General features: G+C 38.9%; 2 protein-coding genes across 8 annotated transcripts; both read right to left on the reverse strand.

Annotated features, from left to right (window-relative positions):
* Positions 1 to 10249: 10249 nt before the first annotated feature.
* nrg1 (neuregulin 1) lies at positions 10250 to 119491 on the reverse strand. Of its 7 annotated transcripts, none has more exons than XM_062031461.1 (9): positions 119313 to 119491; positions 118286 to 119235; positions 77752 to 77890; positions 55938 to 55996; positions 32595 to 32697; positions 30861 to 30987; positions 30656 to 30777; positions 21775 to 21975; positions 11461 to 11605 (listed from the first exon to the last, which is right to left on the reverse strand). In XM_062031461.1, the coding sequence occupies exons 2-8, from the start codon at positions 118998 to 119000 to the stop codon at positions 21783 to 21785; spliced, it is 1458 nt and encodes a 485-aa protein (XP_061887445.1). In that variant the 5' UTR covers positions 119001 to 119235; positions 119313 to 119491; the 3' UTR covers positions 11461 to 11605; positions 21775 to 21782. The 7 variants fall into 7 exon arrangements, with proteins under 7 accessions (XP_061887440.1, XP_061887439.1, XP_061887438.1 ...); XM_062031460.1 differs by lacking the exon at positions 55938 to 55996 and adding an exon at positions 56684 to 56751 and having other exon boundaries at positions 30656 to 30774; XM_062031459.1 differs by lacking the exon at positions 55938 to 55996 and adding an exon at positions 56684 to 56751.
* On the reverse strand, positions 36901 to 38389 carry LOC133638648 (E3 SUMO-protein ligase ZBED1-like). Its single transcript, XM_062031462.1, has 3 exons — positions 38107 to 38389; positions 37847 to 38018; positions 36901 to 37759 (listed from the first exon to the last, which is right to left on the reverse strand). Exons 1-3 carry the CDS (start codon positions 38237 to 38239, stop codon positions 37603 to 37605), a joined length of 462 nt encoding a protein of 153 aa, XP_061887446.1. The 5' UTR covers positions 38240 to 38389; the 3' UTR covers positions 36901 to 37602.
* Positions 119492 to 136819: the final 17328 nt, after the last annotated feature.

Below are 136819 nucleotides of genomic sequence, written 5' to 3' on the forward strand. Positions count from 1 at the left end.
ATCCTTGTTTGTGAATGACTGAGCATTTCATGGAATCTACTTTCATACCCAATCATGGCACCCACCTGTTCCCAATTTGCCTGTTCACCTGTGGGATGTTCCAAATAAGTGTTGATGATTATTTGCAAAAAAAAAAAAGTTTATCAGTTTGTACATCATATATGTTGTCTTTTTAGCATATTCAACTGAATATGGGTTGAAAATGATTTGCAAATCATTGTATTCCGTTTATATTTACATCTAACACAATTTCCCAACTCATATGGAAACAGGGTTTGTACATTATACAACATTATACAACTTGCAGGGTATATTAGTGACCAAAGGTGCGTAAACTGCCACTTAGCTCATGAAGCAACTTCCACCACTTCCATGTTCCTACACGTTCATCATTTATGCGTAAATCAAAAATCAATATCACATCAACACTGCTCATGGGATCATACACATATAGACATGTTTACCACCAGTCTTACAAGTTACAAATATTATTTGGACTTGGTTCCTTACCTGCAACACGGCACATCAGCGACTGCTACACCATCATGTGATGACAAACAGGGGCGTAGGAACGGGTTGAACATTAGTGCACTCACACACACACACACACACACACACACACACACACACACACACACACACACACACACACACACACACACACACACACACACACACACACACACACACACACACACACACACACACACACAACACACACACACACACACACACACACACACACACACACACACACACACACTTTCTGTACTGCATCATTGTCAGGTTCAAACACTGATGACATCTATTAAACAAGACAAGAAGCAAAGAATTAAACAGAGACAGAATTAAATTTGGCTCAATTGAGAAGAGACGCCTGGACACTACCCTTTTACAGTGTCTCACCACGCTCTGGCGAAAGATTGTACGCTTCCTCTTTTATTTAGACTTTCCCTGATTACATGGCAACAGCTGTTTCTAAGGTACGGGGGTCGTAAACAGCCATAGCCTTTGGTTACAGAACAGTTCAAAGAAAAGGTCGTAAAACAGTTCACAGAAAAGGTCGCCTTGAGGGGAGTCAGGCCCTGCTTCCTCTCCGCTTTGTAGTTCTTGGGTCACGACGATATCTTTCTGTTGATTACAATACATGAAAGAAACAGAACACCTTCATGTTGCTTCCCATCCTACACAGTGGAGTTTTACAAGCCTTTTGCTTGGTAAGACCAAAGACAGCTTTTGTCTTCTCGCCGGGAACTCATAGAAACACAAAGTTTGTGATAACTTAAATACAATTATTCTGACAATCATAATGAAGGCAAAGAAAGTCATTGTACCACTTTTCTTGAAAACGTAGTTTTCTTTGTCACAACTTGCATGTCCATGATTTTTGGGTGTGGCAAACTGCACTTACCACAAGCAAAATCACCATTTTCCACTTTTTTGTCAACCCCTGTAAAAAAAAAAACACTGTTATATGTTACGATGTCGGTTTGCTCCTGCATCTCCTTAACTTGGACTCCCTCCCTCAAGCCTGTGATGTTCCTATGTTGAAGAGGTTCATTTAGCCTACTGATGTGCATGACATTAACATATTTCCAACGAACAACATTATGTATAGTAATGTACTGTATCAGCATTTGACTTAAAAAACATAACCCAAACCCTATGGTACTGTAGAATTGATTCAATGATTATCATAGTAAAATAAATGTATCTTAAAAAATATACTTGGCATCAGTCATCGGCTGTAACCAGTGAAGTTGGCACGTTGTGTAATTCATAAATAAAAACAGAATACAATGATTTGCAAATCCTTTTCAACTTATATTCAATTGAATAGACTGCAAAGACAAGATACTTAATGTTCAAACTTCTTTGCAAAAAATCATTAACTTAGAATTTAATGGCAGCAACACATTGCAAAAAAGTTGGCACAGGGCATTTTTACCACTGTGTTGCATGGCCTTTCCTTTTAACAACACTCAGTTAACGTTTGGGAACTGAGGAGACCAATTTTATAACCTTTTCAGGTGGAATTCTTTCCCATTCTTGCTTGATGTACAGCTTAAGTTGTTCAACAGTCCGGGGTCTCCGTTGTGGTATTTTAGGATTCATATTGTGCCACACATTTTCAATGGGAGACAGGTCTGGACTACAGGCAGGCCAGTCTAGTACCCACACTTTTTTACTACAAAGCCACGCTGTTGTAACATGTGGCTTGGCATTGTCTTGCTGAAATAAGCAGGGGCGTCCATGGTAACGTTGCTTGGATGGCAACATATGTTGCTCCAAAACCTGTATGTACCTTTCAGCATTAATAGTGCCTTCACAGATGTGTAAGTTACCCATGCCTTGGGCACTAATATACCCCCATACCATCACAGATGCTGGATTCTCAGGTCCTTTTGATGATATTACGGACCGTAGATGGTGAAATCCCTAAATTCCTTGCAATAGCTTGTTGAGAAATGTTGTTCTTAAACACTTTGCTCACGCATTTGTTCACAAAGTGGTGACCCTCGCCCCAGTCTTGTTTGTGAATGACTGAGCATTTCATGGAAGGTGCTTTTATACCCAATCATGGCACCCACCTGTTCCCAATTAGCCTGTTCACCCGTGGGATGTTCCAAATAAGTGCATTCCTCAACTTTCTCAGTCTTTTTTGCCACTTGTGCCAGCTTTTTTGAAACATGTTGCAGGCATCACATTCCAAATGAGCTAATATTTGCAAAAAATAACAAAGTTTTCCAGTTCAAACATTAAATATCTTGTCTTTGCAGTCTATTCAATTGAATATAGGTTTGAAAAGGATTTGCGAATCAAATCTGTTTTTATTTGCGATTTACACAACATGCCAACTTCACTGGTTTTGGGTTTTGTATTATAATCAATGATATGATTTTAAAATGTTTCCTTACACTCTGAAGTTCCACCTGACACTCCCTTTACATCTCCCTCATTTTTTTTAGTTATGTTAAAATGAAATTGTTTGTTTAAAAAGTAATAACATAATATTTTCACTTATTCCTGACTTCACCTGCAGCTTCCTTCAGCTGCCTCACTACTTTATTTACTATCATTCTACTGTAAGACATATTATCTAATATAATGTCATGCATGTTAAAAATGGTTGAGTATAAAGAGGTAGGCAAGAAAGTTTCTTTCCACCAGAACCACCTCTGTTTTCAGGTCAACTCTGTAGTGCTGTGTAAGTTTGTTTACATTGTTATCATCTATGCAACGTTTCCCTGTTTGCAAGTTGCCCGCTAGCTTTTCCATTGCAACAACACTGTCTTAATGTGTTTGGGCCATCTCATAAAGATTACTGAACCTTTCTTACACTTCCACATTCAACCATTTAGATCAGAGGTGTCCAAAGTGCGGCCCGTAGGCCATTTGCGGACCGCAGCTAATCGTTTACCGGCCCCCCACACATTCTGCAAAAATTGCAAAATTGCTAGTATTGCAAAAATAAAAAATAAACATTTTAAAAATGTGGAATGAGGTGAAATCTAACGAGAAAAAGTTGCAATGTTGACACAAAGCTGCCATGCAGGCTGTTTTTTTTTCTTTTGTCTTTGTTTATTTTTATTTTTTTTGCCATTGCTCGAAAAAAATAAAAATAAAAAGACAAAAAATCTATGTTACAATGAATTATTACTTAAAAAATGTCACTTTAAAATGTTTTATGTGGAAAAAATATTGCATATATTGTGTGGTTGCCATATAAAAAACATAAAAGTTTTATTTGACAAAAGAGCATAAAACAAACAAAATAATAGTTCAAACGCAAAATTGACAGATATATCTGAAGTTGATCTCGTAATTTAAGTGTGAAAGTTTAAAAAAAACGAATAAAAATGTATCACTTTATGAGTGGGAGACCTTTTGGATCCCAAATATATTTAGTGAGATTTTATTTAAGTTTTCACTGTGATTACTCAAAATATTAAATAATTCAAATCAATGGTGTCCTGCATTATTGATCTTTTAGGGCTCTAATTACTAAATACTGCATATTTCAGTTTTACTATAAAAAACAAAGTTGTCTTTGACAGAAAAGGCATAAAACCTGTTTTTTTTTACTTGATATCAACCTGAAGTTGATATAGAGATATACTGTAAAAAAATAAAATAATAATATTTGACTTATTTTTTAACATTTTAATGACTGAGACGCTTGACCCTTGACTGGTCCCCGGTAGCCCTAAAGGTTAAAAAAAAAAAATCTATATATTTTGTTATGGTTTGAAAATGGAAAATATCAAAATGGCCCCCGTATGCTTAAATTTTTCCGTGTGTGGCCCTCAGTGGAAAAAATTTGGACACCCCTGATTTAGATGCATTCAGTGTTTGTTGTGTAAGTCTAATGACTACAGTGACAAACATTAGTGAGCGAAAAGATCTTGCAAGTGCAAAGATGTTTTGCTTGCAAAGCGCGCAAGCATCACAGGAACCTCCTGGGGGCTGAGCCTCCCTGTTCTTCAAACCTAGTGCTGCCCCTGTTCTGCATGATGATCCGTCTGGCGCTCAATCCTTTTTTGATTGACAGCACCGTTTTATTCTATTGTTCCGAATTGATATGTATTTTACAATTTAAGTGACGTTTTTTTTTTGTCTTCAATATCTAGCATCTTCTTATATTTTATTTGTTTTTGGAGTAATTAGAGAGTAATTGAAAGTTAGCTTTCTGTACTTGAAAGACAATCAAACGCCACTGCAGTCTAAATGGTAAAAAAAAACAAAAAAACTGTTAGCAGATAATGGGGATACCATGTATTCCGGCTGTAAAGCTCTGGAAAAAAACATTATGTATGTACTGTAGTAACAGGCACATTCATGATAACATGTAATATTTACAGTATTTTGGTCATTTTGAGCATTGCCAGAACTTATTTCAACACATTTATTTCACAAAGTCACGATCACTATTTCCGTCAACAAAAAACAACTACCACTATCAATCAATCAATCATCATCAATCAAAGTGTATTTATATAGCCCTAAATCACGAGTGTCTCAAAGGGCTGCACAAGCCACAGCGACATCCTCGGTTCAGATCCCACATCAGGGCAAGGAAAAACTCAACCCAATGGGCTACAATGAGAAACCTTGGAGGGGGCCGCAGATGTGGGGACGGGGACCCCCTGCCCTGGGTGACCGGTGCTAATCATGGCAGACTTCCTGAGAGCCAAGCACTTTGGGACAAACGGTGATCCAGAACCTTATCTTACAATGTCCGCTTTCACTGGGATGCCTACTGATGGAATAGTTCTATCTTTCAGCAAAAGACTTGTGCATCATTTAGATCAGACCTGGGAAAATTAAGGCCCAAGGGCCACATGCCTTTTCAATCTGGCCCACCGGACATTCCCCCAAAATTTTTTTAGACCTTTAAGATGGAAAGTGTAGCTGCCATTATGATGTGCAGTGATGTTTTCAAATGACCGTAAGTCTTGAACTATACAAAGTATTTCAATGGTTGGAATCTGCGCTTTTGCATGATATACTAGTTACTATGGTAATCTAAGTCAGTTTTTTTCAACCACTGTGCCGCGTGAGATACAGTCTGGTGTGCCGTGGGAGATTATCTAACTTCACCTATTTGGGTTAAAAATATTTTTTGCAAACCAGTAATTATAATCTGCAAATGATGGGTTGTTGTTGAGTGTCTGTGCTGTCTAGAGCTCGGTAGAGTAACCGTGTAATACTTTTCCATATCAGTAGGTGGCAGCAGGTAGCTAATTGCTTTGTAGATGTCGGAAACAGCGGGAGGCAGGGTGCAGGTAAAAAGGTGTCTAATGCTTAAACCAAAAATAAACAAAAGGTGAGTGCCCCTAAGAGAGGGCATTGAAGCTTAGGGAAGGCTATGCAGAATGAAACTAAAACTGAACTGGCTGCAAAGTAAACAAAAACAGAATGCTGGACGACAGCAAAGACTTACTGTGGAGCAAAGACGGCGTCCACAAAGTACATCCGAACATGACATGACAATCAACAATGTCCCCACAAAGAAGGATAAAAACAACAAAAATCTTCTTGATTGCTAAAACAAAGTAGATGCGGGACATATCGCTCAAAGAAAAACATGAAACTGCTACAGAAAAATACCAAAAAAGAGAAAAAGCCATTAAAATAGGAGCGCAAGACAAGAACTAAAAGAGCAATAAACTCAAAATAAGTCACGGCGTGATGTGACAGTACACCTACTTTGAGAAAAGAGCTATATTGATGCATGCGTGGTTATGGTTTAAAGTAATATCCAACAATTGCGACAACGACTTTTTACTGTCAACTGAGTTTCGTTTTTTAATGGTGTCTGCTGGTGGTGTGCCTCCGGATTTTTTCAACGCAAAAAATGTGCCTTGGCTCAAAAAAGGTTGAAAAACACTGATCTAAGTCACAGCAGCTCAGACGAGGCACCAAGCAGTGTGGGTGGGGAGCGTTTCCACTGAGTGTTTCCAGAGCGGCCAGCCTGAAATGCGGGTGTCAGGGACAGACGCGGAAGTAGATTTTTACAACAAAGTTCTAAAGCTTAGTGATATATCAGATGTGTCAGATTGTAGGTGGGGGTTTTTTTCACCCTTCACGTTCATATTTCACTGTTTTTGTTGCATTTTGCTTGATTGTAAAATATGTCGATTGAGAGGGGGTGTGACATTCATATGCTGTCAATATTCAATGTTTTATTGTTCATAGTTAACATTGTAAATCCCACATTCTTTATTTTCATGTACATTCTGGGTGTCTCATTCAGTATTTCCGTTTTTTTAAGGCGGTCTGTCTTAACGTTTTTAGCATTCAATCCGACATTATTGTGAGGTTTTGTATCAGTGTTCCTGAAAATAGATATACCGGCCCCCTGACACATTTTTTTCTCTAAATTTGGCCCCCCGAGGAAAAATAATTGCCCAGGCCTGATTTAGATGATACATTCAGCATAATCCTCACCAAATACTGAGATGAAATGAGCATATTACTAGTAATGTCTTCAGGTCTAAGTTAAATGTGAAAGTTGACTAAATTCTCAGTTTATGGCCATAACCTTCTACTATGCAGATGTGAAACATGATTTGGAATTTAGCAATAACATTTCCAAACTCGGTCTATTCAGCAGTAGCAGCATCTTAGTAGCTTAGTAGCAATCTTACCTCTTTGTGAGCAAGGCACTGTCATACCTTGTCTTTGTTGTGCCGCCATTCTCGCCTCTCCAACTGTTATTTAGTCTCTGCATGTTCTGAGGTCCAAACGTTATCAGAACGCGACAGGCACTGTGTTACTACAAGTCCTTCTTCTGCGTTACCTTTCACAACCACAATGTCGCTATAGTTTGGTCAATATGCAGATCATGGCATGCACGTTGGGCGTCGTTGGTGGTTTTGGATGATCTTTAGAGCAGTGTTTTTCAACCTTTTTTGAGCCGAGGCACATTTTTTTCATTGGAAATATCCGGAGGCACACCACCAGCAGAAATTATTAAAAATAGAAACTCAGCAGCCGATATTGACAATAAAAAGTCGTTGTTGCAATTGTTGGATATGACTTTAAAGCATAACCAAGCATGCATCACTATAGCTCTTGTCTCAAAGTAGGTGTACTGTCACCACCTGTCACATCACGCCCTGACTTATTTTGAGTTTTTTGCTGTTTTCCTGTGTGTAGTGTTTTAGTTCTTGTTTTGCGCTCCTATTTTGGTGGCTATTTGTCTTTATTTGATGTTTTCCTGTAGCAGTTTCATGTCTTCCTTGACCGCTATTTCCCACACCTGCTTTGTTTTAGCAATCAAGAATATTTCAATTGTTTTTATCCTTCTTTGTGGGGACATTGTTGATTGTCATGTCATGTTTGGATGTACATTGTGGACGCTGTCTCTGCTCCACAGTAAGTCTTTGCTGTCGTCCAGCATTCTGTTTTTGTTTACTTTGTAGCCAGTTCAGTTTTAGTTTCGTACTGCATAGCCTTCCCTAAGCTTCAATGCCTTTTCTTAGGAGCACTCACCTTTTGTTTATTTTTGGTTTAAGCATTAGATAACTTTTTACCTGCACACTGCCTCCCGCTGTTTCCGACATCTACAAAGCAATTAGCTACCTGCTGCCACCTACTGATATGGAAGAGTATTACACGGTTACTCTGCTGATCTCCAGACAGTGCAGACACTCAACAACGGCACATTATTTGCGGATTATAATTACTGGTTTGCAAAAAATATTTTTAACCCAAATAGGTGAAATTAGATAATCTCCCACGGCACACCAGACTGTATCTCACGGCACACTCGTGTGCCGCGGCACAGTGGTTGAAAAACACTGCTTTAGAGGACTATATTGGCAGAATTGATGACTCCCAATTACCAGCATTGTTTGCTGCCTCTTGCTAGCATTTTTTTTACGATCTAGAATGCACAAAAGAGAAAGACTTGTGTGTTCTTGTCTCACATAAGGATTGTGAATGATGGGCAAAAAAAATAAATAATTTAATTAATTAAAAAATGTGCCGTTCCCCTCTTAAGAGTTATCACTAAACCCACTTTCTGCAAAAACACATTGGTGTGGCACAGAAGGTGCACTGGTCACTCCAGTCCAACTCATAGCACTTTATGAAGGACATTAGCATCGTAGCTAATTACCTGCTCAGTGGCCTTGTGGTTAGAGTGTCTGCCCTGAGACTGGAAGGTCATGAGTTCAAACCCTGGCCGAATCATACCAAAGACTATAAACATGGGACTCATTACCTCCCTGCTTGGCACTCGGCATCAAGGGTTGGAATTGGGGGTTAAATCACCAAAACGATTCCCGAGCGCAGCCACCCCTGCTGCTCACTGCTCCCCTCACCTCCCAGGGGGTGGAACAAGGGGTAATTTCACCCCACCTAGTGTGTGTGTGACTATCAGTGGTACTTTAACTTTAACTTTAATTAGCTATCACCTCGACCATGGTAAACTGGCCGCTATAGTGCCAGGCGATTATACACTATATTGCCAAAAGTATTTGGCCACCTGCCTTGACTCACAAATGAACTTGAAGTGCCATCCCATTCCTAACCCATAGGGTTCAATATGATGTCGGTCCACCTTTTGCAGTTATTACAGCCTCAACTCTTCTGGGAAGGCTGTCCACAAGGTTGCGGAGTGTGTTTATAGGAATTTTCCACCATTCTTCCAAAAGCGCATTGGTGAGGTCACACACTGATGTTGGTCGAGAAGGCCCGGCTCTCAGTCTCCATTCTAATTCATCCCAAAGGTGTTCTATCGGGTTCAGGTCAGGACTCTGTGCAAGCCAGTCAAGTTAATCCACTTTAGACTCTGTCATCCATGTCTTTATGGACATTGCTTTGTGCACTGGTGCACAGTCATGTTGGAAGAGGAAGGGGCCCGCTCCAAACTGTTCCCACAAGGTTGGGAGCATGGAATTGTCCAAAATGTTTTGGTATCCTGGAGCATTCAAAGTTCCTTTCACTGGAACTAAGGGGCCAAAACCAACTCCTGTAAAACAACCCCACACCATAATTCCTCCTCCACCAAATTTCACACTCGGCACAATGCAGTCCGAAATGTACCGTTCACCTGGCAACCTCCAAACCCAGACTCGTCCATCAGATTGCCAGATGGAAAAGTGTGATTCATCACTCCAGAGAAGGCGTCTCCACTGCTCTAGAGTCCAGTGGCGACGTGCTTTACACCACTGCATCCGACGCTTTGCATTGGACTTGGTGATGTATGGCTTAGATACAGCTGATCGGCCTTGGAAACCCATTCCATGAAGCTCTCTGCGTACTGTACGGGGGCTAATTGGAAGGTCACATGAAGTTTGGAGCTCTCTAGCAACTGACTGTGCAGAAAGTCTTTGCACTATGCGCTCTGTCAGTTTACGTGGCCTACCACTTGGTGGCTGAGTTGCTGTTGTTCCCAAACTCTTCCATTTTCTTATAATAAAGCGGACAGTTGACTTTGGAATATTTAGGAGAGAGGACTTTTTACGACTGGATTTGTTGCACAGGTGGCATCCTATGACAGTTCCACGCTGGAAATCACTAAAACAATCTCCATGCCTAAGTGCTTGCTTGATTTTATACACCTGTGGCCGGGACAAGTGATTAGGACACCTGATTCTTATCATTTGGATGGGTGGCCAAATACTTTTGGCAATATAGTGTATTTATATCAGTATTCACATAATCCTTTGTTGTGGAAAAAAAACAACTGGAATTACAAATTCATATTTAAAAAGAAAACCAAGAGTCATATATTTATTTATCATTAGAACAAACAACATATTTCCTCAAAGAGGCTTTTAGTAAAACTGAATAATCATTTTCCATATATCTGAATGTGATCATAGTTCTCGAATGGTTGAAATCGAGGGTAAAGAAAACCTATTTGTGATTTCTAAAAGGCAGATTGTACTGATAGTATTCTTTTTTTTCTTTTCCTCCAGCAGGATATTAGCTTGTATGTGTCATCAGTAGTGTATTCCATCCACAGATGCAACCGTTATTTCTGGCTTATTTACTCATTCTGCAATTACTAACATGTATTCATTTAACATCAGTCCAGTCGGTGTTGCAGTCCCATATTTCATTCCGAATGACGGACATCTGATAATTGACCGGGCAGGTGAGATGGCTAGAAGACATAAACAGCTTGAGTTTCCAGGACAGCATTTGAGGATGTAGCATGCACTTCGAACTTTGGTACCAAACTGTCATGTCGGTCAAACGATGACACATTGAAAGGCAGCCAGTGCATGATTCTTGATGAGAACATTAAGATGGTGAATATATGGCCCTGTATGCAAGCATACCCAACAGAAAGGCACCATTGTTTTTTTTTTTTTTACACGCTAATATACGCAGCTGCTACATACTTGTGTATGGCACTTCATCTACAAGACAAGTTTTTTTAATTTATAAAACTCTATGTTCACTACATCATTAGGTGTCTTTACACGGTAAATTTATCTAAAATAAAGATAATTAGTGACTATTTTTTCCTAAACAAGCATTTTTTTTTTTTCATTATAATTATTATTATTTTTTTTACAGAGTTCTTGTTGAGTGGTGGCACTTGGTGACATGAGTTGCAGGTCACCGTTCAAGTGATACCACCTTAGTCTAACCGCTGTCCTTAAGCCTGACGAGCAGGGCTTTAGCCTTTTCTCTAGAAAAAAAAAAAGGCGTCTGATCCCCTTTTAGAATCTCTGTTTCACTTTCCAGTATGCTGTCAATACTGGACTCTTTTTGTTGCAGAACATGGCCGTTAACAACTGTGGCCCCTGTGGTGCTGTAGTTATTAATATTGTTGTTTGTATTCATTAGCTTCTCCGTGGATGCTGAGATGATACGGCTCGCTGCAGTAGTGACATGGTAGTTATCATTCCTCGTGGCACACAGCGGGCTGGGCGGTAAGCTGTGCGCTTCATGGCCGTGGTTGTAATGTGCGGAGGTATCGTCTCCCCTCAAAGACTTGGTTGGCCGACACGTCTTAGTCAACAGCAAAGGGTGCCTCTCCTCTCTCAAGGGGCTGACGGCTACCGAGGGCACGGAGATGGCCTGGGTGGAGAGAAGAGCTGACATCTCTGACGGAGGAGAGCCTGAAGTTGCCACAGGGCTGTAGGGGACAATTGAAGCATGGTTATCAAAACTGACGGATGCACACATTTTCATTCATTCAGTAGCAGTTGCTCATAATAATATACAAACCCTGTTTCCATATGAGTTGGGAAATTGTGTTAGATGTAAATATAAACGGAATGCAATGATTTGCAAATCATTTTCAACCCATATTCAGTTGAATATGCTACAAAGACAACATATTTGATGTTCAAACTGATAAACGTTTGTTTTTTTTGCAAATAATCATTAACTTTAGAATTTGATGCCAGCAACACGTGACAAAGAAGTTGGGAAAGGTGGCAATAAATACTGATAAAGTTGAGGAATGCTCATCAAACACTTATTTGGAACATCCCATAGGTGTGCAGGCTAATTGGGAACAGGTGGGTGCCATGATTGGGTATAAAAGTAGATTCCATAAAATGCTCAGTCATTCACAAACAAGGATGGGGCGAGGGTCACCACTTTGTCAACAAATGCGTGAGCAAATTGTTGAACAGTTTAAGAAAAACCTTTCTCAACCAGCTATTGCAAGGAATTTAGGGATTTCACCATCTACGGTCCGTAATATCATCAAAGGGTTCAGAGAATCTGGATAAATCACTGCACGTAAGCAGCTAAGCCCGTGACCTTCGATCCCTCAGGCTGTACTGCATCAACAAGCGACATCAGTGTGTAAAGGATATCACCACATGAGCTCAGGAACACTTCAGAAACCCACTGTCAGTAACTACAGTTGGTCGCTACATCTGTAAGTGCAAGTTAAAACTCTCCTATGCAAGGCGAAAACCGTTTATCAACAACACCCAGAAACGCCGTCGGCTTCGCTGGGCCTGAGCTCATCTAAGATGGACTGATACAAAGTGGAAAAGTGTTCTGTGGTCTGACGAGTCCACATTTCAAATTGTTTTTGGAAACTGTGGACGCCGTGTCCTCCGGACCAAAGACGAAAAGAACCATCCAGATTGTTAAAGGCGCAAAGTTGAAAAGCCAGCATCTGTGATGGTATGGGGGTGTATTAGTGCCCAAGACATGGGTAACTTACACATCTGTGAAGGCGCCTTTAATGCTGAAAGGTACACACAGGTTTTGGAGCAACATATGTTGCCATTCAAGCAACGTTGCCATGGACGCCCCTGCTTATTTCAGCAAGACAATGCCAAGCCACATGTTGCATCAACGTGGCTTCATAGTAAAAGAGTGCGGGTACGAGACTGGCCTGCCTGTAGTCCAGACCTGTCTCCCATTGAAAATGTGTGGTGCATTATGAAGCCTAAAATACCACAACGGAGACCCCGGACTGTTGAACAACTTAAGCTGTACATCAAGCAAGAATGGGAAAGAATTCCACCTGAGAAGCTTAAAAAATGTGTCTCCTCAGTTCCCAAATGTTTACTGAGTGTTGTTAAAAGGAAAGGCCATGTGACACAGTGGGGAACATGCCTTTTCCCAACTACTTTGGCACGTGTTGCAGCCATGAAATTCTAAGTTAATTATTATTTGAAAAAAAAAAAAAAAGTTTATCAGTTTGAACATCAAATATCTTGTCTTTGTAGTGCATTCAATTGAATATGGGTTGAAAAGGATTTGCAAATCATTGTATTCCGTTTATATTTACATCTAACACAATTTCCCAACTCATATGGAAACAGAATTGTAATTTTAGCAGCAGAAACTGTCAAAGGCACAGACAAAACAAGAAAGTTACATGTGTAGATTTCACTGAAAACATTAGTTTTAAGTATAAAACCCAAAACCAGTGAAGTTGGCACATTGTGTAAATCGTAAATAAAAACAGAATACAATGATTTGCACATCCTTTTCAACTTATATTAAATTGAATAGACTGCAAAGACAAGATATTTAATGTTTGAACTGAGAAACTATTTTTTTTGCCAAATAATCATTATCATAGAATTTAATGGCAGCAACACGTTGCAAAAAAGTTGGCACAGGGGCATTTTTACTACTGTGTTACATGGCCTTTCCTTTTAACAACACTCAGTAAACATTTGGGAACTGAGGAGAACAATGTTTTAAGCTTTTCAGGCGGAATTCTTTCCCATTCTTGGTTGATGTACAGCTTAAGTTGTTCAACAGTCCGGGGTCTCCGTTGTCGTATTTTACGCCTCATAATGCGCCACACATTTACAATGGGAGACAGGTCTGGACTACAGGCAGGCCAGTCTAGTACCCGCACTCTTTTACTATGAAGCCACACTGTTGTAACACGTGGCTTGTGCATTGTCTTACTGAAATAAGCAGGGGCGTCCATGATAACGTTGCTTGGATGGCAATAAATGTTGCTCCAAAACCTGTATGTACCTTTCAGCATTAATGGTGACTTCACAGATGTGTAGGTTATCCATGCCTTGGGCACTAATACACCCCCATACCATCACAGACCTATAACAGTCCAGATGGTTCTTTTCCTCTTTGGTCCGCAGGACACGACATCCACAGTTTCCAAAAACAATTTGAAATGTGGACTCGTCAGACCACAGAACACTTTCCCACTTGGCATCAGTCCATCTTAGATGAGCTCGGGCCAAGCGAAGCCGGTTGTGTTTCTGGGTGTTGTTGATAAATGGCTTTGGCTTTGCATAGTAGAGTTTTAACTTGCACTTACAGATGTAACGACCAACTGTAGTTACTGACAGTGGTTTTCTGAAATGTCCCTGAGCCCATGTGCTGATATCCTTTACACACTGATGTCGGTTTTTAATGCAGTACCGCCTGAGGTACTGCATCTACGTGCAGTGATTTCTCCAGATTCTCAGAACCTTTTGATGATATTACAGACCGTAGATGATGAAATCCCTAAATTCCTTGCAATAGCTGGTTGAGAAATGTTGTTCTTAAACTGTTCGACAATTTTCTCATGCATTTGTTCACAAAGTGGTGACCCTCGCCCCATCCTTGTTTGTGAATATCTGAGCATTTCACAAAAGCTACTTTTATACCCAATTCACATTGACGTTCCACTGGGGTGAGTTTTCCTTGCCCGTATGTGGGCTCTGTACCGAGGATGTCGTTGTGGCTTGTACAGCCCTTTGAGACACTTGTGATTTAGGGCTATATAAATAAACATTGATTGATTGATTGATCATGGCACCCACCAGTTCTCAATTAGCCTGTTCACCTGTGGGATGTTCCAAATAAGTATTTGATGAGCGTTCCTCAACTTTCTCAGTCTTTTTTGCCACGTGTGCCAGCTTTTTTGAAACATGTTGCAGGCATCAAATTCCAAATGAGCTAATATTTGCAAAAAATAAAAAAGTTTTCCAGTTGGAACGTTAAGTATCTTGTATTTACAGTTTATTCAATTGAATATAGGTTGAAAAAAAATTGCAAATCATTGTATTCTGTTTTTATTTACGATTTACACGTGCCAACTTCACTGGTTTTGGGTTTTGTATTACATGAGCAGTTTACATACAACACAAACAGTAACAATTGTCAGTTCACAACAATCCTCTTGCCCTGACTGCAGGGCAGGTTGGCATATAAAGAGCATGATTGGCAACCAGGTTGCCTCTCAGAGATGGTGAAGGAGACAGCGCTTAGAGTGCCAGACAGGAAGTGGAACTAAAATAAGAGTGCTGGACAGGAAATAACAGTCAACTAAGTAAGATAATAGAAGACTAAGGAAACAATAATATAGTCAAACCTCAGTGAGGCAGCCCATACCAAAGCAAATCTCCTTCCATGATATTGTATTTGGACAGTCAAACAAAGTAGCATTCCAACATTGATACACTCTTTAACAACACCACAAAATAACGAGCAAATATTCATCAAAAAACACTACCTCCATTTGGTAAAAAGATTGCAAAAGTTCAGTTTTTCCTTGTTATGACATCAATAAATAAGACTTAGTATGCATTCTGCAAAGTGTAACTATCAAAAAACAAAAGTAAAAATGAATAAATACATGTCCAGTTAATAAAAAATTCAAAAAACAAATTTTTCAAAAAAAAAAATGGAACACAGTAAATTTGTTAATTTGCTGTCAATTCGTTCCATGCCTGACCATGGTAAATTAATTTACGCATATAAAACAACCTTCTTAATACATTATTTTAACATTATGTGAGCCCTCTCGACATAAATACACCCACATTAGAGATGACAACTCACAATTTGATTCAATTCGTGGGGTGGCCATTTGGTTTAGAATTGACTCTCGAGTTAAACCAATTTTTCGCATTATTATTTTGTATAAAAGTCATTATAAAACCTTTTCAAAACAGTTTACAGGATACAAAAGCTCCTCTTGGCTGCTGATGTATGGCACATAAAAAAAAAGTGCAGCGAGTAACTGCTGAGACGGCCTAAAAACGTCTTTTTTTTTTTTTAAATCGATTTTTAAAAAAACATCTGTATACTGTTTATATTTTTAATCATTTTTAAAAAATTATGAATCGATTTAGAATCAGGATAAGCAAAGATCGCGACAAGGATGTGACTCAATGTTTTTCAGCACTCTTACCCACGTCATCACTTTAACACTTGTTTAGTCGAATATAGCAGTGGTGTGCCGTCAGGGCAAGCAAGGCTGGCCTAACATAACCAGAAATCATGATCATAATTAAAGATACAATTATTTTTTATTTATTTTCCCTAAATATCTAAAAGTATTCATATTCTCTTCATGTCATATTATGCTCCTTCCAGTGCTGTTGTTTTTAGTTTTAGTTTGTATCCAATCAGAATTCAGCTATGTTATGTTGCCATGCTGTACGCAATCTGCCAGGGAGCTTCAGAATCAACAATGCGAGCGTCTGTGCACTGTAAGTGAACGGGGACATACAGGTGATAGACAGTTGTGATAGCCAATCAGATCATGAGTTGTTGTCAGTAAGGCCTTCTAGATGGCCTCAAGTTGAACGTGAAATTTACACGTCCTGTGATTGGATAATCTTCGGGACCGTTGGCGGATGAATTTGAGAACACATAGAGTTGAGAGACAGTTGCGATAACCAATCAGATCACAAGTTATTGACAGTAGCCTATCCAAGTAGCCCGATGTTAATGAGACTGTGATTGGATACTCACTTGTCATTCCAAAGTGAGTATCCATTCACAAGTTTCAATTTAGCAGGAAGCAGGAAGTGTTGCGCCGTAGCCAGACCGGGATAGCACAGAAGGAGAACAAAACGTTGATTAGGTGACATATATATACTGTATTTGCAAGGCCATTTTCAAGAAGGATATTTAAAGAGAAACTACATCTTGTGAGACGATGTCGGCCAACCCCGGAAGCTAGCTCAGCTGTTCTGCCAATGAAATGGAGAAATGCTCGCCATTTCCACTCGAATAAGCCGACGACGAGGGGTACCACTGGCTTATACGGCGTCGAATAGTTCCCATAATTGTGAGTTCAAATATTAAATTTTTTCACTTTCAATATGTTTTTTGCAATTTGAATTTTGACAGTACCATATAAGATATGTTTTAATTGCTGATGCGTTTTAATAGATTTTTGTATACTGTTGATGTGTTCAATGCCCAGTAGGGCGTAAATGTGTTCCTGTATAGTATTTCTCCAGCAATGGTCATGCGGTGACATAAATTATAGTATTTTGAGAGGTAAACATTGAAGTCGGAGATCACTGAAGGCCTAGGTGGGAAACGCACGGCCTGCCACTGCAAACGGGTCATGACAATTTGATGGTTGCTATAGCTCTCACGGTCATCGTTAGTAGATTGGAAGGGAGACAGCACTCTCTGACTTCGATGTCAGTCAAACACAGATGGTGTCATGGCTGGTAACACAGAACTAACAATTATTTGCCCACTCCTCCTTGTCGAACCAGTAAAAGTATTTTCCTAAAAAATGAACTACATAGTTAATTTCATCATAATCTATATTGTGTTACCTATCAAAAAATATCCCCATTCATAACACAATCAGGTTATAATAGACAAAAGCTATGTGCACATGTACACAATTAATCGAATTAAAAGCCTAACCAGTATAAAAATGCTTCGTGAAAACATGCCATTCGGAATATTCTGACCCGATCACACACGTTCGGATCAAAATGTCAATCCGATCGAAATGGGTGGTTAAAGAAAACACTTCCGAAATATGGGTCGAAATAATCTTTACTGCGCATGTCTTTGAAGTCAGCTATACTTTGGGGGTGGAGCAGGGACTAGATTTAATAGCCTCGGAATGAAGCAATCGTCTTGCTGCTGTCTCCACCTATTCAACATGGTTATATATTATAACATAGCGTTATATACTGTTGACTTTAAAATGAGATTAGCAAAAACAAAAGTAAGGTCCGGAGTGTCATGTGTCGATGTAACAATAACAAAAGGGATCCAGTTGTCGTCTCTACGAACTGTTTTATTTACGACCTTACAGCTACTCCAAGTGCTAACTGCTAGCCTCAAGCACGTACACAGAATGTTGTAACATGAAGACGTGCGGCTCCATTTCAAAAAGAGAGGTACAACAAAAAAACGTGAACAGAAGGAAAAATGTATAAAAAAAAATAATGTGACAACGTCGGAGAAGTAGAACTGCAGAGAGCTATGTTTGTTTACAGGAGAAGTCACTGCTTCTTTTTCAGCACCTGCAGTGAGCAAACTCGTCCAAAAGATGGCGTCATAGAATGTGCTGCGCATGTCAAAATCAAGTATTCCGATTTAAGGTGCGATGCATATCATATCAGATGATTTTTTTCAGGGTCCATTTACACAGTAACATACTAATCGAAATTATGATCAGACTAAATCAACGTTGCCCATGTACACGTGGCTAATGTAGCCTTCATAACAGGTTAAACATACATTTAGAATCAGAATCAGAAATACTTTATTAATCCCCGAGAGGAAATTTAAATTTTCAGCACAATCCCATTCAAGATCAGACGAGGAGACTTAGAGAAGGGGATCTAATATTGTATGTTTTCAATGGGGAACTGCACTTTTTTGGGACTTTTGCCTATAGTTCACAATCCTTATGAGAGACAAGAACATATGTTTTGTTTTTTCATTTGATTTGTAATATTCGGCTTGCTCGAGGTGCCTAGCAATGTTGCTAATATGAGCAATCCATTCTGCCTCTAAATCACTATAAAAATGCATCCAAAAGTCGCCAACAATACTTAATTTGCGTTCCGTAACCTGCATAATAACCAAGCTGTTAGGACATTTTATTGTAAGAGCGAACACTATAGAACTGTTTTTCTAGGGTAGTAACACATCGCCTTGTGACGCCATGCTACGGCATTAGCCTTGAACGAGCTTCTGCATCGGCAGTTGAATCGCTTTTAAGTTTGTAATTCACAACACGATGCAATAGGACACTGACTGATCTGTACTGACTGAAAAATATCACCAATCATATTGCAGTATCTGTAAAGTATTAGCCCACATTTCATGTTTGTACACCGCTAGCTCAACAGTGTACTGTGTGTAGTTGTAATAACAAGCATTACTTGCTGCATTGTATCATGATACATATTATGGTGAATTATTCGATGGACAGTTGTTTGTTTGGTCAAGCTGGCCGGAGACGTTTTTTTTCCAGTTGATTTTGGGTAGGTGTAAAAAAGATTTGACCACTTCAGGGTTTGTTAGCACAAACAGTTTGTCTTTAGTTGTGATGCAGTTTCTTTGAGCAGTTTCTTCCTCCTTTTCGTCAATAATAGCACTCAGAGCAGCAGAAGCACTCCATTTCTGTCGACATGTTGGCAAGCTTCACATTTACACCATTAAGTCATGCCAATCCCTAATATCTCTCAGCTTCCATCTGGTCCATTGTTTCACCCTTTATTTGTGTTTGCTAAACTTTTATAACCAGTCGTTTATCATTCGTATATTCAGGTTCAAAAAGACAAGGTTGTGAATCGTAATTTGTACAAAAATAATCGTTTTTGTCATCTATAACAAAGTCTGCCATGATTAAAAAACACACGCGTTTGTTGACAGAAGTAGGAAGTGTGTTGCTATGAGCAATGAAATCAATGCGCTCAAGAAATAACTTCTGGTGATATTTAAAATGGTCAACAAACAGGAAATTTTGTACATATTACATATTGTTATGAACGTGTCTGTTACTACATTATACAGTATATATACAGTATATATATATATCCATCCATCCATTTTCTACCGCTTGTCCCTTTTGGGGTCGCGGGGGGTGCTGGAGACTATCTCAGCTGCATTCGGGCGAAAGGCGGGGTACACCCTGGACAAGTCGCCACCTCATCGCAGGGCCAACACAGATAGACAGACAACATTCACACTCACACTAGGGCCAATTTAGTGTTGCCAATCAACCTATCTCCAGGTGCATGTTTTTGTACATGTATATAGATGTGTGCGTATATATATATATATATATATATATATATATATATATATATATATATATATATATATATATATATATATATATATACATACACACACACATATATACACGGGCGGCTATTAGGACATGGGCGGTTATTTGCACAAGGCTTTTATTTATTTTTGCACCAGCCTGCACCAGGCCATTATTTGGTTACAATGGTTACTGTCCAGTATTTTTTTTTCGTACAAAAAACTTTAAATGTAAAAGCTATTGTAAACATACAAACAAAGAAACAAGGGATCAACATGAGGTAGGCTATTAAAAGACAAGAGATCAACAAGGCCTCAACATGGCAGTAGTGCAACAATTGTCAAATAGAATACCAATACTAAAAATAAATAAACTTTTTAAATAAAGCAGCCTACCGGGAAAAATAAAATTATGGTACCAAGTACTCAAGTATAAAACCCACCATCAAAACAGAACAATAATACTGTCACTTAAATAAAATAAAGGCTACAGTACTCCAAGTTTTAAACAAAGCAGCATAAGTGATGTATCCACTGACACAAATTAGCATCGCAAGCCCGTTTTCCATCGATTGCCGACTGAGATAGTAGTTCTCCCTTTTTTTGTTTCCATTCTCGTACACGTTTTGGGTCAACCTTAAACTGCCTGGCCGCTGCCAAACCAGAATTCTGCTCCGCATACTTCACAACCGCTAGCTTAAACTTTAAGTCAAACTTTCTGTTCTTCTTCCCCCTTAAAGTATTCCCGTCCATCAGTTGTGGTGTACCGGTATCCTGTTCATTCAACTCACTGCTACTGTTGCTTGCCATGTTGAAACTTTTCCTCGTGGGTTTGTTGTTGTCGTTGAGTGTGTGTTACGCTATATGCGGTGACCCTTTGCAATATGTTGATTACCCAGAATCCCCACGTAACGTCTGCTGTTACCGTAATTACCAGAATTACTGCACCTTTGCTTTTCCTTTTAGCTTATAAATTGGGTTTAATGAAATCAATATGATTTTAATCTAAATTATGCAAATAACAGCCCATGGGCGGCTATTTGGACATGGGCGGTTATTTGCACAAGGGCGTTTATTTGGTAATATACGGTACATACATATACATACATATATATATATATATACATATATATATATATATATATATATATATATACATACATGCATATATATATATATATATATATACATACATACATACACACACACACACATATATATATATATATACATATATACATATACACACACACACACACACACACACACACACACACACACACACACACACACACACACACACACATATATATATATATATATATATATATATATATATATATATATATATAATGCAGCTGAGATAGGCTCCAGCACCCCCGCGACCCCAAAAGGGACAAGCGGTAGAAAATTGATGGATATATATATATATATATATATATATATATATATATATATATATATATATATATATATATATATATATATATATATGTACTTACAGTGTGTATATAACATTTTGATAGAGGGTTTAGAATTTGTTTTAGAGGGCTTTGAAGGCTAAATCGGGGACTCCTATTAAATGCATCTTGCAAGCGTTTTTTAATCTTTCGAATCAAAAAAAAAAACAGGCAACAAGACGTGTGTTTTTGTCTTTCATAATAATTTTGAATGATAGGCAAAATTCCAAAAAAAGTGCACTTCCCCGTAACATTGAAATTCTTGTTATTTTCATATACTGTATGCGTCCACAAGAAACTACTTTAATTATTGTCGACCGATTTTGTTTTCTGTGATGAAAAGTTGAAAGTAATCAGTTACCTCATAATTTAAGGCAAATCCATGTCAGAGTTGGGTGTGTCTCCACATTTCTTTGAATGAGCACTTAGGTCTTTGGTGCCACCGGTGGCATTCAGGCGACCCCTACGGGGTTTTGTGGCATGCTGGCTATTCTCCGCCAATGACATCATGGAGACTGAGTCAGTGTCAGACAGTACACTGTTGCTCCAGTCATTACTCCAGCTGTGGAGACAGGGAGGGGGATGTCATGGGGACAGTTTTCAAGGCAGGACACTTTAAAAATGACATCACTGTTTTGCAGCTCAAATTTTGAAGCTCAAAGTTTTTGCTTTAAGGGACTTTTAAGGCATTTATGTTGAAGTTTGCTGCTTTACACTTCGGATTTGCGATTGGAGTTTTGGACTATTTGGTGCTTTCCTGACCACAGATCATGACCATGGAACACGAGTGTTTTTCTGATATGCTTGGCTGGGAAAAAGGAATAAGTAAAATTGTTGTTTGCATTTAAATATGCTCTTTGTTGAGAAGATACACTTTAAGGGTTCAGTTTACAGTTCAGGAAATATTTTTTTCAAGAAAATTTCTAGTGATAATCTATTGCTACAGTATAGAAAGACATGTATTGCTAGGGTCGTTCTTAGCTATATTGGGGCCATGAGCAAATTTTAAAAAATGTTCACACTTTTTTGTGTGAAATACTTTTTTTATCATTTAACTCAAGTTAAACTCAATTATAATATTGATATTTTAATGTTGTAAAGCTGTAATAATGCATGTTTTGAACTAAAATAAATTCACTGGAAATACTCTGTCCAATAATTTGTTTCTTTAGTGCAAAATACCAAATTTAACAGAATTGAAACATAAAACATCAAACCTTCCTGCCAACAACTCACGATTAGATTCAAATCAAATTCCCTGGGGTGACGATTTGCGTCAGAATCGATCCTCGATTATTGCAATTTACAGTATTATTTAATCATGCTGAACAGGTTACTGGTAATAAAAGTTTCTCTTGGCTGCTGATGCATAATGTACTGCATACAACTATACATACGAGTAAGCACGGAGATGGCCTAAAAATATCTTTAAAAATGTATTCATAAAAATGTATTTTTCTAATAGACTTTTTTAAAGTATACATTGAATTAGAATCAGATTAAATAGGATTCGTAATTCGGTTGTGACTCTATTTTCTCAGCGCCCACAAAAACTGACAGATTCACACAGGGTGGCCCCGTGTATTGCATTTCATCCATCCATTCCTTTTTTCTATACTGCTTATCCTTCTTTGCAAGTGTGTATAGGATTCCTACTAAAGCTACATACAGTATGCACAAAAGCCCAAAATCTTATACGCAAGAGTAAGTAAGGATTAGGGTCCGCATTTTACACCCTTGCTGTGATGTGCTACACTGTACTGTATCTGGGGCTTCTTTGCATAGCCTCTTGTCTGATGTGGTAAACCCCGGCTTCTACCGATCTTGTGTTGCCATGATTAGTGCCTCTGTCTGTCAGTCCAACCTTTTCCAAGCACTGATATTCACAATGTCAGACACTTCTTTTGTTTTTCTATAATAGACTATCTGGCTGCTCCTCCTTACTTATAATTTGCAAACAAGCACATCAGTCAGAGTCCAGCTCTTCACTCATCCTTACACTGACTACAGCAGCCTGAATGTGAGATCAGAATAAATTGAGTGATTAATCTGCGTTTATTCATGATTAATTAATTATTTTGTTGTGATTAATCACATGCCTTAACTTCGACATCCCTAATGGGCCACAACACATAAAACAAAGTATTGGCACTGTGCACGCACTGATTTGTGCCCATGGCTCTTTTTCTTGACTTATAGGAAGAAGTGGTCTAGAGCCCAGACTGTAATGCAATCGCATCTTGCAGTTTTTTTAAAATTTGTATTAATGATTACAGACAACAAATTAGATTGGAAAAAAAATACCAAGATTCAACATTTTCCAAAAGACAAACAAACAGCACAATAGCTCACTCTCGACTACATTTGTGTACGTATACATATACACATATATAATATATACACACACATACATACATACATACATACATATATATATATATATATATATATATATATATATATATATATATATATATATATATATATATATATATATATATATATATATATATATATACACACACACATATATACTGTATATATATATACACATATATACTGTACCGGTATATATATATATATATACATATATATATATATATATATATATATATATATATATATATATATATATATATATATATATATATATATATATATATATATATATATATATATATATATATATATATATATATATATATATATATATATATATATATATATACACACACACACACACACACACACATATATACATATACATACATACATAAACATATAAACGTACATATATACATATATATATATATATATATATACACACACACATACATTTACATATATACATACATACATACATATACAAATACAAATGCATATATACATACATACATATTTATATATATACACACATAGATGTACATACATACATACATATACACATATATACATACATACATATACATATATACAGTATATACACATACATATATATATACATACACTGTATATACATATATACATACACTGTATATATATATATATATATATATATATATATATATATATATATATATATATATATATATATATATATATATATATATATATATATACAGTAATCATATATATACAGTAATCATATATATATACAGTAATCATATATATATTATAATATATATATTATAATATATATATATATACATATATATATATATATATATATATATATATATATATATATATATATATATATATATATATATATATATATATATATATATATCTTTAAAACATAGCTTTAGCAATGCTCAAATCCTTAGCTAATAACAAAAACACAAAAGAACAAAGAATTAAATAAAGTCGCTGGTTTAAGAGGACATTTCAAACATCCGCAGCAACCTAAAAATAATTTACTTGTAACAATAGTGTTTTTTTAGCTCACCATTTTTAGAATGCCCTTGTCACTTCAAAAATTAAAGCAAGTGGGAACTTATATACATATATATATAATATCTATTTACACAAAGTTTGTATTTTGGCAGAAATTTCTTCCCCATTGTTTTCAAGTGCGTCTATCATCACTTGCGTAGTTGATTTGATAGAAACTCGTAAATTGCAACTTGCCACGCCGCATGTTGCTTTTAAGTGATCCTGAGGCTTGAGTCAAACTGACTCGATCCCTGGCAATACTGCAGAGGATTCTTTTATCATTGAGAGCAAAATTCTTGGAAAAAACAGGACCCTGAAGACGCTGAGAGGAGGAGAAGACAGGTGATTTCCCGGCAAAAATAAGAAGGTTGACAGGTATGCGTCACTTGTACTGGAGTTTCTATCAAGTGAGCGCAACTTCTATCCCGCCTCCTCTGTGCGTGAAGAAGGAACACAACATCCAGCGCAGATAGGATGAGTGATTTCCGCTTCAAGGTATTACAAAACCCAAAACCAGTGAAGTTGGCACGTTGTGTAAATCGTAAATAAAAACAGAACAAAGTGATTTGCAAATCCTTTTCAACCTATATTCAATTGAATAGACTGCAAAGACAAGATACTTAACGGTCGAACTCGTAAACTTTGTTATTTTTTGAAAATATTAGCTTATTTGGAATTTGATGCCTGCAACATGTTTCAAAAAAGCTGGCACTAGTGGCAAAAAAGACTGAGAAAGTTGAGGAATGCTCATCAAACACTTATTTGGAACATCCCACAGGTGAACAGGCTAATTGGGAACAGGTGGGTGCCATGATTGGGTATAAAAGCAGCTTCCAAGAAATGCTTAGTCATTCACAAACAAGGATGGGGCGAGGGTCACCACTTTGTGAGAAATGCGTGAGCAAATTGTCGAGCAGTTTAAGAACAACATTTCTCAACGAGCTATTGCAAGGAATTCCGGGATTTCACCTTCTACGGTCCGTAATATCATCGAAAGGTGCAGAGAATCTGGAGAAATCACTGCACGTAAGCGATGATATTACGGACCTTCGATCCTTCAGGCGGTACTGCATCAAAAAGCGACATCAGTGTGTAAAGGATATCACTACATGGGCTCAGGAACACTTCAGAAAACCACTGTCAGTAACTACAGTTTGTCGCTACATATGTAAGTGCAAGTAAAACTCTACTATGCAAAGCGAAAGCCATTTATCAACAACACCCAGAAATGCCGCCGGTTTCGCTGAGCCCGAGCTCATCGAAGATGGACTGATGCAAAGTGGAAAAGTGTTCTGTGGTCTGACGAGTCCACATTTCAAATTGTTTTTGGAAACTGTGGACTTTGTGTCCTCCGGAACAAAGAGGAAAAGAACCATCCAGATTGTTATAGGTACAAAGTTCAAAAGCCAGTATCTATGATGTTATGGAGAGTATTAGTGCCCAAGGCATGGGTAACTTACACATCTGTGAACACACAATTAATGCTGAAAGCAACAGCGGGCTTCATAGTAAAAGAGTGCGGGTACTAGACTGGCCTCTGGCCTACCTGTAGCCCAGACCTGTCTCCCATTAAATTGTGTGGCGCAATATGAAGCCTAAAATATGACAATGGAGACCCCGGACTGTTGAACAACTTAAGCTGTACATCAAGCAAGAATGGGAAAGAATTCCACCTGAAAAGCTTCAAAATTTGGTCTCCTCAGTTCCCAAACGTTTACTGAGTGTTGTTAAAAGGAAAGGCCATGTAACACAGTGGTAAAAATGCCCCTGTGCCAACTTTTTTGCAATGTGTTGCTGCCATTAAATTCCAAATTAATGATTATTTGCAAAAAAATATATTTTTCTCAGTTTGAATATTAAATATCTTGTCTTTGTAGTGTATTCAAAGGATTTGCAAATTATTGTATTCTGTTTTTATTTACAAATTACACAACGTGCCAACTTAACTGGTTTTGGGTTTTGTACATACATCGGTATTGTCGAACCTGGGTCGCCTTCGCTACTAATTTCCAGCGTGTGCAGCTACTTAAAAGCATGATGAAACAGAAGCACTGAAAGTTTTGTTCAGGATTGATGTTCCTTCTTTTGAATTATTTTCCTTCCTCAGTTTTATTTCTTTACACTTCTTCCTTCATTTAGGTCTGTAAGACTGAAAATATAAACATAAAATAAACATGACAAATGTATCAAGTCCACTGTATATGTTACATAAATAAAATATAATATTTAGTGTTCATGGATTAAACTACAAATGTTTACACATATAGAAATTACACAACATTCACACAATAAATGTGACTTATCACAATTAAACCTAAGATGTAACATTATTTCCCTCTACTTGTCAAATTTTGCGCTGCATGTATTAAACGAGCTTTGATCGGCAGAGTTGCTCTCAGACAAAATATAACATGACTACAAATACAAAAGACATCACAAAGTCAGCAATTTCAATACAAAACAAACAAAATATTTTTTTTGCACAATATTCACTTACAAATGTTTGACCATGTTTCGTAATGAGACTTACACACTGGGATTTCTACCATTGTTGCTTCTTTTTTGGATCAACATTAAAGAGGACACTCATATGACAAGTGAAGAAAGTCAAATAATGCCAAAAAAACCCATTTATTTGCAACTGTTTTACATGCTTTGAAGTATAAAAGTGACTACAAAACAGCAGACTATGAAGGAGGCAAAATGGATTTTATGCACAGGATTACCTATTACTACTGTTGAAGATGACGACTCAAATGATGGCAAAACAGTCCAACTGTGTATGTCCTGGTCATACACTAATACTACTCTTGCGTCAAACTAAATAAACAAGAGTTTATATTGTTTGCCCTGTAATACGTAGTTTACCCACACAAAGCATCAAAAAAGCATGTATTTTTATTTCAGTCATATAATCATATAAATATGAACGTGTCTACGGATGTTCTTATTCATCCACAACATCTTATTGATGTTGAGTGGGTCTAATTTTTGTTGTGAAATGTGTTATAGAAATGCTTTGCAGGTAGCCTAAATTAAGGTGGTATCAGGTAAACTTTTAGGAAGCTTTTTCATTTATACTCTAGATCAGGGGTCCCCAAACTTTTTGACTCGGGGGGCCTCATTGGGTTAAAACAATTTGGCCGGGGGCCAGGCTGTATATAGACGTTTGTATATATAGATATACTGTATATACATACACAGACACATATTCCTCGCGCACTAATTGACTGAAAGAGCGCACACTTGCCCGACAATGATGTCAGGTTATCGATGGGAAAATGCATTTTTAAACAATATGATTTGTCTGAGCAGCTTGGAGACACCGAGAGTAACAAGCGGTAGAAAATGGATTACAAAGGACAGATTTAAAAAAAAAAATAATTACAAAAATTATAATAATACAATTCTATATACATTTTTTTTTATCTTGGGCCGTAGTTTGGGACCCCTGCTTTGACTGATTGATTGATAGAAACTTTTATTAGTAGATTGTACAGTACAGTACATATTCCGTACAATTGACCACTAAATGGTAACACCCGAATACGTTTTTCAACTTGTTTAAGTCGGGGTCCACGTTAATCAATTCATGGTACAAATATATACTATCAGCATAATACAGTCATCACACAAGTTAATCATCAGAGTATATACATTGAATTATTTACATTATTTACAATCCGGGGGTTGGGATGTTGGGGGGGGGGTTCGGTTTGGTTGATATCAGCACTTCAGTCATCAACAATGGCATCATCTGAGAAATGGACATTGAAACAGTGTAGGTCTGACTTGGTAGATATGTACAGCAAGCGGTGAGCATAGTGAGTTCAGAAAGCATAAGAAAAAGTATATACATTTGATTATTTACAATCCGGGGATGTGGGATGTGGAGGGGGGAGGGTGTTAGTCTAGGGTTGAAGCTGACTGGAGGTGTTCTTTTAGTGCGGTTTTGAAGGAGGATAGAGATGCCCTTTCTTTTACACCTGTTGGGAGTGCATTCCCTACTGATGTGGCATAGAAGGAGAATGAGTTAAGACCTTTGTTAGATCGGAATCTGGGTTTAACGTGGTTAGTGGAGCTCCCTCTGGTGTTGTGGTTATGGCGGTCATTTACGTTAAGGAAGTAGTTTGACATGTACTTCGGTATCAGGGAGGTGTAGCGGATTTTATAGACTAGGCTAAGTGCAAGTTGTTTTACTCTGTCCTCCACCCTGAGCCAGCCCACTTTGGAGAAGTGGGTAGGAGTGAGGTGTGATCTGGGGTGGAGGTCTAGAAGTAACCTGACTAGCTTGTTCTGGGATGTTTGGAGTCTAGATTTGAGGGTTTTGGAGGTGCTAGGGTACCAGAAGGTGCATGCGTAATCGAAAAAGGGTTGAATGAGAGTTCCCGCTAGAATCTTCATGGTGCTTTTGTTGACCAGAGAGGAGATTCTGTAGAGAAATCTCATTCGTTGGTTGACCTTTTTGATTACCTTGGCTCTAGACTAAATTTAGTTGAATAAAATGTTGTGACATGTATGACTAAAACTTAATACAGTTAGATGACTAAAGTATGAATGAAACTGAAAGACAATTTCATGAATAAATACAATCCTGACAAACTAAACTAAAAAAAATGCTGTAAAAATAACCACTGGAACTCTTTAAGCCAGACCTCGTCCAGATACACCAATTTTAAAGCTCACCTGTTGTTGTTTTAATCATCCTTGAACACATTCCTATAGTCACTAAGCCCATTTCACAGACACTGGGACACACATTGTAAACAAAGGTGGCAAAATATGAACACAAGTCCAAGACAGCTGTCATTTTTTACACACAAGTCACAAATCAACAAATCTCAGTGAGTTTTAATCGTGCAGCATTGTGCTTTTCATACATTTTTAAAATGTGATATCACTACAACAAACTAAAATATTTTCTTTTACAGGTTTTTTTTTGGGGGGTGGGGGGGAGTGCTAAATCACAAACATGTATCTGTCCTATTTATGGTAAGTCATTCACCGACGTCCCACTGGGGTGAGTTTTTCCTTGCCCGTATGTGGGCTCTGTACCGAGGATGTCGTTGTGGCTTGTGCAGCCCTTTGAGACACTTGTGATTTAGGGCTATATAAATAAACATTGATTGATTGATTGATTGAAGTACCTTGGAACAGCTCAATAAATTACCAAACAAAAAAAAACATAGCAAACTACAATCTGCTACCCAAGAATGTGCAACAATTCTTCTCAACAAAAGAGAAAAAATATAACCTCGGAGAAAAATGTAATTTCAAACATTTGCATGCACGTACAACACTTAAAACCTATAGTCTATCAGTATGTGGAATTAAATTATGGAATGGATTAAGCAAAGAAATCAAACAATGGACTAATATGATCCTATTCAAGAAACTGTTCAAACTCAAAGTGTTTACAAAGTACAAAGAAAAAGAACCATGATAAACATTCTGAATGTATTGATAATTGTATTTACTGTATCTCAGCAAATGAAATACTTAACTAATTATTCATTATTTGTAATTATTTTTTAATGTTATTACTTATGGAGTATATCGTGACTAAATTAAGAACAGGAAGTGAACAAAAGTGCTGGCAACTGCTATGTAATGGAAAAGGGGTAGGACTAAATAAGATCTGCTTCTTCCTACTCCTTTTCGAACATGTCGAAAAGAAAAACTGGAAATTGTGATGTATCATATTGTAATTGTATGCATGTTCGAAATAAACTCAAACTCAACTCAACATCATTGAACAAAATACCCGCTAACCTCTTTAAAGTTCGATATTTCAAGTCACTAGTTACCTTTGGCTGGAGATGTGGGTGAGTGTGGTAGGGTCTGCTGTTGATAAGGCGTACTTGCTTGTGGAGAATGTTGTTTCCGTCTCTTTCTCAGCTGCATGCTGAACTGTTGTCCCATTGCACTGCTATTAGAAACATAAGGAAAAAGAAATAGAATAATTATTACTGATGATGTCATTTGATGTCAGTGAGTGCAAGCATACTGTACATTGGTTTGCAGCAAATCTTGAAGAGGCAAATTGGAGACCTGGCGTCTGCTGGCTGATTTTTCCAGCTTGTTCTTCTTCTTCCTCAGGTTCTGCCTGAGGCGCTCGTGGAGTTTTTTCCTCTGCTGCCTGTTGGGAAGAAACGTACTGCATTCGGAGGCAGCTCAGATCACTAGTTTTAAAAAATGCATTTACCCAAAAGTTCATGACTGTAGCAATTATCAAACATGTTAATGTGGTCAAATACACGCCACAATAAAGTTATAGTGTCTACAAGTACAGGGAAATTCAAGGAAATCCATTAAAATAGGACATTGAATTAGTAACATTAATCTGGTCGCATAAATTAACTATATCAGATCCCCAGTAGTCAGAACACATGTAATTGGGTTCCACATCACACTCATTAGTAAAACAATCTTGTAATATTTAGACACAAACGGCCGCTACAATCAAATCATACAATGTAGGGTATTCTTTTGATTACCGTATTTTCCGGACCATAGGGCGCACCGGATTATAAGGCGCACTGTCGATGAGCGGGTCTAGTCAGGTCTATTTTCATAGAAAAGGCGCACCGGATTATTGGGCGCATTAAAGGGGTCATATTATACATATATTTTTTGCAAAATTGAAAACACTTCCTTGTGGTCTACAAAACATGTAATGGTGGTTCTTTGATCAAAATGTTGCATAGATTATGTTTTACAGATCATCTTCAAGCCGCTTTCTGACAGTCGCTTCAGGATGCGCCGTTTTGTGGGCGGTCTTATTTACGTGGCTCACCTTCGGCAGCGTCTTTTCTCCGTCATCTTTGTTGCAGCGGTGTAGCGTGCAAGGACGAGAGTGGAAGACGGGTAAAAAGATGGAGCTAACTGTTTTAATGACATTCAGACTTTACTTAAATCAATAACGGAGCAGCATCTCCTCATCCGTGGCTCACTAGTGCAATAACACCGGAAATGTGTCCCGTGAAAAAACGTCCAACCGGAACTCTCTAATAACTAAAGTTCCTTGGGTGAATAATGTAAACTCACTACACCGGTATGTTTTAGCGCTTTCATGGCGAGTTTACTGACAGATATAAGTAAGAACTTTACACTACTTTGTGTTAGAAATGGCAAAAGCGCAGGATGAATGTCCCATAACAAGAAGATAGAGAAAAAGAAGAAGCTTATCGACTACAAAGGCGGACGCGCGTACATTTTCAGGACTTATGCAGATCCCAAATACAGATCAGCAGGTACCAGAAGGTAAGAAAAGTTGCTTTTGCATAATATTGCGAAACAAAACGCCAGATAATATGTCTTACTTTATACACACACCAAAATAATACTCGTATGTTGAAGCACAGTACAATCCATCAAGCGGTGCGGCTTCATAGCTTGCCAAAGTCGTACTAAAACATGTTGATAGATTTTTGAGCGCCGTGTGTAATGTTCTATATTTTCCATGGAACATATACAATTTTGGTGTTGTTTACTTGAGTCATATTGCAGTCTACATGTATCTCTTATGTGTGACTGCTAGCTACTGGTCATGCTTATCGTTCCACCATGTACCAAATAAAATAGCTTCAAGGTCGGTAAGCACAACCAAAATTATTCCGTACATTAGGCACACCGGGTTATAAGGCGCACTGTCGGGTTTTGAGAAAATGAAAGGATTTTAAGTGCGCTTTATAGTCCGAAAAATACAGCATACTAAATCAAACATGAAAATTTTGCGTCAATTACTTTGTTTTGCAGTAGGCAACCACACACATGATTCCAACGACTAGGAGCGCAATGCAGATTCCTGTTATCGTTAAAATACGTTTCTGATACAGCTCCTCGGCTTCTGAAAAAGAGCACAGTCCATTCTTTAAACTTCACATCGAGGCGTCAGACTTGTACAATAGTCCTAATGGAATTAGAGATTTGAATTCAATCCAGTTAATCTGAATTGAATTAATTGAGGTTGAAAACAGGTAGTACAAAATTAACTCAAATTTGAATTGAAGTAGAATTTAAATCCAAATTGATAATTAAAAATTCCATACGTGTGTTTTTTACATATTTCATAGAAATAGTATTACTATGATTATGTCAGGTATTCATATTTTAATTATAGCAGATGTTTGTTGTTTTTTTTACCTACAATAAGAATAAAATCATCTTCGATAAGAGATTATTTAAATATAACTTTTAAATTACACTATTTGAAAAATGTTGAACGGTACAAACATATTCTAGATAGCTTTACTTTCAGTATTCAAAAGTTGTGTTTAATTTTAGTGTTTGTAAAGTATTTTTTAGTATTTAACCAAAACCTTTGTTACAAATACTTATATTTGGCAATACGGACTGAATTGCAATGAATTTAATTCTACTTCCTGTAATTCAAACTCAACTTCCTGTGGGGTAGAGCCAATTCAATTCAAAATCTAACTATTTAAATGAATTGAATTGAAATTCCAATGTTTGAACTTTGCACAAGCCCTTCTAGAAATATACTAATGTCCACATACGCATGCATACACATTGTACATTGACAAACACATCAAGTACATTAAACACATTTCCAACCATAAACCAACACAATAAGTAAAAGGTAATATTGCCATGTGTAAATAAAGTAGTAGATCTGTGTAGATTTATAGATAATCCAAAAAAAAAGATATGATGCCAAACATCACTGAAATGAAAGGATTGTGTTAAGTCATTTGTAATAAAAAAAGGGGAAACTACAGAGATGGAGCACAAGAGAAACCACAGAAATGCAACGTGTTAGAAAAAAGTTAGGACAGTCAAGTTTTCAGGACAGAAGTGTGTCTTGATGTTGAAAGATACTTAAAAAAAACATACAGTGGGGGTGTCAAACTTGCTTTCATTTAGGGCCACATCGCAGTTATGGCTGCCCTCGGAGGGTCGCTTGTAACAATTAACATATATTAATGTAAATCTATCAGGATTTACCTAATGATATAACAATAAAAAACAATACATTTGATAGGTTTTTTTTACATACACTGGAAAAAAATATGTAGATTTTACAGGGAAATTTACAATGGTTTGGATAGGCTCCAGCACCCCCCGCGACCCCGTAAGGGACAAGCGGTGGAAAATTAATGGATGGATTTACCGTATTTTACTGTCAATGGAAAAAGAATAGTATCGTTTTTTTTAGCACTACAATTCTGGCGAATGGGAAACAGGATTTTCACTGTAAAATCTATTTGTACATTTTAAGGATAACTTAATGAGTGAAGCAGATATTTAAATATTGGTTCAAATATGTTTGTAATACATCACAATATAATATTTGTTGCATATTTAGATTTTATTATGGTTAAAATATATTCAATCGCATGCAGTAAACTGTATTTGTTTTTTAGTGCTTTCAAATTATTACATTTTCTAATCAGACCAATTGTAATTAAACTCAGGTTTGTTTTACTCGGTTGCGTAATTAAAATCAATATCCCCAATATTTTGACACATATGGAAATACTACGTGAAGAATTTACCTATATGTATAAATGGTCGATGCAATATTTATTTATTTATTCATTCTGATTCAGTTTGGTTAATTGCACGAGTTAACTTCTTTTTGACAGCCCTATTTTTTTTCTGTCAAAATGGAAAGAACGACTACAATTAATAAGAAAAAAGTACTGTATTGAGTTTCCTGTATTATTCCCAGGCTATTGCGGGCCCTATAAAATGATGTGGCAGGCCAGATGTGGCCCACATTCCTTGAGTTTGACACGAGAGTGACATACAGTATAAGGGAAGGAAAAGCTAAAGGAATATATTAAAAAAAATACATCATAGCATCAGTTACCGTGAATTGCTAATTCTAATAAATTGATGATTACAATTTTAAAAATTATTTAAAAAATTTAAATGAAACATTTGCCGCATTGAAAGGTTTGTGTCACAGTTGCGCATGGTAGCTGGTGGCATGACCCGAAGATGCAGAGACGGCAGGTAAGGTGCAGAAAAGAAGGGTTTTTAATTCGGACTATAGCAGACAAAAACATTAGCCAATGTTGCAAGTAAGGCTCTCCAGATTAGTGATTACAAACAGACGAGCCACCTAATCACTTATCAAGAGCAGGTGAGGAGAAGCAGAGCTCAAACCAGATTTAAAGTGGCTGAGATAGAAGGCAGACAGGAAGTGGAATGAAAAAAATAATAGCAAAAACAGAGCAACATGAACCATACAGTATATATAATATGTATTGTCTGATCATAATAGGTTGCTGACACTTTGAGTCACTAAGGTGTGTGTTTTCTCAGGAATCTCATCCAAAGGAGTAATGTACAGTATACACAGGGGGAGTAATTTTCCGAAACGGTTGAAAAATGTTGATGTAGTAACGGTTTGTATTTTAATTGGTATTTCGGAATTCCTGGAATTTCGAGAAAACTGGAATTTTTAATGAAAAAATCCCCAAAACTTTTGTTGTCCCAATTAAGAAGAATGTTTTGAAGGTGGAATGGACAAACACGGTTGAAAAATGTGGCCTCTGAAAACATTCCAGGTAGAAGTGAAAATAGGGCTTTGGAAAACCAGGAGTTCTGTGAATTCCTGGATAAAAAAAAAATGTACTTGGAAAATGGTGGTTTGATTGTCCAAGGTGAGAGGACTGTGTGGAACAGTCAAATGGGTTGAGAAATGTGGGAATTGTGCAAATTCGAAAAATGGCCTATTCATTTTAAATGGGCACATTTCCAGGGATTCGGAGTAATCTGAGATCTTTTTCCTACATTTTTTTGGGAAGCCCTTGATTCCCCGTCAAGCCGAACGTATTGATACTTGATACCTATTAGATGAAAACTGTAATCTGTGGAGCGCGCCAAAGTTTGGCAGCAGAATAATAATATTGATAATAATAAAAATAATAATAATAAATATATAGTTTTTGGTGTAGAAAAAACATATGTGTGAATGCTTGGGCATTTACACAATAATTATGAGTTTTATATTACAACTCAATCAGATAGTGTTATGATGCGACTTCACTGTGAACTCTCTTGTGCTCCGATCGCATAATGGCGAATAACGATGACGCTTATCACAAGCGTCATCATTATTCACCAAAATAGACGGATACAAAATAAATAGTTGATTTAAATGAGCAGAAACAGGCAAAAATAATGTTTTAGGAACTGACGTCAATCAATGTTCCACGCATACTTGCTAGCCTTGAGACCTCCGAATTCGGGAGATTGGGGGAGGGGGGGGGGGGGGCGTGGTTGGGGGAGCGGGGTTGAGGGAGGAGGAGTATATTTATAGCTTGAATTCACTGACATTCTTTATATATCCATCCATCCATCCATCCATTTTCTACCGCTTATTCCCTTCGGGGTCGCGGGGGGCGCTGGAGCCTATCTCAGCTGCAATCGGGCGGAAGGCGGGGTACACCCTGGACAAGTCGCCACCTCATCGCAGGGCCAACACAGATAGACAGACAACATTCACACTCACATTCACACACTAGGGCCAATTTACTTATATTGGCCCTATATATATATATATATATATATATATATATATATATATATATATATATATATATATATATATATATATATATATATATATATATATATATATATATATATATATATAAATATATACATATATATATATATATATATATATATATATATATATATGTATTTATATATATATATATGTATATATATATATATATATATATATATATATATATATAAAAAAAAAAATATATATATATATATATATATATATATATATATATATATATATATATATATATATATATATATATATATATATAAATAAAATTAATACTTGACTTTCAGTGAATTCTAGCTATACATGTATATATATATGTATTTTATTATATATATATATATATATATATATATATATATATATATATATATATATATATATATATATATATATATATATATATATATATATATATATATATATATATATATATATATATATATATATATAAATAAAATAAATACTTGAATTTCAGTGTTCATTTATTTACACATATACACACATAACACTCCTCTCTACTCATTGTTGTATTTGAAAGTGCAAAGCTTTGCAGCCAGTAGCCCAGACAAACACATTTCGGGAGAACATCCGCACCGTAACACAACATAAACACAACAGAACAAATACCAGAACCCCTTGCAACACTAACTCTTCCGGGACCTACAATATAAGCGAGAGCTAGTCTGCTGTTTTTTGTTTGAATTTAATTAACTTGTTTTGAGGCTTTATTTATGTTTACATTACATATACAATCAGAATCAGAAATACTTTATTAATCTCAGTGGGGAAATTAAAATTGAGAGGTTTTTTTGAATATTTCTACCTCTGCACTTTTTTCCAAAATTTTGAATGTTACAGAATATAAGTGTGACTTATTTTGTTATACTGTCAAGCAGTGTTGGCGTTAACGCACTTTTTGTGTCTTTTTAACGCATTGAAATCAGAAAGGAAGCAGATTTTTTTTTTTTTTTTACCATTTGCGGCCCACAGCTAATGTTTTAAAGGCCCACGGCACATTCTAAAAATACTATTAAAATAAACAAAAACATTACAAAACTGAAATAAAAAAGCTTAAAGGTGAAATTTAATTTAGAAAAAGTTGCAATGTTGACTAATAAAACAAAGCTGTTTTTTTTTCTTTCAAACTGTCATTGCTCAAAACATGATATTGAATCAAAATTAGGGTTGGGTATCGTTTTAATTCGAACGATTCCGATTCCGATTCTTTGTTTCGATTCCGATTCCTGACAATTCTCGATTCCGATTCTTCTTGTACCATGCCGGGATCAATGTGTTTGACAGGTAGTCCCTGGAAGGTGGTATGTATTTTGGGTTGAGAGTTTTCACCATATCCCTGCAAACATAAACAAACATGTAATGTTGCTGTTACTGTTTAGCCCAGTATCCATTAGCTTAGTTCTAACGTTATTGCTTAACTAACCTAAATGTTGGAGATTCCACCTCTGAAAAGGGATGCAGTCTTTTGACTATGTGTGCAGTGACCTTTCTGTGGCACTCTTCCGTCTGTGGCACCGACATCTTCCCCATTGCCGCTACGGGGAACGGAGTACGCTGAGCACATCGCGGAGCCTGGCTAGCAGGTTGTAAATTGTCTATGAAAAAATATGCGGGCTAATTTGTTAGCTGCCTCGACGTTGGCGCAAAACACATTATTTATTGCATATATATTGTTTTACTTACCGGATTCGGACTGCAATGCAGTCACCGAGGTGCCAGGCTGGGCGTCGAAGCCAGAGGAAGAGGCACAGGAGGACGGTCGGCGCAGCGCGTCGAAGATGGGACACACATTTATTTGTACTCGGAGGTGCTTCATTATGTTCGACCTGCACCCTACTAAGCACGAAACAGTCCTGTCGCCCGTGTTACATTTCGCCGATATTTCATTTTTTTTAGTAAAATAAAGCCACACTTCGACCGCCGACGCCCACTATCCATGCTTGATTGACTCGCTCGGCTACATAGGCTCGGCTATGCTAACACTTCCGGCGGTGGGCGCTTCTTCGTTGGTGTTTAGCGGCTTCTTCTTCCGGTCGGCGGACTTATTCTTTTTTTCCGGTCGGCGGACTGGGTATCGAAACTAGGAATCGAAATTTAAACTTTTGAACGATTCTGGGAGAATCGGAAAGTTAGTCCCGGTTCCAATCGATACTCGATACTCGATACCCAACCCTAATCAAAATCAATGTTATTATGAATTATTGACTTATCCAAGGTTCCGATTACTTCACATCAAATATTCCACTTTGAAAAATATTTTTGGTGGAAGATTTTGCATATTTTGTGTGTTTGCCATAAAAAAACATAGTTTTGTTTGACAAAAAAGGGCGGAAAACAAACAAACAAAAAAACAACACAAAAAAACCTAACATTTTGAAATGAGGAATAAATCCGAAGTTGATGTAGACTCCAGAGATTTAAGCGTTAAAGGCCTAATGAAATGATTTTTATTTATTTAAACGGGAATAGCAGATCCATTCTATGTGTCAGACTTGATCATTTCACGATATCGCCATATTTTTGCTGAAAGGATTTAGTATAGAACAACGACGATAAAGTTCGCAACTTTTGGTCGCTGATAAAAAAAAGCCTTGCCTATACCGGAAGTAGCGTGACGTCACAGGAGGAAGGATTCCTCACAATTCCCCGTTTACAATGGAGCGAGAGAGATTCGGACCGAGAAAGCGACAATTACCCCATTAATTTGAGCGAGGATGAAAGATTTGTGGATGAGGAACGTTAGAGTGAAGGACTAGAGTGTAGTGCAGGGTGTATCTTTTTTCGCTCTGACCGTAACTTAGGTACAAGCTGGCTCATTGGATTCCACACTCTCTCCCTTTTCTATTGTGGATCACGGATTTGTATTTTAAACCACCTCGGATACTATATCCTCTTGAAAATGAGAGTCGAGAACGCGAAATGGACATTCACAGTGACTTTTATCTCCACGACAATACATCGGCGAAGCTCTTTAGCTACGGAGCTAACGTGATAGCATCAGGCTCAAATGCAGATAGAAACAAAATTTAAAAAAACCCTGACTGGAAGGATAGACAGAAGATCAACAATACTATTAAACCATGTACATGTAACTACACGGTTAATAATGTCCAGCTTGGCGAAGCTTAACAATTGAAGCTAACTTAGCTACGGAGCGGCGGCGGGCGTTGTAGCATTCGACGACACCACGGCCGCCATCAGAGTCTGCAAGAAACATATATTTCCCCAAAGTTACGTACGTAACATGCACATAGCGACACGCACGTACGGGCAAGCGATCAAATGTTTGGAAGCCAAAGCTGTACTCACGGTAGCGCGTCTGCCATCCAAATCAAACACAACACAACCTCCTGGTGTTGGTGTTGCTGTAGTCCGCCGCTAATACACCGATCGCACCTACAACTTTCTTCTCTGCAGTCTCCATTGTCCATTAAACAAATTGCAAAAGATTCACCAACACAGATGTCCAGAATACTGTGGGATTTTTCGATGAAAACAGAGCTTTTTGTATGGTGACACATTGGGTCCGAATACTTCCGTTGCCGTTGTGACGTCACGCGCATACGTCATCATACATAGACGTTTTCAAGCGGAAGTTTCCCGGGAAATTTAAAATTGCACTTTATAAGTTAACCCGGCTGTATTGGCATGTGTTGCAATGTTAAGATTTCATCATTGATATATAAACTATCAGACTGCGTGGTCGGTAGTAGTGGGTTTCAGTAGGCCTTTAAATATAAAATGTATGTATGCATTGTATGCATACATACATGTATGTATGCACCATTATCATCATTTCACGACCGAAGCAAAACACTTTTTACACTTTTATACTGAAATAAGTACACCTACAACTTATTAAATAAAAACATAGAAAAAACTACCAGCAGCGGTAAAGTTTCGATCCATGAAGGAAAGAAGAAAGTGAATGAATGTTTATAACTGAATACATTTACATATGCATACAAATTACTCTTCTTTTTTTATTATTTCTTTTAATGAATTAAGTAACGTTTATGACAACCTTTTTCCAAAACACAATATAGAATGTGAGATATAACAGGATAATGCATACATTTATCATTTGTTTTTAAAACGCTTACAAAAAAGTGGTACCCCAAAATTTTACTGTGGGACCCCATTTTTATGACTTGATGAGGTCCATGCGACCCCATTTTGAAAATTCCTAGCGTCAACACTGCTGTCAACAGAGGAGAAAAAAAGATTTATTTGAATAAATATATTATTTATAAGGCAAGTTCAAGTATCATTGGCAAATTTTCACCTAGTCCCGGCCTTGGCGTGCTGCCCGCCTTGGCACGTAAATATGTGTTTTATATTGCTTAAAAAGGTTGCTGCAAAATACAGTATAACCTATGACATTTATTTTGCTCTTTGTTTTCGTTTCAACCCTCTCACTGCTCAGAGATTTATCGTTATTGTGAGCGATGTATCGCATTTTGTACGCCTCGTGATGTACCCTACGATTCCCAGCCCTACCAGTATGTATAATTATATACTAGGGTTGTACGGTATACCGGTATTGGTGTAGTACCGCGATACTAATTAATCATATTCAGTACTATACTGCCTCTAAAAAGTACCAGTCACCCACGCCCCTGCCCCCCTGTCGTCGCCACGTTGTGTCATTGCTGGTTTTACGAGCAGACGAGCATGTTCGGCAGCGCACAATCACGGAGTACTTACAAGCAGACACAGTGTGTAGACAGAAAAGGGAGAACGTACGCATTTTGGCCTAAAAACTGACGATAAAGGTGAAGCTATAACACTGAAACAACCTCAGGAAGAGGTGCTTTAAGAAATGGCAAGTTAGCTGTCGGCGAAAGTCCACCCGCAGTCGGCAGTGTAGCTACTTCTAAATCACTAATCCTCGCCTACATGGCGACGAATAAAGTGCGTTTCTTACAAGTATCATCCCTGCAGGATGAGGAATAGCTAATCATGCTTCACTAAACACCGTAGCACCCGCGTCACCGCTAATGTCGCCATTCCTGAATGTAAACAAATGCCATGGGTGGATCTACACCTAACATATAATGATACCAAGTACAGCAGCGTATCTAGTCGATACTACTATGATTACATCAATATTTTTTAGCATTATAAAATCTATTTTCGTTTCTTTAAAATGTATATTATGTTTATAAACTCAGGAAATATGTCCCTGGACACATGAGAACTTTATATGACCAATGTATGATCCTGTAACTGCTTGGTATCGGATTGATACCTAAATTTGTGGTATCATCCAAAACTAATGTAAAGTATCAAACAACAGAAGAATAAGTGATTATTACATTTTAACAGAGGTGTAGATAGAACATGTTAAAAGAGAAAATAACCAGACATTAACAGTAAATGAACAAGTAGATTAATTATTCATTTTCTACCACTTGTCCTTAATAATGTTGACAAAATAACAGAATGATAAATGACACAATATGTTACTGCATATGTCAGCAGACTAATTAGGAGCCTTTGTTTGCTTACTTACTAATAAAAGACAAGTTGTCTTGTATGTTCACTATTTTATTTAAGGACAATCTTGCAATAAGAAACATATGTTTTAGAGATTTCCGATAATGGCTTTTTTGCCGATATCCGATATTCCGATATAGTCCAACTCTTAATTACCGATTCCGATATCAACCGATACCTATATATACAGTCGTGGAATTAACACATTTTTATGCCTAATTTTGTTGTGATGCCCCGCTGGATGCATTAAACAATGTAACACGGTTTTCCAAAATAAATCAACACAAGTTATGGAAAAAAATGCCAACATGGCACTGCCATATTTATTATTGAAGTCACAAAATGCATTATTTTTTTTAACACGCCTCAAAACAGCAGCTTGGAATTTGGGACATGCTCTCCCTGAGAGAGCATGAGGAGGTTGAGGTGGGCAGGGTTGGGGGGGCGGGGTTGAGTTGGGGGTGGGGGGCTGGGGGAGCGGGGGGTGTATATTGTAGCGCCCCGGAAGAGTTCGTGCTGCAAGGGGTTCTGGGTATTTGTTCTGTTGTGTTTATGTTGTGTTACGGTGCGGATGTTCTCCCGAAATGTGTTTGTCATTCTTGTTTGGTGTGGGTTCACAGTGTGGCACATGTTTGTAACAGTGTTAAAGTTGTTTATACGGTCACCCTCAGTGTGACCTGTATGGCTGTTGACCAAGTATGCCTTGCATTCACTTGTGTGTGTGAAAAGCCGTTGATGTTATGTGATTGGGTCGGCACGCAAAGGCAGTGCCTTTAAGGCACGCCTCCAATATCGTTTTCTGGGTGGAAATCAGGAGAAATTCGGGAGAATGGTCGCACCGGGAGATTTTCGGGAGGGGCACTGAAATTCGCGAATCTCCCGGGAAAATCGGGAGGGTTGGCAAGTATGACTGGGAGACGCAACTGCTCTGTACTTCTCCCTACGTCCGTGTACCATTCCGTACAACGGTGTTTTAGAAAGTCATACATTTTACTTTTTAAAACCGATACGGTGGCAGAGGGGTTAGTGCGTCTGCCTCACAAAACGAAGGTCCTGAGTAGTCCTGAGTTCAATCCCGGGCTCGGGATCTTTCTGTGTGGAGTTTGCATGTGACTGCGTGGGTTCCCTCCGGGTACTCCGGCTTCCTCCCACCTCCAAAGACATGCACCTGGGGATAAGTTGATTGGCAGCACTAAATTGGCCCTAGTGTGTGAATGTGAGTGTGAATGTTGTCTGTCTATCTGTGTTGGCCCTGTGATGAGGTGGCGACTTGTCCAGGGTGTACCCCACCTTCCGCCCGATTGTAGCTGAGATAGGCGCCAGCGCCCCCCGCGACCCCGAAGGGAATAAGCGGTAGAAAATGGATGGATGGATGGAAAACCGATACCGATAATTTTGAATCAGTGTGGAAATATACCACTCCACCATATGTCATCGGCCTGATCGGAATAAATGATCTTAAATTCTGAGCTTTTTTTCCCAGGTAAAAAAAAGGTTATTAGAAAAATGATAAAGATTTTGCTCCAAAAAAAAAAAGGTGGGGGGAGCTTTTGTCTGACAAATCCCAGCATCACCTCTACAGGCAAAAAGTTGTACTATAGGAGGAGACTATGTTCTAGTTTGTCGACTGTATGTTTTTGTATCCTAAATTAACGCTTTTTTGCTGCATCAATTAAATATAAGTGCTTTAGAAAGGCAGTCGTAAATCACATTGTCCTCGGGGGTTGAACTGTGGAGGCCACTGTTAGCTGAGCTCCCGTGAGGGCAGTAAAATCCTACATTTGTGGGGGTTGCGACAACATCCATTATTTTAATGAAAAATGGTGTCTTTAATGTCGTTCTTAAAAAAGGTACAAGCACATGTGAATGACGATAATGGCGTCATACTTGTTGATAAATTGCAAAAGTGGAGGAGTGTGGCCAAACACTGATGAACAAACCATGCTTTTAGTTTGCCGACTTTACTGCCAACACTAAGATAAATGAGTAGTTGTCTAGTGTTTGCGTGTGTGTGTGTGTGTGTGTGTGTGTGTGTGTGTGTGTGTGTGTGTGTGTGTGTGTACGCGCGCAAAAATAATGCCAGCTATGTCATTCTCGAGGGCAATTTATGCCAGTCTTATTCTGTATGAGTGTTTGTAAGGGGACTAGGCACATTTAATTCATGCATTTTTCTGTCAGAAGACATGCATATATTTACATTGAATGTGTATGTGAATAGAGTGACAGTTGTTAATGTGGCTTGTGTCTGTAAATCAACTGATACTGTGGGTGTGTGACACAACAAACAAATACTAAGTGAAGTGGTTGTAGATTTCCATAGAATAAGGCGGGGGTCAGCAACCCGCGGAGCTTCAGTGCCGCCCTACTGGCTCCCTGGAGCATTTTTAAAAAAGGATTGGAAATAGGAAAAGATGGGGGATTGAGGACAAACATGACACAAACCTTCCCAATTGTTAGAAAGCCCACTGTTTAATATGGGTGTGTGTATGCTTCACTGATGAGAGTATTTGGTGAACATCGTTTTGTCCTACTAATTTTGGCGGTTCTTCAACTCACCATAGTGTGGACTGTGACGCAACAATTTGTTAACATGTAAAATCTTCCACTTCTTCTTTGTCTCATTTTGTTCACCCAAGGTTTTATAATGTGCGTGTATGCACAAAAGTGAACTTTGTTGATGTTATTGACTTGTTGGAGTGCTAATCAAGCATATTTGGTCAGTGCATGACTGCAAGCTAATCAATGCTAACATGCTATTTAGGCTAGCTGTATGTACATATTGCATCATTATGCCTCATTTGTAGGTACATTTGAGCTCCTTTAATATCCTTTACCTTTATCCTCTTTGCATATAATTTAGTTTTGAATGTTTTGCATTATCTGTATCTAATATTGGCTACATTTCAGATAGTTGTTTGTGTGCCATGTTGTTCCAGACCACAGCAAACATTACCTAGCTTGCCAAAGATTGTAATAAATCTATTAAAATAAGACAGCCTGCCGTTTCCTATAACTTGGACACACACATCTATAACTTTGGCCATTAAAAGCCAGTAATTTCCAGGAGTTATCTCACCCTCTGAGTAGCCTCTGATTTACTAATGGTTTCTAATGTTGTAAAAATGTGTAGAATAAATATTAAATTTCAACATTTCTGTCAACGAAGATTTGCTTCAGCCTGCGACACATAGTCATTTTGATAGTAGGCTCTTTGTTAAGCTTGCGAGGCATTGTGATGCCGGAGGTCGTCTTTTCACGATGCAGAGGGATGTCAGGAAGCGGCTTGCAGGTGAGAATAAATTATTTATTGTAGTTGCAGAACAAAATATGCTGCGCGGTACCCACGGCACGGAAAACAAAAGGGTAGCCAAAAGATGCTAGTATCAAAAATGCAGACTATGAGCGTAACCAAGAGCGTAACTTGTTGCATGGGAACAAACAAGATCACCAGGCCGAGTGAGGCCAGCGCGTAAACTAAATAGCCCTCTGATTAGTGCCCGGGCAACAGGTGCGCGTCCCGAACACTAACCAGAGGCAGGTGACTGTAATCTGCCGTCATGGCAACTGAAACAAACAAACTCAAGAGGTGTTGAAAACACAAGTGACTAAACAACGTAAACAAACTATGATCCGGGCAGCGGATCATAACACTCTTATAGCTAATATAGACACTTACATCATGTGTTGTCTTTATTATAACACTTATATACGGCTTTTCATTTTTTGCAGCTCTAGACAGATTTGTTTTTTGTATTTTTGGTCCAATATGGCTCTTTCAATGTTTTGGGTTGCCAACCCCTGTGGACTAAGAGTCAGATCTATTAAGGGCCCAAATAACAAGTGCTAAATAGCGTGTGTAAACTATTAAATTGTGTGTACAATTAGTAGCCATGTTACACTTGACAGCCAATGTGGAAATGATGCAGACCTTTTTATTTAAATGAGAATTTTGCGTGTCTCACCGTGGAGACACTCATTTCCTGGTCCAACTTGTGGTGTTTTGCTATGTTGTGGAAAATGTAGCACACAAATATAATCTGCATCCCCTTTTCTATTACTATATATAAAGTGAGATCTAGACAATATAACCCATCTAACACCTTGGCTGAAAACCTTAACCCTAACCCTTAGTAATAAATATAAATCATTTGAGGTGCTTTCTATGAGGTCTTTTACACTGCTACTGCTCCATCTGGCGGTTATCTATCGCCCCCCTGGGCCCTATTCAGACTTTATCAGGTAATTTCTCAGAGTAGTGTGACTTGTGAAGTGAATTATATTTATATAGCGCTTTTCTCCAGTGACTCAAAGCGCTTTTACATAGTGAAACCCAATATCTAAGTTACAATTAAACCAGTGTGGGTGGCACTGGGAGCAGGTGGGTAAAGTGTATTTGCCACTTGACAAGATTAAAAAAAAAAATCCCTACTTTTAAAAGCTTTTTACTTATTTTTTGTCGTTGACTTTACATCATAATCCTAATTTTAGCATGAAATATAATATTTTGTCTATTCTAGTTTAAAATGTTAAAATTGAGAAAATACCTATAAGATATAATGGTATTACCCTCATTGAAATTTTAGGATTCATTCATGCTTAATTTAAAAGAATTGCAAGTTGAATAATGCTTTTTTTCAGAATAAAATACTTTTTTCTATCTTAAAAGTCCTGCTTAATTGTAGAAGTACAAATTTAAATTTAGGATGTTCTATCAAGTACAATTAACTAGCTCCATGGACAGATCATTTCATTAGTTTTTAGTATTTCTTTCCTATAATGTAGTCTTTTTATCTTATATTTTGTTAGCTGTTTTTTTTTTTTTTTGCCGTGTGCGGATCCCAAATACGAAGAAACGGGTTCCAACTTGTAAGAAAAGTTGGTTTTGCATAATAGGACCCCTCCTGATTGGAGCCAGCACACACCAACATGAAGTCATTTGATTTGTTTTAGTGTTTTCTTGTGTTTTTTTTTTTTTAATTGCGTTTTTTTTTTAAATAGGATAGATATTATAAACATCTCCCATATGAAAAAAAACATCTTACAACATCTATCTGGATCCTTCCAGTACACCATCACAGTCATTACCAGTGTTTTGGGCACAACACCGGCGTTTCCCTGAGTGCACATTTGTTGACTAAAAGGAGGTTCTCTTGTATCAGAAAAGGTGGCCCAGATTATGATTGTGCGCGGCATGTTCCACAACATAGCAAAACACCACAAGTTGGAGAATGACGCCATGGATATGCAGCGCATGAATCTCTCCATTCTGACAGCCGGTAGTAAAATTAAAATATGGCAGTCTGCACCGCTTTTGCTCTTGTTATTATAATCGTGCATGCAGTCTTACAGTAGTAGATCACCTGCAACACGCCCACTAACAGTACGAGCTATTTTATACTTGGCCCACACTATTTAGCACCTGTTTTTTTGGATCTTAATAGATCAAGCCTATACATTATAAGTGGGGTGTATTTGAGGAGTTCAGGTGCAAAAAACGATAAACGCCAATGCGCCATTGTCACAGATATTGAGTTGTGAATACCACAAAAAAGTTTTCAGCATTCTCTACCAGGAGGTCAAATCTATTTTTCCACAAAAAACTACTTATATTTTGCATTTCACTGTTAAATAGTCTGTTTTAGTTAAAAAAAAAAAAAAAACAACCAACAAGCCCTATGCTCTCTTTGAGGCACAACCAGACAAATTCATTAGATTTTGAAATTTGTCATGGGAATGCCCATCTCGCTCGCTCCACTTCTGTTTTGCTGTGATTGTAACCAAATGAATAACTGCGTTGAAATCAGTAAGTGAGTGATGCCCTCGCCTCCTGCACACAAAAAGAAAGGCTGTCCTGATAAATCTGAACGGTTTATGAGCAAGAATGGACGACACAGTGCGGTTGGAAAAATCCTGTTTGCTGCCTGTGTACATATTGTACACGATACGTGTGTAGCCACTACTCTCTCCAATGACAAACTGAATGGTGTGTTTAGTCTGCTGTATTCAACCACTGATAAGGTAAAACAAGATGCCATGCTGTTGTCCTAGATCACAGGTGTCAAACTCAAGGCCCGGGGGCCAGATCTGGCCCGCGGCATCGTTTTATCTGGCCCGTAAACACCAGGAAATAAAGTACTTAATATTTTCTCACTAAATGTAATGGATTTTTTTCATTTTGACAGAAACATGTATGTATTCCTTGAAATTGCATACATTTTAAACTTTAATAATATCCAATATTGCAACAAATACTACAGTATATTATCATACTTCCCAAACATGTTTTGTCTAAATAAAAATACTTAACTTTACAGCAAACTACCAATCAAATCAATAATATAAAAAATTACACTACATTTTACCTTGTTCTTTACAGCATATTAAGTTAAAGTTAAAAGTTAAAGTACCAACGATTGTCACACACACACACTAAGTGTGGCGAAATTATTCTCTGCATTTGACCCATCACCCTTGATCACCCCCTGGGAGATGAGGAGAGCAGTGAGCAGCAGCGGTGGCCGCGCCCGGGAATCATTTTTGGTGATTTAACCCCCAATTCCAATCCTTGAAGCTGAGTGCCAAGCAGGGAGGTAATGGGTCCCATTTTTATAGTCTTTGGTATGACTCGGATTGCAAAAACTACTACTGTTTTTTGCGTTAAAATTCTGTTGACTAAGCTGCCAGTTTTTGACTGTAAATCCTATGGTTGCTGTTTTAAACGGTGTATTACTGTAAATGAGAAAACTATATATTTTTTTACGGTAGAAAAACTGGCAGCTAAGTTGCCAGAATAAAAGAAATAACTTGTACTGTTTTCCATTAACAATATAATGTTGTAAAAACCAATGTAAATTTTACACAAAAATTCTGGCAGCTTTTTCTGTAACCCCCTCACCCCCCAAAAAAAATCAGTGGTGCTGTTTTTCCATTTACTGTTAAATGTTGTAAAAAATTTAAAAAACACTATATTTTACAGTAAAATTTTGTAAATGTAAAGTTGTTACTGTAAAATCGACAGTCTTCTTAAAAAAAAAAAATACAATTAATAATGGAATCCAGAAGCAAATTCATACATTATTCGCTGTTACAAGCAGCCCTCTGATGGCAGCCATAACTGCAAGGTGGCCCTCAATGAAAACGAGTTTGACATCCCTGTCCTAGATGGATATTAAAAAAGTTCAGAGGAGGAGGCAGAAATTTGAAGATCCTGCCAAGCAAAAGCACAGGGAAATGTATGTCAGCGACTTCATCATGGATAAAAATAGAGTGAAACTACCAGTGTGCCAAAAGTAATTTGTGAGCATTTTTTTGTGAGTATTATATTTTTTTCCCAGTAGAGTGTGACTAACATTGACAGGCACATTAAGGGCCTAGTTTTCCTAAAAGTTGCATCTGCATGGCAGCATAGAATTTCGATAAAGGAAATGTATTTTATGGTATGTCGCTGTAAAGCCTACACGTATGATATGCTGCTTATTATTATGATTAATACTCTTTTTCACTTAATCATTTCAGGTGTCAAGTAGGAATCTTGTGGCGAATATTGCTAAGTACTGGATTGAGAAGGGAATAGCAAGGCCTGAAAATTGTGGTGGCGCACGGAAAGTAGAAGAATATGCTGCTAAAAGGAAAGCTGTGCATGACCATGTGCAAACGTGTGCAGGGCAAGCCACTACAGCAGAAGGGTTGCATCTGGCCCAAAATACCTGCCAACTGACTTGAGCGTTACGGAAATACATCAGCTATTTAAGGAGCAAAATCATGCTTAAATATCCTACACATTTTACGACAGTGTGTTCGTGTATGACTTTAATCTTGGGTTTGGTCATTCCGCAAAAAATGTTTGCAGTTAATTTGTGAGAAATTCTAGTTGCAGCCTAAAGGGGAACTGCACTTTCTTTGAAATGTTGCCTATCATTCACAATCCTAAAACAAGCACACATATGTTATTTTTTTTCATGCATTCTAATTTTTAATATGCAGCAAGTACGAGGTGGCTATAATAAAAAGCTAATGGAAGTCATTACGTCACTGCGTCTATTGAGCTCCAATTACATCTCGTGATCCGAATATTAACAAAGTTTCAGCAATATTGTAATTATAAGTGCTAACTACATTTAGCAGTGATAACAGGGTAGTAACCAGCTTTGCAGCTACCGTATTTTCCAGGCTATAAGCCGCTACTTTTTTCCTACGCTTTGAACCCTTATAAATGTTTCTTCCCTAACGTCCATAATGTTTTGTATTCAACAAATAATTTTAATAAAACACTGACAGACACTGAAAATGTGTGTTTTGTCTGTGTCATTGCACCATTTTTGGACAAGTTTGCTCACTGCAGGTGCTGCCGGTTGAAAATGTACTTCCTGCTTCGCGCCTTGACCCGGAAGTATATATTCATTTTCGTCTAGTATTTGTCTATAGCAGGGGTCGGCAACCCGCGGCTCTAGAGCCGCATGTGGCTCTTTAGCGCCGCCCTAGTGGCTCTCTGAAGCTTTTTCAAAAATGTATGAAAAATGGAAAAAGATGAGGGGGAAAAAAAACAATTTTTTTTGGTTTTAATATGGTTTCTGTAGGAGGACAAACATGACATTAATTGTTATAAAGCACACTGTTTGTATTAAACATGCTTCACTGATTCGAGTATTTGGCGAGCGCCGTTTTGTCCTACTAATTTTGGCGGTCCTTGAACTCACCTTTAGATTGTTTCCATGTATAACTTTCTCCGACTTTCTAGGACGTGTTTTATGCCACTTCTTTTTCTGTCTCATTTTCTCCACCCGACTGTTAACGTTGTGCGTGAATACACAAAGGTGAGTTTTGTTGATGTTATTGACTTGTGTGGAGTGCTAATCAGACATATTTGGTCACTGCATGACTGCAAGCTAATCGATGCTAACATGCTATTTAGGCTAGCTATATGTACATATTGCATCATTATGCCTCGTTTGTAGCTATATTTGAGCTCATTTAGTTTCCTTTAAATCATCTCAATTCAATGTATATCTCATGACACACTATCTGTATGTAATATGGCTTCTAATTTGTTGCGGCTCCAGACAGATTTGTTTTTGTATTTTTGCTCCAATATGGCTCTTTCAACATTTTAGGTTGCCGACCCCTGGTCTATAGCATGGCTATTTAACTGAAGAGGGCCGCAATTTCAGGAGCCCAAAAAGCTCAGGGCCAGACATCGAAATGTAGATGTTTCGTCAGAAAGTGCCTTAACAGGTTATATTCCTTTGAGACTGCTTTTACTTAAAAGCCTACTGAAACCCACTACTACCGACCACGCAGTCTGATAGTTTATATATCAATGACGAAATCTTAACATTGCAACACATGCCAATACGGCCGGGTTAGATTAGTAAAGTGCAATTTTAAATTTCCCGCAAAATATTCTGCTGAAAACGTCTCGGTATGATGACGTTTGCGCGTGACGTCACGGATTGTAGCGGACATATTGGGACACCATTGTGGCCAGCTATTAAGTCGTCTGTTTTCATCGCAAAATTCCACAGTATTCTGGACTTCTGTGTTGGTGAATCTTTTGCAATTTGTTTAATGAACAATGAAGACAGCAAAGAAGAAAGCTGTAGGTGGGATCTGTGAATTAGCGGCCGGCTGCAGCAACACAACCAGGAGGACTTTGAGTTGGATAGCAGATGCGCTACCGTGAGTACGCAGCTTTGGCTTCCAAACATTTGATCGCTTGCACGTACGTGCGTGCCGCTATGTGCATGTCACGTACGTAACTTTGGGGAAATATATGTGCTGTATGAACTTTACGGAGGTGAACGGTACTTTGGGCTGTGGGATTGAGTGTGTTGTGCGGGTGTTTGAGTTGTATTGGTGGGTTATATGGACGGGAGGGGGGAGGTGTTTGTTATGCGGATTAATTTGTGGCATATTAAATATAAGCCTGGTTGTGTTGTGGCTAATAGAGTATATATATGTCTTGTGTTTATTTACTGTTTTAGTCATTCCCAGCTGAATATCAGGTCCCACCCACCTCTCACAGCATCTTCCCTATCTGAATCGCTTCCACCGCCCTCTAATCCTTCACTCTCACTTTCCTCATCCACGAATCTTTCATCCTCGCTGAAATTAATGGGGTAATCGTCGCTTTCTCGGTCCGAATCGCTCTCGCTGCTGGTGGCCATGATTGTAAACAATGTACAGATGTGAGGCGCTCCACAACCTGTGACGTCACGCTACTTCCGGTACAGGCAAGGCTTTTTTATATCAGCGACCAAAAGTTGCGAACTTTATCGTCGATGTTCTCTACTAAATCCTTTCAGCAAAAATATGGCAATATCGCAAAATGATCAAGTATGACACATAGAATGGACCTGCTATCCCCGTTTAAATAAGAAAATTTCATTTCAGTAGGCCTTTAAATTGCAAATTAAACACACCGGCTTTTACACTGCACTGTCAATAAATTACATTTTCTGCCCTGGCTGCTTGTTTCCAGCATGTGCAGCTAGACAGATGTTTAACAGCATGAAGAAACAGAAGCTCCAGAAGTTTTGTTGAGGACTGATGCTCCTTGTTTTGAATTATTTTCTTTACTCAGTTTTATTTCTTTGCACTTCTTCCTTCATTTAAGTTTGTCAGACTGAAAATATACACATTAAATAAACATTACAAAAGTATAATGTCCATTGTGTATTTTACATAAGTCATGTCCATTGTGTATTTTTCTTAATTCTAAAATTTGGTGGGTGTGGCGTAAATACCGGTGCGCTCTATAGCTCGGAAATTACAGAATCTTGACATACTGAGCTGGTGAGCTGCTGCAATATATCTGAGTTGGTAAAAGTTAATTCTAGAGTATAATTCATGGCTCTCACGTGTATAGTAGAAGGTTGCTACTCCAAACCCAGAATTTGGTCAACTTTGACATTGAACTTGGACCCGGGGATGGCAAAACATTTTTTTAAAGACGCTTGTTTTTTTATTATTATTATTTTTTTTTTTACCTGCGTAAGCATTATGATTAATTCTTTATCCAAACGGAAATATATGAACATACAATCAGTCGGCATTCGAGTGAGAGCAGACATTGTACAGTAAGTAATTGTTTTATTATGTTTGTAGTTTGTATTTCTTGTTTAGCGGTTAGCAATAGTGCTCCTTGCTGGATCTGCTTATCAGTCAGCTTCTAAAACTTGGAGCTCAACCTCCTTGCATTCAGGGTAAAAAAATACAAGGTTCTGAATCGTCATTTGTCTCAAAGTAGTCGTTTTTGGCCCTTATGAAGTCTGTCATGATTAGTAGTGTTGTTGTTGTTATAGGGAATAGCGAACAATGTGATATGTCTGTGAAATTATTGCCCCGCCATATGCTTAAAATGACCAAAATACGTAAATATTACATGTTAATATGAATGTGCCTGTTACTACATATATACTTACAATTTGTATATAACTTGTTGATCGATGTTTTAGGATGTTTTTAGAGCGATTTACATGCAGATTACAGCAAATCCAATTCACTCCATTTTAAATGGTAGGCAAAATTCCCAAAATAGTGCAATTCCCCTTTAAGGATCCAGAACGCTCAGATAAAAGAAAGCATACTGCAACTGCAGTGTATGTATAGCCCTTTGTCAGGGCTTTTTATCCAATCCAATCCATTCCATCAGTAACGCCCGCACTATTATACTGAAAATTCAGTCCACGTTTTCACTCTTGTCGAGCCAGACCGCAGCACGTCCTGCAGTGTTTACGGAAGTACACCCAGAAGTGAACATGCTTCAATTCTAGTCGTCTCAGTACTGGTGCATTTGTGGCAATGTCAAGGATTCTGTGCAATCAAAGTCAACGTTTTCCGAACCGCGGAGAAGATTATGAAAGAAGATGTCTCCTGCAGTTTTGGGGACATTTGCCTTGATGTCTGCTCCGAACAGCGTGTTGGTGATCAGTGGTGGAACATTGATTGACGCGAGTTCCAAAAACATTATTGTCACCTGTTTTTGCTCATTTCAATCAACTATTTATTTTGTATCTGTCTATTTTGGCGAATAATGATGATGCTTATGACAAGCGTCATTATTCGGAACGCTGGAGAGTTTAAACTGAAGTCACATCATAACACTTTCGGATTTATTTGTAATATAAAACTCATAATAATAATGTCTATAATATCGCGGACAATAAAATAACTTTCACACCGTATGATCTGCAAAGCACACTGCTACAGCTTTGCCGTATAGATGTGCTACTTCAACTTAATTGATGTTGTTTAATAGCCTTAGTGATATTTTAGAGTAGTGTTTTGGGGCCTCTGAAGACTGGATCCACTGACAGACTCATAGTCAATTATTCAATTGTTTATCTTCACTTTTATCGTTTTAACCATAAATGGCAGGTTATTGTGATAGTCCCTACTGGCCAGGTGTCTACCTGTGGGCCTGGAAATTGACACCCTAACCCTAAATGCCTTGAATTACCATTACAGTAATAACAGGAGACTAACAATCTTGCTTTTCAACCATTTCGATTTCTTCAGTATTTGCTGTGTAATTCTAATACAGTAACAACAAGTTGTAAGCAAAAAAATCTTGCATGTGCAAAAATTCTGAATCAAGGAGGTTGTGCACAGACAACATATCTTTGGGTGGACATCCAGCCCCTGATTTTCAGGAAAGAAAGTTTGTATTCAGTGTTTGTTGTGTAATTCTAATACAGTGCCAAAAAGTAGTGAGCGAAAAGATCTTGCAAGTGCAAACATTTTTCACAGGGACCTCCTGGGGCCTAAGCCCCCTCTGTTCTTCAAACCTAGAACCATGGTCTCACATCAGTTCAAGTTCAGTGAAGCCCGAATACTGCAAATTGATGGTGTCAAGTAAGTGTAACAGAGGGCCAGCAAGTGTGGCTGTGCCATTTCTACGTTAGTAAAGCTCACTCCCTGACAATGCGGACGTCCAGAGTTTGCATCCCCATGCAGAATGGGATAAAAGGCACCTGGGTTACACAAGGTTGGGTTTGAGCACGTTTATGAGGGTTATTTCTTCTACCATTTTGTCAAAAGAAAAGAAAAAATGTGGCACTTTCAGGCTTGCTTTGTGCCCCGTGGTTAATTGTTTAAACGTGGACAATGATGTTCTCAAATTGATTGATGAGACTGGTACTGGAGAGCAAGTGAGGAATTACTATGAGGAAGCCTTGGCAGATGTCTGAGCACAAGCCATGGGCAGGCAAGACTTGGTGGAGAGCACTGATAAGGTAGTTGAACAATAAATTGTCTTGTGATGCAGCTGTCAATGTAATGATTTCATGATGCATCGGTCAATGTAAACCCTGGACACGCCGTGTCCAGGAATCAACCAAAATAAAAGTGTTTAATTGGATGAAATTATTCTTTACAGTGTTGGAATAAGCATTCCTCTGAAAAAAAGGATCTGGTCTCACTCATTTTAAGGGCTAGACTTCAGTCAGTTTTTGCAAAATAAAACCCCAAAAAGTTGTTTAGTTATTTGTTTTTGCTGAAAAAATGTTACAAAATTATTATATATAATTGAAATTTTAAAATGTTGGCTTTTATTTGGGTTGTTAGAAACAATTCACTTGCAACACACATCAGCAGGAATCGCTGTTTCAAAAAAAAAAATCTGAACTCTTCATTTATGTATAGTTTTAAATGTATAAATAAAAAAAATCCAAAATAAATTATAGATTTTGTGCCACAATATTTTATTTTGAATATAACATTTTATAATTAGAAATATAATTTAAGTTGCTGTACATTGTATGCTACATAAGGGTAAATTGTGTACATTTGGGTTTGGTTTGGTCATTGGTTTTCCATGATCAATACTGCATGCATCGTTAACATATAATAAATAAATAAATAAATAGATAATAATAACAAATTATAAAAGAGTTAAGCAAAAAAAAAAAGGCTTAAATTACAGTTTTATGTTGAAACACAGGAGGGTTCAGAGTATATATACTCTGAGTGAGGCATGCACCACTAAAAAAAACAGATAGAAGTTGAAATAGACATACTGTAAAAGCTGGCCATTACATAGTTTTGGCAGCGATCACCAGTAAATTCATTTGGACATCTGATTAGGAAAAAAGAGAAAACAGACAAGAACAGACAGGCAGTTAGTTCAAAAACAAGGAAGAACCCACAATAGTCATCACTGGTGTTGGCAGGAAGGGCCTACAAGACCAAAATGTCTAATTAGTGTTCATAGTTACAAGATATATGAAATATAACTTTCCGTTCAGAGAGTTTGGGAATACCTGAAAGGCTTAAATATTTATGACAACTGGCTGAAATGTGCATGTACATTACATAGGCAAGACTTTCTTGCAATACGTTTCCCACAAAAGCCCCGGATGTGTAGGAATAGAACAAAAACAGAGTGATCTTAACCCATGATGAGGCATTCGATCAAATAAGGAGTACAGTTGACCATCCAGCATCAGACATGCAGAAGTGTTTGCCGTCAGAGGGGTGAAGAGGTATGAAAAATTAGTGTCTCACGAGAAAAAACAGTTTTAATTAAGGCAGCATAATGGCACAGGATGAAATGGTAAGTACATGCAAGTTTCAGGGCACTAGTTCTCTCATAGGAAACCAAATCACACAACTAGGAATACAGCAAGAAAAATGGATTTCTTATTACCAAATGTATCCATTACTCAAAAAGGAAAGATAGATTTGTTTAGATTTTTTGGAGATCAAATGTGATAGGGTGAAACACCAGTAATGACATGTGGGATTGTATACAAGAGTCACATACGTTTCGGGATCGAGACTTTCTTAAGCACAGCTTGTTCACATCGGTGCCCAGTGAATCCGGTCAAGCACCTGGTCAATGGGTAGAAAGGACAAGAGATAACAACACTGACATGTTACACACAGGACAAACAAGATGGACAAACACTAATGATGGAAGTCAAATCGTTGACATTTTTAACGACCAATTTATTTATTTATTATTCACCTTTGATTATTTAATCAACTGAATCTTACAGCACTGAAAAGTAGTAAAGTACAGTCGACCAGCATTAATGATTCACGTATGCACACACGATGCACCGAAGCTTTGAGAACCGTGTCGAGCACATGATAAAACAATGGCTAGACAACCCTCTTCACATCCAGAAAGTTCAGGGTTCTAATCTTGGCTCGCATATTTCTGTATGTTTTTGCCACACATGCAAGGTTTTATACGCAGATTACCTGCCTCCACGTTTCGAAACAAATACATCAATGTTTGATTACCACTTAAAGATGTGCTTGTAGTGTGAATGTTTGTCAGTCTTATGTGTGCATGTTTTGAAAAACAATAATTAGGTGCACACATTTGAATTAACTTTTAAACTTTTTAACCTATGTTAAACAATTGTGGTAACTTGTTTTAAATGGTTCACTAGATATGCCACTTCAAATAAAACTGTTGGGGTCTAGCAGGGACTGTAACATACTGTATTCCCTCAACACTCTTTTTGACATCTTAGTTTCTCTATCTGTCAAAATAACTTCTTCCTGTCTTTTTTTCTTTCTAAGGGTTGAAGTTGTAAAGTGAAGTGAAGTTGGCACGTTGTGTAAATCGTAAATAAAAACAGAATACAATGATTTGCAAATCTTTTTCAACTTATATTCAATTGAATAGACTGCAAAGCCAAGATATTTAATGTTCGAACTGAGAATTGTAATTTTTTTGCAAATATTCATTAACTTAGAATTTAATGGCAGCAACACATTGCAAAAAAGTTGGCACAGGGGCATTTTTACCACTGTGTTACATGGCCTTTTCTTTTTACAACACTCAGTTAACGTTTGGGAACTGAGGAGACCAATTTTTGAAGCTTTTCAGGTGGAATTATTTCCCATTCTTGCTTGATGTACAGCTTAAGTTGTTCAACAATTCAGGGTCTCCGTTGTGGTGTTTGACGCTTCATAATGCTCCACACATTTTCAATGTGGGACAGGTCTGGACTACAGGTAGGCCAGTCTAGTACCCGCACTCTTTTATTGCGAAGCCCCGCTGTTGTAACACGTGCAGAATGTGGCTTGGCATTGTCTTGCTGAAATAAGCAGGGGCATGCAGCTGAGATAGGCTCCAGCATCCCCCGCAACCACAAACGGGACAAGCTGTAGAAAATGGATGGATCGATTGCCGTCCATGAAAAAGACATTGCTTGGATGGCAACATATGCTGCTCCAAAACCTGTATGTACCTTTCAGCATCAATGGGGCCTTCACAGATGTGTAAGTTACCCATGCCTTGGAGACTAATACACCCCCATACCATCACAGATGCTGGCTTTTGAACTTTGCGCCTATAACAATCCGGATGGTTCTTTTCCTCTTTGTTCCGGAGGACACGACGTCCACAGTTTCCAAAAACAATTTGAAATGTGGACTCGTCAGACCACAGAACACTCTTCCACTTTGCATCAGTCCATCTTAGATGAGCTCGGGCCCAGCAAAGCCGGCAGCGTTTCTGGGTGTTGTTGATAAATGGCTTTCGCTTTGCATAGTAGGTTTAACTTGCACTTACAGATGTGGCGACAAATTGTAGTTACTGACAGTGGTTTTCTGAAGTGTTCCTGAGCCCATGTGGTGATATCCTTTACACACTGATTAAGTTTTTGATGCAGTACCGCCTGAGGGATCGAAGGTCACAGGCATTCAATGTCGGTTTTCGGCTTTGCTGTTTATGTGCAGTGATTTCTCCAGATTCTCTGAACCTTTTGATGATATTACGAACCGTAGATGGTGAAATCCCTAAATTCCTTGCAATAGCTCGTTGAGAAATGTTGTTCTTAAACTGTTCGACAATTTGCTCACGCATTTGTTCACAAAGTGGTGACCCTCGCCCCATCCTTGTTTGTGAATGACTGAGCATTTATTGGAAGCTGCTTTTATACCCAATCATGGCACCCACCTGTTCCCAATTAGCCTGTTCACCTGTGGGATGTTCCAAATAAGTGTTAGATGAGCATTCCTCAACTTTCTCAGTCTTTTTTGCCACTTGTACCAGCTTTTTTGAATCATGTTACAGGCATGAAATTTAAAATGAGCTAATATTTGCAAAAAATAACAAAGTTTGCCAGTTCGAACATTAAGTATCTTGTCTTTGCTGTCTATTCAATTGATTATAGGTTGAAAAGGATTTGCAAATCATTGTATTCTGTTTTTATTTACGATTTACACAACGTGCCAACTTCACTGGTTTTGGGTTTTGTAAACGTGCAACCATATACAGTAAAGATAAATAACATGCTTTTGTGTAAAAATGATAGGAGTTTATTTTATAAAATAACAAGGTATGGACCTGTTCTACATGAAAGGTATTACTTTGTTGTGATCTGCCGTGAGACAAACATCACTTCTCCACTTTATTCTCTTTAATCTGTAAACTGAGGGCTTTCTTTTCAGGAAAATGTTCAGGATCTCTCGTTTTTTCTACAAGAATGGTGAGCTTGTTATCCTCTCCTTTGGCAATTGCCTGACTTATCCACACCCTTAGTAAAACCCTGGATAGCTTTGTTGTCAGTTTCCTTGACGACAATGGTGTCACCATGTGTGTACAGGGAGGCAGCATCCCTGCAGTCACCTCGGCTGGCTGTGAGCTACAGTTTGTCCTCCCATTCTCGCCACCTGTGCTGAGGATGTCCAGAATCCAGTTGCAGGTGGCGGCCGGGATGCTAAAGTCACTCAGTTTCACAGTCAGCTTTTCTGGGAAGATTGTGTTGAATGCAAAGCTGTAGTCCAGGAAAAGCTTCATGGCATATGCTGGTAGTCATTGTACTGTGGTGAGGTTCATGGCTGGTGGGGCACTGACAATTTGTGAAACATTAACTTCCTATACTGGAATCACTGTTAAATGTTGCTCACTAAGGGGATAACAAAAACAATAAAGAAATTCGAAGATATGTTGTGGTATAACTGAATTTCTGGCATTTGAAATTTGTGAACTGAAATATTTTATATAAAATTATGCAGATAATTTTTTTATGGTTAAATTACAGTGTTTTAAATTCAGTGTGTGTAATTAAATTAAATGTTCAGAAATTCAGGTCAAAACATTCTGTGCAGAAATATTCAATGTAGAAATATTCATTGCTTCAAAACTAAAGACGCACTCCAGCCAATTAGGTGTCAAGTTTGCAGTCATGTGACAGTCCTCTTTGGAAGCAGCCAATAGGCAAATTATGCAGTTTACACTACAGAACACCTGGGCATAATACGGGCCATTAAGAATTTCAATCTGGCCCACTGGATGTTTCCAAATTGTTTAGTTTTTTAAACATTTAAAGGCCTACTGAAATGACATTTTCTTATTTAAACGGGGATAGCAGATCCATTCTATGTGTCATACTTGATCATTTCGCGATATTGCCATATTGTTGCTGAAAGGATTTAGTAGAGAACATCGACGATAAAGTTCGCAACTTTTGGTCGCTGATAAAAAAAGCCTTGCCTGTACCGGAAGTAGCGTGACGTCGCAGGTTGAAGGGCTCCTCACATTTCCCCATTGTTTACACCAGCAGCGAGAGCGATTCGGACCGAGAAAGCGACGATTACCCCATTAATTTGAGCAAGGATGAAAGATTTGTGGATGAGGAACGTGAGAGTGAAGGACTAGAGTGCAGTGCAGGACTTTCTTTTTTCGCTCTGAGCGTAACTTAGGTACAAGGTCTCATTGGATTCCACACTTTCTCCTTTTTTTATTGTGGATCATGGATTTGTATTTTAAACCACCTCGGATACTATATCCTCTTGAAAATGAGAGTCGAGAACGCGAAATGGACATTCACAGTGACTTTTATCTCCACGACAATACATCTGTGAAGTAATTTAGCTACGGAGCTAACGTGATAGCATCGGGCTTAACTGCAGATAGAAACAAAAGAAATAAGCTCCTGACTGGAAGGATAGACAGAAGATCAACAATACTATTAAACCCTGGACCTGTAACTACACGGTTAATGCTTTCCAGCCTGGCGAACCTTAACAATGCTGTTGCTAACGACGCCATTGAAGCTAACTTAGCTACGGGACCTCACAGAGCTATGCTAAAAACATTAGCTATCCACCTACGCCAGCCCTCATCTGCTCATCAACACCTGCGTTCCAGCGATCGACGGCGCGACGAAGGACTTCACCCGATCATCGATGCGGTCGGCGGCTAGCGTCGGATAGCGCGTCTGCTATCCAACTCAAAGTCCTCCTGGTTGTGTTGCTGCAGCCAGCCGCTAATAAACCGATCCCACCTACAGCTTTCTTCTTTGCAGTCTCCATTGTTCATTAAACAAATTGCAAAAGATTCACCAACACAGATGTCCAGAATACTGTGGAATTTTGCGATGAAAACAGAGCTGTTTGTATTGGGATACAATGTGTCCGAATACTTCCGCTTCAACCATTGACGTCACGCGCAAACGTCATCATATCTAGACGTTTTCAACCAGAAGTTTCCCGGGAAATTTAAAATTGCACTTTATAAGTTAACCCGGCCGTATTAGCATGTGTTGCAATGTTAAGATTTCATCATTGATGTATAAACTATCAGACTGCGTGGTCGGTAGTAGTGGGTTTCAGTAGGCCTTTGATCATGGAAACTGTAGCCGGCAATAGGTAGTGTAGCACAGTTTTCAAATTACCGTAAATTCTGGACTATAGAAATTATCCCGGTGGTTGGAATCTGTGCTTTTAATTGATATGCATGCTATTACTGTAATCACAGAGCAGCCAGCCCAAGACGCAAGTGTCAGGGACAGACACGGAAGCAGATTTGTACAACAAAGTTCTTCAGAAAAATTATATTGTATTGAACATATGGGTATTTTTTTTTACCCTTTGCCTTCATGTTTCTTCGTGTTTGTTGCATCTTTGTTGTGTTTTATAAAATGTGTAAATCAAGGAGGTTGTCTGGAAAGTAAAGAGGAGCAACGTTATTATGTGCTTAATATTCAGTATTTTATTGTTCATAGTTAATATTTAAAATCCCGCATTCTGCATTGCGTAGAGCGGCCGCCCAGCAACTTGAGGGTTCCTTGTAAGAGTCCAGCTTCCACCATCCTTGTCACGGCAAGACACTTCAGGGCAGCTGTGGCTACAATTGTATCTTACCATTATCAATGTGTGAATGTGGAGTGAATGAATGATGGCTTCTCAGTTCTTAATGTAAAGCATGTTGAGTGTCTAGAAAAGTGTTATATACATATAATCCATCATCATTATTACTTTATTTTAGTTTTGAAAGCCTCTTTCTGTTATTGTTTTGCACTTCCTGGCTGCAGCTGGGCCTCGTTGTAGAAAGACGGCAGCAACAAGTGTCAACCAGCTCACATCTGATTAACAAGAATATTGATGTCACACTTGTAATAATAAAAATGCAGATTGTCATGGTGCATATTACATGTTTATGTAGAGTTTATTATATTGGTGACATGCTTAAGAACAACAACAGGTATGTGCCATTCACTAATTCAGATCAGAGGGTAGCCGAGAAAAGACACTCGCCGCAGCCGAATAACATGTTTCATCAATGATTTTGATCAGGGAATGTGCGAATTTTGTTATTTTTACTGAAGAAAATGTTAAACAAAGATTGGAGTCCTATGTTTCGAACACAGTTAGATATATTAAGTGAATATTTATATAATGTTATCAATATTTGTTTTTTATTTTAATAAGAACTGGTAGGGCTCTTGCCCTAACCACATGTCACTGGTGGATGTGTCAGGTTTCTTGGATGCGCAATTTAAATATTTTGGGGAAAGCTGCGTCTGCCATGGACAGGTTAATAATATCAAGGTACAAAACTGCTGTTTTTTCTTCACAGACTTTTAGGACTTTGTATTTACCTGTTTCAGAATTTTTAGTACCTGTTTGTATCTAAATTGCAATGTTAGATCCTCATGGCCATAGGCTGCTATTTTGGGGTTGTCTGTTATATCTGACGTGGCATAGAAACTGTAGAGGCTGCCAGGTAATGTGATGTCCACGACCGCCATGTCTGTGCTCTTTCTGTAGTTTGTGACAGATGTTTGTAAAGCCTGTTTTTTGCTCACATTTTCTCTGACCTCAAAACAGCTCTGCAGGTTTTGCAGTGCACTGTCAATCAGTTGTTTTCGCTGTAACTGGGTCAGCCATCAGCTTTCTGCTGTATTTTGGCTTTAGCAGGACTGTTAAAGTGGTTAGATTTACCAAAGTACAGTTTGGGTACAGCCATGCATGCATTTTTAATGGTATTTTAATTGCAGTGAATAAAATCTCCCAAAATGAAAAACATCCGGTCTAGTTTAAGATGGTCTCAGCCGCCCTAAAAAGTGTCAAAGCACCCTGATAATTATTCATTGGCTTCTTTTTTTAAGCAATACATTAGTTTAAACATGCACTCTACACAAACCAGCATGAATATAATTTGAAGGTGTAAAAAAAAATAATAGTCAAAAGTATAAGAACGACAGTTTTCTATTTTAACAGTACTTTTGACAGCCAAAATGAACGTTACAGATGGAAAAGTGAACTAAAATGACCTTGGGAGCTACCTAGAATAGAACAGAATGTGCTTGTGAATCTGTTATAATATAGCAGTTCCGCAAATTTGAATTTAAATATTCACTGCGGCAAAGTAGACAGTAGCAGTATGCAAAAATATGTATCAGTATTCAAAACAATCTACAGTATGTTACTGTATATTAAATATGCCAGAGTTCTTCAATGTTTTCCCGGCCAAGGAAACTGGCCCCCGGCCCCAGACTAATGCAGGGATGGAGTGGGGACCCTTCCTTATATATCTTGTATAAAGTTGTGTTTTTAATGTGTGTGTGTGTGTGTGTACAAATCTATGTATATACACGTTATGTACTGTACATACATACACACACACATATATACATATTTATACATGTGTGTATATATGTACTGTATATAAACATATATATATATATATATATATATATATATATATATATATATATATATATATATATTTATATATATATGTATATATATATATATATATATATATATATATATATATATATATATATATATATATATATATATATATATATATATGTATATATATATATATATATATATATATACATATAATGGCTGTCAAATGCGTTATTGTCGCGTTAACTTTTGACAGCTGTTAAATTCCTTTAACAGTACACATTTTTTTTATCGCGCGATTAACGCTCACGCCTCCTTTTTGAACCTCAGGCGATTCCGTGGCGTGAGGAAGTCTAATGGCATCCACTGCGTCCAGTCACTGTCACATGGGGCCCGGCCGGGCACAGCCCGAAGAGGTCGGGTGCAGTGTAAGCTGGGTGGCAGTCGAAGGCAGGGCCCTTGGCAGTCCAATCCTCGGCTACAGAAGCTAGCTCTTGGGACGTGGAATGTCACCTCGCTGGGAGGGAAGGAGCCAGAGCTGGTGCGCGCGGTGGAGAAGTTTTGGCGAGATAAAGTCGGACTCACTTCGACGCACAGCAAGGGCTCTGGAACCAGTCCTCTGGAGAGGGGCTGGACTCTCTTCCACTCTGGCATTGCACACAGTGAGAGGCGACGGGCTGGGGTGGCTATTCTTGTTGCCCCCCGGCTCAAAGTCTGTACGTTGGAGTTTAACCCAGTAGACGAGAGAGTAGCTTCCCTCTACCTTCGGGTGGGGGGGATGGGTCCTGACTGTTTGTGCTTATGCACCAAACAGCAGCTCAGAGTACCCACCCTTTTTGGATTTCCTCCAGGGAGTACTGGAGAGTGCTCCCTCAGGTGATTCCCTTGTTCTGCCGGGTGATTTCAACACGCACATTGGCAACAACAGTGAAACCTGGAGAGATGTCATTTGTAGCAATGGCCGCCCTGATCTGAACCCGAGTGGCGTTTTATTATTGGACTTTTGTGCTCGTCACAGATTGTCCATAACAAACACCATGTTCAAACATAAGGGTGTCCATATGTGCACTTAGCACCAGGACCTCTAGGCCGCAGTTCCATGATCGACTTTGTGGTTGTGTCATCGGATTTGCGGTCTCATGTTTTGGACACTCGGATGAAGAGAGGGACGGCGCTTTCTACAGATCACTACCTGGTGGGGAGTCGGCTCCGATGGTTGGGGGAGGATGCCAGGCAGACCTGGCAGGCCCAAACGCATAATGAAGGTCTGCTGGGAACGTCTACCAGGGTCTCCCGTCAGAGAGAGTTTCAATTCCCACCTCCAGATGAACTTTGCACATGTCACAAGGGAGGCGCTGGACATTGAGTCCGAGTGGACCATGTTCCGTATCTCCATTGTTGAGGCGGCCGATCGGAGCTGTGGCCGCAAGGTGGATGGTGTCTGCCATGGCGGTAATCCCAGAACTCACCGGTGGACAGCAGTGGTGAGGGTTTCCATCAAGCTGAGGAAGGAGTCCTATTGGATACTTTTGGCTCATAGGACTTCAGAGGCAGCGGACATGTACATACATGCCAAGCGGTAAACTTGGACATGGGAGGAACTCGAAGAAGGCATTGAGAACAACTTCCGGATGGCTTCCAAGTGATTCTTTTTTCAATTTTTTTAAAACATTTGTTAATGGAGTTTTTTTCAACATATACAACCAACAATGATACAACAAGCATATGTCAAATCTTTTTTTCGGGGGCTTCGAAGCGATTCTGGACCACCATCAGCCGGCTCAGGAGGGGGAAGCAGTGCACTGTCAACACTATGTTTGTTGGGGATGGTGTGCTGCTGAACTCGACTGCAGATGTTGTGTCCTCAGCCTTCCCGGTAAGGTCTAGTCAGGTGTACTGGGGAGGAGGCTATGCCACATAGTTGAACCTTAGATTAGGACACTGCTCCTCCTAAGAAGTAGTGTTTTTTTGTCCTGGTTGTGGAACTGTGGATCAGCTCTCTACTCTCGGCAGGATCCTTGAGGGTGCATGGAAGTTTGCCCAACCAGTCTACATGTGTTTTGTGGATTTGGAGAAGGTATTTGACCGTGTCCCTCGGGAAGTCCTGTGGAGAGTGCTCAGAGATTATGGGGTATCGGACCGCCTCATTGTGGCGGTCCGCTCCCTGTATCATCATGTCAGAGCTTGGTCCGCGTTGTTGGCAGTAATTCGGTCCCGTTTCCAGTGACAGTTGGACTCCGCCAGGACTGCTCTTTGTCACCGGTTTCGTTTACAACTTTTATGGACAGAATTTATAGGTGCAGTCAGGGCGTTGACGGGATCCGGTTTGGTGGCTGCAGGATTAGGTCTCTGCTTTTCGCGTATGATGCGGTCCTGCTGGCTTCATCTGGCCAGGAACTTCATCTCTCACTGGATTGGTTCGCAGCTGAGTGTTAAGCGACTGGGATGAAAATCAGCACTTCCAAGTCCGAGTACTTGGTTCTCATCTGGAGAAGGGTGGAGTGCCATCTCCGGGTTGGGGGCGAGATCCTGCCCCAGGTGGAGGGGTTCAAGTACCTTGGGGTCTTGTTCACAAGTGAGGGAAGAATGGATTGTGGGATTGACAGGCGAAGCGATGCGGCGTTTGCAGTGATGCGGACACTGCATCAGTGACTACGTTTACACTCCAGGAAAGTGGCTAAAATCTGACTTTTTTTAATCAGATTTTTTCAAGCTGACTGTTTACACTGCAAGTAAAATATAATTTTTATCGGACTGCAGTGTAAACACGCAGAGGCCACAATGTGGCTTTGACGTCACTTGCTTGCGCACTTGAATAAAGTAAAAACCAAGGAAGTTGACCGGAAGGAAGTCGCTACTACTACAAAATAAAAGTCGCAACACATTAAAAATGTGTTGTTTTTTTACGTGAAAATAAATTAAATTAATTTTATCTATGAATGAATGTATATATTGGAATATATTTGCAAGGGTTCTAATCTTTTAATGGCTGTTAAGTAGAGAAGTCACAGACATCAGCGTGGATCTATGTGAGCTTTATTTTTCAACTCACATGTAAGCAAATGCGCCACAGCGTCTAATCCGGTCTTTCAACAATCGCTATTTCTTCGGAATCAAAATAAATATCCATATTTTACATTCATCCATTCATCCATTTTCTACCGCTTATTCCCTTCGGGGTTGCTGGAGCCTATCTCAGCTACAATCGGGCGGAAGGCGGAGTACACCCTGGACAAGTCGCCACCTCATCACAGCCATATTTTACATATAGCCTATTATTTTCGCACTATTGACAAGTGATGCACCGAAAATTCAGTCGTCTTAAATAGACATTGCTCACCGAAACCAAATGTGATGAAATATCCGCTGGCGACTGGGTCTTTCCCCGCGCACATGAGTGACGTAGTTCGCCCAAAGATGATTAAAAAATCTAATTCAGGTTGTATTGTTGTTGTATTTGAAAAGATCAGATTCCAGTCGGATTCAGGACTACCTCCTGATGTGGCCTGAATCTGATGCCAAAAGATCAGATTTGAAGCACTTTGGAGTGTTTAGATCTATGTGCAGTGTAAACAGGGCCACTTTGTCGGGGTGAAAAAGGAGCTGAGTCGAAGGGCAAAGCTCCCAATTTATTGGTCGATCTACATTCCCATCCTCACCTACGGTCATGAGCTTTGGACTAGAGCATCCGCCCTGAGATTGGTAGGTCGTGAGTTCAAACCCCGGCCGAGTCATACCAAAGACTATACAAATGGGACCCATTATCTCCCTGATTGGCACTTAGCATCAAGGGTTGGAATTGGAGGTTAAATCACCAAAATGATTCCCGAGCGCGGCCACTGCTGCTGCTCACTGCTCCCCTCATCTCCCAGGGGGTGGAACAAGGGGATGGGTCAAATGCAGAGGGTAATTTCACCACACCTAGGGTGTGTGTGACTATCAGTGGTACTTTACTTATGATCGAGAGGACAAGATCACGGTACGTGCGGCCGAAATGTGTTTCCTCCATCGGGTGGCAGGGTGAGAAGATCTGTCAATCAGGAGGGGCTCAGCTGCTGCTCGTCCACATCAAGGGGAGCCAGATGAGGTGGTTCGGGCATCTGGTCAGAATGCCCCCGGAAGGCCTCCATGGGAATGTGTTTAAGGTGCGTCCAACCAGCAGGAGGCCACTGGGAAGACCCAGAGAACGTTGGAGAGACTATTACGGCCAGCTGGGAATCCCTCAGGAAGAGCTAGACAAAGCAGCTGAGGAGAGGGAAGTTTGGGCTTCTCTGCTTAGGCTACTGGCGACCCCACTTCAGAAAAGCAGAAGAAGATGGATGGATGGATGGATTATTATTTTGTAACCGAAAATATTTGATGTATGTACAGTATGTTCTTCATGTTCTGCTGTTATATTCTAAAGTCAGATATAAAGGCCTACAAATCAAGTGTTTATGTGGGCAGAGTTCCGGGCACTCCGACTTTTGCAATTTTGAACTAAAATGCAAACTTGACTACATCTTGGAGATGCCGTTACTCTGCCTGGTGACGTATGATGAATTTGAGGACCAGAAATAGACAATTAGAGTGAAAAGTTTAAATTTGTTCTCGCTCGCTAAAAGACATTCTGATTTGGATTGTTTTACCTGGCTGCAAGCAACATGGCAAGGTTGTTGCTTTGAGACTCCTCCACAAGCTCCTTCCCTGTCTCTCGTGGACATACACCTGTTAGTTGATTTTTGTTGGATTGACTGGCTGTGTAATAGCGTTTGCGAGAACACCAAGGTGGCGGAAGAGAGACACGCTGCAGGCTTACACACACATGCACCTCCACGAAAAATACACACAACACACACGTACCCCAACCCCCATCCCACACCTTCAGTGCTTCACACCGCGTGGTATGACGGGAAATGGAGCAGCGCTCCTAGTGGCTGGCAGCTTCGGGCCTGATGCCCGCCCCCTCCCCTCCTGTTGCAAATCTTGTGGTTTCTGTGTCAACACAAGTTTTTTTTCTTGGTCTTTGCCCCTCGCCCCATAGGATCCCAGTCTGAGATCGATTATTTTTTTTTTCACTCATCATCCCTAGTCTACTTTTTTCCCATCTTTTACGGGGCGCCGTAAGTGGCGACCCATCAGCATTCCTGTTCTCTCTCCCTGTACAATGTATGTCGGCTATCGAACAGGTTTGCGCTGAAAATTTAATTTCGTTGTACTTGTGGAATGACAATAAGCATCCTTCCTTCTTCCTTCCATCCAGGAAATACCTCTATATAAAGGTGATTAAGAAACACTGGTACAAATGATGAAGGTAGCTGCGAGAAGATGATAACAAATACTTCCTGAAACAGAATTATAAATTAATCAGAGATTAAAACAGTGCATATGGATAACCCTTATATAATAAATAATCCTGACATTAGACTGATCTGGTTCTTTGTCTATACCAGGAGTGTCCAAACTTTTTACCCTGGGGGCCGCATTAGGCTAGAAAAATGTGATTGAGGGCCGAAAGCCAACTGCATGTAAAGTAATATATATATATATATATATATATATATATATATATATATATATATATATATATATATATATATATATATATATATATATATATATGGATATATTAATATAATGGCTATATAATTAAGAGTATGTGAAAGTTGGACTCCTACCTCGTTTACTTCCGTGACAACCTTCTTAATGGTGCCATGTGTAATAATGTGGCCAGAAATGGTACTGCAATCACGGTCAAAATTCTGTAGTCCCTTCCCACTCTCCATGACTGAGGTTGCCAAATACGCAGCAGAATCCGAATCCTCTTCCAAGGAACTGCAAATGGCAATCGACGAATCCTACGCTGTTTGTTTCTTGTGTTTATGCTTCTTGCAAGATGGTTTACCAAGTAATTATGACACATTTTACTGATGTCGATTAACCAAAGTATTTGTAAAGTTACGCAGCAATATTTTCGTCGGGAGTACGGACAGATTGTTGGCATTACCCTGCTAAAATGTCAAGTTTGACCGCACAGACCACCATCGAAATAATTATATATAATAATATATAATATATCGCATAGGCCTACTATGATGGCAAGCTAAGGCCAACTGTAAAATTACCACCACATTTCGTTCAGCATAACTCCATGTTGCATCCAACCTGACGCACTGCATTCTCTTCCATGCACGCACATCACCATCTTTCGGTGCAGAGTGCAATTTTATGAGCCAACCCACGTTGCGCAAAAACCACGTTACGCATAAATCACACTACCATGTCATTACACAAAGTAGAAAATCATTACATGTAATGCATTATATTGTGCCAAGCAAAGACCACCCCATATGTGCCTGATGCACATACAGTACCAGAAACCGCAATTAGCCGTGCTAATGTTGGAACGCATTTCCTCAGTGTATCAGCATATTGAGAACAAAATAGGCACTGACACTACCCATATCCACATAGGTTTTATTTGTCGAAAATATATTCTGCCCTGTCAGTTGGATGACACATCAACATACAGGCTAACGCATATATTTCCCCCATTAGCCTATATGTCGATGTGTCATTGACCGGGCGAGCATGCTAAGCATAGCGTCACACTAAGCACGTTGAGTAATCACTCGACATACATGGCGGACAATAACTTATACAGTCTGCTTTGCCAGTCCAAATGCATTCGCTGTTTTCCGTAGTCTTCCTTCGTCGGCCAGGTAATACAAAGCACCTGCTAACTTTTTTATCACATCCACAGGAGCCTGCATTCTCCATGTCTCCCATTTGACAAATGGACAAAGTTTTTCGGTATGTAGAATCACAGCTGACCCGGACATTCGAAAGTTCTCTTGCCGTCTGAGATGTGTTGTATCCGAAATAGCTGCAATCGCGAGTTTTCTTCTCTTAAGGTATTCATGTGTGATTTGTACAAGCGCCTGTACATGCAGAAGAAGGAGAAACACGGACATGTCTGGATGACTTGCCTCCATCTTTCCAGTGGTTAGCTCCGGTTGTTATGAAGCGGTCTGTGGCGAGTTCTTTCTGACGTCACTTCATACTTGCCAACCCTCCCGATATTACAGGGAGACTCCCGAATTTCAGTGCCCCTCCCGAAAATCTCCCGGGGCAACCATTCTCCCGAATTTCTCCCGTTTTCCACCCAGACAACAATATTCGGGGCGTGGCACTGCCTTTAGCATCCTCTCTCACCTGAAACCTTCACCCCTTAACAGCCGCATGCTGTCCAGGCGTCCGCTTTTCCTCCATATAAACAGCGTGCCGGCCCAGTCACATAATAATGTAGCGTTGGACGGGTTTAACAATGGTCTTTACTCGAAGATGTCAAGAAATGCTGACACGTTGTATGATCTTTTAACTGGTTTAATGATAACGTTAATTTCAAGCACACACACACACACACACACACACACACACACACACACACACACACACACACACACACACACACACGTGAATGCAATTCATACTTGGTCAACAGCCATACATGTCACACTGACGGTCGCCGTATAAACAACTTTAACACTGTTACTAATAAGCGCCACACTGTCAACCCACACCAAACAACACTGACAAACACATTTCGGGAGAACATCCGCACCGTAACACAACATAAACACAACAGAACAAATACCCAGAACCCCTTGCAGCACTAACTCTTCCGGGACGCTACAATAACATCTACGGCTTTTGGAGCTCAGTGCACAACTGCACACACAAGAACCAGACGAAACAGAAGAACGAAGAAGAGACATGGTAAGACGAGTAAGAAGAAGAAATACGCTTGCAAGTTCCAAAATGATTGGAAAAAGATAATTGTATTTCATCCTCACCCCCAACCACGCCCCTTTGGCATGAGTGATGGGTAATGACAACGTGGTACACGCAATGCTAACACGTAATGCTGACAACACGGCTAATGGTTGAAGCTCCGGCTGTCAAGTTCACCAACTTTTGGCCAAACACACCCTCATGGTTTCAGCACATGAAAGCCAAGTTGTAACAAACCTGATAGCACACACAAAGCTGATCTACTAAATGAGTGCAAAATGGATTGCAACTATTTAAGGAGCAGAATAAGTCATGCAATCCATTTAGCGTCTCTGTCTTCAATAATATGCAAAATATATGCTGATCATCAAAACGCCCACAAACTAGGAGGAGAAGATGTAAATATAATGAACGTGTTTTTGGACTAGAAGGCGCACTTAAAATCCTTTAAATTTTTCAAAAATCAACAGTGCTCCTTATAACCCAGTGCGCCTTGTGTATGTATTGATTCTGGTTGGGCTTACTGACCTCAAACCAATTCTATACGGTACATTGTGTCTTGATAAGCATGACCAGTAGATGGCAGTCACACATAAGAGAATCGTGTGGACTGCAGGTTCAATAATTGACGCTAGCAAGTGGCGGTAAGCAAGCAAGACCAAAACTTTAATGTTTCATTGAGAATATAGAACATTACACACAGCGCTCAAAAATCTGTCAAAATGTTGTGGTACGACTTCGGTAAGCTACGAAGCATCACCGCTTGTTTGATTGTCGGAGGATTATGGCTACCGTAGTCAGACGTACTGTGCTTCAACATACGGGTATTATTATGGTGTGTGTATAAGCACCCCAAAATGGCACTTATTAGGAGATGTATTATCTGGCATTTTGTTTTGTCTTATTATGCCAAACCAACTTTTCTTACCCATTGGTACCTATCGTTGTGTATATGGGATCTGCACAAGTCCCGAAAATTTGCACGCGTCCGTCATTGTAGCCCAATGAGCTCCTTATTTTTGTCTATCTTCTTGTTGTGGAGAGTTCATCCTCCACTGTTGCCATTTCTTGCGAGCACTATTTTGCGTTTTATTTAGCACGTGTCAAAAGGACGTGCAAACTGACAGTTCCACACACAGATGCAGGATCAGTGCTCGCGCTACAAAGACAGACGATAGACAAACCAGAATCATCTGTCCTACGTTTGTGTCAACATTGTGGGGGTGATCAAAACAAATTCAATTGATGCGTTTTGGTGTCATTTAAATTTTTTTGATGACGTTATAGAAAAGTTCTGTAAGTATGCATTTGTATGCGTCTTGAGCCAGAGTAAGTGCAGCCTCTCTCCAATAAGCGCACCTATGGTGGTAAAAAAAATTTTTTTTTAAGGTTTCAATGCTGATACACTGCAGGACTGCCTCTAAAATGTCCAAAAAGGTTGTACATGTCTCTTGCATGTGTGAAAACATAGGTAGGAGCATGAATGTGCAATAAATGAGAGGGTTTCCGTGGTGATGTCCCGTATATTACAAACAAAATCCTTATTTAAATAAGGCGGTCTGCCACAATGTTAGTAAATTGCTCGCAACACGCCCACTATTAGATTGCATATTGAACAGCGTTTGTAATCTATAAAATAGAAAATTTGGATCTTAGTAAATCAGACCCTAAGTTCAATAAACCACATATTGAAGCTACGATGACTTTTCAATGTTCTGCTAGTGCGGGGGTCAGCAACCCGCAGCTTTTTAGCGCCACCCTAATTTATATTTGCATGTCTTATGACACATTATCTGTATGTAATATTGGCTGCATTTTTCATAGTTGTTGGTGCACCATGTTGTTCCAGACCACAGCAAATGTTACCCAGCTTGCAAAGATTGTAATAAATCCATTAATAGAAGAAAGCCTGCAGTTTCCTTTAATTTGGACACACACATCTATAACTTTGGCCATTCATCGCCAGTAATTTCCAGAAGTTATCTCATCCTGTGAGAAGCCTCTATTTTACTAAGGATTTCCAATGTTGCAAAAATGTGTAGAATGAAAATTGAAATACAACATTTCTGTAAACAAAGATTTGCGTCAGCCTTTGATAGTAGGCTAATATAGCTAATATAAACACTTACATCATGTGTTGCCTTCATTATAACACTTATACAAGGCTTTTAATTTTTTGCAGCTCCAGACAGATATTTTATTTTTTATTTTTGGTCCAATATGGCTCTTTCAACATTTTGGGTTGCTAGCCCCTAAATTGAAAAGTACATATGAACAAGAAAACACAATTAACCTTTTAAACTACTTGAAGCTACTATTGCACATGACAATGAACAGAATAAGACTCATAATATAGAAAAAAACATCAGCTACACAAAATGGATTTATGACCGGAAAAGTGTCCTTAGGATAAAAACCATTATGGAATGATATCTAGATTTGTACAGAGACATATAAATCTGTTTCATCGATAATGAGAAAGCTTTTGATTGAGGCAATCATTAAAAATCAATTGAAGTATCACAGACTACCACCATAAACAAATAAATAATCAAATAAAAAGCATACATAAGATATGAACAGCTTCTGTGATGCAATAAACACAAGGAGATTGTGCGACAAGGATGCATTCTATCCCTATCCTTGTTTAATATTTGCAATGTACAAATCTTTAAAAGCATTGACAATTTGAGAGGCATTTCTACAGGTTGTATTCACCTGACGTCACATCCAGCTCATTAAATATGTGAGATTTGAAGTGGTGGGCCAGCGAGCGTCTGTTGTCATAGCATATTGCCTTTCTCGAAGAAAAATGCCTTTTGCCTGTGTTATTTTACGCTGATGGAACCGTTCAAAATGCAAAAAAGATACATTAGAAAAGTAGCACACACTCCAGTCCAAGAAACAGATCGAGTCGAAAAGCGCACAAGCTTGCAGTGATCACTTTGTCAAAAGGTTTTGTTTGATATACTTCCTATTTAAATATTATCTTGATATTATTTGAATTTTATCTTGTTTTGGAGTGCTTAAAATACATTTTTACCAAGAATGTTTCGTAAGGCACCAACTCGGCGAGCCTAAATAAAAGAAAGCAAATGTTTTACCAAAGGCAGCAATCACAAATGAAGCTTTTAAGTACATACACAATGTTGACATCCATAGTTATATTTTGATAAAGACGGGAAAAAACACAGGCTCTTAAACGGCGCGTGCATGCAACAACATCAAGGCAACAAACATGGCTGTAGACGCGAAGTTAAAATCATTAAATGCAACCTTACCACAGCAAAAACGATGCATATTTACAGGGGAGAGTCTTGATACCAACCAATTTCTTTGACACAGCCTCGCACAAAGAAGTTTTAGGTCTCCTTGCTTTTTCAAGTTTTCATCTGTTTTGTCGTGTAGAATGATGTCTGGAGCACCAGATAGTTCGAAATGTCTGGGACCGCGACCAACAGTTAATCCTTGAGATCACTTGACAAATCTTATTTTGATAAAGTATAGGGAGAGATTCTATTGTATAGTTTGCATTTATAGTGGTCAGATCTAAGACTCTAGGCCTTTTGTGTACTCAGATAGGTCGCACTCAGTTTGTTGCACAGTAGCCATGTTGCGTTGGTGGCCCACCACTTTGTTTACTTCCATTCAAAAGTCACGTGCCCTAATACATCGTATTGGCAGTCAAAATGCCAACAACCTGAGATACACATATGACACTGCACTACTTGCCGAAAATGAAACTGATCTGCAAAACCTATTGCTTACCATCAACAATACAAGAACAATATAGGGAATGAAAATGAATGCAACAAAGGCCAAGACCGTGCATATTACGAGGAACAAAATCAAAAAGCCCACAATTCATATAAAAATAGATAGTGAAACAATTAAACAAATTGAAGAATTTTAGTATTGTGAGAAATAAATTAAATTTAGCTGAATAATAGCTAAAGCCATAAGGGAATTCAGTTATATGTACACAGTTTTAACATCAAGTATATAGCCTTACAACGAAGATTCTGAATATCTAAGTCAGGGGTCCCCAAACTTTTTGACTCGGGGGCAGCATTGGGTTAAAGAAATTTGGCCGGGGGCCGGGCATGTGTGTGTGTGTGTGTGTGTGTGTGTGTGTGTGTGTGTGTGTGTGCGTGTGTGTGTGTGTGTGTGTGTGTCTGTGTGTGTGTGTGTGTGTGTGTGTGTGTGTGTGTGTGTGTGTGCGTGTGTGTGTGTCTGTGTGTGTGTGTGTGTCTGTGTGTGTGTGTGTGTGTGTGTGTGTGTGTGTGTGTGTGTGTGTGTGTGTGTGTGTGTGTACGTACATACATACATACATACATACATACATACATACATACATACATATATATATATGTATATATATATATATATATATATATATATATATATATATATATATATATATATATATATATATATATATATATATATATATATAAAGTAATTTTCCCTTCAATAACGTTACATCATATATATATATATATATATATATATATATATATATATATATATATATATATATATATATATATATATATATATATATATATATATATATATATATATATATATATATATATATATATACATATGATGTAACGTTATTGAAGGGAAAATTACTTTTTTGACAACATGATTTGCCTGAGCGGCTAGGGGACCCCGAGAGTAACAAGCGGTAGAAAATAGATTAGAAAGGCCGGATTTTGGACCCTGACGGGCCGTATTCTGGGGACCGCTAGTCTAAACTTTACCGCTGCCGGGTATTGTTTTCTATACTTTTATTGTCATATTTTCAGAATGTGTTTGTTATATTTTTGGCCAAAGTAAGACAAAGAAAACTATCTGAAGTTGCCTTTATGTTTTAGTTTCAATGCCATGATTTTAATAGTCTGGCCCGCGTGTGCGCAGATTTCCCTCCATGCGGCCCCTGAGCTAAAATGAGTTGGACACCCCTGATGTACAGTATTACAGTAAGAGCTTCAGCAAAAAGAGGGGAGCATAAAATCGAGAGTAGATCCAGCAGAAAATTATTATTATAAAGGAAAGGAAGCGGTCGGACAACTAAAAATAAAAAACTTGAGACTTCCCATGGGCCGTATTTTGGACGCTGGTGGGCCGTATTCAGTCGTAGTTTGAGGACCCCTAAACTAAGTGCTATATAACAGCGGACCTCAACCACCAGACCAGGCCACACAGAAACAATAATTAATTTATAAGCTACCGCATTTTCTCCGACTTAACTTTCGCCTGTCCCACTAAACAATGATAAGAAATGTATATTACATTAATGGACATATAAAATGTTAATATGCCAGATTGTAGCCAAAGGCTCATTTTTCATGCTCATTTTTTGGTTGTTTGTATAAAGCCGGCCCGTGAAAATAATGCATACATTAAACCGGTCCCTGGTGGAAAAAGGTTGGGGACCCCTGCTATATAACATCTACTTTATTATTTAGCTGTGAAACCTGAAAAATGACAAACTGAATAACAAAAAGACTGGATTCATTTCAGATGAATATTAAAAGCATTCTGGAAAGAAAGAAAAAAACAATGAAGAAGTACTAAAAATAGCAATCCAACAGCGAACGCTCTTAGTCAACATTATGGGAAGGAAAAACGTGTTTTTTAGGCAAAAAATCAGACATAATCTGTTACTAACTCAATTCCTAGAAAGGACAATGGGAATACCAAGACTCAGATTGGTTGATAACATCCCAACGTTGAACAATAAATGCTATCAGGACTGTAAGGTAACAGCTCAAAACAGGTGTTACTGGCGAACCACGGCCTCCAACCTTCAGCAAGAAGATGGAACTAAATTATGAAAAATTATGTTGAAAAACGTATTTAGGTCGTGAACAGGTTTTTTTTATGTTCGAACTAGGAAAATAGTTGGCTTATTAGTAATAATCCCATTTCTCAGAAATTCCCGGAACCAGTTTGCCATGATAATTGGTAAAGCAGTGCAATAAGTGTTTCTAGAGTAGCTTCACAGAGACAATACAGTGAAACACAAAAAGCTATACTGTATGTAATCACATAAGCTTGAATCAAATCCAGTATTGTAAAAATTGAGCAAAAATGAGATGGTCAAGTTTTTTTTAATACGTTCAAAATAAAATGTATTGATTGATTAAAAAGTGACATCCTTACCTGCACAAGAACTTTGTGCTGCCTGGTAGTTCAAGGGTAAAGCACTCTCCTCCATTAACGCAGTAGTTCTTCTGGCTGTCATTACAGCGTGTCACATGACTGGAGGTCTTGACTCTGGTGGTGGTGCTGCTGGTGGAAGCTGCAGACAGCATCAAAACAGCAAAAAGCAATTAATGCATGTCTTGTGAGTTGCAATTGTCATGCAATAAACTAAATACTTATAATGACAAAGATGGACATTTCGGAGTTGTTACTATTGTTTCACTTTAGGGAACATTTTACTTTCAGTATGTTACTCAAAATAGAGCAGCAGTGTCATCTTTTTAAAAGCAATGCAAATGTGCCTCTGTTGGGTTCAAACCATTAAATCATGGGGCAGAGACACGTTGCTAGAGCTCAGCCAATAGAGTGCAGGCTTCTTTTCTCTGCTGGTCCAACTCCTGGGACAGAGCAAAAATGGTTCTGTCTGCTGCAATGGGTGGTGCTGCTGTCAAGGGCATGATGCACTGCACCAGAACACTCTGAAGGTTGACTTTGTGTCAACTCACACGTGGGACAAGTCAACATTTTCCAACGTCAGCTAAAAATGAGTAAAAATAGGGGACTATTTTTGGAAATTTGTTTTAAAAAAGGAATATGAGTGGCACACAAAGAAAAAATACTACACGAATAGTTGAAGTCATTAATGGCTTAAATGTTCATACAAATTAAAAAAACATTTGGGTAGAAATTGGTATTGTATTTTTAGTTTCTCAAAGCCATGTACAGTATGTTGCCTGATGACAGAAGTGCAGACAAAATGTGCACTATTTAATTTTGCACAGTATAGTGGAAACTTCTTAAGTCGGTCCTGCTTTTGTCGCCAACTCATTTACTGTATATTGAACAAGTTCAGATCACCAAGCAAGTATTCTTACTAAAAAGTTGATGCGTCATACATTGTTGACCGCTTTTCTCGACATATAGCTTGAGAAACAAAGTTTCAATGAAGAATGTTCGGTATACATCAATATGAGTTGTAGTAATGTCAACGTCCTCATTATTGCCAAGCAGCGTGCCACAACATAATCACTGTCTATAGCAGAAACGCCAAACATGCGGCTTGCGGGCCGAATCAGGTCCGCAAACAGGTTCAATCTGGCCCGCGAAATGAGTTTGCCAAGTGTAAAATTTAGCTGCAATTTCCAATTAAAGACACTGCTGTTCTAAATGTGTCCACTGGATGTCGCAATATCCATTCTGTTAGCAAGCCAGTGGTTTAATCCGGGGCGACCCAATGTAAAACAAACAGGATTAAAATAAAAAATTGGTAACCCCACTTAAAATGCTGCATGAGACACTGCACATTGATAAAGTTCTGTGAAAATGATTGTCTTCTGTGCAAATTTAAAGAAAGTGAACTTTTTTATGTTTTTTGTTCAATCCTTGATGGGCTGTGATTTAAAGTTAAATTGCTTTGTAGATACACTGAGATTAAGTCCAAGTTTATTGTGTTCTTCATGGTGTTTTTGAAACTGCCCCAATTTGTTCCTCATCTAACTTGAAGTGTTTTGTCAAAAGGATTATTTGTGATATGTACATTTTCAGAATGTGCTTGTTCTATTTTAGGCCAAAGTAAAACAAACAAAACAATCTGAAGTTGTCATAGTTGTATTTTTAAGTTATTATGCCATGATTTTACCTGTCCGGCCCACGTGGGAATAGATTTTCCTCCATTCGGCCCCTGAGCTAAAATTAGTTTGACACCCCTGGTCTATAGTAATCCAGCATTGAAAGGTGCACACTGTAGATAGATTGTCAGCCACTGGAAGAAATATTGTATAAGATTTTGGAATGTTATGATCAAAACACAAACAAATTGATCTGCTGTTTACATAAAACACCTAAGTCAAGTATTGAAATGTTTGCGGCCTGAATAAGACTTCAATATATACCTCTTGAACCCTGATAAGCAAAAAAACATTTATGACTTCTTAGATGCAACGTATAACATAAGTGTATATCCAAAAATCACAAGGCCAAACAGAATTACAAAACCCTGTGCCACGCTTATTAATACTGTAATATATGTACTAATGATTTTGATAATAATAGTGGTCTGCTCACAATGGCATCAGTGATGATCTACCAATTTTCACAATATATGACGGAAACTACAGGAATACAAACATGGATAACAAAAAAATACACTTTTGAAGACTATGCACAAAGAAAAGTATGAATGTTTTTGTTGGGGCAATGTGTACAGTGATAATGAGATACATGATGCATATAGTAATGTTTTTAATACATTAATGATGCTTTATGACAAACATTGTCCATGGAAACAACTCAGTAAGAAGCATAAGAAGAACAATCAACCATGGATAACAAAGGGACTAAAAAATGCTTGTAACAAGAAGAATGCATTATATAGACCATTTGTAACACAAAGATCGATAGAGATAAGTACAAACGTACAAGGACAGATTAACCACACCTTACGAATTTATAGGAAGGAATCGGGTTACCTAAACAGCATCATTGAAAATGGTGCTAAGAAGAATTACCCTCAATACGTCTCAGACAGAAAAGCTAAAAATTACAAAATGAATGAAGCAGTTGAAAGCCTCCAATAACTACTTTGTATTTAGATTGGACCAAATCTGGAAGAAAAGGATTCCAGATACCGGGTAAATTGAGGACTTGAATGACACTATAGACAGAAATCCCAACTTGATGTTCTTTACGGACGTGACAGAGGAGGAAATAATCTAAATTGTGTATAAATGTTAATCAAAGATCTCAACAGATTGCAACATAATTGATATGGAAAGGATAAAAAAGGTTGTTGAAGAGATTTCCCTCCCTCTAACGTACAGTATATTAGTAACCTATCATTTTAAACAGGTACATTTCCACAAAAAAAAAAGAAAACAGAGACAAACACCAGTTCAGAAACTGTTTCCGTACTTCCACAATTTTTTTAAATTATTGAAGAAAATTTCAACAACAGATTGGACAATTCATAAATAAGAGTGGAACACTTGCGGACAGCCAATATAGATACGGAGCTAACATCTCAACATCGATGGCATTAATCGAAATAACAGAGGAAATGACCAATGCAACAGATGGTAAACAGTGTGCAGCAGCAGTGTTTGTGGATCTAACAAAAACATTTTACACAATGAATCATAATATCTTAATTAACAAATTAGAATGGTATGGCATCAGAGGGCTAATCTTGAACTGGATAAGAAGCTATTAACGAACAGGAAGCATCATAGGTAGGCGAACACAGGTTTACAGCGCTAAATATACCGTATCTTGTGGCGTACCCCAGGGATCAGTACTGGGACCAAAATTGTTCAGTCTTTATATAAATGATATTTGTGAAGTTGCAAAGGAATTAAATTGGTACTATTTGCAGACAACACAACTATGTTTTGTTCAAGAGATAACACACAGAAGCTGATACAAACAATAACAGAAAAAAATTGACATATTAAAGGGATTGTCTTTACACGTCAATTATTTTCAGTTTCTTGGTGTTTTTCCATGTTTAATGTTGAGTTCCTGTCCCTTGCATTTATTTTGTAGATGTACTTCCTTTTTGAGTGTACCCGGCAGCTTTATTTTGTCTTTTGAGTTTAGGCTTCGCTATTTAAGGCCAGCTCGTGCAGCGGTATTGGTCGGAAGATTGTGATGCGTATGTATGCTGTTGAAAGCTGTTCTCTTGTTTGAGGCTTCCAGGTTTGTCCATGTCAAATGTTTGTTTACGCATAGTCCTAGGTTTTTTTGTGCTTTCCCAAATGCATTCGTGTTTGTTTGGCATGCACTTTGCTGCACAAGTGCCTTACTGTTGTTTCGTCTTTGTTTACTGTACTGTACAATAAACATCTCAAGGATGCACTGTGACACATCCCCAGTGATTTATCCTGGGGTCATAGGGTGTTTTGGGTCTCGCAACATCACACACCCTCGCCCAGGTGACCCAGCCAGGGTTGATCAAGTCCCGACTTGCATCCCAGGAGCAGTCCACGGATCAACCCTCTTAATCCAAAGCCAGCGTATGGCCTTCTCTGCAGCTTCGCTTACGGATTTAATGGCCCTCTTCTTTGCTGCCCCTACAATGCCCAAGCGACTCAGGACTTTGCACAGCGAGCAAAACCCCTACAATCAACTTCTATAGGCTCATAGAAGGTTCGCCAGCCTCTCTTCCTACACTCCTCCACCAGTTCCTGGTACCTAGCGCGTTTCCACTCATTGGCTTCCTCAATATGTTCTTCCCAGGGCACCGTAAATTCCAGAATGATCAGGTGTCTTGAAGCCTCAGAGGTAATGATCATGTCTGGACGGAGAGTTGTTGTTGCAATGTGTGGGGGGAACCTCAGCTGCTTTCCTAGGTTGACCTGCAGCTGCCAGTCAGATGCCGTGTGGAGGAGGCCTGTTGTTAAATGTAGTGCTCAGGGTTTCTCTCCAGCTTTGATAAAGGGGACTGCCTTCTTTGGTGCATGATGGTGCTTGCTGGTGCTAATGGCTGAGGCTACGCTCGCACGTCATCGCGCCAACGATAGCGACCATCCGCTAGGGCCTTTGGGCAGGAGCTGAGGAGATGTTCTAGAGAGCCTCTTCCAGAACACAGAAGACAGGAAGATGTCTCGCTCTTCCCCCAGACATGGAGGTTTGCTGGGCTTGGCAAGGCGTTGTAGACCGACTGCACCAGGAAACGGACTGCAAGATGTTTGTCCAGGTGACCCTGCACTGCAGTGCACCCTCCCACCTTGTCCATGCTCCCTGTTGCCTAAGTCCCACCACCCTGCTTACTCGCTCTTCCTCCACCCCTGCTCAGACCTCTTCCTAGATTAGGTGGTGTGTTTCCTTTCCGTGGGTCTGGCTGTTAAGGGTCTTTGGGAAGTAGCCCAAGCCTGCTCTGCCTGTTGCTATAGTGCGCACCAGTGCCTTTTGTCTCAGGCGTGACTCTGCCACCTCGACTGCTTTCTTGGCCTTCCATTTCCTTCCTGTCTTCACCTCGATGCCGGCTGAAGACATCTTGTTGTCCCTGGAGTCCCTGTATTGTAGGGCCTCTCTGGTGCGTACCACCATGAACTCTTCAGTGAGGCTACTGAAAGGAAGCTGCAGGATGTTGCTCGTCCCATACAGTGCAGCGCTGGTGAGACTGCGTGGACTCAACTGCTGTCATTGGGACTGCATAGACCATCAGGGGCCACAGGATTCGGGGCAGGATGGATATTATATCTTTATATTAAATCTTGTACCCGCACACTGTCTCCTGCTATCTTCTGCATTGTAGATCACGATTACAATCATCGCTATCATGCAACCCAAGCGGGACAGAGATGGTTTGATGAAAACATACTATCCTTGAATCTCAGTAAAACTAAAATAATGCTATTTGGTATCAGCAGAAGAGAAAGTCACACACAAATACAAATATAGAGTGAAAATTGACAGTAAAAGAACCCACATTTTTGGGTGTAATAATAGATGATAAAATTAATTGGAAATCTCATACAAAAAATATACAATATAAGGTAACGAGAAACACGTCAATAATGAATAATGCTAAATATGTTGAGGACCAAAAAACACTCCATATTATTTATTGCTAAATAACTGTAGAGATATGGGGAAATAACTACAAAAGTTCAGTTAATTCATTAATCGTGTTACAAAAGAGGTCAGTTCAATTAATACACAATGTTGGATATAGGTAACACATTAACCCTATATTTAAATGATTCAAAAATATTTAAATTCAATGATTTGGTGCATTTGAAAACAGCTAAAATTATATACAAAGCAAACTATAACCTGCTACCCAAAAATGTTCAACAATTCTTGTCAACAAAAGAGAAGAAATATAACCTTAGAGAAAATTTTAACTTAAAGGAGTCATGTTATAATAAAGCCTTCTACATTTAAAACACTTCATTGTTGTCTACATAACATGGGATGGTGTTGGTCAAAATGTTGCATAGATAATGTATTACAGACCGTTTTCAAGCTGCTTTCCGACCGACCATCCCTTCAGGATGCGCCGTTTTGTTGGCGGTCTTATTTACGTGGCTCCACTTAGACGGCAACTTCTCCCCATCATCCATGTTGTAGTTTTAAGTGCTTTGATATGGAGTGTACTGACGGACATAAGGTCAAACTATACTCTAATTTGTATAAGAAATGGCAACAGCGGAGGACGCATGTGCATGTACAAACCAGTCTGCCCCACAACAAGAGACTAGCAAAAAAAATTAACTTATTGACTACATCGTGGACTACGATGACGGACTTGTGCAAAGTACTTTGGGGAAATTTCTACCATATATGGAGATATCCGCTGACCTTACATTTGGGAAAAACATCCCTAATGGGGAAAATTCCAAACGGCTCGTTCGGAGGAAGTATGAAGGTAGGCAAGATTGTTTTATAAATATCTCCCCCATGCCTCCATGGTTTGATTTCAAATTTTCAAGACTTATACAAATCCCAAATAAACAAAAACAGGTACCAATAGATAAGAAAAGTTGGTTTTACATAATAAGTCCCTTTTAAAACATGTGTATGCACATACAACACATTTAGCATATCCGTATGTGGAACTAAATTATGGAATGGATTAAGCAAAGAAGTCAAACAATGTACATTAGTACATTGTTTTAAAAAAAAATGTTCAAACTCAAAGTTTATACAAAGTACAAGAAGAAAGAATTCGGATAAACATCTTGAGCTTTATTGAAAAATGAAATAAACCTTTTCATGTAATTATGTGAACCAAAACTTATTTAACTAATTATTTATGAGAACTTTATCTATTATTTATTTATGTAATTAATTGTTTTTTACTTATCTAGTTATATACTTACTCATGTATGTATGTATTTGATGTTGGGTTACATATTGAGTACAAACAAATGTGTTACAAATTGCTATGAAACGAAAAGGGGAAGTATTAAATGAGCTCTGCTTCTTCCTACAACTTTTCAAACGTGTTCTAATGGGAAACTGGAAATGTGATATATCATATTTTAATTGTATTCATAAACTTACACCATTATCATCATTATTTTTTTGTTGGGTAACAAGCTATTTGAATTCATGAGTTAAGTAATTATTGTAAGCAATAAATAGTTTATTGCTGCTGTAAACACAGATAAACGATACCAGGACATACAGTAACTCAATAGAAAGTTAGGTAAGGTATTCTGTTCGTCAGATTTTCCCAACATAGATTCAAACATGTGCAATGTGCAACCCAGTTTTCCCTGACTGTCCTGAAGACCAGTGCCCCCCACACTGGTGTATGCATTTAAATGGATGTTTGGTGGTGGTCAAAGACGCCATTGGCGCAAATTGGCAGCCACGTTTTGTCTGTCTTCCCCTGGGCAGCTGTGGCTACAAATGTAACTCCGAAGCAGCGGTCAGGTAGTAAAAATTGTTTATTTTCATAAATCAGGCAAAAACACAAATAAACAGAAAAACGTGTCGATAGCACGGGAAGCTATGGCGAAGCTTAGCACAGGAAAAAGAATCAAAAGGTATCCAACACAACTTGTTGCGAGAAGCAAACAAAACAGCCAGACCGAGTGTGGTGAACATAATCAGCACCCATGGCAACCAGGAACACAAACCCAGGGGTGCTGAAACAGAACTGAGGGAGTCTTAAAGGCCTACTGAAACCCACTACTACCGACCACGCAGTCTGATAGTTTATATATCAATGATGAAATCTTAACATTGAAACACATGCCAATACGGCCGGGTTAACTTATAAAGTGCAATTTTTAAATTCCCGCCACACTTCCGGTTGAAAAACTCCTTTGGCTATGATTTATGCGCGTGACGTCACAAAATCCACGGAAGTGGTTGGACCCCATCGACCCGATACAAAAACCTCTTGTTTTCTTCGACAAAATTCCACAGTATTCTGGACATCTGTGTTGGTGAATCTTTTGCAATTTGTTTAATGAACAATGGAGGCTGCAAAGAAGAACGTTGTAGATGGGATCGATCAGTGTATTAGCGGCTAAGTACAATACTTACAGCAACACAACAAGGACTACTTACTACGCCTAGCCGATGCTTGCCGCCAAACCCACGGATGAAGTCCTTCGTCGCGCCATTGATCGCTGGAACGCAGGTGAGCACGGTTGTTGATGGGAAGATGAGGGCTGGCTGGCGAAGTGGGAGCGCTAATGTTTTTATCATAGTTCTGTGAGGTCCGGTTGCTAAGTTGCTAAATTAGCCTTAGCGTCGTTAGCAACAGCATTGTTAAGCCTTACCAGGCTGAGAATTTTTAACCGTGTAGTTACATGTACATGGTTTAATAGTGTTGTTGATCTTCTGTCTATCCTTCCAGTCAGGGGTTTATTTATTTTGTTTCTATCTTCATTTGAGAACGATGCTATCACCTTAGCTCAGTAGCTAAGTGTGTCACCGATGTATTGTCGTGGGGATAAAAGTCACTTTAAATGTCCATTTCGCGTGCTCGACTCTCATTTTCAAGAGGATATAGTATCTGAGGTGGTTTAAAATACAAATCTGTGATCCACAATAGAAAAAGGAGAGAGTGTGGAATCCAATGAGCCAGCTTGTACCTAAGTTACGGTCAGAGCGAAAAAAGATACGTCCATCACTGCCTCTCAAGTCCTTCACTGTAACGTTCCTCATCTATGAATCTTTCATCCTCGCTCAAATTAATGGGGTAATCGTCGCTTTGTCGCTCCGAATCTCTCGCTCCATTGTAAACGGGGAATTGTGAGGAATACTAGCTCCTGTGACGTCACGCTACTTCCGGTACAGGCAAGGCTTTTTTAATCAGCGAGCAAAAGTTGCGAAATTTATCGTCGATTTTCTCTACTAAATCCTTTCAGCAAAAATATGGCAATATCGCGAAATGATCAAGTATGACACATAGAATGGATCTGCTATTCCCGTTTAAATTTTAAAAAATCATTTCAGTAGGCCTTTAAACTAAAACAAAACATGATCCAGCGACGGCTCATCACACTATTTCATCCTTGATTGTCCTAAACCAGGGGTCGGCAACCCGCGGCTCCGGAGCCGCATGCGGCTCCTTGACCACTCTGATGCGGCTCAGCTACATGCATGCCGACCCCCTCAATTTTCCCAGGAGACTTATGGATGTCAGTGCCTCTCATAGACTACTCCCAGGAAAAAATATTCCTATTAACACTCTAATTACTATATAAAAGGCGTGCCCTAATTGCACTGCAGTAATTGTCCTCTATAGCATTTACTTACAGCGTGCCAGTCCAGCCACATGTTGCAAGTTGTTATTACTTGTTCACACAGGAGACAGCAAAGCATAGTTACTCATCAGCCACACAGCTTACACTGACGGTAGCCGTATCAAACAACTTCAACATTGTTACGTTACAAATATGCGCCACACTGTGAACCCACACCAAAAAAGAATGAAAAACACATTTCTGGAGAACATCCCACTGTAACACAACATAAACACAACACAACCATTACCCAGAATCCCATGCAGTCCTAACTCTTCCGGTCTACATTATACACCCCGCTACCACCAAATCCCCCCACACATCAACCCCCCCCTCTTCGTGGTTGGTTGAGCGGAAGAGTTAGGGCTGCATGGGATTCTGGGTATTGGTACCGTCAGTGTAAGATGTGTGGCTGCTGAGTTAGTAGCCTTGCTGTCTCTTACGTGAGCAAGCTAAAGCTGCATTCCACTTGTGGCCGAGCAGGTACACTGATTGGGCAGACTGTAGAGGGCGCAAAATGCAGTGTCATCACACTCTGAAAATCGGGAGTCTCCCGGGAAAAATGAGAGGGTTGGCAAGTGTGACGCAAGCGACATTCATCCAAAACTCGCGGGCTGCACTAACATCAAATTCCCACATTAAAGTGCGTGCCGGTGCGTGTGTCTGAGACCCCTGGTTAACATAGCACAAAGCATGTAAGCTTTGTATGCGGTGTTTTTCATTTTAAATTTTAAAAACATTTTTGTGGCTCCCATTACTTTCTTTAATGTGTGAAACTTGCCAAAATGGCTCTTTGAGTGGTAAAGGTTGCCGACCCCTGTCCTAAACAGAACAGCAGAGTAAACGTAAACACAAGATCACATTAACAGTAATTTAAACACATATTAAAGAACATTTTCCAATGAAATAAAAATGTACATAGCGGCTACAAACAACTAATAGGATTAAAAAAAAGGTTTTTTATATATTTCAAAAAGATCAATTATTACAGTCGAACATTAATAAGACATATAAAAAGACATGAGTCAAGCTATTTAGGTGTAAATATTTAAAGAAGACGATGTAAGGTTTATAGTTTTAAACGTAAAAAAAGCTTTGTGCACAAAGCTGTCTGCAATGGCCGAATATCAGGGTCTCTCTCGGGGTGAAGAGAGGAGCGAAGAGCACGAAGGTCGCTTGACATTACGATAGTCGAGGTCTCATATTTTAACAGATATTTATATCACTACTGTCACCCCAGCTTTACATGTCTACTTTTAGATGTTTTAAATTAATAAATACTGTTAGAATAATTGTATCTAAGTTATCACAAAACTTAGATACCGATTCTGATATCAACCGATACCGATATATACAGTCGTGGAATTAACACATTATTATGCCTAATTTTGTTGTGATGCCCCGCTGGATGCATTAAACAATGTAACAAGGTTTTCCAAAATAAATCAACTCAAGTTATGGACAAAAATGCCAACATGGCACTGCCATATTTATTATTGAAGTCACAAAGTGCATTATTTTTTTTAACATACCTCAAAACAGCAGCTTGGAATTTGGGACATGCTCTCCCATGCTCTCCCTGAGAGAGGAGAGGGGGTTGGGCGAGGGTGTATATTGTAGCGTCCTGGAAGAGTTAGTGCTGCAAAGGGTTCTGGGTATTTGTTCTGTTGTGTTTATGTTGTGTTACAGTGTGGATGTTCTATGTACAGTATTTTGTATTTCTACAGTGTTTTGTATATTGTACAGGATTGCTTATTTTTATTAGATACTAGTCTGTTTATTTCAATTGTTAGTTTTTTTCTTTATTACCTCTTGTGTAATTTATTTTTACCCTATATTTGTTCCCACTACCGCACCTTAAGTTGGAGTCCTTAATCTCGTTATATGCAAATATAATGACAATAAAGTCCATTCTATTCTATTGTATTCTCCCGAAATGTGTTTGTCATTCTTGTTTGGTGTGGGTTCACAGTGTGGCGCATATTTGTAACAGTGTTAAATTTGTTTATACGGTCACCCTCAGTGTGACCTGTATGGCTGTTGACCAAGTATGCTTGGCATTCACTCGTGTGTGCGAAAAGCCTTAGATTTTATGTGACTGAGCCGGCACGCAAAGGCAGTGCCTGTAAGGTTTATTGGCGCTCTGTACTTCTCCCTACGTCCGTGTACACAGCGGCGTCTTAAAAAGTCATACATTTAACTTTTTGAATCTGATACCGATAATTTTGAAACCGATACCAATAATTTGCAATATTACATTTTAAAGCATTTATCGGCCGATAATATCGGACTGCCGATATTATCGGACATCTCTAAAAATTATGTTTTTTTTTAGTTGTTTGGTCGCTTTTTAAGCGCGTGCACCGTCACGCCCGGCCGGTTCCACCTACAAGAATGGAAGCAAGACACGTAAGTTAACTTCATTATTTGTCGATAAATAAGGACTGAAAACATAAGATAATCTTGCACCTTACTTAAAAAGTAAAAAGTCTTGCCTGTCAAAATTGTATTGTATCCAAAACAGCTGACTGTCATTAACGCCAGCGAAAGTGTCGCACAGACCATTTTGATGTGTCTTTTTAATCAATGTAATGTGAAAACCATGCTTACGTTCAAACATATAGTAATTCCTCTTATAGTGTGTTTAAAGGCAGCAAGGCAGTGTTGTTGAGCTTTGAAAATGACAGCTCACAACCGTGACGTCATCAGCGGAGTACACGTCTCCGTTTGTGCCATGTACACGCATACGCTAAGCGGAGAGTTTTGGAACTCTACACTTTGGACAGCGTTTGTAAAAGTCAGCGTTTTTAAAGACAAAAGTATGCGTCTGTGTGTGGACAAGAGGCCTAAACGCAAAGATAAGTATGCGTTTATGAAGTGTTTGTATGGACATGGCCAAAGATTGAACTCTTTGGCATGAATGCCAGGTGTCATGTTTGGAGGAAACCTGGTAGCATGGTGGTGGCAGCATCATGCTGTGGGGATGTTTTTCAGCGGCAGGAACTGGGAGACTAGTCAGAATAGGGAATGCTGTAGCTCTGAAAGAGTGACCATCGGATTCTTGGTCACCTCCCTGACTAGACTAAGATAAACGCAGAAATGTACAGAGACATCCTGGATGAACACCAACGATTCCCATTCAACCTGATGGCGCTTGAGAGGTGCTGCACAGAGGAATGGGTGAAACTGCACAAAGATAGGTGTGCCAAGCTTGAGGCATCATTTTAAAAAGACTTGAGGCTGTAATTGCTGCCAAAGGTGCATCAACAAAGTATTGAGCAAAGGCTGCGAATACTTATGTACAAAAGTCAAAACCAGTGAAATTGGCACGTTGTGTAAATCGTAAATAAAACGGAATACAATGATTTGCAAATCCTTTCCAACCTATATTCAATTGAATAGACTGCAAAGACAAGATACTTAACGCTCGAACTGAAAAATGTTATTTTTTTGCAAATATTACCTCATTTGGAATTTGATGCCTGTAACATTTTTCAAAAAAGTTGGCACAAGAGGAAAAGAACCATCCGGATTGTTCTAGGCGCCATCTGTGATGGTATGGGGGTGTATTAGTGCCCAAGGCATGGGTAACTTACACATCTGTGAAGGCACCATTAATGCTGAAAGGTACATACAGGTTTTGGAGCAACGTATGTTGCCATACAAGCAACGTTATCATGGACGCCCCTGCTTATTTCAGCAAGACAATGCCAAGCCACGTGTTACAACAGCGTGGCTTTATAGTAAAAGAGTGCGGGTACTAGACTGGCCTGCCTGTAGCCTGTCTCCCATTGAAAATGTGTGGCGCATTATGAAGCCTAAAACACCACAACGGAGACCCCGGACTGTTGAACAACTTAAGCTGTACATCAAGCAAGAATGGGAAAGAATTTCACCTGAAAAGCTTAAAAAATTGGTCTTCTCAGTTCTCAAACGTTTACTGAGTGTTGTTAAAAGGAAAGGACATGTAACACAGTGGTAAAAATGCCCATGTGCCAACTTTTTTGCAATGTGTTGCCACCATTAAATTCAAAGTTAATGATTTGCAAAAAAAAATTACGTTTCTCAGTTCGAACAATAAACATCTTGTCTTTGCAGTCTATTCAATTGAATATAAGTTGATAAGGATTTGCAAATCATTGTATTCTGTTTTTATTTACAAATTACACAACGTGCCAACTTCACTGGTTTTGGGTTCGTACATGTGATTTTTTGAGCTTTTTTATTTTTAATAAATTTGCTAAATTAATAAAAATACTTTTCACATTGTCATTATGAGGTTCTGTCTGTAGACTTTTGAGAACAAAAATCAATGTATTCTATTTTGGAATTAGGCTGTAACATAAAATGTGTAAAAAGTGAATACTTTCAAGATGAACAGTAACTTGATGTAGATTTTGCCAAAAGTAGGACAGCAATGGATAAATGATACATAAGCTTAAATTATGTAACACTTTTCTTTCTGGAGGCACAACGCTTTCAAAGCACTTGACACTGTTACCTCGTTCACCAAATAGAATCTGTTGTGACAGAAACCGCTCATTCATCGCAATCCCAGCTCATACACAGATCACGCATCAGCAGGAGCACCTGGGGGTTCGATATCTTTTATTTAAAGATATAGAGGATGTAACCCAAAACCTTTGCGTTGGGAACTTGTATCTGAATGATGAAAAGAGAAAAGTATGGAAAAGGAGTGGAACATCTCATGATCCTAAGCATACCACTTTGTGGACTGCACGTATCAAAAATGGTGGCGGCGGTGTTAGGGCATGGCTTGTGTACAGATACTAATGGAGCAGGCTCACTGGTGTTTGTTTTCACATTCAGCCAGACAGAAGTAACAGGATAAATAAAGACAAACTCAGCTCATATTTAGCCAAATGCAACAATACTGAAAGGACGGAGCATCACAGCCTAGCTGGCCTTACACGACTCAACATACAGCACTATTGTCATGATCCGTGGTCCGGCTCATGTTTTTGTTATGTTATGTTAGTTTTGGACTCTTTCAGTTCCTGTTTGACACCTGAGTTTGTTTTAGTTACCATGGCAACTTGTGATTTTCATCTGTCGCTTGTGTTCGGGATGCTCACCTGGCTCTAATCAAGAGACCATTATTTAAGCCTGTCTTTGCCAGTCAGTCGTGCTGGCGTCATTGCTTGTTTCATGCAATACCATAGTTCATGCTGTTTGTTTACTTCATGCCTTGCCAAGTAAGTCTTAGTTATTTCATGCCACAGTTTCATGAGGTCCATGTCTATAGTTTCATGTCCTAAGTTTTTGCCTTAGCTTCCACGTGCGATAGGCATGCTTGCCTTCCGTTTTGTACCTCGTTGAGTGTTAGTTGGAATTAAATCATGTTTTTACCTGCACGCCTTGTCCAGAGTAGTCCGTTTGCAAATCTCGCAGCAAGCTGCGACCCCCCCGACGTGACAACTATGAAGCCAAAGCATTACTTTAAGGCAAATAAACGGACTATTCTTCAATATCCAAGTCAATCACATCTTAAGCTAATAAAGCATGGTTTTCACATAATAAACAAAATAAATTATACTGCAGTCCCTCCATGCCTTTTTTGCAATTATATACAGTATATGTTAAACATTTTAAATAGAGATGTCCGATAATATCGGCCTGCCGATATTATCGGCCGATAAATGCTTTAAAATGTAATATCGGAAATTAATCTTGTATAGTTTTTTTTATTATCGGTATCATTTATTTGTATTTTTTTTTTTTTTTTTAAATTAAATCAACAAAAAAAACACAAGATACACTTACAATTAGTACACCAACCCAAAAAACCTCCCTCCCCCATTCACACTCATTCACACTCATTCACACAAAAGGGTTGTTTCTTTCTGTTATTAATATTCTGGTTCCTACATTATATATCAATATATAACAATATAGTCTGCAAGGGATACAGTCCGTAAGCACACATGATTGTGTGCGCTGCTGGTCCACTAATAGTACTAACCTTTAACAGTTAATTTTACTCATTTTCATTAATTACTAGTTTCTATGTAACTGTTTTTATATTGTTTTACTTTATTTTTTATTCAAGAAAATGTTTTTAATTTATTTATCTTATTTTATTTTATAAATTTTTTTAAAAAGGACCTTATCTTCACCATACCTGGTTGTCCAAATTAGGCATAATAATGTGTTAATTCCACAACTGTATATATCGGTATCGGTTGATATCGGTATCGGTAATTAAGAGTTGGACAATATCAGAATATCGGATATCTGCAAAAAGCCATTATCGGACATCCCTAATTTTAAACATAAATAAAGATAAACATGTATTGATTTCAAATTTTGTCTGACATTAGGCATATCTCATAAAAGTAAATTGTTAAGAGTTTAGTCTTGTGTCATATTGACTATTGTTCTACAGTCTGGGCGTCTGCTGCAAGTGGTGAGATCAGTAAACTCCAGATTGTCCAGAATAGGGCAGCAAGGCTGGTTCTTGGTTGTTCACTAAGAACCAATGTGAACCAAATGCATGCTTTCTCTTTCCTGGCTAACAGTGCAGAACAGGTTGTCAGCTAATACTATTATATTGTTCAAATCTGTAACCGGTAGTAAAACTCCTGCTTTTCTCATGGCCCAAATGGTTCACAGTAGCACTATACATAATCACAATACCAGAGCATCCAGTGAGGGGCATTTTGTACTCCCTCGTCCCAGGAAGAATGCTTTGCGGAAATCTTTTATTTATAGATCTTTATCGCTCTGGAATAACCTGCCTCGAATTCTCACCAGCATTGAAAGTAAACAGGTTTTTAAAAAGAGAGTAATATTTTATCTGAGTTTTTAAATTAGTTTGCTCGTTGATGATTTCTTTGGTTTTATATTGTGTAGTTATATTTATATGGTAATTATTATTCTGTGACTGTAAATTGTTTGCTTGTTTTTTATTGATGCTTTTATTTTTTTTCTGTATTGTGTAGTTATAATTATATGCTTTTACTTGTAATTGTATTGAATTGTGGACCCCAGGAAGACTAGTGGGTTGTTGAGGCAACCAGCTAATGGGGATCCTTAATAAAAATCAAATCAAAAATCAAATAATGCAGCACATAAAGGATAGTGTTATTTTAATGCAGCTCTGCCAAGTACTGTGGCAAGCAGACAGGAGTGCAGGAGCACAAACGTCTCCGCTCTAGTATTGGGGTGTGGCTTCGTCTGAACCGCATTCGAAGAGACAGAGAAGGTTGGCCTTGAAATACTGTATATTACGGTCCCGGTAAGTATCCAATCACAGGATGCGTAAATGTCACGTTCAACGTGAGTCCATCTAGAAGGCCTTACTGACAACAACTCGTGATCTGATTGGCTATCGCAACTGTCTATCATTGTATGTCCCCGTTCACAGACAGTGCACGGAGGCCCGCATTGTTGAATCTGAAGGCCAGATTTCGTACAGCATGGCAACATAAACTAGCTGCATTTTGATTGGATACAAACTAAAACTAAAAACAACAGCACTGGAACGAGCATAATATGACATGAAGAGAATATGAATATGAGGGCACGGCGCCGTGGCTAAATTGAAGCCGCCACACCTTAAAAGTTAGGATTTTTTTTACGTGTAAACAAATTAAAGTAATATGTTGTATGAATGGATATACAGCCTATATTATTCAAGCATGATTGACAAGTGATGCGCAGAAAATGTGGCCACTGGAAAAACTTTGATCATCCGTAAGCAAGACACATGCGAGTGCCGCACCTTTGCTATAGCAGCTGGCGGCTTGGGCGATGGGCCGGCGGCTCTCCAGCGGCAGGACGCACACAGCCCCGCTTTGCACTCAAGCCAGACCCACCCAGCCATTAGAGCCAAGCCTTGTCCTGAAGTTATGGATCTGACTTGCCGACTTTTCTTACCCGCGTTGTTTCAACTCGTGCTGCCAGATATACAACATTAGCGATTGCTAAAGACTGCAAGGGAAGTTTCGCTATCCCCTAAAATATAAAAAAGTGGTCAAATATGTTTTTTTGTGTTTGCATTTCATTGACTAAATGCGTTAGAATGCGTGTAACATTTGTTTAGAATCAGCTACCGTATTTTTCGGACTATAAGTCACAGTTTTTTTCATAGTTTGGCCGGGGGTGCGACTTATACTCAGGAGCGACTTATGTGTGAAATTATTAACACATTACCGTAAAAAATATCAAATAATATTAATTAGCTCATTCACGTAAGAGACTAGACGTATAAGATTTCATTGGATTTAGCGATTAGGAGTGACAGATTGTTTGGTAAACGTATAGCATGTTCTATATGTTAGTTATTTGAATGACTCTTACCATAATATGTTACGTTAACATACCAGGCACATTCTCAGTTGGTTATTTATGCCTCATATAACGTACACTTATTCAGCCTGTTGTTCACTATTCTTTATTTATTTTAAATTGCCTTTCAAATGTCTATTCTTGGTGTTGGGTTTTATCAAATAAATGTCCCCAAAAAATGCGACTTACTCCAGTGCGACTTAGATATGTTTTTTTCCTTCTTTATTATGCATTTTCAGCCGGTGCGACATATACTCCGGAGCGACTTATAGTCCGAAAAATACGGTACTTAGGCAACAGTTGACGCAATTTTTTTCGTTGATGTGGCAGCGTCACAGTGCTGCAGCCAAACGACACAATCATTGGATAAATACTCGACTTTGTCCCGCCCAGGGATGGTGAGTGAATGAATAAGAGTGATTGAAAGGGGTCGTCGGGCTTCCGCATGATGATTGGATGACCTGTCTGGCTAAATCCCTTTTTGATTGACAGCTAAATGAGCGAATCAGCAATCTTGAAATATAAAACACTGCCTAAGCATTTTTCAACTTTCATTCCATTATTCCTGTTGATATGGAGATATTTATCATTTTTTAAGTGAAGTTTTCTTCGTAAAATCCGGCATGTTTATATATTTTTTTTGTTATTGGAGACTGTGCTCATGTTTAAAGAGAAGCCGAAAAATAGCCACTGGCATACAGCTTGTGGTACATAGTACAATAATAACAATTATGAAAATAGAGCAAAACGATAACAAAAATGTTAATAATAATTACTAAAACACAGACTTATTTTTTAATGTAAGTAAATCATTTTTAATGTATATATATATATGCATCATCAACAATTATGCAAAGTATATGATGATGTCACATTGACCACACTCTTAGCCACGCCCCACCGCCACATGTAGATTTCAAGCTAGGGGAAACCCTGGCATGTATATGATAGTTTCACCTTATAAATCTAAACAAACCTTTCTGAAGTTTTGATTTTCGCCTGCATATTTTCTAGGGCATGGGTGCCCATTACGTCGATCGCGAGCCACCGGTCGATCGCGAGCCACCGGTCGATCGCGAGCCACCAGTCGATCACGGAGGGTGTGTCAGTCGATCGTCAACTAGGCATTGAAAAAATAGTCCTTAAAAATTAGCGATCAGAAATGTTCACTATGACGTCACTTCCGTCACTTGATTGACATTTACGGCACCCCAGGGTCTTGTGAGATGACGCTGGCAGCTGCGAGCTCAGTGTGAAGGAAAAAAAGACCTTCAGGGAGGCGAGAAACAGTTTTTATTTCAACCATACCTCCTGTCAAAAGCCTAAAGACTGACCACATAGTTACTGTCTTCACAATTAAAGCTCTGCTCTATCCTGCCTGCGCTAACAAAATAAGAGTCTCAGAAAGCTCGCGTGCACAAGCCCGCAAGCCACGGAGTTTGCCGCCAATGTATTTCTTGTAAAGTGTATAAAAAGGAGTATGGAAGCTGGACAAATAAGATGGCAAAAAGCAACCACTTTCATGTGGTATTGGACAGAAAGGAGGACTTTTTTTCTCCTCCATTAAAAAATGTGGACGTTGTCATCACTACTGTCTGATTCCAATCAATGCAAGTCATCAGAATCAGGTAATGGTATTACCTGTATTACCGTAATACACCAACTTATATTCTTGTCTTCAGGAAAGAAAGGAATCTATATGTGTTAAACATGCTTGTATTATCATTAAACACCTTTTAACTTGTTAACCAAAACGTCTCTTTCATAAATAAATAAATATCAATTATATATATGAATGAGGTAGATCCCTTCGACTCGGTCATTCAAAAAGTAGTTCGCCTGCCGAAAAGTGTGGGCACCCCTGTTCTAGGGAGATGACAAATGATTCTTAAAAGTTTTGAAAATGTTACTAAATGGGATAGGCTCCAGCACCCCAGGCGACCCCGAGAGGGATAAGCGATAGAAAATGGATGGATGGATGGACTAAATGTTATACATACTTGCGTAATTTCCACATAAGTTTTATTTAGTTAAATTCTACTGAATAACTTTTATTGTATTTTACAACAACAACAAAAAATTCTACATTATACATATGTATGTGCCTCCTAAAACCTCACTGTTGGCTTTGTTACCTCTATACTGGTGTTGTCCCGATACCAATATTTTGGTACCGGTACCAAAATGTATTTCGATACTTTTCGATACTTTTCTAAATAGAGGAGACCACAAAAAATTGCATTATTGGTTTTATTTTTACAAAAATATCTTACGGTACATTAAACATATGTTTCTTATTGCAAGTTTGTCCTTAAATAAAATAGTGAACATACAAGACAACTTGTCTTTTATTAGTTAGTAAGCAAACAGAGGCTCCTAATTTAGCTGCTGACATATGCAGTAACATATTGTGTCATTTTCCACTCTATTATTTTGTCAAAATTATTAAGGACAAGCGGTAGAAAATTGATTATTAATCTACTTGTTCATTTACTGTTAATATCTGCTAACTTTCTCTTTTAACATGTTCTATCTACACTTCTGTTCAAATGTAATTATCCCTTATTCTTCTGTTGTTTGGATGCTTTACATTAGTTTTGGATGATTCCACAAATTTGGGTATCAATCCGATACCAAGTAGTTACAGGATCATACATTGGTCATATTCAAAGTCCTCATGTGTCCTGAGTTTATAAACATAATATGAATTTTTTAAAAAGGAAAAAAGATTTTGTGACGATAAAAAATATTGATGTAATCATAGTTGTATCGACTAGATATGCTCTTTTACTTGGTATTATTACAGTGGATGTCAGGTGTAGATCCACCCATGGTGTTTGTTTACATTGTGACGCCAGTGAGCTACAGTGTGAGTGAAGCATGTTTAGCTATTCCTCGTCCTGCAGGGATGATACTTGTAAGAAACTTACTTTATTTGTCGCCACGGAGGCGAGGATTAGTGATTTAGAAGTAGCTACAACACTGCAGACTGCGGATGGACTTTAGCCGCTAGCTAGCTAGCCATGTCTTAAAGCACCTCTTCCTGAGAGCTTTTCAGTGTTATAACTTGACCTTTATCGTTAGTTTTTAAGCCAAAAGGCGTCTGTTCTCCCTTTTCTGTCTACACACTGTGTCTGCTTGTAAGTACTCCGTGATTGTGCGCTGCCGTACATGCTCCTCTGCTTGTAAAACCAGCAATGACACGACGTGACGACGACGGGGGGAAGGGGGGTTGGGGGACCGGTACTATTTAGAGGCGGTATAGTACCGAATATGATTCATTAGTATACCGGTATTAGTATACTTATACCGGTATTTGTATATTAATACCGGCATACCGTACAACCCTAGTCTACGTCCCATTGGGGACGGCGTGGCTCAGTTGGGAGAGTGGCCGTGCCAGCAACCTGAGGGTTCCTGGTTCAATCCCCAGCTTCAACCAACCTCGTCACATCCGTTGTGTCCTTGAGCAAGACACTTCACCCTTGCTCCTGATGGGTCGTAGTTAGGGCCTTGCATGGCAGCTCCCGCCATCAGTGTGTGAATGGGTGAATGTGGAAACAGTGTCAAAGCACTTTGAGTACCTTGCATGTAGAAAAGCGCTATACAAGTATAACCCATAACCCATATACTAAACAAAATTGATGCTAATCTATTTTTTGTTTTCTTCTTTTCCAAATAAGAATCGATTAGAGAACCGTTAAGGAACCGAATCATTAAGCAGAATCGAAAATGGAATCTGAACTGGAATGATGTTATCAATTCCCATCCCTACTGTACATAGGACTGTGGGGCGAAATGCCCTGAATTTGACCAAATCTGTTTTGGATTATCTCAGACAATGACTCAGGTATAACATAATCAAGTAGATCTCCTTCCATGCACGTTTGTCTCAGCTCCATACTTACCGCCACAGCGCTTCCCGCTTTTCCACCGGTTAGACTACAGAGGAAAATTTCCTCAATTTGTCCCAGTCGCCCTCGTGGTGCAGTACAATAGGGCTTGTCTTGAAAAGCAGCAGGCAGTGGATTCAAACCACCGCTGGAGTTGTTGTTGGTTGATACATTTATATTTTAATGATGTTAAAAATTGTACGCTTTGTTTAAGATACCAATGTATATTGTATATCGCCATTCAGCCAGCCCTACACTTGACTATCCAAATTATATCTAAATGCAACGATCATGCCACATATTACCCACTTTATGACAATTTGGGCATCGGGATGAAAGTCCACATTTAAGCCTGTCAAAATTGCATACAAGCATGCTCTAAAAGTCTTAGACGAAAAAACCCAACACACACCATCATTGTAACATCTTAAAGAAACATGAATTGCTGAGTTGAGAAAATATAATAAATTATGCAGATACATCCTTATGTACAAGATTCTCCATGGACTAGCTCCACCTCCACTGAAATAATTTATAAAGACAATTTTAAATCGATCGACTAGGTTAGGGTCTGGAAATGAGTGTCTGGTCCCATTCATAGAAAGTACTTTTCAGTTTTTTCATAACACACACACTTATGGAGCACAATACTACGTAACGTACAAGACTTACAACCTGTTACCTCTTTCAATACGCATGTAAAACTGTGGTGACTTGAAAATCAAAAACTGCACTCATAATGGATCTTGAAATCTACTGGATGTGTTGTATTACCAGATGTTATTGATGTAATATACAACAGTATTTTTAATGTTTGGGTTGTTTTGGGGGGAGGCATGTTGCTGGTCATAAACCAGTCTTGTGACCCTGTAATAAATCATGCCTTTCACCTGGACATGAGACGTCTGAGTAGGTAATCCGACAAGTTGGGACACTTTGACAGCCATTGAAGATCTGGAACTGGCAACAAAGACACAAAAAGCGCCTGCTCCCGCCAAGCCCCCACACTGTTTAAAACATGTTTCACCTAAAGGGGAATATATGAACATCCCAGCAGTCAGCATCCTAATGACAGCAGACATTGTACAGTAAGGGATCGTTTTATTATGTTTGTTGGATCTCATGAAGTCTGCAGTGAGTAATAATCAGTAATGAAGAAAAATAAAAGCAACTGTGATGCGTTTTTAAAAATAATGTGCCGCATATGCTTAAAATGATCTAAATGCGTAAATATGAAATGTTATTATAAATGTGCCTGTTACTACATTACATATATACTTACATCATGTATATAAAACCTTAATGGAGGTGTTTGGATGTTTTTTTAAGGGCTTTATTAGCAGAATTGCGCAGCTCCCATGAGCTCCATTGTAAGCGTACGTTTCATCGCATTTATTTAATAATGTTTACAATGCAAAAAAAATATATCCATCGTCATGTCCGTCCTAATGATTGTGAACGATAGGCTGAATTCTAAATAAAAAAAAGTGCAGTGGCCCTTAATACGCTTAATCACTCTTACACGTAAATAACAACTTTCTATGGCAATTTAATTGCTGGTCTGTATTAATTTAGTTAATCTTTTTTTTTTCCTACTGTAGTTTCTTTTATTATTGTTTTATTGTTGTATATGGCCAAGTTGTCCTGTTGTTTGGTGCAGTCCTGTTTTTATGTGTGTGGAGCCGCACCCGGGCATTTGTCACCGCCAGGAACAAGCATCATATCCCACCAGGGATAATAAAACCATGAAGGAGAGGATGCTAGACCTCCAGGCAAGAAGCATGAGGGAGACCTTGAGTAGTTTGTAAAGGCCTTCATTGAACAGCAGCTGACGTCATCAAAATCATTAACCTTTTACCACGTCGAACCGGCTCGGAGCCAAAAAGCCAGGAATCAACTGCCACGGCAAAGTTTGAGCACCACAAGCAGGAACAGGTGAATAGTCTGGGTCGAGAGCTGAAGGGAACCAACTTCAGGAGAAATGATCAATTCCCAAGGTCGATCCCCGTCTGAAGCCATCATTTGTTCCCTCTTTATGGTTGAATGATGCCAAGCTGTCATCACAGTGGATACACTTTTTTTTTATCAATGGACAACTATGCCGTGAACGTGAAGCTACACCCTGGCTCCATTTAACTTCGGGTGTACGGTAAATGATTACATTTGATTGATATGCTTAATTCTTTTTTTCTCATAATATGTCAAGCAGCATGTCATAGAGTGCATGTAGCCATTACCACTCAAAAATCACATGTGTATTACTGTTCCCTCTCCCTTTCCAACACAGATAGACAGACAACATTCACACGCACATTCACACACTAGGGCCAATTTAGTGTTAGCAATCAACCTATCCCATGTATACATGTTTTTTGTGTTTCTTTAATTCATATTTTTATCTGTTATATCTACAGTATGTCACCATCAGCATTTACCACAATTAGTTTACACACACTCACAATGTATCTCAAATATTCACATCCACCCAATCACCATCAGTGAACATGAACAGTCTCACTCTTTCTCACTAACCAAACTATTACTGCACCTACACAACACTGGAGACCGAATACATCTTTAGAATCTACTATTTGTAGACTATTTTGAGAAAGATTGGACTAATATGTTGGATTTTAATGACCAACCAGAAAACCACGGCATGTGTTCTCTGGGAGACAGCAATAGTTCTCGTGCGAAGAAAAAATATTTCCTATTATTCATATAAGAAAAATAAGGAAATAATATTAAAGCTGAAACTGGAGACAAAAAATCCAACTTCTAGAAATAGCCTGTGTTAACTCACAAGACGAACACACTTTCAACAAATTAAGAAAACTTAAAACTAGTCTTAAGAGAAATAATTGATAAGAAAACTCAGTTCCAACTGTAAAGGTTATGCTCGGACATTTGGACATTGAGGCAATTCTTAACAACAGATTTACTTAAATTAAATAAAGGGCATGTATCAAATTTAGATCTACCTTTTTCAGTAACGGAAATCAATGATGCTCTTCCGCAGATGCCAAACAATAGAGTACCATGATCTGATGGGTTCCCAGTGCAGTTCTGCAAAACATTCTGGTCATTTGTAGCTCTAGTATTCAGGAGAATAGCTTTAGAAATGAAAGAAAAGTACCTCTTTCCTCCAAACATGATTTCTGCTTTAATTAGTCTCCAGTTAAAACCCGAGAAAAATCCAACACTTCCATCCAGTTACCGGCCAATTGCTTTGACCAATGCAGATCTTCAAATTATCTGCAAAGTATTAACTACAAGATGAGAAAAAGTTACTACAGATATTGATATTTTTAGGCTTTTTTGTTTGTACGTGCGTGAATAAAAACTTGCGTAAATTGTGTAAAAAAAATAAATTGTACTTGTCAGAGTAGTTTTAATGCAACATACTTTTTACTTTTACTTTGGTGTATTTGTGAAGAAGAAACAATACTTTTACTTTGTTACATTGAGTTTCATTCCGATCGCTACATTTATTTCTATCATAATCATACTGAACAAAAATATAAATGCAACACTTTTGATTTTGATCCAATTTTTTATGAGTTGAACTCATAGATCTAAAACTTTTATTATCTACACAAAATATCTATTCCTCTTAAATATTGTTCACAAATCTGTCTAAATCTGTGTTAGTGAGCATAATAAAATAATCCCTCCCACCTCACAGGTGTGGCATATCAAGATGCTGATTACACAGCATGATTATTGCACAGGTGTGCCTTGGGCTGCCTGCGATAAAAAGACCATGAAGGTGCACCTGCTGGATGTGGAGGTCCTGGGCTGATGTGATTACATGTGGTCTGCGGTTGTGAGGCCGGTTGAATGTACTGCCAAATTCTCTGAAACGCCTTTGGAGATGGCTTATTGTAGATAAATGAACATTCAATTCACGGGCAACAGCTCTGGTGGACATTCCTGAAGTCAGCATGCCAGATGCACTCTCCCTCAAAACTTGCGACTTCTGTGGCATTGTACTGTGATAAAACTGCACATTTCGGAGTGGCTTTTTTATTGTTGGCAGCCTAAGGCACACCTGTGCACAGCATGATTATTGCACAGGTGTGCCTTGGGCTGCCTGCGATAAAAAGACCATGAAGGTGCACCTGCTGGATGTGGAGGTCCTGGGCTGATGTGATTACATGTGGTCTGCGGTTGTGAGGCCGGTTGAATGTACTGCCAAATTCTCTGAAACGCCTTTGGAGATGGCTTATTGTAGATAAATGAACATTCAATTCACGGGCAACAGCTCTGGTGGACATTCCTGAAGTCAGCATGCCAGATGCACTCTCCCTCAAAACTTGCGACTTCTGTGGCATTGTACTGTGATAAAACTGCACATTTCGGAGTGGCTTTTTTATTGTTGGCAGCCTAAGGCACACCTGTGCAATAATCATGCTGTAGGCCTGGGTGAAACATCGATTTTATCGATATATTTGAGTTTTTTGTTGCAGACGATTTAAAAATAAATAAAGATTTTTTTTACTCCCCTAGCTCTGGCATACTATTTGCCCCTCAGGAGCTTCCGTAGCTTGCGCCGTCCGATTACTTCCTTATCCGCACTCATAGCAAAACTTGGCTAATGCTAACGCTAAAAAGAACGAGACATTTGTTCCCAAGAAAGGAAAGTGTTGTCAGTACTTTGGTTTTGCGGCAACATGTGTGGAACAAAAGACTGCATGGTGCAAGGTTTGTTACAATTATATATACACAGGGGTCTCAGACAATTGCGGCCCGCGAGACGTTATTTTGCGGCCCCCACCTTAATATGAAAGTTTAATGTTAGTGCGGCCTGCGAGTATACTTGCCAACCCTCCCGATTTTCCCGGGGGACTCCAGAATTTCAGTGCGCCTCCCGAAAATCTCCCGGGGCAACCAGTCTCCCGGACAACATTATTTAGGGCGTGCCATGATGGCACTGCCTTTAGCGTCCTCTACAACCTGTCGTCGCGTCCGCTTTTTCACCATACAAACAGCGTGCCGGCCCAGTCACATAATATATGCGGCTTCTGAAGACACACGTAAGTGACTGCAAGACATAGTTGATCAACAGCCATACAGGTCACATTGAGGGTGCCATATAAACAACTTTAACACTGTTACAAATATGCGCCACACTGTGAACCCACACCAAACAAGAATGACAAACACATTTCGGGAGAACATCCGCACCGTAACACAACATAAACACAACAGAACAAATACCCAGAATCCCTTGTAGCCCTAACTCTTCCGGGCTACAATATACACCCCCGCTACAACCGAAAAGAGCGATGCAGCAGTCAAAGCTAGCTACATGGTGAGTGAGATGGTTGCTAGGGCGGGAAAGCCATTCAAAGAAGGTGAATTCATTAAAAAGTGCATGTTAGATTTTTTTTAAGAAATCTTTTCTTGCGGCCCAGCCTCACCCAGTTTCTGCATCCATTGGCCCCCAGGTAAATTGAGTTTGAGACCCCTGTATATACATAAGTTTGTTATTTAAGACAGACGTTTACACTTTATAGATCTCAATGTTGGAGATTGTTTATTTGCATGCAAAGAGCAATGCTATTCTATTTGAGCCGTTTAATCAGCATCTTCATATGCCACAAATGTAAGGTGGGAGGTATTATCTTGGCAAAGAAGAAGTGTTCACTAACACAGAATTAGACAGATTAGTGAACAATATTTGAAAGGAAGAGATATTTTGTGTACAGTACAGGCCAACAGTTTGGACACACCTTCTCATTCACAACACAACTGATGGTCCCAAGAAATTCCACTAATCAACCCTGATAAGGCACACCTGTAAAGTGAAAACCATTTCAGGTGACTACCTCTTGAAGCTCATCGAGAGAATGCCAAGAGTGTGCAAAGCAGTAGTCAGAGCAAAGGGTGGCTTTTTTTTAAGAAACTAGAATATAGAAAACATTTTAAGTTATGTCACCTTTTTTTTTAAGTACATAACTCCACATGTGTTCATTCATAGTTTTGATGCCTTCAGTGACAATCTACAATGTAAATAGTCATGAAAATAAAGAAAACGCATTGAATGAGAAGGTGTGTCCAAACTTTTGGCCTGTACTGTATATAGTAAAAGTTTTAGGTCTTTGAGTTCAACTCATGAAAAATGGTAGCAAAAAACAAAAGTGTGGTGTTTATATTTAGGTTCAGTGTATTTATAATCTTTTGATTACTGTTTGCAAAGACATATTTATTTGGTTCTTCAGCAAAAGCCTTCTTCTAGCGGGCATTGTCACATGACTCTGTTTCACCAATCCAACGTAAGCACTCGTGACGTTTGACTCTATTTCACCAATCAAAGAAGCCCTGCAATCTACCTGGTAGAGAAGAACAACCCGGTGGTCGGTGGGACTGACACTGTTTTCCGCAACAAGCACATCCATCCATTCATCCATTTTCTACCGATTGTCCCTCTCGGGTCGTAGGGGTGCTAGAGCCTATCCCAGCTGCACGTCCTAGACAAATCGCCACCTCATCGCAGGGCCAACACAGATACACAACATTCACACTCACATTCACACACTAGGGACCATTTAGTGTTGCCAGTCAACCTATCCCCAGGTGCATGTCTTTGGAGGAGGGGGAAGGGAGAAGCCGGAGTGCCCGGAGGGAACCCACGCAGTCATGGGAAGAACATGCAAACTGCACACAGAAAGACCCGAGCCCGGGGATCGAACCCAGCACATTCTAATTGTGAAGCACATGCACAAACCCCTGTACCACTGTGCTACCTCCCAACAAGCACAATGTACTTGAAATAAGTCAGTATGTTTAAAGTATAAGATCAAATAAAAACAGGCTTGTTTAAAAAGTGTCAGAATGTTCTCAAAGAAGACACTTAATTACGTGACATTACGCCAGCACAGCTGAGGAACCCATGAACAGAAACTGTATTTTAAAACTAAAATTATTTTATATACACAATGAAATTGATACAGAATAAAAAATAATAGGTGTATGTTTCATTAGTCAGTAGACAACAAGTATAAATAGCGGTAGATCACATGACTTCAAGACAGCATTGATCTCATTCATTTAAATCCTCATTGTCATTCATACTTTGTTTAGTGATATAAGAAATAAATGTCCAAATATAACAAATTAGACCAGTGTTTTTCAACCAATGAGCCAAGGCACATTTTTTTCATTGAAAAAATCCGGAGGCACACCACCAGCAGAAATCATTAAGAAATGAAACTCAGTAGACAATAAAAAAGTTGTTGTCGCAATTGTTGGATATGACTTTAAACCATAACCAAGCATGCATCAATATAGCTCTTGTCTCAAAGTAGGTGTACTGTCACCACCTGTCACATCACGCCCTGACTTATTTGGACTTTTTTGCTGTTTTCCCGTGTGTAGTGTTTTAGTTCTTGTCTTGCGCTCCTGTTTTGGTGGCTTTTACTGTTTTGTTGGTGTTTTCCTTTTGCAGTTTCATGTCTTCCTTTGAGCGCTATTCCCCGCACCTGCTTTGTTTTAGCAATCAAGACTATTTAAGTTGTTGCTATCTTTTTTTGTGTGGACATTGTTGATTGTCATGTCATGTACGGATGTACATTGTGGACGCCGTCTTTGCTCCACAGTAAGTCTTTGCTGTCGTCCAGCATTCTGTTTTCGTTTACTTTGTAGCCAGTTCAGTTTAAGTTTTGTTCTGCATAGCCTTCCCTAAGCTTTAATGCCTTTTCTTAGGGGCACTCACCTTTTGTTTATTTTTTATTTAAGCATTAGACACATTTTTACCTGCACGCTGCCTCCCGCTGTCGCCTGCATATTGCGATCACGACAAACCATCGTCATCTCACACGACCTATTCCCGACATCTACAAAGCAATTAGCTACCGGCTGCCACCTACTGATATGGAAGAGTATTACACGGTTACTCTGCCAAGCTCTAGACAGCACAGGCACTCAACAACGGCACATTATTTGCGGGTTATAATTACTGGTTTGCAAAAAATATTTTTTACCCAAATATGTGAAACTACATCATCTGCCACGGCACACCAGACTGTATCTCACGGCACACACCGCGGCACAGTGGTTGAAAAACACTGAATTAGACAACGTCATTGACTTGTAGACCAGCAATTAAAAATAATTCACTTCTTAGTTTGGATTAACATCATAGTCAAACAGTTATCAGCGATATTTGTGTTTGTCTCTGACAATCATAACAAAAAGTGTCATATAAAAGCAAGGAAACATTAAACACCTCCAACTAACAGTGAAAAGTTGTAGTTGTCTGTGAGATCCAGAGCTTGAAAGTTACTAGCACTACTTTATTAGCATGTAGCATTCTCTCTTTTTACAGTATTTACATTGCCACATTGCTAAACATGCTGAAATGACCACAATCGCCCCCTCAGTGTACGAGAGGCACACTGCGTATGGCCAACAGTTGCATTAGAGATAGAGCATGGAAACTGGGACTTCACACCGAGGTGTGAAAATAGAAGAAACTTAATTAAAAAGTGACACAATGTCAGACAAGACCGCACAAATCTTCAACGATTACTCACAAACTACAACATTTATTACATACACTGTCATTAGGGTCAGTAGAAATGTTCACATTTCCTCCTACAGGAATTCTACTTCCAACGAGAGAAAACATGTTGCCGTAAATTTTAGATGTTTTTTAATGTTTTACACATACATACGCACGCAGGCATGCGCGCACACACACGCTCGAACACACACAAACACACACACACACTCTCACACAACAAATACAGTTGTAGTCCAAGAATCATTAAAAAATAGCTACTATATAAATCCAATATTACTCACAAATTACTAAATACTTAAGTACTGTATTTTTCTGACTATAAGGCGCACTTAAAAATAATTTTAAAATTAAAAATTAATTTTCTCAAATATCGACAGTGCTCCTAATGTACGAAATAATTCTGGTTGTGCTTACCAACCTCAAAGCAATTTTATTTGGTACATGGTGTAATGATAAGTGTGACCAGTAGATGGTAGACACACATAAGAGATACGCGTAGACTGCAAGATGACGCCAGTAAACAACACCAAAACTTTAAATGTTCCATTGAAAATAAAGAATATTACACACGGCACTCCAAAATCTGTCAACATTTTTTAGTATGACTTTGAAGCCGCATCGCTTAAAGGATTGTCGGCCCATTACGGCTACTGTAATCAGAGATACAAGTATTACTATGGTGTGTGTATAAGGACCGCAAAATGGCACCCATTAGCAGACATATTATCTGGCGTTTTGTTTCACAATATTATGCAAAACCAACTTTTCTTACCTTCTGGTTCCTGCTGATGTGTATTTGAGATCTGCATTAGTCCTGAAAATTTGCGCAAGTCCGCCTTAACAACAACGAGCCACCGCCTAAACTAAAGTCTTAACAAGCTGCTCCGCTTAGTTCTGCCTCTGCCTCTGTCAGTACGTCTCTGCAGCACCCAGCATTGTCCCACCCACACAACCATCTGATTGGTTACACGCAGAGCGGTAACAGCCAATCAGCAGTGCATATTCAGAGCGCATGTAACAGCCAATCTGCAATGCGTATTCAGAGCGCATGGCGTCAGTGCTCCTTCGGTGGAGTGAGCAGAAAGGTAAGCAGACGGCAGCGGACTCTACCCAAATTATAATAAACACTTCCAAGTCAACTACTAGTAACATCACTATGAGCCCGTTGACGTTGTAGAAACATAAGCGGCAGCTCAGCTCGCTTGCAGTCCTTGAGGTGAAGGCTAATTAACTTTTAGCGTAACGTTAGCTCACTTTGCGGTGTGTGTGCGTGCGTGTGTGTTACGGACAGCAAAGCCCTGTCTGTCTGAGAGAAAGACAAGCATTATTGACCTACAGTTAATAACTAAGTTATTTCACTTTACCTTTTTCTGTGTTGATTGAGCTGTGTTGAAGCAGCAAAAAAGGACATTATGTTAAATGAAGAGTTTCTGTCTCTGATAGTTGATATAATAATGTAACTGCATCATAAAGCCTACATGAACTCCATGGTGTTCAGGGATGAATAGTCTCTCCTATTGCTATTGTACTATTTTTTTCAGCTATAGTTACATTAATCATTAGTAATGTAGCAGCCTAGTTTTGAATGGCAGGGTCCCTGCTATCACACGTTGATAAAAATATAACATTTACATAATAAAAATCAACTACAGGCTTCCCAAATGCTTTAATAAATTAAGCATGATGAGTTGAGCATATGTCAGCATGTGGCCCCACTTTTAACTCTTTTTTTTTCAAACACTTACTTACAGTAAGTCATTAATTTGACTTTGTAAGTCATTATTTTAGTATCTCCGGTAACTAGGACTGTTTTGGTCTTACTTTACGGAAAAAATATCGAGATATATATCGTATATCGCCATTCAGCAAATGGAGCGGAAAACACAACCAAAAGTTGTAGGCTTCTTCACGCGACGAAGCCGGCCTACGTCACCACAGTCTGTAGTCTATTGCCCCCCCCCCCCCCCCCCCCCCAGACCCCCCAGGCTGGAGACGTGATGGCGACAGGCCGAGTTACACCGATCCTTACACCCACCCACCCTCTTCCCCGCTCCCCTCCCCCTGGAGAGTCACCACCTTAACTAACACATTTTCTGGGGGGAACACTAAAAATAAAAGCATTTTGTGATGTTCAAAAAGCTGCACACTGATATATTGACTATTGATTAACTCTTGGCAGTTTTAGCACACTAATAGACTCAATGTGTAAAATTCTATATTTTATTCATTCTTAATATGTTGGCTATCTATAGATTATATGTTGGATCTTATGATACCTCCGCATTGGTGCCTGTCAGTCTGTGTGTGTGTGCGTGTGTGCGCGTGTGTGCGTGTGTGCGCGTGTGTGTGTGTGTGTGTGTGTGTGTGTGTGTGTGTGTGTGTGTGTGTGTGTGTGTGTGTGTGTGTGTGTGTGTGTGTGTGTGTGTGTGTGTGTTCTGGCAATGCTTACTTAATGGGGACATCGCTCTGTTTACACAGTCACCCTTAGGGGACCTCTGACGGTATGGGGACAAAAAAACAGGTCCCCTAAAGGGAAACATTTTTAAGTGATAGTCAGATCCATTCTATATCCTTCTATATATGGTAGTTGGAGTTGCAGACAACTTCATTACTGCTAAATAGCAGTTTTCAGTAATGTCACAGAAGATGCAGGATTTGCTTTAACATTTAGTGGTGAAACTTCCTATAAGAGGACAGCTGTAGTGCTGTATTCTGAGGATCGTGTCATATTTAATTTTTTTTTTTTATTATTTTTTAAATGGTCCTCAGTAGTCACGTACAAATGTGTGTGAATTATGCAAAATTATTTAAATTTGGTCCCCATGAACCATATTCACTCTTTTTCCCCAGGGTCCCCAGTAAGAATGATCAGCACATTACTTCATCAATCCAGAGATTTAAAGATGTGTATGAGCTAACTGGGCAGTGGCCATTTTACCTTCTTTTTTTTATGCCTCCACAACCTGTAGAAAGGGTGGTCCCCACAAGTGATGATCAAAAACTTGGTCCCCATTCCAAATGATAACCAGTATGTGTGTGTGTGTGTGTGTGTGTGTGTGTGTGTGTGTGTGTGTGTGTGTGTGTGTGTGTGTGTGTGTGTGTGTGTGTGTGTGTGTGTGTGTGTGTGTGTGTGTGCGTGTGTGTGTGCGTGTGTGCGTGCGTGCGTGCGTGCATGCGTGCGGATCGCGTTTCTTAAAAGTGTCTTTTTTTTAAGGCATGGCAAATTGACGCTTCTTTAAAACAGTGGTTCTCAAATGGGGGTACGCGTACCCCTGGGGGTACTTGAAGGTATGCCAAGGGGTACGTGAGATTTTTTTTTAAATCTTCTAAAAAATAGCAACAATTCAAAAATCCTTTATAAATATATTTATTGAATAATACTTCAACAAAATAAATGTTTTGAATTAAGTTCATGAATCCAGGTGGATCTCTATTACAATCCCCAATTAGGGCACTTTAAGTTGATGATAACTTCTATGTGTAGAACTCTTTATTTATAATTGAATCACTTGTTTATTTTTTTTCAAGTTTTTAGTTATTTTTATATCTTTTTTTCCAAATAGTTCAAGAAAGACCACTACAAATGAGCAATATTTTGCACTGTTACACAATTTAATAAATCAGAAACTGATGACCTAGTGCTGTATTTTACTTCTTTATCTCTTTTTTTCAACCGAAAATGCTTTGCTCTGATTAGGGGGTACTTGAATTAAAAAAATGTTCGCAGGGGGTACATCACTGGAAAAAGGTTGAGAACCACTGCTTTAAAACATACTTGAATTGATGTTGACAAAGTTTAGCTGGCTGACTTTTGCTAAAATGATAGTTAAAAGTTATTTTTCACACAACTTCGTCTCACTCTTGTTAGCTCGCTAAAAAGGTAGAAGCTAACACTTACCCAGGTTGAGACCGCATCCTCCCTCCAAATGTCCAACATCATGTCTCCGCTTTGAAATGCTGACATATCACAGATGTACTGCCATAAAAACAATGTATTCATGTTTTTAACAAGAATAAGAGGAAATATCCTTAAACTTTACATGTTTATCACTGGGGTTGTTTTAGCGAGTGACCCACTTCCGCCCGGTAAAATATGAGTGATGACGTCACGACTAAAGTCGACATATATAATTGTCGGCTACAAATTTTATTGTCGACTAATCGTTGCAGCCCTAATTATACATTTCAATTAGGGATGTCCGATAATGGCTTTTTGCCGATATCCGATATTCCGATATTGTCCAACTCTTTAATTACCGATACGGATATCAACCGATACTGATATATACAGTTGTGGAATTAACACATTATTATGCCTAATTTGGACAACCAGGTATGGTGAAGATAAGGTCCTTTTTTTTAAAAAATTAATAAAATAAAATAAGATAAATAAATTAAAAACATTTTCTTGAATAAAAAAGAAAGTAAAACAATATAAAAACAGTTACATAGAAACTAGTAATGAATGAAAATGAGTAAAATTAACTGTTAAAGGTTAGTACTATTAGTGGACCAGCAGCACGCACAATCATGTGTGCTTACGGACTATATCCCTTGCAGACTGTATTGATATATATTGATATATAATGTAGGAACCAGAATATTAATAACAGAAGGAAACAACCCTTTTGTGTGAATGAGTGTGAATGAGTGTAAATGGGGGAGGGTTTTTTTGGGGGTTGGTGCACTAATTGTAAGTGTATCTTGTGTTTTTCTATGTTGATTTAATAAAAAAATTAAATAAATTAAATAAATTAAAAAACGATACCGATAATTTCCGATATTGCATTTTAAAGCATTTATCTCTAATTTCAATAATACGGTTGTTTCGGAAATATGGCCGTAAATCTGTCACAATGACTGCGTTCAAAGCGATGCAAAATTGCTTATAATACTTATGAGCTTTTGGATGAATATGGGCATGATCTCTTGAATTGAAGTAAAATAAAACAATGAATAAAAGCCTAGTAGAAACAAAGTATGATTATATCCATGAGGTAATTGGGTCCATCAAAGTAGAACAAGCAAACACCTGCAGAGCACGACGACAACGGTCGTCTTTGTGCCAGGGGCCGGCCCAAGGTTCTATTCTTCTACCTTCTGTAATAAAGTGTAATACCGAGGACGTCAGCGGATTATTTATATTTGTATAAATATACCCAAACTGCTCTGCGCGTATCCGCCACTGTAGTCCGCGCTTTGTAGAAGCTCCTTCTTTTTCGCTATCCTCTTGTTGTGGGTAGTGTTGTCCCGATACCAATATTTTGATACCGGTACCAAAATTATTTCGTTACTTTTCGGTAGTTTTCGGTACTTTTGTAAATAAAGGGGACCACAAAAATTTGCATTATTGGCTTTATTTTAACAAAAAATATTTTGTTTATTATTGCAAGTTTGTCCTTAAATAAAATAGTGAACATACAAGACAACTTGTCTTTTATTAGTAAGTAAGCAAACAAAGGCTCCTAATTTAGTCTGCTGACATATGCAGTAACATATTGTGTCATTTTCCATTCTATTTTGTCAACATTATTAAGGACAATTGGTAGAAAATTCATTATTAATCTACAAACGTACTTGTTCATTTACTGTTAATATCTGCTTACTTTCTCTTTTAACATGTTCTGTCTACACTTCTGATAAAATGTAATTATCACTTATTCTTCTGTTGTTTGATACTTTACATTAGTTTTGGATGATACCACAAATTTGGGTATCAATCCGATACCAAGTCGTTACAGGATCATACATTGGTCATATTCAAAGTCCTCATGTGTCCAGGGACATATTTCCTGAGTTTATAAACATAATGTACATTTAAAAAAAACGAAAGATGTTGTTATGCCAAAAAATATTGACGTAATCATAGTAGTATCGACTATATACGTGCCTGTACTTGGTATCATTACAGTGGATGTTAGGTGTAGATCCACCAATGGCGTTTGTTTACATTTTGATGCCGGTGAGCTACGGTGTGTAGTGAAACATGTTTAGCTATTCCTCGTCCTGCAGGGATGATACTTGTAAGAAATGTACTTTATTTGTCGCCATGGAGACCAGGATTAGTGATTTAGAAGTAGCTAAAACACTGCCGACAACTGATGGACGTTAGCCGCTAGCTCGCTAGCCATGTCTTAAAGCACCTCTTCCTGAGGGTGTTTCAGTGTTATACCTTTATCGTCAGTTTTTAAGCCAAAATGCGTCCGTTCTCCCTTTGCTGTCTACACACTGTGTCTGCTTGTAAGTACTCCGTGATTGTGCGCTGCCGAACATGCTCGTCTGCTCGTAAAACCAGCAATGTCTGGACGTGACTTTGACGCGGGTGCGGGGGGATGCAGGGGTAGTGGACCGGTACTTTTCAGAGGCGCTATAGTACCGAACATGATTCATTATTATCGCGGTATTATACTAATACCGGTATACCGTACAATCCTAGTTGTGGGGTAGATTTGCTCGTACATGGACACGCATACTCCTCGGTTGCCATTTCTAATACAAATTAGAGTACAGTTTTAATTTATATCTGTCAGTCGACTAAAAACTGCAACATGGATGACAGGGAGAAGACGCTGTCGAAGTGGATCCACATAAATAAGACCGCCCACAAAACGGCGTAACCTGAAGAGGCAGTCAGAAAACAGCTTGAAGATGGTCTGTAAACATACCGTATTTTCCATACCGTAGGGCGCGCCAGATTATAAGGCGCACTGCCCGATGAAGGGTCTATTTTTGATCTTTTTTCATATATTAGGCGCACCGGATTATAGGGCGCATTAAAGGAGTCATGTTATTATTAGTTTTTTCTAAATTGAAAACACTTCCTTGTGGTCTACATAACATGTAATGGTGGTGCGCTGAATTTTTCAGGATTTATGCAGATCCCAAATACAGACCAGCAGATACTAGAAGGTAAGAAAAGTTTATTTTGCATAATATTGCTAAACAAAACGCCAGATAATATGTCTTACCTTATACACACACCATAATAATACTCGTATGTTTAATGCGCTGACAATCCTTCGAGCGGTGCTCACCTTCGGCAGCGTCTTTTCTCCGTCATCTTTGTTGTAGCGGTGTAGCGTGCAAGGACGGGAGTGGAAGAAGTGTCAAAAGATGGAGGTAACTGTTTTAATGACATTCAGACTTTACTTAAATCAATAACGGAGCAGCATCTCCTCATCTGGAAACAACAACCAGGCCGGAAATGTGTCCCGTCAAAAACCGTCCGACCGGAACTCTCTAATACCTAAAGATCCTTGGGTAAATAATGTAAACTCACTACACCGGTATGTTTTAGCGCTTTCATGGCGAGTTTACTGACAGATATAAGTAAGAACTTTACACTACTTTATATTAGAAATGGCAGCAGTGGAGGATGAATGTCCCATAACAAGATAGAGAAAAAGAAGAAGCTTATCGACAACGGTGTCTGTACGGACTACAAAGGTGGACGTGCGCAATTTTTCAGGATTCATGTAGATCCCAAATACAGATCAGCAGGTACCAGAAGGTAAGAAAAGTTGCTTTTGCATAATATTGCGAAACAAAACGCCAGATAATATGAAAATTCTTCAAGTGGTGCGGCTTCATAGCTTACCAAAGTCGTACTAAAACATTTTGATAGATTTTTGAGCGCTCTGTGTAATGTTCTATATTTTCAATAGAACATTTAAAATGTTAGTGTTGTTTACTTGAGACATATTGCCATTATAGTGTAGCCTACACGTATCTCTTATGTTTGACTGCCATCTACTGGTCGCCATGTACCATAGCTCCGAGGTGGGTAAGCTCAACCAAACGTAGTACTTACATTAAGCGCACCGCGTTATAAGGCACACTGTCGAGTTTTGAGAGAAAAAAAAAAGATTTTAAGTGTGCCTTAAAGTCCGGGAAATACGGTAATCTATGCTAAATTTTGACCAAAGAACCACCTTCACATGTTCTGTGTAGACCACAAGGAAGTGTTTCAAATGTAGAACAAAAACTATAGTATGAACCCATTTAAGTCCTCCAAGGGTGTATTTCGGCCGCCCAACTTTAGCATCTGAGCTGCCATCCATTGCCACTGCCTTTCCATTAGCCACGCAAGGAACAATGTAATCAATCCTTCATGGATGTGACTTCCATTGATTTATCATGTAATGAGTCAGACAGCATTTGCATGTTGTCGTCGTCGTCCCCCCTCAGCCACCCCCATCCACTAGATGGATGGTGGGGGTGTCTATGCCTCCAACCAGCTCTGACCTTCAAAATAAGTACCAGCAGTAGACAGGAAGTCTTCCTGTACCCACAGGCTGGTGTTTCAGTTTGTGTCATGCATTATTGATTTTCACTTTTTCATAGGACTAATATACTATGCTGCCTCCCAGCTCAGATGTGCAAAAGTAACATTGTCTCCATCTTCCTATGTGTGTGCCAAATCCATGCGTACATCCCGGTTATCAGCAACCCGCGGCTCTTTAGTGCCGCCCTAGTGGCTCCCTGGAGCATTTTTAAAAAAGGATTGTAAATGGAAAAAGATGGGGGAAACATTTATTTTTTGTTTTAGTATGTTTTTTGTTTGAGGACAAACATGACACAAACCTTCCCAATTGTCAGAAAGCCCACTGTTTAAAATGTTTGTGTGTGGGAGTATTTGGTGAACAGCGGTTCTTGAACTCACCATAGTGCGGACTGTGACGCAACAATTTGTTAATATGTAAAATCTTCCACTTCTTCTTTGTCTCATTTTGTCCACCAAAGGTTTTATACTGTGCGTGAATGCACAAAGGTGCGCTTTGTTGGTGTTATTGATTTGTTGGAGTGCTAATCAGGCATATTTGGTCAGTGCATGACTGCAAGCTAATCAATGCTAACATGCTATTTAGGCTAGCTGTATGTACTGAACATATTGCATCGTTATGCCTCGTTTGTAGGTATATTTGAGCTCATTCAATATACTTTACTTTTATCCTCTTTGTAGGGCTGTGAATCTTTGGGTGTCCCACGATCCGATTCAATATCGATTCTTTGGGTCACGATTCGATTCAAAAACGATTTTTCCCCGATTCAAAACGATTCTCTATTCATTCAATACATAGGATTTCAGCAGGATCTACCCCAGTCTGCTGACATGCAAAGAGAGTAGTAGATTTTTGTAAAAAGCTTTCATAATTGTAAAGGACAATGTTTTATCAACTGATTGAAATAATGTAAATTTGTTTTAACTATTAAATGAACCAAAAATAGGACTTATTTTATCTTTGTGAAAATATTGTACACGGTGTGTTGTCAAGCTTATGAGCTGCGATGCAAGTGTAAGCCACTGTGACACTATTGTTCATTTTTATTTTTTATTTTTTTATAAATGTCTAATGATACTGTCAATGAGGGATTTTTAATCACTGCTATGTTGAAATTGTAACTAATATTGATACTGTTGTTGATAATATTCATTTTTGTTTCACTACTTTTGGTGTGTTCTGTGTCGTGTTTGTGTCTCCTCTCAATTGCTCTGTTTATTGCAGTTCTGAGTGTTGCTGGGTGGGGTTTGGTTAATTAATTTGGTTGATTAATAAAAAAATAAATAAAAACATTTAAATAAATTTAAAAAATAAAAATAAAAATAGATTTCTTTTAAATGAGAATTGATTCTGAATCGCACAACGTGAGAATCGCGATTCGAATTCGAATTGATTTTTTCCCACACCCCTACCTCTTTGTATATAATTTAGTTTTGCATGTCTCATGACACATTATCTGTATGTAATAGTGGCTGCATTTCAGATAGTTGTTTGTGTGCCATGTTGTTCCAGACCACAGCAAACATTACCTAGCCTGCCAAAGATTGTACTAAATCTATTAAAAGAAGACATCCTGTCGTTTCCTTTAACTTGGACACACACATCTACACCTTTGGCCATTAAAAGCCAGTAATTTCCAGGAGTTATCTCACCTTCTGAGTAGCCTCTGATTTACTAATGTTTCCCAATGTTGTAATAATGTGTAGAATAAATATTACATTGCAACATTTCTGTCAACGAAGATTTGCTTCAGCCTGCGACACATAGTCATTTTGATACTAGGCTATTATCGCTAATATAGACACTTACATAATGTGTTGCCTTCATTATAAGACTTAAATACGGCTTTTCATTTTTTGCGACTCCACACAGATTAGTTTTTTGTATCTTTGGTCCAATATGGCTCTTTCAACGTTTTGGGTTGCCGACCCCTGGTACAACCTAATAGTCCATGCATATTCGTTGGGAAACGGTGGCTTTTGATAATGATAGTCACCGACTTGCAACAGTCAATTTGGCAAGGACACACCTAGAGGGGAACCATATTTGTGAGGCTTAGTCATGCTACACACTGCAAGTCCCAACGCGTCTGCTCTAGGGCAAAGTCCTGATAGCTGACACCTCCTGCCAGAGTCAAAACATACCACGCAAAGATGCCTAAACAATTCAGTTTGAACATAACATACCATCTCAAAATGGACAAAAATGCTTCAAAAGGATCAATATGAGTATATTAACCAAATCCCAGGGTTTTTTTTGAGAAGTACTTACGTATTGTTGGGACGGCAACGTTTTTCACTTCCTGCGTAGTCAGACGGTGAGGGGTCTGCTTTGGAATGGTGGGAAGTTCGGCGGTGGATTTCAACGTGACAGAGGGCTCTGATAGAGTTCCTCGTGTAGGCACATTTGAACCTTTTGTAGATGTCTCCACGTTTAAAACCTCAGGACGCACCGAGGTTAGAGAAACAGCAGTGGTCAGAGAAACGGCAGGGGGAGGCGACTGAGGAATTGACACAGGTATTCCCAGTGTGGGATCCGCCGATATGATAATAGGGTCCTGTCCTATGGGTTTAGGGTCTGAATGAGTGGGGGGGTCGTACTCAAAGATCTTATCTGCAAATACCCATTTGAGTCCAGCTGTGCACAGAGCTAAACTGAGTAAACAGGCTACGATGGGCAAGATGCAGATTTTTTCAGAATGCAGGCAATTGCTAATATGTTCCATTTCTATGCACACACAGCAGGTCCCGGGCAAAGCTATAACTCCCAGAGCTTCAGGATGCTCCCCCTCACCGCCGCCACTGGCACCATCATCCTCATCATCATCATCTTCTCCTCCCGCTGGAGTTACCTCTGCAACCTCTTGCCCGTTCTCTCCAGCTACCTCCGTCTCCTCGGGTTTCTCCTTCGGGACTTGTCCAGTATCAACGGTCGAGTCGGGCGAGCGAGCGGGCCCAGCGGAAACATCCTCCATTCCCTCAGTCATCCTGTCGTTTTGCAACCGCCGGACGCCGGATCTCTGAACGGCTTAACTCAGAGCATCACAGAGCAGCTGTCCGCCACCGGTCACTTTAAGTATGTTGTCCATTACGCAGAGAAGCCAGCCGGGGAAGGTAAAGTGCGATAACGCTCTTGGTAGTGATTCTGACCTTGTCTGGACAGCCTTTTAATGGAGTTCCATACTCTCAAAGCAATGTATAAAATTGAGATTTTCAGATATACTGCAGAGGAGAGGAGAAAAGATTGCTTAGATCTATTGGATGTTTAAGGAGTGGCAGAATGACCGGCGCTCACTCACCTGAGCACTTGGATGACGGAGACGGCGTGGCGGTGGGCCGGCCGCGACTGCAGTGGCAAAAGTGTAAAGGAGAGGACGAGCAGGCACTGCAGTGGCAGGAGGGACATGCTGCCTCGTCCGGCCGTCAAGCTCCCGGCAGCAGAAAGGCTGAATCATGAGGGAGCGGCAGGTGTCCTTCCTCCCCGGCGCCGCCACATAAACGATGAGTAAGGGAAAGAAGAGAGGAACAGACTGATGGTGAGAGGGCGGGGGGGTTGCAGCAGCAGCAGCTCACAAGGGCAAAGAAGATGGGTCACTCCCCTTTTTCTTCTTTCACCCCTCCTCTCCCACTCTTCTTCCTCGCTAAGTGAGTGAGGCGGGCTCCGGCCTCCTCCCTCCCTCCTTCCTCCTCTTACTCTCTCGTGCAGCCGGCTCGCCATCCCGGCACAAAGCATCAAGCTAAGCAACTTCCTTAATCCAATTAGAGGCAATGTCGACGAATCGTGGGCAGGCCGACCCCTTTAGCCACCTCCTCCAGCAGCACTCCACATTGATTATGCTGATACCGACGGGTGTGTTTTTGTCTATGGGAAGGAGGCAAGGAAACAGACATATGGTCCATCGCCAAAGAACAGAGCCGCTGTGTTGTAGTCCTCTCAAGTCACGAAATGTAAACTTGCATATGTAGAATTTTTCTTTTTTTGTTGACTTCTCCAATATGTTCGTGTTATGGTTTAATTTGGAATTGCTGTTTGTTTAATTTGTTTAACCTCTTAAGACCCAAGCTGTTTGTTTACATCAGGGGTGTCCAAAGTGCGGCCCGGGGGCCCGCCACACATTCTGGAAACACTATTGTAAAAATAAAAAAGAACATTAAAAAAAGTGGAATGAGGTGAAATCTAACGAGAAAAAGTTGCAATGTTGACACAAAAGCTGCCATGCAGGCTGTTTTTTTTTTTCTTTTGTCTTTCTTCATTTTTCTTTTTTTTGCCATTGCTCCCAAAAAAAAAATAATGACAAAAAATCCATGTTATAATGAATTATTTTCAGGGCTCCAATTACTTCAAATATTTCACATTAAAATGTTTTATGTGGTAAATATTGCATATATTGTGTGGTAGCCATATAAAAACATCAACGTTTTCTTTGACAAAAGCGCATAAAACAAACAAAATAATAGTTCCAGCATAAAATCGACAGATATATCTGAAGTTGATCTCGTAACTTAAGTGATGAAAGTAAAAGAAAAACCTAATAAAAATGTATCACTTTATGAGTGGGGAACCTTTTGGATCCGAAATATATTTAGTGATTTTTTATTTATCTTTTCACTGTGATTACTCAAAAATATGAAAGAATTAAAATCAATGGTGTCTTGCATTATTGATCTTTCAGGGCTCTAATTACTAAATACTGCATATTTGAGTTTTACTATAAAATAACTAAGTTGTTTTTGACAGAAAAGCCATAAAACATTTTTTTTAATTTGTATTACTTTATATCAACTTGAAGTTGATATAGAGATTTACTGTAAGCGTTAAATAATTTAAAAATAATAATAATCTGACTTATTTTTAACATTTTAATGACTGAGACCCTTTATGGTCCCCGGGACCCCTAAAGGTAAAATAAATAAAAAAATGCATATATTTTGTTATGGTTTGAAAATGAAAAATGTCAAAATGGCCCCCACATGCTTTAATTTTTCCGTGTGCGGCCCTCAATGGAAAAAGTTTGGACACCCCTGGTTTACATGCTTTTTTTAATTTCTCTTTGCTATTTGGGCTTATTGGACCCCAATTACAATAAAAACTAAAAATCATATTTTTATATTAAGATGGACTTAGTCCATAAGTGCACAAACGTGTACTTATGGACTGTACTTTTTTTAATTTTTAATTTTTTAATTTTTATTATTATTTATTTATTTATTTTCAATACACTGTAGCACTTTGAGGTTGTTTGCTCAATGTAAAGTGCTTTTTACAAATAAAATCTATTATTATTATTACTTCATGTGTAGTGACATGCACATTTTTATTTTTACACTTTTTTTTCCAAATTCCATTGTATGTTATACTCTTCTGACACCACCAGATCGCAGTATAAGTGTCCATATGTCGGCATAAGACCCCAATTCAGTAGTGTACACAATTTTGGAAATAAGAGCTAAAAGATGCTGTCCACCCATGTGGCCACTAAGGCCTTTAGAGGTTGATTTGTTTGATCTAATATTATTCATTATATTTATTATTATTACTATTATTATTATTGAATTTATTGAATTTATTGAATTAGTTTAATTTGGAATTGCTGTTTGTTTGCCTGCCCAGGGACTGCAGATGTGAATGAGCTATCAGCTAACGTTGTCTCTGTTAAAGAGACAAAAAAACACATGACAATAATAATAAAATAACAGCTGGGTTTAAACCAGGGGTGTCAAAGTCAAGGCTTTTGGGCCAGATCCGGCCCACGAATGCATTATCTATGGCTCCATTAGTATTAGAACCGGCCCGCAGGCCACAGCCGCCTGCTGCTGTTTCGCACGCACCAATACTCCATCATTAAATGACAGTTGCTCTTCATGTCTTCATATTCCATATGTTGTTCCGCAGGAATCAGTTTTGGGTCCAAAGTTTTTAATTTTATATATTAATGATCTGTGTAATGTTTCAAAATGCTCAAAGCTGGTCTTATTTGCAGATGATACGAATATATTTTTTCTGATAGAAACTTCAATAGACTTATTGATACAATCACTTTAGAAATGATGAAAATGCAAACATGGTTCAAAAGGAACAAGTTGTCTCTAAATTTAAGTAAAACAAATATAATTCTATTTGGAATATGAAGATAAATACAGAAATAAAAATTATGATTGAAGGGATTAACATTGAGCGAGTTGAGCAAAGTAAATTCCTTGGCGTAAAAATTGACGAAAATTTTAATTGGAAATCACATATTAAATATATTTGCGACAGTCTTGTGCCGTGCTGGTTCCATGGACCACCAAATAGGGACATTACTGCGAGCAGGTTTTGACTTTTCTTTATTCTTTCAATAAAGCTGCGTCTTCTTGCTTCTGGTCGCTTTTCAGCTCCACCTCGCTCTGCTCGCTTCGCTGTCTGCTTTTCAGCATCATGTCGTTGTCTCCGTCTGTCTCTCGGTCTCTTGCGCGCTGCGTCTGCTTCGGACTCTCCAACTCTCTCCCCCCCCCCCCGTCGTTCACGGCTGCCGCCCTTTTACACAGTGCGAGGAGATTATCTGATTGTGCCCAGGTGGGCGATCCACGCACCTGATATGATATACGGCGTCGATCCCACGCCTCATCGCCGCCATCTTGGAGTGGGCCCTGCCTCGCTGTCGGTCTGCCGGCAACGTCTCCACACAATATTCATTTGAAATGTTCAAGAAGCATTTGAGTGCTGGCAAAAGCACGACAAGAGCTAGATGGAAAATCCCTTCACTCATTTATCCTTACTTAAGTTACTGTGCAGAAGTTTGGGGAAATAATTATAAAATAAAATGAACAATCTTACAAAAACAGGCACTTAGAATTATCCATAATGTGGGGTTCAAGGAGCACACAAATAGATTATTTTTAAGGTCAAAGCTGTTAAAATTTACCGATTTAGTAGCATATTTGACAGGGCTTATCATGTTTAAAGCAAGAACTTATCAATTGGGTGCAAATATTCAAAGTTGAATCCTAGAAAGGTATGTGGGGTATAACCCCAGAGGAACAGCAAAATATAAACACGCTTTAGCACTTAGCTCAAGGAAAAGTTTTTGTGTCTCAGTCTGTGGGGTGAAAATATGGAACAGCCTGAATGATGAACTCAAACACTGTTCAAACATTGAGCATTTTAAGAAATTGTACAAATCTAATATTTTGGTTCGGTATAGTGAGGTCTAGGCTTATTTTGGATATGAGTACGAATGACTTATATGACTTTATTTATGATGATATATTGAGAATTGTAAGCACATTGTTCTGGGCACAAATTGAGGTATGTGGATCCAGATGAATGTGATAAAATGTGGTTCAGAGGAAACTGGATTAGTAAAGTAACTCAAAAAGTTCAAAAAGTTGATACTTCTTCCCATTACCCTTTTGAGATATGTTACATTTTTAAATTTTTATTTTCTTAATTCAATTTTCTTTCCTTTTTTGTGAAATAATAATATTGCCATTGAGCACAAGACTGTTCAATGGAGATATGTATGTATATTATGTACTACATGTATGATGTGGAGCTGACTATGACATACTCAATAAACAACAATAAACAATCAATGTTGGCACTAGGAACTATCCAAATGGGGTCCCAGGGACCCTATCAAGTCATCAAAATGGGGTCCCACAGTACATCACTTTTTTGTAACCGTTTTGAAAACAAATGATAAATGTATGCATTATCCTCTTATATCTTACATTCTATGTTGTGTTTTGGAAAAAGGTTGTCATAAACGTTACTTAATTCAGTAAAAAAATTATACCAAAAAAAACACATTTTTATGTCTGATTAGCACTCCAACAAGTCAATAACATCAACAAAGCTCACCTTTTATTCAGTTATAAACATTAATTCACTTTCTTCTTTCCTTCATGGATCTAAACTTTACCGCTGCCGGTATTTTTTTCTATATTTTTAATGCAACATTTTCAGAATGTGTTTGTTCTATTTTTGGCCAAAGTAAGACAAAGAAAACAATCTGAAGTTGTCTTTATTTTTTTAGTTTTAATGCCATGATTTTAATAGTCCGGCCCGCGTGTGTACAGATTTGACTCCATGCGGCCCCTGAGCTAAAATGAGTTCGACACCCCTGGTTTAAACTGACAGATATTCACAAGTAATTGGGCAGAAACGTTACAAAGCCTCTGAGCATAAAGAGCCCCCCGCCCCGAGACCACCAATAAATCTATTGCAATCTCTCCAACCACACTGGGTGTTATTCCAGTAGGACATTTCAAAGACTTCTGGAGGATCAGGAGCTTAAACTAGATGAAGAAAGGTCAGGTCACTTCTACACTGAACATTGACCCTGCTGTAACCCTTTCCAATCCTTCGGACAGAATTAATACCAGTAATGGTATCTGTGGGAGAGGACTTCCTGTCAAGCTGTTGAATTAGCGACCTCCTTATTGATTATCTTCTCAGCGTTTTCACCCTCTTTAAGATGCGCTTTGATTTTTGAAGAAGGCACTTCACTAACACTCACAAAGGCGAACCCAAAATACTCTGAGGGAGGCGTTAAGGTATAAAACATATTGAGCAAATACATTTACACTACCGTTCAAAAGTTTGGGGTCACCCAAACCATTTTGTGGAATAGCCTTCATTTCTAAGAACAAGAATAGACTGTCGAGTTTCAGAAGAAAGTTCTCTTTTTCTGGCCATTTTGAGCGTTTAATTGACCCCACAAATGTGATGCTCCAGAAACTCAATCTGCTCAAAGGAAGGTCAGTTTTGTAGCTTCTGTAACGAGCTAAACTGTTTTCAGATGTGTGAACATGATTGCACAAGGGTTTTCTAATCATCAATTAGCCTTCTGAGCCAATGAGCAGACACATTGTACCATTAGAACACTGGAGTGATAGTTGCTGGAAATGGGCCTCTATACACCTATGTAGATATTGCACCAAAAACCAGACATTTGCAGCTAGAATAGTCATTTACCACATTAGCAATGTATATAGTGTATTTCTTTAAAGTTAAGACTAGTTTAAAGTTATCTTCATTGAAAAGTACAGTGCTTTTCCTTCAAAAATAAGGACATTTCAATGTGACCCCAAATTTCTGAACGGTAGTGTACATCTAGCCCTAGACCAGGGGTAGGCAAACCAAAACATTGAAAGAGCCATATTGGACCAAAAATACAAAAAACTAATCTGGCTGGAACTGCAAAAAATGTAATGTCCTATAAAAGTGTTATAATGAAGGCAACACATGATGTAAGTGTCTATAATAGCTATATTAGCCTACTATCAAAATGACTATGTGTCGCAGGCTGAAGCAAATCTTTGTTGACAGAAATGTTGAAATTTAATATTTATTCTACACATTTTTACAACACTAGAAACCATTAGTAAATCAGAGGCTACTCAGAAGGTGAGATAACTCCTGGAAATTACTGGCTTTTAATGGCCAAAGGTATAGATGTGTGTGTCCAAGTTAAAGGAAATGGCAGGCTGTCTTCTTTTAATAGATTAATTATCATCTTTGACAAGCTAGGTAACGTTTGCTGTGGTCTGGAACAACATGGCACACAAACAACTATCTGAAATGCAGCCAATATTACATACAGATAATGTGTCATAAGACATGCAAAACTAAATTATATACAAAGAGGATAAAAGTAAAGTATACTAAATTAGCTCAAATATACCTACAAATGAGGCATAATGATGCAATATGTACATACAGCTAGCCTAAATAGCATGTTAGCATTGATTAGCTTGCAGTCATGCCCTGACCAAATATGTCTGATTAGCACTTCAACAATTCAATAACATCAACAAGGTGCACCTTTGTGCATTCACACACAGCCTGAAACTTTTGGTGGACAAAATGAGACAAAGAAGGAGTGGAAGATTTGACGTATAAACAAACAGAGGCAGTCCACACTATGGTGAGTTCAAGAACCGCTGAAATTAGTAGGACAAAACCAGTGGCGTGCGGTGAGGTTAATGTCTGGTGAGGCACGACTGCATCATCACAGTCAGATTTACAAACATATGAACTTGCAGTGCAGGTGTACCTAATGTTGTGTCCCTGCGGTCGTTCGCGGCTCCTGCAGCGCGTGCATTGTTGTTTTTGCACTTTTTGGCTTCTTGTTAAGTGACTTTTTTTGGGTGGATTCGGTCTTGCACGTGGAGGGTTTGGGTGTGGACTTGGGTTGGTGTGGCGCTCCCGTCGGGCGGTGCATTCTGCGGCGGAGGTGCTTGGCACCAGGAGGCGGGGTTATGAGATGCGCCTCACACAGTGCGTCTTCGCAGCAGTTTTATGAATGCTCAGCACTAAAAATATGTTACACACATACAGTTGTTGACAAAATACACGGTACATTATGTACCTCAGCTCACTAAACTATGGAAATGTATAATATAATTCATATAGCAATACGGTCTCACTGCACAGCAGGCCAGCAGTTAGCCGAGTCATTGCGCACAATCCACGTTGAGGCACATCACAGTGACGTGCCTCAACTGGCTGCTGATCACCGCACCGTCTCTTCTCAGTATTTGAACGGCAAATGTGAAAATAAAAATAAAAATAATCTAAAACTGGTGAAGTTAAATGGAAAATAACTTTAGTATAATCACTGGATACATATAACAATTTAATTATTTTTTTTTTCTTTTTACTTTTCTTTTTCTTTCCATGATGGCAGGTGAGGCCGTGCCTCCCCTGCCTCTAGTGACTGCACGCCACTGGACAAAACGATGTTCACCAAATAGTCTCATCAGTGAAGCATACACACACACATATTAAACAGTGGGCTTTCTGACAATTGGGAAGGTTTGTGTCATGTTTGTCCTCAAACAAAAAACATATAAAACAAAAAAGAATATGTTTTCAAATTTTTGTCCATTTTCAATAATTTTTTAAAAATGCTCCGGGGAGCCGCTGGCGCGGCACTAAGAAGCCGTCTAGAGCCGCAGGTTGCAGACCCCCGCCCGAGACAGACAAAAATAAAGAGACAGATAGACAGACAGATAAAAAGATACATAGATCCCATTAAAGGTGTCATAATATGATACTAATCTCCATTTCAAAGATTTATTTGCTTTCTCCATAACACTTTGAAAAATGTTGCTTTACAGAGCATCTTCAAGCCCCTTTCTGACTGCCTCTTAAAAACAAGCCGTTTTGGAGGCCACCTTTTTTTACATGCAAATACGTGCAAAACCCCCACCCCGAACTCCAGCTAGCTGAGACAGTGTCGCTGTTCTGGTTGTAGTTTTAACTGTGAGATTTTGTACACACTGTCTCATCCTACACAAATACAAATGGCAGCAGTTGATGATTTGAGCGTCCGACCGTAAGTGTACTAGCCAGAGTCTGAGCTGCAGGGAGAGCAAAGCAAAGAAGGAACTTCAGAATCGAGGCTTGAATTAGGGCCTCTGAAAGGTCTATAATTATACATGCTATGTGTTATTATAATGCATTTTGCCCTATTTGAAACGACTATGAACATCCTTGCAAAAAATATTGCATTATTGAATTGAATTGAATAACTTTATGAAAGTAGATCAATGTATATTGATAAACATATGGGCAAAGCATCGCAGTAAATATGCCAGAATTAGCTACAAAGGACATGCACCTGGGGATAGGTTGATTGGCACCACTAAATTGTCCCTAGTGTGTGAATGTGAGTGTGAATGTTATGTTTCAATGTTTCAAGTTTATTCACAATACCATATTACAATTACAACAGTAGTGAATATCCATTTAAGGATGGTGGTAAGTGAAAGGGTCCCCCAGATAAGCTAGAAGAAGCTTTTAGCAGGGGGTCCAGAGGTCAGTATATGCATGGAATGCTGAAACATGGTGGCAAGCACAAAAACGCTATATGATAAACACAAAATAGGAGCACTAAAGCAAGTATACACATACACACATACATTCATTCAACCACGCACAACCCAACAGTAGTCTACCCCAAATGAGGCATTAGAGATAGTTGGTTAATAGGTAGGATTTCAGTTTCTTTTTGAAGTTGGAGAGTGAATACAGCATCCTGAGGCTCTCATCAAGCCGGTTCCAGATCTTTGGTCCCATGCATAAAACACTTCGAGCAGTACAAGCCAGTAGACGATGTTTACCTGATATCAGGTCAAAGTTACGAGTGTTGTGGGCATGCTGGGGATGATAGATAGGAACCAAGCTACAGAGCCTGAGATTCAGCCTGTGGATGACTTGATAGGTTAGACAAGCATTGTGATAAATATTGAACTCTGTCAGTCTTAAGAGATAATAATTATGGAATAGATGTCGAGTGGGGGCATTAAACTTGAACCATGACAGGGCCCGTATGATTTTCTTTTGCATGTTGTCTGTCTATCTGTGTTGGCCCTGTGATGAGGTTGCGACTTGTCCAGGGTGGACCCCGCCTTCCGCCCGAATGCAGCTGAGATGTTATATCAACTAAAGCCCACACTTAAACTTGCCACGTGCAAGATTGAATCTATTGTAACCTATTTTTATGGGCTTTCCTCTTTGTGATGTTAATTCCTGTTACACGCTGTTATACAGTATATGCCTTGCGCTCTTATTTTGAAGGCGCTAAGAGCGGAAGTGATGACACGTTGGAGTGGAGCGGAGGTTTTTGAAAGAAGGTAAATAAATTGGTCCTCGTGTAAACTGGAGCCTCCGTGTTTATTATTTTGTAGTTTCATACAGTACATGCGACATTTATAAACCCTCGGTTACACTATTTAAAAAAGTTATTTAATAAGAAGCCAAAAAGTGCAAAAACACTAATGTTCATGTTGGAGGAGTTGTGAATGACCGCAGGGCCACAACATTAGGTACACCTGCAGACTGCAGCACGGATTTCATATTTCATTAATTCACAACTCCTCCAACACGAACATTATTGTTTTTGCACTTTTTGGCTTCTTATTAAATAACTTTTTTAAATAGATTAAATCTTGCACGTGGAAAGCTTAAGTGTGGGCTTTAGTTGATATAACACTCTACGACGGGAGTCCATTAATCCAGCACAACAGCGGGGCGTGGACTTCATTTATAAGTAAAGGTAAGACCATAATAACGTTTTTTTTTTATTAAATATGCTTTTTTGTGTGCTACAGTTTGTATGTGTAAAGTTAAAGTTAAGTTAAAGTACCAATGATTGTCACACACACACACTAGGTGTGGTGAAATTTGTCCTCTGCATTTGACCCATCCCCTTGTTCACCCCCTGGGAGGTGAGGGGAGCAGTGGGCAGCAGCGGCGCCGCGCCCGGGAATAATTTTTGGTGATTTAACCCCCAATTCCAACCCTTGATGCTGAGTGCCAAGCAGGGAAGAATGCTGGTATGAGCTTTTATACATAATCCGTTAACTGCTGCCAATCAAATGGTGAATAAAATACTCTTTAGGGTTCATATGTTTGTAAATCTGACTGTGATGAAGTCAGTGCCTCACCAGCCATGAACCTCACCGCACGTCACTGGTATATATATACATATACATATATATATATATATATATTACATATATACACAGAGTATATATATATATTACATATATATATACACAGTATATATACATATTACATATATATATACACATTATATATACACAGTGTATATATATACGTATATATGTATGTATATATATATATATATATATATATATATATATATATATATATATATATATATATATATATATATATATATATATATATATATATTTATATATATACATATACGTATACTGTATACATATATACATATACAGTACATACGTATATATACATACACATATATACATATACATACATACAAACCCCGTTTCCATATGAGTTGGGAAATTGTATTACATGTAAATATAAACGGAATACAATGATTTGCAAATCCTTTTCAACCCATATCCAGTTGAATGTACTACAAAGACAAGATATTTGATGTTCAAACTCATAATCTTTTTTTTTTTTTTGGAAATAATAATTAACTTAGAATTTCATGGTTGCAACACGTGCCAAAGTAGTTGGGAAAGGGCATGTTCACCACTGTGTTACATGGCCTTTCCTTTTAACAACACTCAGTAAACGTTTGGGAACTGAGGAGACACATTTTTTAAGCTTCTCAGGTGGAATTCTTTCCCATTCTTGCTTGATGTACAGCTTAAGTTGTTCAACAGTCCGGGGGTCTCCGTTGTGGTATTTTAGGCTTCATAATGCGCCACACATTTTCAATGGGAGACAGGTCTGGACTACAGGCAGGCCAGTCTAGTACCCGCACTCTCCTACTACGAAGCCATGTTGATGTAACACGTGGCTTGGCATTGTCTTGCTGAAATAAGCAGGGGCGTCCATGGTAACGTTGCTTGGATGGCAACATATGTTGCTCCAAAACCTGTATGTACCTTTCAGCATTAATGGCACCTTCACAGATGTGTAAGTTACCCATTTCTTGGGCACTAATACACCCCCATACCATCACAGATACTGGCTTTTCAACTTTGCGCCTATAACAATCCGGATGGTTCTTTTCCTCTTTGGTCCGGAGGACACAACGTCCACAGTTTCCAAAAACTATTTGAAATGTGGACTCGTCAGACCACAGAACACTTTTCCACTTTGTATCCGTCCATCTTAGATGAGCTCAGGCCCAGCGAAGCCGACTGCGTTTCTGGGTGTTGTTGATAAACGGCTTTCGCCTTGCATAGGAGAGTTTTAAAGGCCTACTGAAACCCACTACTACCGACCACGCAGTCTGATAGTTTATATATCAATGATGAAATCTTAACATTATAACACATGCCAATACGGCCGGGTTAACTTATAAAGTGACATTTTAAATTTGCCGCTAAACTTCCGGTTCGAAACGCCTCTGAGGATGACGTATGCGTGTGACGTAGCCCGACGAACACGGGTATGCCTTCCACATTGAAGCCGATACGAAAAAGCTCTGTTTTCATTTCATAATTCCACAGTATTCTGGACATCTGTGTTCGTGAATCTGTTTCAATCATGTTCATTGCATTATGGAGAAGGAAGCCGAGCAAGCAAAGAAGAAAGTTGTCGGTGCGAAATGGACGTATTTTTCGAACGTAGTCAGCCACAACAGTACACAGCCGGCGCTTCTTTGTTTACATTCCCGAAAGATGCAGTCAAGATGGAAGAACTCGGATAACAGAGACTCTAACCAGGAGGACTTTTGATTTGGATACACAGACGCCTGTAGAGAACTGGGACAACACAGACTCTTACCAGGATTACTTTGATTTGGATGACAAAGACGCAGACGTGCTACTGTGAGTATGCAGCTTTGGCTTTTTTTTGCGTATGTACGTAACTTTTTTTAAATATATAAGCTTTATGAACCTTGGGTTAGGTGAACGGTCTTTTGGGCTGAGTGATTGTGTGTGTTGATCATGTGTTTGAATTGCATTGGCGTGTTCTATGGAGCTAGGAGCTAGCAGAGGAGCTAGGAGCTAGCATAACACGTACCGTACCGTACGTGCGCGTCACGTACGTAACTTTTTTAAAATATATAAGCTTTATGAACCTTGGGTTAGGTGAACGGTCTTTTGGGCTGAGTGATTGTGTGTGTTGATCGGGTGTTTGAATTGTATTGGCGTGTTCTATGGAGCTAGGAGCTAGCAGAGGAGCTAGGAGCTAGCATAACAAACACGCAGGTGTTATTATGCAGGATTAATTTGTGGCATATTAAATATAAGCCTGGTTGTGTTGTGGCTAATAGAGTATATATATGTCTTGTGTTTATTTACTGTTGTAGTCATTCCCAGCTGAATATCAGGTACCGTGAGTATGCAGCCTTGGCTGCTAAACATTCGATAACTTGACCGTATGTGCGCGTCACGTACGTAACTTTTAAAAAATATATAAGCTTTATGAACCTTGGGTTAGGTAAACGGTCTTTTGGGCTGAGTGATTGTGTGTGTTGATCAGGTGTTTGAATTGTATTGGCGTGTTCTATGGAGCTAGGAGCTAGCAGAGGAGCTAGGAGCTAGCATAACAAACACGCAGGTGTTTTTATGCAGGATTAATTTGTGGCATATTAAATATAAGCCTGGTTGTGTTGTGGCTAATAGAGTATATATATGTCTTGTGTTTATTTACTGTTGTAGTCATTCCCAGCTGAATATCAGGTCACCCCCGGCTCTCACAGCATCTTCCCTATCTGAATAGCTTCAACTCCCCACTAGTCCTTCACTTGCACTTTACTCATCCACAAATCTTTCATCCTCGCTCAAATTAATGGGGAAATCGTCGCTTTCTCGGTCCGAATCTCTCTCACTTCATGCGGCCATCATTGTAAACAATAGGGAACTTTGCGTATATGTTCAACTGACTACGTCACGCTACTTCCGGTAGGTGCAAGCCTTTTTTTTATCAGATACCAAAAGTTGCAATCTTTATCGTCGTTGTTCTATACTAAATCCTTTCAGCAAAAATATGGCAATATCGCGAAATGATCAAGTATGACACATAGAATAGATCTGCTATCCCCGTTTAAATAAAAAAAATTCATTTCAGTAGGCCTTTAATTAACTTGCACTTACAGATGTAGCGACCAACTGTAGTTACTGACAGTGGGTTTCTGAAGTGTTCCTGAGCCCATGTGGTGATATCCTTTACACACTGATGTCGCTTGTTGATGTAGTACAGCCTGAGGGATCGAAGGTCACGGGCTTAGCTGCTTACTTGCAGTGATTTCTCCAGATTCTCTGAACCCTTTGATGATATTACGGACCGTAGATGGTGAAATCCCTAAATTCCTTGCAATAGCTGGTTGAGAAAGGTTTTTCTTAAACTGTTCAACAATTTGCTCACGCATTTGTTGACAAAGTGGTGACCCTCGCCCCATCCTTGTTTGTGAATGACTGAGCATTTCATGGAATCTACTTTTATACCCAATCATGGCACCCACCTGTTCCCAATTTGCCTGTTCACCTGTCGGATGTTCCAAATAAGTGTTTGATGAGCATTCTTCAACTTTATTTTATTGCCACCTTTCCCAACTTCTTTGTCACGTGTTGCTGGCATCAAATTCTAAAGTTAATGATTATTTGCAAAAGAAAAAATGTTTATCAGTTTGAGCATCAAATATGTTGTCTTTGTAGCATATTCAACTGAATATGGGTTGAAAATGATTTGCAAATCATTGTATTCCATTTATATTTACATCTAACACAATTTCCCAACTCATATGGAAACGGGGTTTGTAGTTAATGAGGTCATTAGAGACAACAATCTTAACGTCAGTGCTCTCAGTGGGACTTGGCAAAAACCAGATGAATTTTTTTCCGCTTAACGAGGCATATCCTAACTATACGAGTGCACATATTGCGCGTCCCCTTTAAGGGGGTGGAGGGGTTTCACTAATATCCAATGAAAACCTTAACCTCATCCTAAGTAATAAATATAAATCATTTGAGGTGCTTACTATGAGGTCTGTCACACCGCTACCTCTCCATCTGGCTGTTATCTGTTAACTTCAGTGACTGCTCTCTGAAGTAGCGTACTAGTAGAGTACAGATTGTAACAACTTCCATTGAAGGCTGATAAACCTTTGATAAAGACTCGAGTCACACCACTAGAACATTCAATTAAGTGAATCTTTGGCATACCAGTAGATGGAGCACTTTTGCGAATCACTGACCGAATGCAGCTGGGATAGGCTCCAGCACCACTGCGACCCCAAGAGGGACAAGCGGTAGAAAATGAATGCTCTAAAATAATAGACTGATACAATAAAACAGGTTAATACATATGAATACAATTACGCAGTGCTTATATAAATAAATTCTAACTAAATTAATCATAACATAAAAATATGCTTTTTTAGAAAAACTGTCAATAAAATGTAAAAGGTACTCATTAAAATGTTTCAAAGCAAAAAATATAACAAGAACACCACCGGCTAGATTATGTTACTATTAGTGGTTTAACGGAACACATTTGTTTTAAAATGGTCTATATTTTTCACAATGACAAAGTTAATTCATTGGTGTTTACGGTGGTCAGGTCACCCACCTGGTCTCGTCAACACGTAGACAAACAAAAACAATCCAAGAGAAGCAACAAACAATTGGCAGTCATATTGTTGTTACGATAGAATATACATTCAATGACCGTTAACGCTAGCTAACCAAATTGCTATTATTAGCTAACAACACCCAAAGCTAATGGGTGTGCATGTGTTATGTACGAGAAGCCGTAAGTGGGGGGAGGGGGATATATATAGTAGTGTAAAATTAATTGGAAAGTTCACGCTCCGTAGGCTTCTTTGTAAATGTTGCCAACAGCCCCTTTAACTGCTAATAAAAATACAGCTTCAACACTTTAGTACAGTGGTTCTTAACCTGGGTCCGATCGAACCCTAGGGGTACGGTGAGTCGGCCTCAGGGGTTCGGCAGAGCCTCCGCCGCGGAGGTGAAGACACGTCCGACTCATCGTGTAAATAAAAACTTCTCCCTGTCTGCGTATTATGGATACCCCCAAACAATGTTCCCTCTAATGTTCCATATGTGTGAGCAAACGCAAAAACTCCTTGAGCATTCATGTGGAGCACATGTGAGCGACGTCAAACGTGCACATACACTGTGGTCACACCTGCAGCACACCTGTCCCAAACCTGACTAAATAACAAGTTCAATGTTTTATTATTGTAATCAAATGACAGCAGTCATTTGCATGAGATTATTTTCTAATATAAGTGTTTTGGCCCACTTACAATGACTATAACATATTGTTTTTCATGAGTTGTGTACTAGTATTATATGTCTGGGTGGGGGGTCCTACTTTGGAAATAATGTGTACCCCTTTCAGATATTGCATTTAGTTCCCACTAAAACATTCACATGTTGCACAATGAGATGTAAACATTTGATCATGTGTACATTCCTGTAAATTTCCGTTTTAAAATATATCTTTATTAGTATTTCTTTAATATAATAACATCATTTTATGATTAAGGTTCGGGTTCGGTGAATGCGCATATGAAATTGGTGGGGTTCGGTACCTCCAACAAGGTTAAGAACCACTGCTTTAGTTATAATTTTTTAGCTTAAGAAACTTCTCTATGACTTAAGCCCCAGACTTCTTGTCCCTTGCGATGGGGAGTTGCATAGGTCCGGTGGCCATGGATGAAGTGCTGGCTGTCCAGAGTCGGGACCCCGGGTGGACCACTAGCCTGTGCATCGGTTGGGGACATCTCTGCGCTGCTGACCCGTCTCCGCTCGGGATGGTTTCCTGTTGGCCCCGATGTGGACTGGACTCCCGCTGATGTGTTGGATCCACTGTGGACTGGACTTTCACAATGTTATGTCAGACCCACTCGACATCCGTTGCTTTCGGTCTCCCCTAGAGGGGGGGGGGGGGGGTTACCCACATATGCGGTCCTCTCCAAGGTTTCTCATAGTCATTCACCGACGTCCCACTGGGGTGAGTTTTTCCTTGCCCGTATGTGGGCTCTGTACCGAGGATGTCGTTGTGGCTTGTACAGCCCTTTGAGACACTTGTGATTTAGGGCTATATAAATAAACATTGATTGATTGATTGATTGACTTCTTCTGTTGGTTTGATATTGTCATTACAGCCACAAGTGGTGAAAAAGTGTATTACAACGGAGTAACGCTGCGGCCCATACGGACCAAAGCTGAGAAAGATATTTTTGTGCGGCCCTCCAGGGGCCCAACAATGGACTATGGTTAAGAAACCCTGCATTAAACCATATCCAATTGTATTTCCAATCCGTAAAGTATGTGAAAATCCTGTCTAAACATCACAAAATGCCACAAGTTCAAACGACCATTTTGAATATTCCGTTCCAATTTTCGTAAATGAAAAGGTAGGATGACATCACTGTGGGAATGCTTCTTGCACTCTGACCAAAGTCTGCATGATTTGCATTGTTGTTGATGGGAAGGGATCTGTAGTTCTCACCTCTACGTCACGGATCACGTGACTGCCTTGCTCATACCTCTGTCAGATTGATACTATTTTGATCATGACTATTTACTTGCAAATTTTGTAAGTCTTACGGTGTTACAAAGCACATATACAGTCGTGGTCAAAAGTTTACATACACTTGTAAAGAACATAATGTCATGGCTGTCTTGAGTTTCCAATACTTTCTACAACTCTTATTTTTTTGTGATAGAGTGATTGGAGCACATACTTGTTGGTCACAAAAAACATTAATGAAGTTTGGTTCTTTTATGAATTTATTATGGCTCTACTGAAAATGTGACCAAATCTGCTGGGTCAGAAGTATACATACAGCAATGTTAATATTTGGTTACAAGTTTCACTGCAATAAGGCACTTTTGGTAGCCATCCACAAGCTTCTGGCAAGCTTCTGGTTGAATTTTTGACCACTCCTCTTGACAAAATTGGTGCAGTTCAGCTAAATTTGTGGGTTTTCTGACATGGACTTGTTTCTTCAGCATTGTCCACAAGTTTAAGTCAGGACTTTGGGAAGGCCATTCTAAAACCTTAATTCTAGCCTGATTTAGCCATTCCTTTACCACTTTTGACGTGTGTTTGGGGTCATTGTCCTGTTGGAACACCCAACTGCGCACAAGACCCAACCTCCGGGCTGATGATTTTAGGTTGTCCTGAAGAATTTGGAGGTAATCCTCCTTTTTCATTGTCCCATTTACTCTCTGTAAAGCACCAGTTCCATTGGCAGCAAAACAGGCCCAGAGCATAATACTACCACCACCATGCTTGATGGTAGGATTGGTGTTCCTGGGATTAAAGGCCTCACCTTTTCTTCTCCAAACATATTGCTGGGTATTGTGGCCAAACAGCTCAATT

The sequence above is a fragment of the Entelurus aequoreus genome, linkage group LG21 (genome assembly GCF_033978785.1).
Source record: "Entelurus aequoreus isolate RoL-2023_Sb linkage group LG21, RoL_Eaeq_v1.1, whole genome shotgun sequence".
NCBI lineage: Eukaryota > Metazoa > Chordata > Actinopteri > Syngnathiformes > Syngnathidae > Entelurus > Entelurus aequoreus.

Bases quoted from the DNA above. Each gene is read 5' to 3' on its own strand.
- nrg1 (XM_062031454.1), bottom strand. From the start codon at position 119,000: ATGACTGAGGGAATGGAGGATGTTTCCGCTGGGCCCGCTCGCTCGCCC. The intron at 77,891-118,285 runs GTAAGTACTTCT...TGCTGTCTGCAG, and splicing joins CGTTGCCGTCCCAACAATAC to CTTCCACCAGCAGCACCACC. The intron at 30,988-32,594 runs GTAATTGACGCA...TCTTCCCAACAG, and splicing joins GTTGCCTACTGCAAAACAAA to GCAGCAGAGGAAAAAACTCC.
- LOC133638648 (XM_062031462.1), bottom strand. From the start codon at position 38,239: ATGAAGCACCTCCGAGTACAAATAAATGTGTGTCCCATCTTCGACGCG. The intron at 38,019-38,106 runs GTAAGTAAAACA...ATTTTTTCATAG, and splicing joins TGCATTGCAGTCCGAATCCG to ACAATTTACAACCTGCTAGC. The intron at 37,760-37,846 runs GTTAGTTAAGCA...TTATGTTTGCAG, and splicing joins GTGGAATCTCCAACATTTAG to GGATATGGTGAAAACTCTCA.